At 40.1% G+C, this 122,342-nt stretch overlaps 1 protein-coding gene across 1 annotated transcript; it reads right to left on the bottom strand.

Moving 5' to 3' along the window:
• Window positions 1-1,595: 1,595 nt before the first annotated feature.
• Window positions 1,596-102,842, bottom strand: adgra1b (adhesion G protein-coupled receptor A1b). The gene is made up of 19 exons (XM_066693226.1): window positions 102,138-102,842; window positions 89,109-89,180; window positions 77,822-77,893; window positions 76,138-76,209; window positions 75,315-75,386; window positions 74,621-74,784; window positions 69,580-69,793; window positions 63,580-63,744; window positions 62,397-62,595; window positions 61,516-61,665; window positions 60,285-60,446; window positions 59,354-59,569; window positions 29,824-30,031; window positions 28,877-29,085; window positions 17,617-17,744; window positions 13,916-14,039; window positions 11,276-11,421; window positions 5,157-5,252; window positions 1,596-4,895 (listed from the first exon to the last, which is right to left on the bottom strand). Exons 1-19 carry the CDS (start codon window positions 102,353-102,355, stop codon window positions 3,668-3,670), a joined length of 3,915 nt encoding a protein of 1,304 aa, XP_066549323.1. The 5' UTR covers window positions 102,356-102,842; the 3' UTR covers window positions 1,596-3,667.
• Between the last annotated feature and the right edge of the window lie 19,500 nt (window positions 102,843-122,342).

The following is a 122,342-nucleotide window of genomic DNA, read 5'->3' on the forward strand; positions in this document are numbered from 1 at the left end:
TTCTGAAGTACAATTAATATAATTGTGTGACTTCAGTTTTTCACAAACCCACAGGAAAGTGACTCTTCAATGTGCTCTAGTGCCTTAAATGACCAATCAAGGCACTCCTCCTGTATTTATACTCCGATGTGTAGGTGTCAAGGACAGCATTAGTGTGTGGAGCAGAAATTCGGCTTATTTTTACGTGGAACACGACCAGGAAGCTCATCCATTTTGTTGAGGTGGTTATTCAATGCTTAGCTGAATACAATCACTTTTTCTTCCTTTCTAAAATGTCTTTACAAACATCGAGTAGCTGCAGATTAACCTATAGCTAAAACGCAACTATCTCTAAATAATGGAAATCTGGAGACAAGACAGGTATATAAAATATTAATAGAAACATTTAATTAAACTAATCTTAAAATCCACAATCTGTTAATAAATATGTACAAAGGTATCTACATAATATATATTCTGATCATCCCTACGTTATTACTTGCAATGGTTGGATTTAATCTATTTTAAGTTGGCTGTCATGTCTTATTTATGGTGCACAAGCATATAGTAATGTGTCGCTGCATAACAACAAGTCGGAGAAGCCAATTAATCTTGCCTAATAGCTTCAAGGGAATGTTCCCTGGAATATAATAAAGGAAATCTGACAAAACAAGTTAATCTAAATGAAAATAATAATGAGGGGAAAACACAGAAATCCCACCTACGTTCCTCAAAGGATCCAAAGGGAAATCCAGATTAATTGAAAGCCCGGTTGCGAAATCTAAATTAGATATGCTCTGCTATGATTTTATTCTGTCTAGGTAAATGAAATGCTTAATTCTCTTCTGTATATAATTCAGTTTAGACATATAAGTCATCAACTCTTCCCCTTACACAGTCCATCAATGGTTACCTACTTTGACCTGGAAAAGGGGGTTAATTGGCCCAATCAATTGGACAATTAGTCCAATTACTTAATTAAAAGCTCCCCAGGAAAGAAAACCTGAAGATAATGTGACCCTTGTGGACCAGAGATGGCTTAGGCCTGGTGTACATCTAATCTTTGACCTGTTACCACATGGGAATCATAAACCCAATAATTGATTTTTGATGTTCGTTACTCGGTGGAAGGGAGAGAGAAAGTGGACATGATTTCAGAAGTCAATTGCAACACTGAAGTCATGGAGGTGAAAGGATCATCAAACTGTATCACAAGTTCTTGAACTTTTCGAAGCATTTCTGTTTTGTTTTCAAGTTGTAATTATATCAATACAATCCTAGTTATCTTCTTGGCCTCAATACTCCTGAAAGAACGGGGGCAATTCGCCATTTTTATTCCATCAGGGTGAACAAGAAACATCCACAGGGTCAATCTGTACTGTGAGAGCAGAAGGGTTTCTGATTTACCGATGCGTCTATCAATCTCAACATTGTGAGATAAAACAGAAGAAAAACAATCAAATCCAATAAAAAGTAGATATAAAACCAACCTTGACATCAAGTATGCACTGGCATTTAATAGCCTTCGACCCCCTGATGGCTGGCTGCTCTAGTCGAGTACATTTCCATCTGTTCTCAAATGATCACATACAATATTATATGATGAAACACATACATAGACTAAAACAGTATTTATTTATGGTGAAAAAATACATTTATTGGAATAAGTGGAGATGTAGAAAAGTGGAAAAACTGGCTTTGGGATTCGGTACAGTACCGCTGGCGAATTGTAATGGCGGACGTCCGACCGGCTGGACAGCGGTCGAGGGTCAGCGGCACAACAGCTGATGAGAGAATGATGTTTAATACAAAACACTGAAGTTCACAAACACCCAAATCTTATTTTGCTTCTAAGACAGATATAAAATATACAGTAAGTATAAGAAAGCAAAATACTCTTGCATTGGCATCAGTAAGCAGGCGTTTTTTTCGGTTTTCTTTTTTTTGTCTGGTCTTTTTAATCCGAGGGTACAACAGACTGGTGCATACACAATGTGAGCTGATGAAACATTTCACAACGTATGATGATAACAAACCTACAGCAAGGAAATAAAAAAGCAGTCGACTCAGATACTGAGCATTAACCCTGTGGGTACGGGTCTTTACATCCCATTCCTTTACATTTCTAGAATAGCAACGTTTGAATACAAAAGTAAAATTAGTAGAACCGAATTTCTATATACACGGTACAGGAATGTTTTACGACCATTATCATGCTAAATCAATTTAATGGGACAGCAAACTTTTAACTCCCCTCTAGCATGGTTTTGTTCCTCATTCGATCATAAATAATTATCTCTCGGGGACCATGCTAATATATGACAGCACACTCACTTCTAATCTATAGCTTTCATTCGCAAACACAGGAGACAGGATTACCATCCACTCCAAAGGACAAGCATAAGAGTTTATACCGCCGCAGAGAAATGGCATTCGTTTGCGTTTATATAATGGCTTTCAAGAGACCACCGTCTTTCGTTAATACTGCGAAGGAATGGACGTAAATAAATAAATAAACGCGGAGAGAGAATATGGTTGCACTGAAATCTGCACGTGTCATTTTCACTCGACGAATGTGGAACTTGCGTTTACTGAGGCGATTGCAAAACACACGGCACAGAGTCACATACAACAAGCACTGCATGCACTGTATAAAAAAATAAAATAGAAAACTGTTAGTGTGGGTTTCTAATAGAGCTCTGCTATCGCTTCTATGCACGACGGTGCCACGTTAGATAGTGCAGTTAGTGTTTTGCTTTAGATTCCTTGGTGTGTGTGCGGATTTATAATACATTAAATACGGACGTGATGTGTCTCAGCCTCTCACAGTAGTGCCGCTGCTCACATGAAACACGGTGAAATGGTTTACCCTGACATGTGCCATGCAAGAGACGACCATCGAAGCACCATCGTGTGAATGGTGACAATGTTATTTAATACTTGTTAATTTTTCTCCAAATGGATATTAAAACATTACACAGACTGAATATTTAATGCTACCTTTAACAGGCTAAGCAGTGTATTACTTTTCAAAGAGGCAGCTTCCCGTTTTGCACACTTTATTGGCTTTAATGGAAACCCTATAAAAGCCAATAAATCATTGTAATTACGACACATTTTTTGTTTAGCTTTGTTTTTCCTGTTTCACAGTATATATTATTCATGGTTGAGTAGTGAAAATAGAAGTAATTTTAAACTGCTGGTGTATTTATTGTTTTAACAGCGGATATTGAATTTTCTCCTCGTAGATACAAGTCAGACAATGAGAACTGACACTGGACTGGATTCATCTGCTCTCCGGAGAACACCACCTCTTTAAATAGCTCCTGTAGATCAGAAATAATTCTCCACACACACACACACACACACACACACACACATTTATATATATATGTATATATATATATATATATATATATTTATATTTATATATAGATATAAAAATACTTTGTTATTTTAAATGAAAGGTATTTCTTGCCCTATGTGCCTTTGTCTTTCTTTAGACTACTTAGAAAGGACAATGGAAATATGATTCTACGCCGTGAAACCGAAGTATGACGTGAAATATCTGTACAATAAAAATACATAAATCAGACATGAAAGTAATACAAAAAGCGCATGTACTGAAATGCTGAGGTTTTTTTTCCTAAAGAGAAGAAGGGGAGAAAAATAAATCCACGCCCACAAACTACACAGTAGTTTCGTTTTTCCACGGGCCAGTCCGGATGTTGCCGGTGCTATCCGAGCTGTACATGAGTCCTTCGTGCAAGCTGCCCTTCAGAATCCCATTCTGATTGGGTGGATTCTGGGGGTACGATTGTCTCCGCGGGTGCATCTCTAAAAGGGCAGTATGGTGCTGCACAATATCCTCGTCTGGCATTTTGCTGCAGCTACACATCACAGTGCTGGCGTCGCTGCTCTCAGGCTGACTTATCGTGGGGAAGGGATCCGCTTTGGCGCAGCAGACCCGCCTGTGGCACGTGTGGCCGTCGTGGGTGCTGTGAGGGCTGTCTGTGTGAGAGCTGTGCACGCTCCCGTCGATGCTGGAGGGGATGTGATAGGCGTACTCTCGGTCTCCCGCAGTCCTGTGACGGGTGAAGTGCCGCGGCTTAGTTCTGCTCTTCAGACATCGGTGGATGTGCATGTTGGGTCTGAAGTCCTCCTCCGAGTGCACATGGATGTGTGGCTCGTCGTCGAGGAGCTGCTCGCTGTGCATGTTGGCGCAGCACGGGGTGACGGGGGAAAGGCAGTTGACGTGGTTCTGGACGGCTTGCAAGTTAGTCAGCTTGCAGTGTCCGGACGCCGCGTGGTTAAAGCTCGCCACCGCTTTGCCAGGGCAAGGAGAATCCAGGAGGCAATGCGAGTGCACTTGGGTGTCTCCGTTGACGTTCACCTTGGGCCGCACATTGACCTGCACGGAGTAAGTATTCCGCCTCGAGGGGCAACAGGACCACCAGCAATGCCAGACGTCATCTCTCTTCGCACAGTGATGGATTAGGATGAAAAGTCCCAAGGTTACGGAAAAAGCTCCATATAAACAACTGAAAATCATGTCCAGGAAGTGGCCCTGGGACACGGCGAGGGCCCCGAAAGTCCACGTTGCCAGGAACAGAAACAAAGTGAAAGCCGCCGTTCGAAGCTGCGCCTTGAACGAGTGTTCGTTCTTGAGCATCGATGCGGAAATCACCGAGCAAGTGTTCTGTGACACTGCCCCCGAATCTGCCATGTGGCAATGGCCTACTTCTGTGGTGGCCAGTCTCTGTTGCTCTTCTGTCATCGCTTTCAATTCATATTTCCTCTCTGGGTGGCGCTTCAGTTGTATAAAGCTGCAGAGGAAGTAGATGCAAGTTACCAGCACGATGAACGCCACCGGACCATAAAATGCACCCAGGCTGGGCTCCCAAGCCATCCAGCAGCTGCAGAAATAAGAGAAACAGGATCAGTAAACTGTCAAGTTGACAAACTCTTGTTTACCGGTTTTGATGATTAACTTTTGTCAAACTCCGCAACGGGGTGTCCTGTGCGTTTAAAGTGTACGGATTTGTCACAGATAATTCTAGGTTATTCATGAACACATTTCTAAATTTTCAGGTAGAACTAAGTTAATTATTGGTTACAATCGGCATCAAAACTGGCATAAAAGTACGTTTTTTGAATATTTTGGCGTATAGACTTACTAAGGGGCTTCCTCTCCGCTGCCATAGTTGTTGATATTCGTTGCTGCTGTGATTCCACAAATAATAAATGGTACTCCTCCACTGACTAAATAAAATCTGTGGAAAGACAACACGATATGCAGTAAATATTTCATTCCGTAAATGTTGACGTGAAAAAAACTCATCTTGCTTTACATTCTTTGAGCACTTGATTGATTTTTAATCGGAAATTCAAAACCTCCATAATCAGTAAAGATATTTCAATAACATTATGCTCTGCTTAGAGGACTATACAAATCACAGGACAAATAACTGCGCTCTAAAATTCACAGAACACTAAGCATTTCCCAGTTTTCATTGCCTTATTGATATAAAATGCATGTACCCCGGGGCAATCAGATCTTTACTCATCATTAAGGTACACTCTTATATAATGAGGCTCTCACTGAAGGAAATGATATTTTACTGCATTCCAAAGATGCAACCGTAAAATCATCACTTCAAATAAAGTATTCTGCCAACGTTATAAAACTACCTTTAATCCGATGAATATCTACTATAATTATTCGCCCATTTGAAATCCAGGAAAAGAGGCCATAAATGCCTTTATTATGTTTATAACACAGTCATTGTGTACCTAAATGGAGACGTATTATGCGTTATAGAAGGACGAATAAATATCTGTACCCATTTGTCGTATCATTTCATTACAGGAAAATGAGCTGTGCAGGAAACAGATCAGCACATGGTTGATGAATAACTTGATTGCCTTTCATGCCTTCCTGAACTGCTTTCAGGAAAAAAATGGCTTCATAATAAGGAAACATTTGCACATTGTGTAGCCTTTGAGTTCTTTCTTCCCATAAGTCAGCACTGACTGGGACTGCAATATCCGATCTTTTACAGCAGGGGTCTCAAACTCAATTCCTGGAGGGCCGTGTGTATGCTGGTTGAGTCCTCTGAGTCCTCAATTACTTAATTTGTCTAATTAATTATTCAATTTGATATATTTAAACAATATATTGCAAGGTATTTTACAGTTGATGGTCTAAAAGTGCATTTGATTTAAGGTACAGTATCTTATAAACTATCCTGGGCCTGGATAGGTGTTTAAATGTATGAAGCTAATTAAACAATTAGATCAATTAAGTCATTGAGGACTTAATGGAATGAAAACCAGCATCATACACACAACCCTCCATGGATTGAGTTTGAGACCCCTGTTTTACAGAGATGTGAAAAACGTAACAGACAACAGGTGAACAGTCCATAGTCTTAATTTACATGTTTAATTAAGTGCGTAAAAAGCGTAATCTTCGGTTTAAAGTCAAGCCTAGGCTGCTGATTTAAAGCAAACTGCAACAGGAGGCAATACATCATTAAAGTCAATTAATATGAAGATGTAGATCTGAGCAGAGACGGATGATTCAGATATCTGTTATTAAGAAAATAAATCCACATAACAGCTTTCATTATTAGGATGGCATTATTAAATACATAATTTGATACCATTATTCAAATGGAATGACAATTACACGGATTCTTAATGTAGAATTTTAATAACTTTTCTTTCTTAGTACTACTTTATCACCGACGTAAAAATAGATAAATCAACATCCTTTCCATAACCCTTTGGAGAAACGTCAAAAGAGAAGCAACTGCTTTTAAACAATGCAATAATGCGATATAAATAGACTCGGATCACCCTGAGCAAAAGCTTTTGCTGCACTCTATCCAGAGTAAACACATGAGGCATGGGCTGAGACCGTCACAGATGGTGCTATTGCTCCATCTGACATTATATATACATGACAACAAGAAATGAAAAGCGCTAAGCATGGAGCAAAAAATTAAATGCATAAAACAAATTCAAGAGAATGGAGCTTACAGCAAACAACAAGAAACACACAACTGAAGAACAGAGACAAGACGGGCAGTTTGAAGCAGGCAGGTGGAATAAATCATGTTTTTTGGCTGTTAAACTTCCTGGTTTAATTATATTTCCTGTAATTATGTCTGCAGTATTATCATTATTAATGTACTGATTTATATGGTCCCTTGGGGTACATTGTAAGTGGAGTGCACCTGTAATATATATATACACCGATCAGCCATAACATTATGACCACCTGCCTAATATTGTGTAGGCCCCCATTTTGCCGCCAAAACAGCCCTGACCCGTCGAGGCATGGACTCCACTAGACCTCTGAAGGTGTGCTGTGGTATCTGGCACCAAGACGTTAGCAGCAGATCCTTTAAGTCCTGTAAGTTGCGAGGTGGGGCCTCCATGGATCGGACTTGTTTGTCCAGCACATCCCACAGATGCTCAATTGGATTGAGATCTGCGGAATTTGGAGGCCAAGTCAACACCTTGAACTCGTGATTCATCAGACCAGGCCACCTTCTTCCATTGCTCCGTGGTCCAGTTCTGATGCTCACGTGCCCATTGTAGGTGCTTTCGGCAGTGGACAGGGGTCAGCATTGGCACCCTGACTGGTCTGCGGCTACGCAGCCCCATACGCAACAAACTGCGATGCACTCTGTGTTCTGAAACCTTTCTATCAGAACCAGCATGAACTTTTTCAGCAATTTGAGCTACAGTAGCTCATCTGTTGGATCGGACCACACGGGCCAGCCTTCGCTCCCCACGTGCATCAATGAGCCTTGGCCACATGACCCTGTCGCCGGTTCACCGCTTTTCCTTCCTTGGACCACTTTTGATAGGTACTGACCCCTGCAGACCGGGAACACCCCACAAGAGCTGCAGTTTTGGAGATGCTCTGACCCAGTCGTCTAGCCATCACAATGTGGCCCTTGTCAAAGTCGCTCAGATCCTTACGCTTGCCCATTTTTCCTGCTTCTAACACATCAACTTTGAGGACAAAATGTTCACTTGCTGCCTAATATATCCTACCCACTGACAGGTGCCATGATAACGAGATTATCAGTGTTATTCACTTCACCTGTCAGTGGACATAATGTTATGGCTGATCGGTGTATACACACACACACACACACGCTTTAATACTCTGGCAGTGCTAGGACTGTTCTTTTATATATTTCATGATGACATAATATATAAGCTAGCCAGGAACCTTAATTAAATATGCTTGGATTCTGGAGGTAAAAAAAAACATTTGTCTGCTACTGATATTCCTATGACTTGAAACATCAGTGTGTCTTGGGCAGGTTTGAAGAATACGACTTTGCATTGATACCCCATAACGCAGCCAGGTGTTGACCCCAAAGCTGCTCTCTGTAATTAGTGTAATTGAGATCCTGTATTCTATTGTTCTTAATCAAAATATGGAGGAACTATCTTACAAATAGTTAAGTTCAACACAAAGCTGTACATTCAACTCAACTCAAACAGACAGGTGTAACACTAGAACCAAAACAGAAACCGGTTCAACAATCTGAACACGCCAGCTATAAATATTATAATGGTCTCTCGGAACAAGGGCGGGGAGAAGGCAGGAGGGGTTTGTCTCAAGGCACATTTTTTTGTATTTCCAATCTGATTGCGGAAACCGAAACACCATGAGATGACAAAATGAAGCCACATCAACAAAGGCACTTAATTTCAATTTCAGCAGGTCCTTGGAGAATATATCCTGCGCCATACTGATCACACAGTAAGTCTGCGAAATTGATTTGTCATCACAAGCTTATCCTCTGTGTGAAAGCTTCTGACAAGTAACGACGTGTATTGCAGTCAATCACTTGAGATCACAGCTCAAAGTCACTTCCCGTGGATAGGCTGTCAAAATCGGCAAGATCCTATTTTAACGGCACATGAGAGAAGTGCTAAAAAGGTCCCAGGAAGATTTTAAACCATGGAAACCATCCAAAAACATTGCAGATTATTCTCCTGTGCCAACCCGGATAATGCAAACACCACAGTGGAGCAAAACAAGATTGAGCCATGCAACCAATGGACAAGTAACAATCAAAAAACAAGCTGGGATGACATCACGTGATTAAAGACACAGGAACACAGAACAGCCAGGGGATTATTTGAAATACGCACTACACTGGTTTCTAGAGTCAATATATAGATCTTAAGCTTCGGGAGATCATTGGAACTTAAAATGCTGAGCCATATTCCCCATCAGACTTGCCCTCTCTTATTATAACTTGTTGTCCTCGTCCTATCAGGTTCTCTCACTCACAGGATTAAAAAAAAAAAGAAATCTAGTTATCTGGCTGGGTCATGATCTGAAAAAAGCACACACAGCACCTTGTGTAGTCCAGAGAAATGTGAGGCCATCAACTAATCTTCTTAACCTACAGAAAAACACAAAATGTACACAGAAACCTAGGAAGAATCTGAATAAGCAGAATAACAGAATTAAAAAAACTATTTCAGCTTCCTTCCAGAATTTCAAAACTTGCCCATATTTACTCTAATGCGATAATGCAGCACCACTACAGTTAATTGCAGCAGTTAGCCGCAGAGCACGTCCTGTCCCCGTTGGAACGGCTGTGACATACGCAGTGTTCTCTTGATTTCAGACCTTCAGAGACTGCAGTGCATGCGCCTCCACTAACGCACTTCTTGTGCAGCGTCCACGGACATCTCCAGGAGACTGTCTGCTGATTTCCGAGAAAGAGGAGCACTTGCGTTTGTTTGCATTAACAGCCTGCTGCTGGAAGCTTTAACCTCTGCCGCGCTGTGGGAATTAATTACACTCGAAAGCCGACGTTTCCAGTTATTTTTCAATGCTCTGTGCTGCCTCCAATCAAATGGACTCCGAGGTCCTCATGTGCTCAAACAGAAACGTGGTAAAGAGCAAAGTGATCTGTTCACAAAATCTGAACTACAGTTGTAGCATCCACGGCATTGGAAATCCACTGCTACAACAAAATATAATCTCAAAGTAAACGGAAGATACAGTTAATCCTTCACTATGATTTCATGGCTTTAATATGATATAATTTTTGTCTGTTATTGCAAGATCTAGGAAATGAAATGATCATTATTTTGCAATTTAGATTATAGTTGTTGTAGCTGTTATTGGTTTCGGTGTGCCGGTGCAGACAGTTTTGACTTGGTCCAGCTCTTTAAGGATGTTGATCGTGTTTGTGTTGTTTTGTAAGCTCTCAGTTTTTATATTTTATAGTTTTTTTATTAAGATGTACAGAATCAGGATTTGAGGATACTCACTCTTAGGTCTTGACCCTTCTCCTCTGAGTAAATACAGTCAGGTCCATAAATATTTGGACAGTGACACAATTGTCATCATTTTGGCTCTGTACACCACCACCATGGAGTTGAAAGGAAATAATCAATGACCCAGGAACAATCAGGAACTAAAGACAGCTGCAGTGCAGGCCTGGCAGAGCATCACCAGGGAAGAAACCCAGCATCTGCTGATGTCTATGGGCTCCAGACTTCAGACAGTCATTGACTGCAAAGGATTTGCAACCAAGTATTGAAACTCACAATTGAATTCATGATTATGTTAGTTTGTCCAAATACTTTTGAGGCCCTAAAATTCGGGGGACCACATATAAAAATGGGTGTAATTCCTACACCATTCACCCAATTTGGATGTAACTACCCTCACATTATAAATGAAAGTCTACACTTAAAGAACATCTTGATTATTTCCTTTCAAATCCATGGTGGTGGTGTACAGAGCCAAAATTATGACAATTGTGTCACTGTCCAAATATTTATGGACCTGACTGTATTTCCTCAGAGGAGAAGGGGCAAGACCTAAGAGTGAGTATCCTCAAATCCTGATTCTGTACATCTTAATAAAAAAAACTATAAAATATAAAAACTGAGAGCTTACAAAACAACACAAACACGATCAACATCCTTAAAGAGCTGGACCAAGTCAAAACTGTCTGCACCGGCACACCGAAACCAATAATAGCTACAACAACTATAATCTAAATTGCAAAATAATGATCATTTCATTTCCTAGATCTTGCAATAACAGACAAAAATGATATCATATTAAAGCCACGAAATCATAGTGTATAAGTCACCTACTTCCTCGTTAGCAAACAAGAAATTAAGGATCAATCAATAACCACAATTCTGTCTCAAGATTCCAAATTCCACACAATACGTACATGTGTGTAGAGCAATGAGTTGTGTTTATTGCATGACGTATGCCTCCACTTACCTTAACATGGGCTGTTTGGGGTGCGGCGGCTGGTCTCCATCCTGCACCTGATGGGGTTTCTTTGTCACTTGTTTATAAATATTCCTGGCTGTGACCCCCAGCCACAACATCGTGGAAAGAGTGGAATAATGCAAGACTATGCCGACCTGCGCCAAGAATCAAGACAGATCAAGTTGTGCATTTCCAAACACAGAGTTCAAGATACAAAAGCACAAATTCAAAAGGAAAAGGTAGAGGCATCTTGATATATCCTACGTAAACTCCCTGGTTTGTGTGTGTGTGTTTGATTTGTTTTGTTTTAAATTACAGCAAATTACAGAGACTCGGGAACCAGATCCTGAAATGTCTTAAGTACTGTGCACAGAAAACATTTTGGCAGCTACCAAAGCACAGCTCCCCGGGGGTGATTTGTGGCAGCTATTCTGGTACACTACATCTTAAATTGTTTACTCTTGATTATTATTGGTGTTAGTTTGCAGAGAGCAGACTGGGTTGGAAAAAAAATCCATCTCACAAGTCAATTCGTGTCAAAGTCGTGGCTAAAAATTGATCTTCAGGTCCTACGGGGGAAAGATTTTCTCAGGACACACCAACTTAATTTGTCCCTCACTGGTGCTCAGTTCATTACTGTAGTATTGAAAATGGTAGACACACAACTTACAACTGTGTCACTGCAAAACTATTGTGCCACCCTCTCCGTTCCCAGTTTAGTTTTTACTCCAATACATATTGAATCAGAATCTCTCTGAGCTAGACCTGATTGGTCTTCTTACCATCTATATTATACTACTTCGTTTATGATTCGTGACACGCAGGTTAACACGCATTTCAACCGAACTGGATGTTTCCAGAAAAGACACAATAACTACAAACCACCAAGCGTTCTCTTGCTCATTAAGATAAAGGGTTTTCATTGAAGAAGGTGTGGAAACAAACTGCAGGACGCTCTTAACAAACTCATATTAGTTTTGGCAGTGACAGTCGCCAAAACCCCTCAAAGCTAAACGAGGCTCCTGTGGCAATGTCTTGACACTCTGCTAGAGTTAGAGACACATCACTGTAATTGGAGAGAAAACAAATGCATGTGGATTATTAAAACTCTGGAAAATGGCCTTGTGTGTCTGTATTATACAGATTTGTCCACGTATAGCTCAGTATCCAAATGTGTCAATGCAATGTGGAAGAATAAGATAATGAGGGAATAGAAGTAGAAATGTATTTTTTTATTCTTCAAACAGTTTCAGAATGTGTCTTAAAGTGAAAGGGTTATTTTTTTCTATGTCAATAGTTTAATTAGATATCTTGCATCTTAAATCTTAATGGATGAATGTGCACATACTGCAACTTATTTAAATATAATTAATGAAAGGAACAACAGTAGACATCATTTACCTTATACAACAATGCTTTTCTGAAAGTATGTCGCATATTTTATTTTTAAGTACCTCCCTATAGCTAGAATATGCATTTCAACATAACTCTTCTGCTTATGAAAAACTTATATGCATATTTGTGTATGTATGCATTTATTTTTGGCTACAATAACTGTACAAACAATGCCTTCCCAGAATGTCTAGGAGCAGGAGAAGGAAGTGTCAGATCAAATCTGTGACGAAGGTATTTCAAGCGAGAATGTAATTTTATAGCAAGCTTGTTTACCAAAATGGAGTTGCTTTACATATCCGCCCGTTTCGTCTTTGGTAGCCTGTAATGAAAGCGGCCTAAGGCCCCTATCCTCAGCTCAATTGGGCACGTAGCTCCGCCGTGCAGCAGGGGTGTGTGTGTGCCTGACTCCGGGGGTCCGAGGACGCATTACGATTGACACCCGAGTCCCCGAAGCTCTCTGATTCGAGTGGGCCACCCTGGCACATATGCCAAGCGCTCCCACAGTGTGGCAGCTTGCTAATAAGCTCCACTTTAAACCAGTCTCACAGATACTCAATTAAACTGTACAAATATCGAATGTGTATTGATGATTTCCATGAGTAAGTAAAATGTAACACAACACGGCTTTGATAAATATCATCTGTCCCGAAACTGAAGACAAATCGCTATTATAATGCACTTAAACAGATATTATGAACACACATGTCATATAAATCTCCCTTTCTTTCTTGGAGCAGCACCGGGAGCGACCCGGTGGCGATGGTGGCACCGCATCGCAGTTCAAGGGCAGTGTTAATAGGGTGCAATAAACCAGCACTTAAGAAATGTTTGTCTCTGTGCCAGCCGTGAATCATTGTGAACAGATACATTGTCACAGAGAGCTAATTGTCGAACAGAACTCATTCAAACCAAAGACCCTTAAGATGTTAAACAACTTAATTAAAATAACAAATACTCTTTACGGGGGCCTTTGAGGGAATACACTTCAGGGAACATGGAGAGTGGCTTTATCATCAGGTACACAGTATCACTACAGGCAGAAAAACACTGGGCAGCCTAATATTTATGAATCCGGGAGTCCAAATCCCTTTACTTCACAGACGATTCCCTCCTAACATAAATAATTCAAATACTACAAATCGCGCTGGTCACGTGGCAACAGAGAGTCATTTCATGTAGGCAACAACACAAGACTTTAATATTCAATTACTTGAGGTGCTTGAAATCATAACAAAAAATATCCAGTGTACTTACTGCTTGGCAGATGATGGGATATTTAATTCGATTGATGCCTCCAGCGAATACTGCGAAGGTTAGGGCAGTGTGGAAACAAAAGTTGAGGAGCATGTGCCAGCCCTTTCTACTAATGCGGATTGTGCTACCAAAAGGGACAAAAATAAATACATAAATAAAAAAAATAAAAAAATGACATCCAGCAATCTGCCTTTTGCCCTCACAACTTAACTCATGTGGTCAATGTGTTTTTATGCTGCAAAACACACTTACTTTCTTTTTATTCCTTTACCTTTGCAAGTAAATACCCCCCCACACCACTTACATGAAAGCAAAACAGTCATAAATCAAATGCAATACATTCGGACTTCACACGGTCTTTCCAAGGGATCTGGGATGACTTTACTAGGTCAGGTGCACCAGGCCTGGCATTATTCCACCTGCGGACGCGCCTACAATCACACAGTCTTGTCAATGTTTCCTGGGACATGAACTGAATGGTAGTCAACGCTGAAGGACTGCGGCAGTGACAAGGATGAGGTACTATCAGAAATCCATATGACATGGCTCAGGGCTGGGACAGTAAGCGGGGTGCGGGGCGGAGATGATCTCAGACAGACCGGCGGCAACACAAGCCATTACCTGACTGTTCAATATGGCTGTCTGTTGGCGTCGGATAAGGGAGAGAACGCGATTTACCTGGGCAAGAGAGAAAACTAAACGAGAAAACTATTAAAAGGCCTGTCCCTCCATGTGTAGCTAACCTCCTTGCTATTTGTGAATTTTTAATTTTTCAAATAAAGAATTTGCCTCCGAAATGGAGCATGAGGGAGGCTTTTAGTTTCCTTGTTCACAACGCGGTGCTGGCTCTCGGACTTCACAGCGCAGATATTCCCCCGTCAGTGTTTTAGACTCAACCTTCAGACTGCGTAGCATCAAAATCGAATCCAGTCTGGTTAATTTTTCATGGACGTGTCCTGATCTGCCCCATGTAGACCGTTCCCTGGGAGGCTGATGTCACGCGCCCGACACTCACACGATCTTCAAATTGGACAAAGAAATAAAATATAAAAAATGCTGACGGATTTTTATGCAAGTGCGGTTAAAAAACACTTCATTGTTTCAGGTAAAGCATAAATTAGCTATAGTAGAATAAGGCGTTGGCTGGGGAGCTGACATTAAATCTTAATAATTACTATTATACAAAATGGTGTTGTTTCAAATAAGTTTGAAAGCTTCTAAAGTCTATGATGCACTATTACAGCTCAGAATGACCAATCTAGATAGGTTTAGGGGTTTTAGACTAATTCATATTTATATATTTTATATATTCAAAGGGATTTAACCATGTTTTAGTTAGGAAAACAGGGAGAAACTCTCTTACAGTTACATTAATTCATGTTTTTAGTAATTTAGCGATCAAATTAGTGATACATTTTGGTCCAGGCTAGGGTTAGAGTTAGTGCTTAAATCAGTTAATTCATCATATTTGTGGATGCATAAACATATACAGATTAAAATTACATTTAGATTATTATTTGTTTTACACGAATTAGATCTTCTGTTGTAGGATTGCAATTCTACAAATAAAATATATATACATTTCCATCCCATGCTCTCATAAAACAAAACACAGTAGTAGGTTTGAATAATTTATTGACTTTTTATGAATTAATCTGTTCCACATTGGGAGAAACGTAGGAGTGAGAGACTAAAAGCTGGCGAGAGGAATATTCGATATACTTTGATAAACCAGGCAAAAACCTTGATGTGCGGCTGAGGGGGAAGATGGAGAGTCTTTAGCGCAGTGTGACACTTCCAACAATAAGGAAACAAAACGGGCTTTGTGGTTCTGTCACAAATGTGTACTATTAAACCACTTAACTGGAACATTAAATTTGTGAGAGAGCTTAATGACTCATAACCAACCGAATGACACATTCATTGCACATATACAGTACCCTTCACAACATACTGATACACCGAGGGGCCGAGGGGTGAAGACCGTATCGTTCGATTTTTACGACGTTGTCTCGTGTGGAAGACGGCAAACCTGGTGCGTCCTTTTATTTGGAAGGCTTGGGAGCATGTGTGTGTTTTGCCTGATTAACCAACAGACAGTTTACACATTAAGTACGATAATTAATCTAAAAAAAGCCATGCAATCAAGTTTAAGCTTTCCCCAAAATGTTGATAGCATCTCAAACCCTGACCCTGTTACTCAATCTGCAGTATATTTACTCTCCAATTGCCCCCAGCGCAGTTTCCTGCTATACATACGCAGCCAAACGAGCTGGAAAACTGCCTTTGTTCTCCATGAATCTGCCCAGCAATTATTTTGATAGTAAAATACATTTAATTAAAATCAATGCTATAGTGTATTTCTGTTAGCGTATTACATTTTTTTTTTTTTATCTTCGCTGGATTGAGCGCTCATTAAATGGATTTACATCCTGAAAAAGGCAACTTTGAAATAAATCAGCACATTTAATAAGCAACTCGTCTCAGCTGCTTTATCAGGTAACACACACACACTCACAAAACCTCGGCAGAGATCTTCAACTTTGGTAAAACAGAGTAGGCAGGGCCAGAAACATTTTATTCCGAATTTTTAAACAAAGTGATATGTATTAGGCGATATATTTTAAAGCTAGTATTTTTAAATGAATGTAATTTGAAACCACACTGTTGTAGATGTTGTTGTTTTATGTTTGTGTTAGCCATCGAGCTAGTGTATATAATTATTATTAAGAAACACATCTCTTTGTTTGAATTAATCGTCTCCACTAATGCTGGCTTGGAATTACTGCCTGTCAAAACTTTGTTTCTGTTGTTGCTACCATTACACTGCCGAGGGGACCTCCTCAACAACACTAGTGTGTAGTATATGTGCGTTTCAGTGGTTGTATGTGTCACAAGATGTTACACAACCTGAACAGTGCTCTGTATGCTCAGAGAGGAAGAGAAAGATGGACTAACTCCAGTTAAAGTTAAATGGGCTTCTCAATCACAATAACCTAGCTATGAATATATGCTAGAGAACCTCAGTGTTAAATAGCATCCAAGAGGACTGCACCCAAAAATGTGATCCAAGAGAAATATTTGAAAAAGATTGAAGGGGTTGTTCATTCCCAAGGGCTCGGCCAGGATTTCACCGGCCTCCACAGACGGCTGCCGATTCAATCTCCTCTCACATGGGGGGACTGGTTAATCATCTCTGCTCCTTGTGTCTACTGCTATCTTTCAAATTCGCCTCTCGTTTCATTACCTTTGCCTAGACGGAGGAGGAATCGCTGTAGCGCAATCTAAATTGAGCGATTAAACTGACGATAATCTATAATATTCTGGGCTTTTCTATAACCCCCGTCTTCGGGGCGATTCAAGAGCAAAGACAGACCCGTATTGGGAGGTATCGTCACAGAACAGAAACGGATTTCTAGTTGCATATGCCACGTCTCCCCTTGGGTGAAAAGAGAGATTTCTTTATTTTTATTAGATCTCCCTTGCCACAATTAAAAGCCGCTTACAATTAACTGATGTAGGAGCTACAATGAAGAGATCTGACTAGACATCTTGGGGATGATGTAGAAGTACTTGTTATTGGTTATGGTACAGAATGAATACGGAAACAAATAACATCAACAAGCTCAGATCAAAAGATGGCATGCTTTTAGATCATAATTAAATGAAAACGTTGACTGGAAAAAGACTTGAACATTTACCTGTGGTGCACAATGTAGGTAATAATTGATGCAAAGAGGCACAATAACATCACAGCCGTACAGGCATAGACAACAGGGTGGAGGAACTCCCCTGGATAAGGGGGGAAGGACAGCACTTTCTTCAAATCCTGTTGAACAAGAAGAGAACACAAACTTAGACACAACCTGGTACACAATCCCAGCATCGTATACAAAGCATCTGCTCGTCAGCCAACCACACTGTTTCAGCTTGTTGTGAGAGAAGCTGCTGCACGTTGACAGGAGATCATGTATTGGCATTTCAGAGAAACGTTTAACAACATCATTCAGACCATGATCTCCAAAAACGCTGCCATGCTGCAATTTGATTGGACGCACTGAAATAATCCTGCTTTGGTTTGCGTTTCATTCCTCGCTCAGCAGCCACAGTTTACGGGTTCAAAGCGAACGAGGCAATCAAATGCGTCATTAACAGTTCATGATGTAATCAACAGATTAAAAAGGAAAACTGATTTCAGTAACTATATTTATGCACACACATTGATTCCTAAAACATTGCTGCAAATCACAACCGCCCTGTGCAACTAACCTCATTATTAGAAGTACTCCTAACTATATTGCAATACATCAGTTGTAGACAAGTGTATTATTGGTTAATTTCACTTTGATTGGAAGCTCTAGAAGCATTCTGATATCATGATGTTATATGATATCGATCATCATAAAATACTAAGAGAAGACATCAACAAAGAAGACCAGAAGAATGTGTGTGTGTTAGGGGATCTTACTATATTTAGACCTCTGCTTGACCTAGTTGTTAATTCATGCCCAGTCTGTGAGAATATATCCTTTTGGATCTCAAGGACTTCAGGCACACCGTGTGTCCTGAGGACCGAGACGAAATATCCACAGGAAGAGGGGGTGGCGGTTCAGTGTGACATCTCAATCTGGTCTCCATTGGTGAGAAGATGCCTGCCAGTTATACCCTCCTGCTCGTGAGGTACGATGCCCAGGGTAGAGCAATACATGTCTTGTCCTGAGAAGTGTAAGATTAGTGGAGGAACTCTGGCCACAGCTGCCCGGTGAGACGGGGGTTTGGCCTTTTTTATTTTCCTGGTGGAGCTCTCGTTTCACAGCGAGTTTTCCGAACTTCAGGTCGGGCGTGCGCGTGGAACGATCCGTCTGGAATTTGTCAGCTGCGTCTTAGACTCGATCCGCCAAGGGAGAGCTGAGCGACAGCGGGCTGACAGTCTCGGGCGCGTGAGTGAGAGCAAGGTGTGTGGTAACAAGACGGAGGGAAGCACGCGGCGCGGGGTCTGGACAACTAGGACACTTGTTAGTGCACCGAAGGAACAGAAGCCCAAAGGAGAAATGACAAACCGAAAGCTGTCTCGGCCATCTCCGTAATTAATGAGTGGCTATCCTTGACCCAGGGCCGTGACGGTTTAATCCAGCTTCCATCGCGGCTATTATTTCTCCTGCCCATCTCCAGTCATGATAGAAAAAGCCTAATGTTACAATGCACCTAAGAGACCATTACATTAGAGAATTCCTCATTTCCATACACCACACTGAGAGAGACTCAGCTTACAAGAGAAAGATCCTTCATTTCAAATTTTCAGCCACATTTCCTCAGTGCCGATCAATGCTAATGGGACAGAATTCTAAGAAAATGAATTAAACTGCTCCGCGGATTTTACAGATGTCTGATAATGCAGACATTGCAGTGTTTACTCACACGGATCAAGTTATAAATTTATTAGGCGGGAGATAACATCTGATTCATGCCTCCATGTTCTCTCCAGGATTACAGTGTGATCTAATATTTCATGAACTCGACTGGAGCTTTAATGAACACAGAAATGGTCTATTTAAAATGCTTAGAGGAGTCATCGCACTCAGCTGATCTTATAGTACTTTCTCATTATAATTGATTGGGACAAAAAAAGCAAAAGCAAGACAGAACTCACGCCACACAATTAATATGATATTATTGTTGTCCTTTTCATTCCGAGTGACACCTGTCTTCGAAAATCCTTAAAGGACAATTATCACAGCTGATTAATGTCCCGATGTACTGGTAGGAGAGTATCAGTGAAGGATCGGTGGCTTTTCTGTTCACACGAGGACCATATTTTTAGACACAGTGAGAGCTGTCCCTTAAAGTGAATTATTTGAATATCTGCACTCCTCTACTTTATATCCTGTATTTTCTAAAGGAAACCACATAATTAGGACTGACATTTAGTTTTTGCACATTTAGGTTTCCACCAATAAAATGGTGCCCTCTGAACCCTTATAATAATATGAGTTATGTTGCCAAAAGTATGCCTTCCTTGTTCCCTTACAGGTCTCTGGTGTGACCGATATGTATTTTGCCAAACCGTACTCTCCTGCCATTGCTGGAATTGTCATGGAATACATCTACTAGGGACCTGAAACTTTTCACCCTGGAACAGAGGAGACTACGTGGGGACTTGATCCAAGTCTTCAACATCATGAAGGGCATCGACCACATCAAACCAGAGGAGCTTTTCCAGATCAGCAGGGACACACGCACCCGGGACACAAATGGAAATTGGGCTTCAAGGCATTCAAGACAGAAAACAGGAGACACTTCTTCACACAGAGAGGCGTCACAATCTGAACAAACTCCCCAGTGATGTGGCTGAAGAGACAATTTGGGAACATTCAGAAACAGACTGGATAGGATCCTTGATCACTTAGTTATTAATGGACACCAAACGAGCACCATGGGGCGAATGGGCTCCTCTCCATTGGACACTTTCTCATGTTCTTATGTCTTAACAATATGAGTAACACAATTTCACAATTGATTGATGCAGCCGTTGTGTGCAAATTTGAATACAGGGCAGCTAGAAAGCACTGCAGTCCTATTACCTCTGAACAAATGGTGTGCACAGCACACTCGTGGCTGCATATAGTCATTAATACTTTAAGTAATGTGACATTTTAGATAATACTGCACTTGACAGAATTCTTTGCTGAAGGCCCTTACACCTACTAGCACGATATCACCCCGTGCTATGCTGTCATGTCTGCGAGGCAGCAATTCACAGACCGTAATATGAAAATCTGCATGGGGGAGAAACCTTTTAATTTAAATGCACAATTGAGCCACCTGTCTGAAATGCAAATTGCGCAGAGGACAAAATGACTAATATGGTCTTGGAGTGGCCCGGAAGGAAAGCAATGCAAATCAACAATTCATAATCAAGGTCAAAGCTGCAATTCCGTCACCATCCAGACAATTCCCTTTCTTAAAGTTTGAATATGGACTGTTTTAATACATATTTACAAGCCTTTACTCTTAATAATTTAGCCCTGACCCTCACCTATGGTATGTTTAAGACATTCACACTCTAAGCAGGTTGTGGTCAGCCATTTATTCAGCACTAAAGGAACCCAATTCAGTGACTAGATAATAATATTGCATCAGTCACTCCGGCTCAGTTGGCATCCGTTCGGGGAATGTAATGTCTCAGAAAAAAGAGAAAGAAAAACGAGGCATGACTCACACGCCTATTCTGGAAATCTATGGCGCCCGATACCTGAATGTGAAAGGTTGATATTTCTTTATATTCCTGACGTTTTTTCTTATGTAATACTAATCTTTCTGAGATGGCAGAGAAGAACACTTTTGTCTCTCTGACTGATAAGGCGTGCCCTATAAAGCAGATAAGAAGCACAATCGAAAATTATACTTTTCCTCTTTCTGCGCATAGCCCGTATATAAGATCATTTTCAACCCTTTGCGTGTCACTTTGTAGTTCTGTGCCTAATGACATGTAAAGGCTAAGCTATGAACTTTAGAAATGAAATGGTCATTCACTGTAATTCATTTTTCATTACGAAGGTATTCATCTGGCACTTCATCGCCTATAACACCTATCATTCACGCCTTATCTTCGACTTTTTCTCCGCAAATTTAGACAACCTAAATGTTAGCATTTCATTCAGCGATCAGAATACTTTACTTGCCTACGTGTTACAATCCCAATAAAAAGCAACTGTATCGTCTATGTATAGAGAGATAGTCAGACAAATAGATAGAGAGACAGATAGATAGTACAAAGAAAGTAGAAAAGAAAAACAAAATGGACAGCCCTTGGTTCTAGTCATCGCTCCTGAAAGCACAGCTGTCTTGAAGTGATCAGATGCAGGGGGTCCAAAGAGCAACTTGAATAAGCCTTCAGAAAGGACAGGTCATTAATTCCCATTTTCTTTAAGATGGTGGGTCCCTGTCCTGTGTTGTTCACTTCTTCTTTCTTTCTCCTGCATCAGCAAAAACCCCTTCAGTCGACCAAACTGGTTCAACTGATCAGACACCTTTGTCAATAAGCAGCACACAGGCACTCCCACGATCAAACTACTATTTATCTTTCTTCCACAGTTCTACTTCTGCGCCGAGAAAAGACTCTTATAACCCATGAAGCATATAACCTAAAGATAATACAGCATTTGCTCATAAAACAACGCCACCTCCTGCCATCTAGATACATGTATTGAATTACCTGCATAGAAACAACTTGTTTGCTGTACAATAAACTATTCAGAGGCTGAACAAATAAAATAAACTACCAAACACTTTCCAGAAATAATACGTTCCTTTTCATGACACATTCCGCAGATTCCGGAACACATTCCCCACAGGTTCCGTTTCCATATAGTCATTCGATTTGATCTCTTTCTCTGCTTCTGATACTGACTTCAGACTAAAATAACATAAACCCCTTGAGTGGTGTGAGGGTTGAGAAATAAAGTATCAATATGTCTATCAAAGAGAAAGCCGTGCAGTTCACTGTGGCTTTTTCCCATATATGACAGTGCTGGACATTCTTGCTCTGGAAGGACAGTGTTCTTAGAATCCCCCAAAACAGCATTTCCCAGAAAATCTGAGTCATTTCTATAACTGCAATATCTACCCTGTTGGGCATGTCCTCCAAGACCTCCAAGAAGTTTGTAGGTCAGGACGCACCCTTTCCGTCTCTGTTTTTATATACTGTTGTCTGTGTGCTGCACCAGAACAAATTCCTAACAGTTTTTTTTTCACTGAATGGCAATACATAGATAAACCATTGTATGAGTCTTATAATTTTGTTGCCCAGTGTTTGTCTTCTACTTTTGCCCTAATTATTATTTGCATGATGCACCCTGTGATGAACGATGGGGGGTTTAAATTGCCTGGATCTGCAAACTCTTTTCAGCCACCTTAAGGTCCTCATTTTTAAAGCAGAGTGCAAATGAAAGCAGAGAGACGATATACAAGGTTCTCCTATTTGCATATCTTTACAAAAACAGGCTCTAGGTATGAGTTTGCTGGTTTGAGTTTCTCCCAGTTATCTTTAAGTATGCAGCCTTCACTTTACTCTGTGGTTAGGATCGCTGATTAAACAGCCAAGAAAAGCTTCAGCGCAGCGAGAAATAAACAAGACAAATAAATTGGCAAACTGATATGCAATAATAACTTAGTCGACTCATTAGAATGACTATCTTCGCCGTCCCATTGCACTTTATCCCTTTATCATAACGATCCCTTTTCTCATCCGTTTCAGAGGGAATAAGATGTTTTTATTTTTCTCTGAGAGTCTGCTTGCGCCTGTGCATTTGCAAAATCAAATGAATTGTAATTGAAAACTGCCAGCGAGAAGCACATTTTATTGTGCAATTCTCCAAACCATTCCAAGCACTTGTTGTTTAAAGTTTTCCCCGAAGAACAGAGCTTGGGTAGAACATTCTCTGATTCCGGCAATCGGGTCTAAATATGAACGGTTCTGAGGAGTTACGTAACAGCGTGTTTGTATCTTCCATTCCCTGCTGTTAAAAATACCCACCATGTTTATCCACAAGCCTACAATGACAAGAACTTCTCCCTCAGTCCTACAGGGCTTCTAACACGGTGAGGAACCAAACATCACAGAAATGGCAGCGCTGACCTCTTACCCCCGGCGAAGCACCCATGTCCGTGGCAATACTCTCAGTGTCGGAGATGACAGCTGTTCATGCCAGGCAAACAAAACCCGGTGGGCGATTTTGAATTATAGTCCACCGCTGGAGAGATGGAGATTTATGCAAGACTTTCAGATACCAAAATCCACTAAGCCAACAGAAATAAGGATGATAATAATGCAGAAGGAGAAGGAGAAATACAGAAAAATTTTGCTGCTCTTCTCAGTCGGGCTTAAAACAGTTCCTTAGTATCCATAGAAACAGTGTCACCGAAAGAAAGGAAAGGTCAGGCTGCCTTGATAAGGGAAGATCCTCAGCGCTTTTGAGAGCATTCAGTTCTTTTCCAAGGAGTTAACTAGCATATAAAAGAACGAACCTAAATCTTCTAAAAGGGCTGAACCGATAAAAAGCTCCATGCAGAGAAGAACGTGTCCTGAAGCCCTGAGGTCTTAGGGCTTCTTCCAGGCTGCAACATCTGTCAGCTGTGGCCGGGAGTCTGTTCTAGTGGTACAAGGCTGGCGGTGCAGGGCGAGGGAGTGATGGAGACTTCATTAGGGGAACGTGTGGATGCTGTGAAATAGCCCGAGTGCTGGTGAGACACTTGTCGCCTGCATGTCCGTCCTCAGAGCACGTCTGAGAGCCTCGGTTTTCACACTGGATTCACATAATAAAAATAAATTGGGGGCCCCTGCAGATCTGTATTCTATGGTGCAATCAGTCCTGACTGTCACAGAAAAAGGTTGAAACCTTAATTTAAACATGTTTTCTTCTCAACAATACTGCATGGAATAAAACTTTAAACTGCTAGATGATTAAACATATGCATATAAAGAGAGAGAAATAAACAGAGAGAGAGGTATAGATACAATAGATATATGGACTTTCCACAATCACTACAACAATCCAAAGCAACAAAGTTCCACTGATAGCAAGTTTATGCCAGTGAACCAACCATCCAACCAACCAAACACACAAGGGTCACTTTGCACTCCAGGCATTGCTAAGCATTCCTGTGAAACTCATAAAGCAAAACAATTGCTCTTATTAAAGGCTAATGTCTATTTAAGTTCACAATTCATATACAGGACACATTTAATTAAGATAAAATGTATCAGTTATGATTTGTTTAATAGGACACGGGACTCTTCACTAAATTTAAATTACACACAGGACAATAAACAGCCCTTCCAACAAAGAAAAACATTGAAAGTCTCTTTAAACATGGCTCAGGCCTGACACTGAAGCAAAACACATTTTTAATCTTAGTTATTAATCTATACTAGCATTGATAATAATAATACTCATATCAGACCAAATTACAATTTTACAATAAATCTGATCTCTGATCTCAAGTATTCTTACAGAGACAACAATACATTACCAAAATAGGATCTGCTCTAAAACATAGGCTTATGTACAATAATTCCTATAAAATCTGGACACAACAACCAAAACCCTTATTCAAAAACCTAAATTATATTCATGTGTTAAGGATTCCCATGTTGTTTCTACCAACATTGCACACCAGTTAAGATTATTCAAACACAGCCCACTCATTTTCAAAGTTTAACTTTAATTCACAACAGCCCTTGGAAAAAAAAACATCTAGCAGAACATCTATGTAAATCTTTTTATAAATACACAACCTAATCCTGAGTACTCCAGGTGGCAAGCGATGATTAGCTTGTTCATTGTACGCTGACAAATTAATACTACCCTGAGAAATGTCAACATTATAAACATTATACTGCATCAAACAAATATAGAATTTAAAAGAAGATTTGACAAGAAAAAGGATACAAACCTACCATGAGCAAAAATACTCAAAGCAAACCTATCAGCTCCCTGTTAGACTCCCTGCTAACCACCATTTTGCTTAAATTACATGACTTGCCTTTTAATGTGGGAGAAAACGTGCAGCCTTGCCTTTTCGTAGTCCTCCAAGATGAATCCCATTCACTCACGTTGTTGTGATATGAAAAAGGATGTTCTTGGGGGTCTGTGACCACAAACCTGACCCCCTTTCTACCTCCAGCAGCACCGATGTGGTGACATAATTGATTGCCGCTCTGTGCTATAGACCAATGAATTTGCTAATCACTACGGCTAAAATAAATCAATGAACCACAGGAACTGTCTGTGCAAACGTGCATTTCGGAAGTGGTTAAAGATGACACAATAAATCAGACATTACCATACATCTAACATGTGTCACATCACCACCAAGCCTGGAATAAGAAATCTGGCAAAACAAGGACGTATTGCAGAGAGCACTGCTTCTTGTGAAGAATTTGTCCAAGCAGCAAGGAAACTGACTTTCCACAAACGTACACTTCGTCTTTAGATTTTAATTCAAATTGTAGAATGTCAGCTAGTCAAATTTAAAATACTAGGAGCGACCACTAACTAGAAGAACATCTGTTTCAAATGTCAAGGACTGGGTTCTTGGGCATGACTGTACTGTCAACGTGTAATGATTACAAGCATCTTATTTTCGAGTAACACTTCTAACAATTGAAAGAAATATGCTGATTCCCTTCTTTCAGTGCAAGATTTAAATGACTCACTCTCTGACTCAGAGTTCCTCTAGTGTGCTTGGAAACGTCAGAGCATGGCATAAATATCTGCATACCCGTTGTGGTACAACTGAGTGAGTAAGATGCGCTAATAAACACCCAGAGCACTTCCCTACTGAACTCCCTACTTGATCTGTCCGTGGTGCTGAAATACGGTATTTACCACAAGCCATTTATTTAAGGGATCGGGAAACCATAAAACTGAAGCAATCTATCACAAGAACTCAAGCCGGCAAATGAACAAAAAAAAAAAAATGGCTTGATTTAAACTGTCAACACACTTTCTCTCTGGTATTGATACGTTTGTAAAAGCTGAGTAAGCGTTTAAAAGCTTATGTTGAAAGATGACCAGTGCATAGATGAACAAATGAGCCTAAGAGTCTGGCTTCGTGGTCATCACACCACTTTGGGATTATGCAGCCTTTGAAATGTAAAAATCCTATGTGTCATATAAATCATAGACTGTATGGCAATTTAAAACTGAAACCACTGCACATTGTTGTTTTAATCCCCCACAATGAGTACAAGAATCAGCAATAATCCTCACCATGAAGTGATTTGAAAAAGTAACAACATGACCAATATACTACATAACATATTTCCTAAATGGAGTAAGTGATGTCTCTTTACATCCAAAATCATATCTGCATATGATCAACTAATAATAGCACTGTGCTACACGCAGGCCAAGCATTTATCTCCAATTAATGATTGATCAAGACCTGCATTTGCATACACAGAGATGTTGCTGTTTCAGACAGCAGGTTTTCACTGGGCAATATTATGAAATGACCATACATTCTGCATGAATTATGTACCTTTGCTAATTGACACTTTGTAGGAATAATTCTGCAATACACATTAAAACTGTTTTGGTCTACTAGTCTGTGTAACTACTTTTACAGCTCTTGCATAATCTAAATACAAAAATACTACCAATCCACCCAGAAAAACAGTTAACACGTCAATCAGTTTAATATGAATTGTACACTTCAGGCACCATGGATTTGATTGTAACTGAAATATTTCTTCCCAAAAATCTTATCAATTCAAAAGCAGGAATAGCACACGTTAGAGGTGTATGCATATGTGGAGTAAACATGATTAAAAAAATAATTTCAACAACTAGCTCCAATACCCAATTAAGTATACATTACCTAATGAACAACGTCTTACAATACAATAACAATCAAACACACCATTTCACATATTGTACTGTTATTGTAGTCAATTTTGCGTTGAAAAGGAAGACTATTTATGTCAACTCGCAATAAAGGTCTTTCTTGTTGCATCCCTTAAGTGAGGGGTAGTATCTAAAGCAATGCACATTCATTACAACCTGGATGTAAATGAAACGGACGAAATGACCGAGACGAGGAAACACACACACACACACACACACGATCTGGCTCGGCACCACACGCAACAGGTAATGCGAAATTCATGAATAGCTGATATCCATCATACAGAAATAAATCTCCTGTCCTTTTGGTAAATAACAGCACTGGCACTGGGCACTGCGGTGAATATTGCGGGTGTGGTAACTGCATAAATAAACGTGCCACCTAAGTTCACCTATACGAAAAGCATGATCTATCTCCCAGCACAGCGTGTCTTTTGACGTGGCCCCTCAGTTCAAATCATTAAATCTATTGTCACTTCCATTTACTGAATTACTTCACCACCTCACTTCACTCTTTCGCCGACAGTTACGTTTACTACAAGCAGAGCTGCAAAATACGCAGCAACACGTCTGATGTCTGCTGCTTACCAACAATAATCCCCCACATATCGCAAAGATGCGTATACATACTACAGCGTATGCATTGCCGGAGCCCCCCATGCAGTGCCTAGCTGACATCCGTGCAGATTGGTATTCAGTGCACACGTATGCTCACTTCCACATTCGCCAGTGCTTTTTTTTCTCATGCATACCGGTGCTGTATGAACAACACGACTCATTTGATCACCTATGCAACGTAACGACACATGCACAGAGGTGGACCGGTCACTCCAATCCTCCGAGATGCAACAAAAACAAAACGACAGCAGAAGACCAAAAAATAATTACAAAATCCACTAAAAAACTACAAAAAATACAGATGCTCACAAACTATATGCACAAAGAAATAAAGCATCCCCAGCCCCTTTGACAGACCTCCCAGTTGATCATGTCCAGCTCCTGGTCTCGGTGCACATCCGCCCGAGTGCTGCTCTGTCAGACACGGAGTCGATTGCAATAACGGCATCTATTGACTTTGCATTGCGTTACGTTGAGCGACAAGCCCGGGATAGCAGTCCTTGTCAATGCAAAGCAAATCCGAGCGATAACCTGCCTGCGCGGCTGGACTCACGCACGGAGCCCACATTGCGGTAAACTTGAACCTCATTAGTATGACCCAGGCGCTCTGACGCGGGATTAAAAGAAGACAGTCTTCCTCTTGTCCTCGCTTTTGATGCGACCAGCCTTTCCACAACCACACTTCAAATCATTTAAAGCCCATTAAACCCAAGCGCCTCCTTGCATAAAACTTCACGCCAGTCGCGATGAGAGCATGCATTAACATTGATGAGCAAGCCTTGCTTTACATCAGCTGAAACCAACAAAAGTCACTCCTTTGCACTTCAAATGTCTCACTGCACCTTCATCTGGGATAAGACTTGGAATGCGATGGACGGGAGAGGTGCTGGATGTGGGAGCAATGCATCTGCCCCCTCCCGGCGTGTATACTCACCATTAGCACTGCAAAGTTACTGTAGTGTGTGCAATGAATGGTGCTGATGTTGCCCGCAGAGCCCGTTATGTGGCACCCCTCTGCCCTCCAGCCTCCGTGTCCATCTAGAAGATCAAAATCCCAATAGGCGGCTGTGGGGTCTACACCCTGTGCGAAGTGCCTAAAAGCAACCGTAATGGGCTGGGAGAGGTTCCCGAAGCTGCACCCATCTGCAAAAGCAACACATTGCATCAGAGAAATGGAGTGGAAGATCCTTAAGTGCTGCATCCCGGTTGCACAGAGTCGAAACGCATTGTTACACCGCAAGCACACCATCGCCACCGATACACTACTTGTGGAGTATCAACAGGACATCTTTAATGTGTGGTAACACACGTAAAACGCACCCATTTCATTGGCAATGTTTGCTGGCAAGATGATACATTGAAACATGCTCAAAAAAAAAAAAAAACCTCATAAGCAACGGTGGTTGACGATTAAAAACGTACATCTGGTGTAGGAAATACCTTATAATGCTGATGTCCTTCAGTAGATGCTTGATCACTCATAAACAGTTAGGGAGGACAGAGAGATGGCTAACCAGTAATACCAGTAAAGAAAGCGACCATACCATGCACACAAATCCATACATAGATCAAACTGATTTAAGTGGTTCGATCAATGATTATACTTATATTAATACAACATTAAAGTAGCGCACACTATGGATATTTCATAAAAGCAATACCTATATTCTTCTTATTACCTTCCCCAGCACTGACGCTATAGGTACTATCTCACTGGACGCGCTGGATATTCTAGTTAAGACCCGATTGCGTTTTAAAGCATCTAAAACATAACTGCTGCATTTTGAATAATGTCGGCTATTACAACAGGAAAGCATGCATTACCATCACCGCTGCGATAGGACCGCCGGAGTGACTGCAAACCTCGGCTTCTTCCCTTACCTAATTTGGTGAAAGCAACTGGTGTGGAAACACTCCTACGTTTCCCATCATCGGCGAGATTGGACGAATTCCCTGTGCTGGGAAAGAGTTTCCCATTTCGAAAGACAATGAACTGGAGCTTGCAAGTGGAGTTATCAACAGATTGCAACGCCGAGGAGCTGGGAGGGACTGTCGGGGACAGCTGGATGGAAGCAAGTGCCACCGTATTCTGGAGGAGAGATAAACAGAGGGGGGGAAATGTATCTATATGTGCACAAAAATGCCAGTTGCCCAAGCCATGCTCAGTTCTTTTCTTTTCTTTTTTTGCAACTCCTGTACCACAAGACTGACAAGTTGCCTCCCTTTCCCTACAGACTGGAAGCTACCAAAGACGAGTAGTAACCAAGGGAATGGGTTTAATTCAGTGCATGTGAATTGCTCCTGCGAGTCTATTTGGTCAAGCTCCCTGCTGCAGAGGTGTGAATGGTTCCTACCATCTCTGCTAGAGGGCACATCAACACTGCAGCGATGATTTAAAGAGACAACCGACCAGGTTTTAGCCTTCACGTACAGCCATTCAAACATTTTTTTCTCAGATGATTCCTAAACAGTGTCCCTTAAATGGAGGACAGGATGTAAAGAAGACACTGTGAAAGATCATGTTAGTTTGTTTTGATCCCGATTCATGAAATAGGTCTGTGTGGCGTGGGTGTTACTGTAAAAGGAAATAAAAATAGATCAATGCATCATCCAGTGAGGCATAGCTAAGATTAAAGTTCATTATTGAATTAGGTCATAGTAGATAGTCTGCAACTATCTGTTCAAATGTACAGACCCATTCATGTTGGCACTCCCAACATATTTCCAACCCAGTTCTAGTTTGCCAGGTGAAATTCTGCACGTCCCTGAGGTGTTGTGCAACTGTGAGGAGTTAAAATGGTTAATATGCAACAATTTGTAATCCAGTCCATTTGCCATTGAAACTATCGTGACACATAAATGGTGCAGTGGAAATTAAGCTGACAAAGGCTTCCAGGGAACATCATTATATAAAAAAAAGGATTTTAAGGCACAGCTTTATTTCAAATACAAAGCAGATCAATTGGATCAGTTACCATCGGATGCACGCTTCATATTTCTGATGAATTAATATGCTGCCACATGAGGGGAAATCTAATTGTGAAGTATGCTACTGCTGTCAGATGATACACATATGTATAGGTATACCTTTAAATGAGATGAGCCCTCAGTGTAGTGCGCCATTCATAAAAAAACGAGTCTGCCACTGAACACAGTCCCCTATGGTTTAAGATTACTTCCATTTTACTTCTTCACGGACGTTAAATAAGATGATCTGGTTTGCGCCGTGGTTTATGTTTTAGAACGTGTAGGCAGTCTACAGAGAGATGCCATCGAAGGGTTTGTGTGCTGTGCTTCCATACTTCTCAGGAAATGAGGTGCTCATGATTTATTTATTTATATATTTATTGTGTTAAGAAATCTGATCCTTTATAGAAGCATCGATTCTTCTCACAGATTCGAATAAGAGTTTCCAAGGGGAGCAGAGAAAGACAATGGAAGTTGTGACTCCGTTGGAGGTGTTATTCTTTACACATTTCTGCAGCTTGTGATGCATATTGATCTGACTCTAAATCCTTGATGCAACTGCTATAAAACTTTATAAAACTATAATATTTTGACAGTTCTGCTCCACATTCTTTGGACCATAACCTTTACAAAAATAAGAAGAATTCAACCAAAAAAACACATACAAAAGTAAAACAGTTCTATAGGATTTGGTTAACCTACACAATACCCTGCAGGGGGCTTTTTCCTGTTTTTGTTTAACAACCAGCCTGTATAGAAAACTTTCTGTTTCCTGAGCATTTTTATTGCCAGAATTTGTAGTTTACTATTTGATGCACTTAACGCTCACCTGAAAGGTTATTGATTTTCATCTGGCTCTATCATACAAATGTTGTTTTTTTCCCTCCAAAATAAAATTTATGTTGCATCATTCAACGTTTCACACATTTTTCCAGGGAGACCTGTCCTGTAAAACAATATTTCATGAAACTCGTCCGAGCAGCTAGACTGCGGTCCAGATTAAATCAAAACTTGGATCCGCCCATCGATCGATCGGAAATTGCAAAACCAATGCTCGGGGGTGGCTTTTCATTGAGTAGACGCACTAAGTCTTAGGCCTACAGAAAGCTACCATCAAGTTTTGATTTAATCCAAACCTCCATCTTTACATTGGAGAAAATTTAATTTAATTTACTAAAGAAGATTTCACTTTTATTCCATGATCATGATTAAATCTGTAGCACTGCCCTGATAGGACACTTGAGTTTGAAATGTGTGTCAGGACGTATAAATACTTGTACATACGGCATTGTTATAGTAGCTCCCAGTATTAATCACATTCATTGATCTGTACGTTGCATTGGTTTAAAAATATTAAGTTTGACCATGTTGTTACATTGATACTGTCTTTATCTGCCGCTTCATTTTATTCACTTTGGATTTTCAGATCAGACACAGGAATAGTGAGCAAGTCAACACTTCATTAGAGATAGACTCAAAGACAAACAGGAATTATGTCAACTCATGTCTTGTGCTCTAACGAGAATAGGAAGACCTATATTAATGTACTGCAAAAGAGTCTGCTTTTGAGGCACAATTAAATAAAACTGTAAATTATAGCACTACATACAGTATGTATTAGATAGGTCACACATGACGTTTTCTTTAAAAAAAACTAAAACTAAATTCAACTGTAAAGTCAGATTGTACAGAACTGAGATATAGAATATACTGCATGGAAGACTGTCAATGCAAACTGTGTATTCTGAATATTTTACTGAATAAAATGTAAAGCAAAATTCGATTTTGAAAACTTTTTAGCAGAGATTGCGGAGATTAAACCCATGCAGCTGCTTGAGAGCTTTATTAATGAATACTATTCTATTACTGTCTGATTTACGTGGCTTTTTAAATCATCTGCTATGTAGGTGTTTGGGTAGCTGTGTCCGTTTTCAATTAAAATAAGGATGGTTTGCTTTTCAAAGATTTCAGAAATAATTTATTTACGATTCCCATTTCCATTCTTCTTGTTTTGATTGTCCTCTGCAAAGTCCTCGAGATCGGCACTGAAATATGGATTTGACAGGAAAATGTCATTATTAAATACATTGAAATTAATCTGTCTAATTTATACATTGAAGTTGAGGAGTCTGAGTGGTGCAATCAGGGTTTTGTCTCAGGAGAAGCCGGAGTTAAATTGCTAGGATTTGTCAGGAACCCAAACCTCTAGCCTTGGCTTAATTGAAGACTTATATAATAATGTTTCCCTTTTCATCAACAAATGCACCCTTTTTCCAATAGTAACAATCCTCCTGTATACATCATGTCCAATCTCCTCCAGGACACCACTGTCTTTCTGGTGACTCGACGCCTGCATTGACGTAGGCTGCTCTTCCCCTCGGAGTGCTCCGCTGCCGTGCGTGCGTCTGCCGAAGCTCCCTGGGTCTGGGCGGCTGAAGGCTCTACGTGTCCTCTTGAGCCGGAGGGCTTTCCTTTCAAGATGACCCACAGGAGCACAGAAGGTAGCTCTTCCTTTGGAGCGATGACCCTTAATTAGACTGACCAGCCTCTGTCTGAATACCAAGAGCTGACGAACTTGACAACCGCGTCATGTTTTAATTGCCACACCCACAACTGTGATGCCAATCGATCAGAACCAGCTGTGGTTTCCAAGTCACCTCTGGCTCGTTGCCATTAAGAAGTCCACGCAGATTGTTCCTAGGATTCACGCTGTCCTGTGTGCTGTAATAATGAATTAATCTCAACGCCTCGCTCTTCTTTCTCTGTTAAATGACACCATCATATAATTACAGCATTTCCTGTTTTCTTGCAGTGGGTGCATCACATGCAGAAGGCTGTATTTTGGGTGCAGCAATTACTCTTTTTGTTGCATGAGGAGCAAATAATGACCAATGAGACCGCACTGCCAAATCACAATGTTGTTATTATTGTTTTAAAGTGCAACTGCCGTGGAGAACACAAAAGGTCTGCTCTTTTTTCACCCAGTCTATTAGGCACCATTGTTGTGTTGGCATTACTCACCGAGCGGAGTCAAAAGCGGCTCCGCGGTTGCCATGCCAACCAGCTGCCTCCCACATACGGTATCGGTTTGGATTCGCACAGACCATTTCAGAGCAGATTTGAGGCAGAAAATAAGAAATAATGCAACCCCAGCACATGGGCCTTACTGTAGACATCACAAAGCTTTTATTTTTGAAAATACTATGTTATAGTACACACACACACACACACACACACACAAAAGACTATGCAGTGTACGCTTCTTGTTGTCAAATAATTGCCGAAACAAAAGCACATATCTTCTGCTTCGAAAGCAAATGGTGCAATAGCTCTGAGTTGATTCAACAAATACCTATCGTTAGCGTTAAAGGCATGTTCACTTAAGCGACTGCAAAGAGGAGCCGAGCTGAGCCGATCTGATCTGGAACACATACTTTTCGGTGAGGCACCCACTCAATTTAAGAAGAAATGGTTAACTTAATTTCAGCTGGAACCGTGCGTTGCTGATAAACAGACGATAAGTGCCGCGGAGTCGAGGCGAGCCCCCCCCGTTTAATATGCTGAGGCAGTACAAACTTGAACAGAGCGTTGAAGATTTGTGTACGTTTGCCATGATTCATCTCCACTTATCGCACGGCATCTGTTTTGAGATGCTTGTCACTTATGATGTTTCAATGCTCAGTGTTCAATAAAAATGATGATCGTGTACCTATGGCGTTCCCGCCGTTATCTTCAGCGGACCTCTGTCAGGGCTGGTGGGAACGTGATGTATTTCTCCCTCACAGGTGGAATCCCAATGACCAACACGGACATTAAAGAGCGGTTACATGCAAAAGCATGAGCCATCCTGTGAGAGGGTGTGTTTGCAAGGCAGGCTGACTCCAGTAGGGGAGGGTAACTCACCTGCATGTTTAAAAAGGCATAGAAGAGTCAGCTGGGAGAAAAATTTTAGAAGTTTAGAATTAGACTAATGTGTTAGAAGTCCTGATGTGGTACACACACGGGGTACTCTCCAAAGAGGTGACAACATCAGTGTATAACGTCTTTGAGATCCCCCAAAGGAAGGGATCATCTCAGCCATTGTTCTTGTCTCATTCCCTGATTGGCTGAAGGAGGAGGCTGGGAAATTTGGAAACAGTTAATGGGATTATATTCCACAAGGCCGAGACGACTACTTTAATAAAGTTAGTGCTGTTCAAATGCTTTAAACACCTCTGTGATAAATCCACGAAGATTGGATCACTGGACTGACTGACGCACAAAGAAGCACACCGCTGCTTTTTCAACTTTGACCTCAGAACCGGAACGTAACAAAGTTGTGCAAATCTAATTCTGAGAAACCAAAAATGAAGCGCATCGGCTGCGACTCGAAATATCTATCCACAAGAAAAAAAAAAAAATCTGTGTGTTCAGCCTGCATTGCTTAAGACGTGAAGTACATTTCTGCTGCCAGACATAATTAGGCGTCATTAAATATTTGTCAGTTCAAAATTGCACATCTTTTGAATTTGCTGTCTGAAGCAATGAACGTTCGGCGTTGAAATATCATTGTATCTGTATCTGTATGGCACTGCATGCATTAGATAAGTATTGTGACTGCTCGGGTCTCTTAACGCACAATGCCAGCAGCAGACTAAGGTATGATTGCTTTCCAGTTTAGGATTTATTGACCATGGTTGTGCCAATGCACTAAGCACTGGCTATTAAGTGAAGTCGCAATTAATTGGCAAGCTTGATTGATTGGTTGATTTATACGTTTGCCTGTTGGGTTTACTGCTATAGATATTTAACGAAAACATAGCTGGGAAGTAGAGGCAATACAAATTACAGGAAGAAAGCACCAGTAAGACTATAAGGTATAAGAATAGCTTTACTGACAAATTTGTTTGGACATATGTCAATGTCATGTGATCTAGCTGTCATTTGCAGAATGCTTCAAGAATAAATAAATGTATACTCTCCCCCCTGTTCATTTTAATTCAGATTCATGCTTCCTTTTGGTCAGTATCTACTGGCTGTCCTGCACTTTCCATGCTGAACATTTTTAAAATGTATATTTTTAGGTAAATAACGTTATTCTATTGACCCTAACCATAACAGCTAGGGCGGCCAACCCTCCATGATTATTAGTGAATCTTTGGGAATTAGGAGAAGAAGGGATTAACCGTATTTAGGAATATGAAATTGGATGTATCCTGTTATTGACATCTTAACTTATTTCTCCTCCTTTGCCAACCACTACCCTACCAAATGTTAGGTTTAACAATAACCTTTAATGCATATCCACAAAACTGGGTCTCATCCAAATGATAATCCACTTTTGTGTATATGAATGTAAAAATAAACGGGAGAAAAATGGGGAAAAAGAGTGAAGGCAACAACTATGTAATATGTAAATGTGACTTTGTGTATATATGTGTATTATGTATCACCTGTGATCTATTTATATAACTTTATCAATAACAAATAACACAACTGAAAGGAAACCTTGGTAACTTGAAACAGCTTCATGAGAAGAGAGTTAAACAATATTAATGGTACTAAAAATTATAATAACAATCTAGCAATATAAGTATTTTACAAGACGGGTAATGGCATTTTAATCATGGAAAATCTGGCACAAAAGATCCACATATAAGCATGATGCTAAAACAGACTGAAACCGATTGAGTGTGACTAATGCTTTGTGGCGTGTTTTCTCAATGTCTAGTAGCCTGGAGGTAAAAAACCCTTTTACCCTTTCATACTGTGCGACTCTCAAATGTTACAGTGAGATTTCCACCTGAAAATAAGTACAATAAGAACATTGTTCTAAAAAAGAGGCAAATGCTTTTCATGAAGTCAATCCTCCGTTTTGTTTTTTGTCAACTGTTATCAAAATGTCCAGAATCTGAAATAGCACACATTTGTACAGAAATCATTACCAGAACACACAGACTTGCTAAGTTTGGTAGATTTTAATAGAGTAAGGTGTGGGCGAAGGGGACATCACAATTTTAGTTATTGTTGTTCATTATAGGGTAACATTTTTTAGATAAGTTCCCAGACATAGGTCTAGTAATGAATGCTTTATTATGAATGTATTTCTTTATTTGCCCTTTTCTAAAAGGACTAAAAGTCAACCAGAGAATTGTAGTTTTACTGGGAACTATATATATATGGTTTTATAACATTTAAAAATGTGATACAGAATTATTCCATTGCCTTCTGCAACTCTGTCTCTGTGCAACTCCATTAAAATACCCCTGAGTTGAAGGATATCCATCTTTTTTCTCTCTCTAGTCATGCAGGGACTTGGCTATATCACAACTCAGCTGGATTTAAGTGATAAGAAACTTCAAACCCCAGCTGAGCTTTTCCTTTCCTGCTTCTATTTTCCTTCCTTCTTTTTTTCCTCATTCGGTGATTGTCTTCAAGGAACATACAACACACAGCCACCTTTCTTTAAAGCTACAAGGGTCTGACATTTCTTCCTTGTGAATGAAACGTTAGATGCCTCCCTGGATACATTACTGACCATATACAGGAGGACTCAAGACACATGAAAGGGTTCATAATCAAATTCTGTCGCTGGTTGTGCCGATGTATATGTTGCATTAATAGTAATGAACTGTGAGTGATGTTCGCTGTTGTTTCTTGTGGTTTTTATGCTGCCGATGCAATAGGTATTGTTACTTCAGTGGTCTCCATGGTAACCCGGTTAGGAAGTCCTATTACTTAACAGTTTCGTTACAATTTATATCTGTCTGTGCAGATAAAAACACTAAAGACAATAACATCAACACCAAGAACAAGACCACATCCTGTTCTGGCTCAGGAGCTTGCTACTGCATGTCATAATGTAAACTTATGGATATGTGTACAGTGACACTTATTTTAATTTTTAATATTTTAAGTATCTTACTTATTCTGCTATAAGGCATGGCAGTTTAGGGAACTCATGTATTCTACAGAGGAATACGAGACCATAAACAGCCAACGTGCGCTTGCTGAAGGCTTAAAATTTGATGTAGTGGTTTTGCTTCAAAAGCAAGTAGATGCAGTTATAATTAAGCATGCCCAGAGAAAATTGTGAGCACTTAATGAACGATAAGGGCAAACACCCAGCAGATAAGAGCAAATGACAAAGATACCATTTATTTCTAAAGACTAAATATATAGGTTTGTGTAAGATATCAGTCGAAATAAGATTTGAATTATACACACATGAACGAGTGACAGAGAGAAACAAATATGTACATAAATGCATGCATAAACTGACTCCTGCACATACACACTGCTATAAAATATGCATCACCAAAAGTATTCAGAGCAAGTATTCCGACCGCACAGCAAATGCAAGCTGCACAATAATGCAATCACCCAATGAAAGAGCTGGTGGTACAGACGATCCGCACAGGGACAGATTGGGAGGGTTGTTATTTGACTGTAACCCTCTTGATAGACGCCCAGGTGGAATATTTTGCTGATCTCACCGTGCAGTTTTGGGGTGTTTTCTAGGACTAAGTAGCAAGTTTCACAGATGGGCATGTGTTCAATAAGACGACCACCATTTTATATGTGCAATGCGATCCACATGTCATATTAGCAGGAACACATTGTAAATTAGTAATGAGATCACATATATATAATGTATTTCTGCCATAGACTGTCCACAACATTATTTATCAATATATATATTTAATCATATAATATATATTATTAAATCAATAAACATCCAGGGAGATTACCGAATAGTCTTTACAGCTTTAAAATCATATTTTGTCCATTTATCATATATGTAACATTGAACAGTTTTGAAGATACAGAATGACCAATTGTTTCCAACATCTGCTTTTAATAAGCATGTTTAAAAGTAATCTGTATTGATTGTTGTATGCACTTGAATTACACCCTGCCCTTTTTTTATCTCATTGATTACATCCTGGAAAGCTTGACCTCTGCTGACGTGCTGCTCCTACACAGCACATTTCCTCTGTCAGAGCTTTTAACGCATTTGCTCACAGTGATGCATTATACAGGAGGAGAGACTCACAGTACCGATGTCTGCGTCTCCAACACTGATGTGCAAAATAACGCCAAATACATTCAAGTAAAAGAAAAATCACAATTACAGTTTAAAGCCCATCGTGGTGTCTATTGTATTTCCTTATTATGTACAGTTTGATTATTATAGCATGCTCTGGAGCATTTGATGTAAAATAAATACATTGATTCTCTCCTCACTCTGTTGTCCTAAAATGCCAAGATCTATTATTATTATTATTATTATTATTATTATTATTATTATTATTATTATTATTATTATTATTATATTTATTTTTATCAGTATTAGTAGTAGTATCAGTATAAGTATCCATATCAGTAGTATCAGTTTCAGTAGTATCAGTATCAGTTGTATCAGTATCAGTATCAGTAGTATCAGTAGTATGAGTCTCAGTATCATTAGTATCAGTTGTATCAGTATCAGTAGTATCAGTAGTATGAGTATCAGTATCAGTAGTAGTAGTATCAGTAGTATCAGTAGTATGAGTATCAGTATCAGTAGTATCAGTAGTAGTATCAGTATCAGTTGTATCAGTATCAGTAGTATTAGTCTCAGTTGTATCAGTATCAGTAGTATCAGTAGTATGAGTATCAGTATCAGTAGTAGTAGTATCAGTAGTGTCAGTATCAGTATCAGTAGTATTAGTCTCAGTTGTATCAGTATCTGTATCACTAGTAGTAGTATCAGTATCAGTAGTATCAGTATCAGTATCAGTAGTATCAGTATCAGTATCAGTAGTATGAGTATCAGTATCAGTAGTAGTATCAGTATCAGTAGTAGTATCAGTATCAATATCAGTTGTAGTATCAGTATCAGTATCAGTAGTAGTAGTCTCAGTTGTATCAGTATCAGTAGTATCAGTATCAGTATCAGTAGTATGAGTATCAGTAGTATCAGTATCAGTAGTAGTAGCAGTATCAGTAGTATCAGTATCAGTAGTAGTATCAGTATCAGTAGTATCAGTATCAGTATCAGTAGTATCAGTATCAGTAGTATGAGTATCAGTATCAGTAGTAGTGTCAGTATCAGTAGTAGTATCAGTATCAGTTGTAGTATCAGTATCAGTATCAGTAGTATGAGTATCAGTATCAGTAGTAGTATCAGTATCAATAGTAGTATCAGTATCAGTAGTATCAGTATCAGTAGTAGTAGTATCAGTATCAGTAGTATTAGTATCAGTAGTAGTATTTATTCTAAATATATAGAACTGGAAACCTTGAGATGTAGAGGGATGCACAGCACACACTAAGACTGGGCATCAAACAAGCATTATCAATCCAGTATTTAATCCTTTTATTTAATGATACCACTAACCATCTGAATCCCATTAAACTATTCAAGAAACGAAAATTGATGAATCATCGCAGAATTGCAGACGGGTTTCTCGTGCGCATCCTCGTTCACCACACACGGGATAATTATGCCTAAAACCATTTGCATGTAAATGATTCCCCTCGTCTCACCTTCTCTTCTAAGTGATCATAGAACAAAAAAATATCTCCACGCCCGATGAGACGGCGCAGGCTCTGAAATGAAGCCCACAGTTTCTCAGAGTAATGCATCTGCCATAGCTGAGACTGTGGTCAAAATCCACTTAAAAAGCCATAAAAACATACTTGTCTCCATCATCCAAACAATTGCACATTCCAACACCTATTACAATGGAGTTAAATATAATTTTGGGATCTGAACAGAAGAGATGAATTTACGCTGGCAGTACTACAGTGCTATAGAGGAGAGGATCGGCCCGGGCCACTTGAATTGACAGACAAGACAATTTATACTATGAGCCCAGAGGTATTAACAGACATCTGTTTTATTGATTTGGTGATGTATCACTACGGCTGCCACCAGTTTTTTTTCGTTCGGATTTGTTTTAAGTCAATGAGAGACAAAATGGGGAAAAAAATAAGTAACAAGCAAAACCTTCCTGTCATTTTGTCAGCCAAGGGTCAATCAAAATGAAATGTATTTTTCCAGAACATACAGTACAGATTATTACAGTTTATAGCAGTGTGTTCATAAGTACTGGCATTTACACTTGTGCTATTGGATGATGTCTGCAGTTAAAGTCTCATACAAGGAAAGAAATTGTCATACAAGACATGTTTAGGAACTTGACAGTGGGGACAATCTGTTTCAATACTTTGATGAATGAAAGCGTGTTGTGTTCGACGTTATCTATAACCCACAGTTCACGGCAGGTATTCCTGTTTGAAGTTCTTATTCAATTTTTTTTATTATTGTAACATTCCTCCAATATGGATTTTAATTAAGATTTGATTAATACAAAACAACAAAGCATTGCTCTCATTGCAAATCTTCTTAAATGGGGTGGCACACTTCTGACTAGATAGTGCACCAAGATTGATTGATTGAGGTTTATGTTGGTGCTTGTCCTTATATCGGGGGTCTCTCTCTCTCTCTCTCTCTCTCTCTCTCTCTCTCTCTCTCTCTCTCTCTCTCTCTCTCTCTCTCTCTCTATTATTTCCATTTCATCTCTGACTCATGGTTTCTTACTGAGGCCAGGCCTGGTTCTTGGGAAAACAAAACTGTGAATCCAAGGACAGAGAAGACCAGAGGGACACGCCGCAGGAGTTTTGCCTGGTTAATGTCTGTCACACCTCACTTCAATCGGGCTGCCCTACTGGCTTCGCCGTTCCCAATGGGTCTGTTTACAATGAAATGTATTTTCCCACTGCTGCCAAACTAGTGCGGTATCTTAATTGCCACTTGGCCCAGATCTGGAGTTTAAGGACACGTTTTAAGAGCAAGCTCAGACAATATGCTCTAAAAGGCTCCCCTGTACGCAAATTAATAAGGAGAAATATGCATGTGTAGGGAACTGTCAAGCATGCCCTGGTCTGCTGTATCTGCCCTGGCATATCACACAGAGATTGACATGAGAGGTCCATTTATTAGGCCGTTTGACCACAAATAAACACAGACACAAGTCCCTCTCTACACCAGCAACTCAAATAAACACAAACACACTCAGTAAACAGTTTAAGTCTGTAGTACCACCCAGCACAGCATCACAATATATATACAGTCCTTCAGTTGTATCCATCATTTCCCTGCAAATACTATATATCCAGAGTTTGAATTGTAATCTCGCTTTACTCTTAACTAACATACTAACGCAATCGTAGAACCTTCTACAGCCTTGCAACTTATAGAACAAATCACCACAATTTCCCATGAGGTTAATGATATTTTAAATTACATTTCGTCTTGTGTGGTATCTGCAATATTTCTTACATACCTCTGTATGAAATCAATCAGGACCTAAAGCTAATGATGAGAAGTTATATTTAGGGAAGACAAACACCATCGTGCCAGGTATCAATTGTATAAGTGCTCTGTATCAGACTATGTCCTAGCTTCTCTTCCAACAGCACTAAAAAGCATTTGTGTTCCTCCCATTTCTCCTCATCTGTCCTCTGTCAGTGGACTGAAACACCCACGCTGGTTTCAGAAGCGATCCCTGCATGTACGTCCATCGGCAAGGGTTGGAGTTACTAAGTGAGCAGTAACACAATGGCTTAATTTAGTTCTGAATACTAAACAAAATCAGTACAAAAGTTGTAAACCGATGCACACTTCAGACCGTCTGTGATTTGACCGTACTGAAATAAAAACTTAGAACTATCCCGTATCAAAGAATACAATGACTTTGAAGATTGAAAATATGTATGCATTGAGGCTATTCATATATATAAACAAGAACATGAGTTTTGAAGCATCGTAGGGATTGTTTGAGCAGAGTGCTAATCCCGTAAGCCATTTTATAAAAAGCGATGGTGAGTATTGGTAAACAACAACACAAGGCCACATCTATTAATGTAATTTCGGGAGATTTGGAATAGTTGAAGATTACAGCTTGTCCGTAGACTACAGAAGATAAATATTTGCCTCAGTAAGAGACAGTACAAACACAAAGCGAGTGTCAATCATATGACTCATCGTTTTACCCGAACCATGCTTAGGAGGACGTGTCAGTGAGCGACTGTGAAAGCTTTACTCTTCTACAACTTGCCAAAAGACAGCCTCAGATTGGATTACTATTCAGAAAAGTAATATTGTGGTTTTGCACCTTGTGGTAACAGATTGGAGCTAAGTTCTTGAAGTCATTAAAATGTGGAAATGACGTTTTTCAAAATGGATTTATGAGTACTGGATTGTCAACGGGGGAAGTCTGAGCAAGGGGTGCCATTTTTCCTGGGCCAACATTACTCAATCTGACACATCGGGGAGTTGTGAGTGGCAGGTGGACGGACAGAGGATTGCCCCGGTGAGTCCTAATGAATTCATTAATGCCCCGTCTCTCACCCAAAGCCCGCTGCCGCCTTGATGTCGACTAAAACACGGCACGAGGTACACAGCCCGACTAATGCGGCTGCATCACTTTCAACCTCCCAAGCGAAACGACATTCTTCAGCCGCCGAATGGAAGCTGTGTCAAGACCACAAGGCACAGATGCCGAGCTGTCACAGACACTCAAAGATGTGCCGAGTACAGAGCATAGCCCGCGCATACCAATACCTGACTTCCACAACGGCATTGCAGCTCAGGGCCCAGCTTTCTTTTTGTTGGTGTTTTTGCGTTTCTGTTTGTGTCTCCTTTTTCTTTGCAGCCCAGTTTGTTAGTAGGTGCTTTAACACAGCCATTTCTGATCCGGATTAAATGCATCGGTACATTAGATCTGGAGCAGTGGTGTCGCGTCTACACTTAATTATATGTAGATATTAAATTAGTCATTTAGAACACAGAACTATATTGAAAAGCTTGTTTTATCTTGTTACAAATTATCCTAAGAAGTAAAACCCACGTACTTACATATTTTTAAGCAACCATAGCATTTTAAATAAAACTACAATTACTATAAATTTTTTTGCAACATTTAGTGTTGACAATATTTTATTTAAAATACAGGAAGTAGAGAAGTGTTCTATCGGCTCCACTGACGTGAAGAGTGTTTGTCTGCCACCTTTAAAACAAATGCCACCGCAGTGCATGCTGGGACCTGAGTCGGTCGAGCGTCTACACTTCCAGGATCAAACGCTACCACCACATACCCGCCTGTCGTCCTGCCCCTTGCAAACGAATTCCAGTGAAACTTGTTTTGGAAGCGTGTCGTGGAGTTCAATATGGTTTACATACTTTGAATTGATTTGGGAGCTCAGCAAAGGTTCTCGAAAGAAACAAGAAACAAAGAAACAGATTTCCTTTAAATCGAGGTGAAAAGGTAGAATTCACTCTGCCGATGCCAAACGCCACTGGGCAACCTCTCAGCATGCCCAGGAGGAACTAATTAACAGACATAAAAGCCCCTATTAATCATCCTTTTAGTTTTCGCAGTACAGCCATGGAAATTGATTCTGTACTTAATATCACAATATTGACTTTAAAGGTGCAGACAGAGTTTAATTAATTAATACAAAAACTCTAAACCCACTCATTGCTAAGATCATTATTAACATATGATGCTGGTCTTTGGAAACCCCCCCGCCAGCAGCTCAGAGACGGACCGTTTCCCAGGAGTATTTTTCAGAAAGACAAGTGAATTATTAAAAATGAGCTCACACTGGGCTGCTTTTGAACAACATGTGAAGGTTGGCATAAAAAATGAGGTTACATCAGGAATTCATCTCAGGAAACTGTCTTAAATGAAAAATAGAAGTTGAAAACCTGCTCTGAGTGAAGCACGGGTTTTTATTTCGAATAATAAGGTGCTAAAAACGTCCTTAGAAAATATTCAAATAAACATTTTCATAAAATGGCTTCGAACATATTTATGGGCCTACTTTTATAACACCTCTTACTATGATTGAGTTTTCATGAGCGCACACTGCATATAAAACTCTAATATATCCACACATAAAAAATCAGTACCAAAGCAGACAAATGCATAAAAATTGGCAAAGTTTGCACTTCGAGACTATTCAATTAATTGTAGTGAATCAGCTAAGTTTGGTGCCAATTCTAAGGTGTACGATTGGTAAAGCAGAAATTGGCAGCTATCCACATTGGGGAAAAACATGTAAAAGTATAGTATAGTATAGTAAAGTATAGTACTATATAGTTTAGATTAATATAGTGGCACATACAGTGGCTGAAAGTGATTCTGTGAACATGTCAAAGCCAATAAGGCAACATCTTCCCAGGTGAGGTCTTTCATCACCAGAAAAGCCCAAGAAACATCAGGAAATGCATTCGGCGTCTCAGGAAAATGTGCGAATATGGATGACATGAAATTCAATCCATGCCTCCCGGTGTGGTGTGGCATACATAACAACCCATCGCTGCCATGCATTTAATTGCTTTTCAATACATGCAGCATCCCAACTCCATTCTGCTAAACTGCCTTTCATTTTTATCTAGATGACCTTCCAACCACTGACATCCGCCACGATGCTGCCGCCGCGGCTGCGTGTTCTCGTGCACGTCCGACCTTGGCCAGACAAAGACTTGCCAGGACGATGGATAGGTAGACAATGTTCTATTCCACATCCCTCGCCCGGACCAAACCTCACACCACTTTTCCTCTGGAGACGCCTGAAGTCACGAGCTTATGTATTGCTGCAAACATTGCAACCAATCGGAGCTTAGGCAATCAATTTCCAGCGAGGCTCTTTTGATTGATGCGCCGGCTTTGCAGTGCGGTTATAGCAGCGGACGGAGAAATGCAGGGAACACAACTTTCTTTTTCGCAAAGTCTGTGATTTTAATTTCTACTGCTGTTTGGATTCTGTGGTCTTTCAACTTTTTTAAGTGGAAAGTTGATGTGATTGATGAATCCGCCGGGGACCAACCTGCTACTCAGAAAGCAAACCGATTCTCCTCTCCATTATTAGTGTGGTTCTTCAATGTTGTGCAATTAATCAATTATCCTGTCTATGTGTGTGTGGGGAAACCTGAGATTATTGTGGGAGTGTCAATGTGTGCATCTTTCAGGGAGACTTTATTAGCTTAAGAACGAGTTAAGGCAAAAGCTTTTAATGCTCAATACCAATGTAGCCACTGAAATCGACACCGAAACACCAATAAATGTTTTGAAACCCGTATTAAGAAATAAAATCACAGCCAAGGAGGGACCACAATCATGTCTTTTCTAACTACTCAGCTGTTCACAAATCGAGGTCGTTGTGTGTGAAGGGGACGGGGGGAGGGGAGGACTAACCTCTTGAGATTTAGCATGTTGTTCTCTAATTCGGAAGACTTTATACATAAAGGACACATCTGTGGAAATGCTTTGCAAAGGAATTACATGTGAGAACAAATGCTGTCTTTGTTTATCTCCCCGTTCCAGATTGGCGTTCCTGCAGGACTGGCAGTTAAAAGTTCAGTGCTGGCGCGGCGGTGCGCAGTGGCACGACTCTGAGGGTTAGAGCGACGCAAAGATGAGCTTCAGAGAACGACAAGGTATAGGCAGGGGAGCGGCAGCCATGGCTTTGTCTGCTTGTCATTGTGCGTTATCCTTTGAGCTTTGAATAAACAAACAAATAGACTGAGTCACTGGGACAAGGCGGGTACAATTTAGTCACTGCCTTCATCCTTACTGCAATATATGTTGAAAAGATGATGCAGAGAGACATTTGCTACTTTAATGGTTTAATGTCATGTTTTAGGTGCTCATGAATTCTTCATACGAAGACAGCCATAGACTCACTTCTTGACAAGAGTCAAGTTGAAAGAGAGTACGCTTTGAACTAGCAGCCAAGCCGGGCTTCAACTCTCTCTGGTATAAATATGCTATAAGTGTCCCATTTCTGGTTTGCCGAGATTCAATCAATAAAACAATTACTGAAAATGGGTTGAGTGTTAGTTTAACCTTTTGGAGATACAAAGTCCTAGCATAACTACATATCTCTAGTTGCCCATCAGTGTACATTTGCATAAAACTCAGTGGAGGTTAGTGTTTTTTTAGGTAACATCAAGTGTAAAATGGTATGAAAGCTACATTATCCGAGAACAACGTGCAGGCATAAGGAATCGAGTGACGCCCAGTGTGTAGATGTTTTCTTTCCATTTTGCCGAGATTGGTACCGTGAAACTGAGGGGTGGGGGTGCAGGGGAAAGGAGCAGAAGAATGAAATAAAAAAACGTGCTATCACACAGCGACGCAGCACAAGATATTAATACAGCAATCACAGTGTCACTCAGAGGGACTCGGTGATGCTCGATCAGCCTGTTCAAAAGGGCACGGAGAATTGCAACTACAGTAAGTATGTCATGCATGCTAATACAGGCATATACTGAGATTACTTAAACAAATATGCTTTTAAATAAAATATGCAGACAGGGTGTGTGCAGTCATCTAGTCACATGCTTCTGGCTGAGTGAGATCCATCCCAGAATAAAAGCTTTGAAACGAGAATGAGTGCCGAGATCATCCTACAATAAAAAATAAAATAAGTACCTGGAAAACACATGTGAATTCAAAGCTTTTTCTTTCTTTTCCTCATGCTTCGACACATACTTTAATTCGATTTTATTTTATTGATGCCCATTCTTTATTGACTGGCTGTGTTTTTATGAAATTGTACGGAATAAGCATTGCTGGAGACACGCACGCACACACAAAGACATACACACTTCCCTCGAAAACATATTTACTAGACTATGTGTTCCATGATTTAAATGGACAGGATGTACATCCAATATTTCTGCTACAGGAATAATAGAGGGGGATCTATAATCAACTTGACATGATTGAATGTGACACGCATAGACCTATCCTTTCCTTTCACATCAGATCAAAATTTGCCTCTAAAGAATTTCTGTCATAATAGTAAAGTTCGTTCACCTGCTTTTAGTGTAAAACAAAGTCTGTGAGTGCTCTTAGTACCTTATACATTTGGGTGTCAGTATTGGGGCAGTGTTTGCTTACGAGTCGAAAGTGACTTTTAAACTTTAACCACCGATTGAAAGTGTCACGTTTTTATTTAGTCGCCAAACAGAATGATCCTGCTACAACGAAAAAGGAAAACTCTAATACATTACGATAGAAGAAACGATATAGTATTTAAAGGATTAATGAGAAGCATGACAGATAATAGATAATAGACTCTTGGGACATAAATCCACAAGCACTCTGGGATGGAGGGAAATTGGTGTCATATGTTTAAAGCAGAACAAAATACACACATCGGATGGTAATTGGCATCGTTGTACAGCTCTTTAAAAAGATGGGCTTGGATGAGAACGTGTCTGAACTGCCCCAACACAGACGTGTGATCTGACTGAGAGATTCGGCCCCCGTCTGATGTTGCTCTGTTGAGTTGAACTGGCAGCGAAATAAACCGTTTTGTTTTTTTTTAACGGTTTGTTGTGCCAAACAATATTGCAACGCTCATTTATTTACCGCTATTAGCAGTTCGTACTCCACTACTTTGGCTGCCAAGCTACAAATATGTCACACTGAATTAAGAATGAGACACTTTTTATTCCAATGTGTCGGAAGACAAAAGAATGACGCAGAGTGGATGGTAGCAATGTTTAAAGGACAAGGTAAGGTCACGGCAAAATCCCATACAAAGACACAACACAATTACTGGTAACGCTACAGAGGACAGATATAGAATTAAATAAATAAGCACGTGCATAGATACATACATACAGTGTCCGTAATGCTTACCGAGAAGAGAAATCTGCAACCAAATAAGATATAGGAAGTTCATTAGGGGAGTTATCTGTCACTGGCTTCTACAGAAATGTAATTTTTCCCAACTTATCACTAGAAGGCCACCTAAATCCAAATTTCGCTTAAACTGTCACTCCGGATACTTGCATGAATTTCCAGCTTCTTAATCATGTTTGACAGGACATGCTGAAAAGAATAAAAGAGAAGGTTATAAATGTCAAGAAAGGGATAAGTGAAATGAATCTGCCTGTGACAAATACACTTGTTATTCAATTGTCTTTTATTCTATAGATCACAGCTTCTTAATCAAAAGTGACATTTAACTGCATTATTTATATACAAAAAAGCATGCCACAGCTGATGAAATAACAAAAGGCAACTATGAACTTAATACACGGCAGAGGTGCATTTCAGATTCAGATGAGCAGCTTCATATTTAATAATAATAAAAAAAACATAGACGTCAATAGGAGACATTTAGACTGTGTGTCCCACTACCTTATGTTCTGAAGGGTGAATCAATTTAGGATGAATCTTGATGTAATTCCCATCTCTTTAATTCCTGCTTTGTGTTTAAAATGTTTTATTAATGTATTGGGATATTTGGGTTGGTCTGTGTATATCAAGAAATTTGAACGTGACCGTGGTGGAACAAAATGTTGTATTTAACCCAGACTTCACCTCCATACATGTAGGCATAGATAAGGGGTACAGCTGGCAATCATGTAGTGAAAAGGACAAGAGCACTGAAGGCAGGAGATTCTGGGTAATGAGATATCATAAGTACAAACGTACGGCAACAAACGTACATTCAAACTGTATATGATCTGGACAATTTTAGACCAAATAAACAAATAAACAAATAAACAAATAAAGCAAACATTGGCGTTTGAATAAGACTGGGTTTCTAGTGCCTTCAGATCAAGGAAGTGTAAAGGGTGGCCTGAAATAGATGCCTCAAGGATAAAGCTGATTATTTCTTTTTGCTTAGTCATCTTGTGTAAGAGACCCACGGACTAACAACAAGCGTCAGCAATGTACAAAGGGTCATCTACAAATGTGGAATATTTTCTAAAAATTAACATTGAAGATTCCTTCTCAATCGGGCTATAAATAAATTACTGCCTCAAACAATGTTATAATCTTCATTGCAGTCATTGTCCACTGGGTCTCATCTCTAATCCTGCTGGAATTACGGTGCTTTTACTTTATTAACACTACACCTATTTTCAGACTGGAAGGACACATCTATGGACTTCCCAAACGTCTATGCACGTTTCAGGATTTTAATGTGCACATAAAAGTAAAAACAGTATTTAAGCAGCGTATACATATTTCTATAGTTGTTAAATAAGACATGTAAAAATAATACCATGATGAATAATCCAAGCAGGTTTTTGATCTCTGTGCTATTTTTAAAATGTGTGCCTTTTTTTAAAACCAACAATAGTCAGATCCTATTTATGACTCAAAGCCCGGGATGACAGTCTACCTAATTCCACATCCTTCTTATAAATACTATAAGTAACCGGTTTTAACTGACACTAAGCATCCTTTTATCCCTTTTCATATCTGTAAAGTACAGCGTTTTACAAGCCAGTTTACAGTATAGAGTCAGCGTCAAGCGATGGCAGGAGCTGCATTGCAATGCCAACGAGAAACTCTTATTCGCGGGAACTCAGAGGAACATCAGACTGCAGAGCCTCAAACACAATCACACCTGACTGCAGATCTCCTCTAAAAATAAATATGAGAGATATGGCATGAGATATATGAGTATAGAGGATGTTCAGAGTTTCAATCATCTGCAGCAAAAGTATAACATTCACATTCATACCTCATTAAAACCATAGTGTGTCTATATTTGATTGTCTTATCAATTGTTTTTTGATGGATAAGAATATACACAAACGCCACCTGCTGGCCACTGTTGCATCTGCGGGATGATGTGCTTAACGCATGAAGACAAAATAATCCACACATGGAGAAAGTTGCAAACTAAAAGAAAGGAGGTGTTACTCTGCAGGAGTAATTGAATCAAGGAAATATTACTAAGCCCTTGAAAAGGGAAATATACATTGATTAGAGCGCAAGAACCACTTACTTATTTATTCACCTCTACATTCAAATTGGGAACAAATTATTCAGGTTAATTAACTTTCCCCTCTCCCTCTGTAATCCAGTGCCTCCGAGGTTCAGCTCCAAACTGTGTGGCTGTGCGGCAATATCATAGTGGGATGTTTCTGTGCGGCCTAAGATAACAAATTAACATTCAACCAGTGTATCTGGCAAAGGGATTTTGCAATTATTGCAGTGCACTGGCACCGCAGATAGCACAGGTGGCTGCCATAAGACCATTTGGATAAATAAACAAAATAGGGGGTGAAAATGTTGACGTAAACGTTTTATATGACAATCAAGAAAAAAAAAAGAAATCCTTTACTTTTATTTGTGCTTTGAAATGCATTTTGTTAAGATTGACAGTTAAATTATTCTGGCAGGGAAGAAGGGGAAGTATAAATGGCAGTCACAGAATAGTACATTCTAAAGGAGGTTTTATGTTTAAATCCTGTGGCACCCTTTTATTTAAACTCTCAACAATCGTTGTAGAGTGACATTTTAGAGGGCTAGTGCTAGGGTTAAAGATCGCAGTTAATCTATATTTTGTGCTAAATGGCAGACAGCGGTGAAGTTACAGAAATGCCTTTTGAAAGGACTGGTTGTGTCAGGAGGACGCAGGGACACACAGCTCTTCTTGTTGTTTCAAACAAACACCACGTCCCCAGCTCCTAATAATATTATTATTAATAAACAAATGAGAATCTTTTATCTGTACTGTGCAGGGCCTTCAAGCTACATTACATAAGCCATTCACAGATGTATCTCTCTTATTGAAACCGATTTTAGCTGCAAACAATGTCAAAGCATCAATTAAGGTGGCTTTCAATGCAGTTTGTTCCCCAAATTTATGAGCAATTATTTACCTTCGTTTTAGTCTCCATGGAGAACCGAACGATATATTCAGGCCTAATTAGGATAAGCTGTCTCTTTTTTGGTTTTGTCTCTAATTACATAGAACCTTAAACTGCCGGGATAAAAGTGTATTTATTAGCTTAATGAATAGAGTACAGTAAACACATCATACTTAATAAGCATCACTGTAAGTTCAGATATGTGTCTTCTCTCATAAAGTTTCTTGAAGGTTTTGTTACCAGTGAACATATACAGCACATGGTTTGTCCATCTAAATAAAATACGCAAATTGAGTAGATGTGAAATCGCCAAGAGTACATGCCGGTTAACTTTAGTAAGGATGCTACTCGGATGTATGCTTGAATGTCATCCCACAGTGACTCACTCCAGTTAGTCTGCGTGTGGCGACACACAGAGTACAGGATCTTTATTATTAGTCTTTGTACAGTCAATTAATCAATCAATTCTTATCTTGGTGTTGTGCACTTTGCAAGGGAGCCACAGAGCGCTTCACAGATTAAAAGAACAATATAAACAAAGTAATGAAAACAAAATGTAAAAATAAACCATTAAACACAGAGGAGAGACATACAACAAGTCCTACAGGATGAAAGACTGTTGTAGGAGAAAATAAATCTGAGGGGGTCCAAGGTTTAAGGCCTGGGACTAATGGTTGCCTCCCCTCCAGACAATCACTTACTCCTCCAACAGCTTCTAGGCTATACACACACATTCAAACAATCATACTTTATACACAATGTGTTTCCTGCTGAGATCATCCACAGTTTAAGGATTTATAACTGATTAAAACATTTATTTGAAATGCTATTGTAGGAAAATGATCACAAACTGCCAACATTCCACGCCAACACTCGATAGCCAATCAGCAGTGAACCATGGGCTTCATAGCCAATCAGCAGTGAGGATTCCTAGCCATTAAAATTCTCTGCCTCTACGGAGTAATATACAGATTTTACGGAAATGGTTTAAATTCTAGTTCACGTTTCTTTCGGATGTCAGGCCCATGCCTCACTGCTGCCTCAAAGTTTTTCGGATTACCATACTAGTCACAATGTGGATAGCCATCCTCTTTCCCTCCCAGATCGGACTAAACAAACTCTGACAGGGACAATCTGGTACGAGCCCTTTGCCGGAGCGCAGATTCCACCTCACCACAGCGGGCGTACTCGACTAGCAGACACTGCAGCGTCCAAATGCTCATCCTGGGACGGGTGGCTGTTGGCCTCTGCGTCGGTCGCTGAACTGAAACACATGCTTATCTGTCTTCCAGTGCGACTGAGATTATGTAAAGACACGACCTGCTGCCGATGACGATCGCACATGGCATTCACTGCACAGCGCAAAGAGGTTCTCCCTGCATAGCTGCAGCTCCATATGGTGGTCTTGGCAGCCTCCGCATACGCCATAAAGACTCTCTTCACAGCGTCGAATTTATGACTTCTATCAGAACACATGTTGGGAACTACAATTTCCTTTCATCCCAAACACTTTTTACCTTTCAACTAGCAGCTTGCAGTCAATCCATATTGTACCACATGCCAGGGTTTACGGAGATGCGAGGGACTAAAATATGCGTTCCTCAGAACTCAGCGGAGATGTTTGACAGTTTCAAATGCTGCTTATGCACAACTAAAGCACCCCACACGTTCACTTCTACACAAGAGACAACAGTCATGTAACAATGCACTCCTGCATATAAACGAATGGGGTTATAGTTAATTAATAATATACATAAACACAGAGGCAGTTTACGGGAATATAATCTGTGAACCTTTAAACAACCGGCCCAAAAAAACAAAATATACTAGTTGTCGTACAAGCACAAGTGTTTCAGTGTTAATTTTAGCTTTTTAAACAGCCACACAAAGACTATAGAGAATAATTGTTGATTATTAAGCAGACATTGTTACATTCCTACCTCATTAACCTAGGAATTTTAATTGAAGTTACAGCAAACTTCACAGATGGTGCACATCTAAACAAATTTCGAGGCAATTAAAAAAAACAATCATTCTATTTTTGAGTATTAATGAATGCTGAATTCAAATCCACTGTTTTTGTAGGACAAATGAGGGTATATCCTTAGGATAATCTGGAGGAAGTACAGTAACTCTGCTTTGGTTTGGCAGTGCCTATTTTAGAGGATGCATATCATTATTTCTGAGACACTAGAAGGCAAAGTAAGTTTTGATTGGGCGCATATTTTGCAACGACCTTCAGGAGTCTCTGTTTCGGTGTTTCAGTGTTTTGTCAAAATGAATCCTAGCAGATTAGAAAGTGGAAAAAAAGCTTCAAAATGGGAGCAAAGGACTAAGTTTAGAAATGTTTTTCCGCCCAGCAGGGAGGGCCAGCAGAGCCGCGGTATGTGTGTCAGAGGCAAAGGTGGGAGATAAAATGGACAGCGCAGATAAACTAGCACAAGGAATGGGAGCGGGGCCAGTTGGCTGCAAATGCGGCCTTAAGCAATTGAAGCAAGGGATTTTAGTTTATACAGCTGGCCTGGAACTGAGGAAGGAGAAAGCGTGAAGCCGTGTTTATGCCCCACTTCCGGTCAGCGCTGGACGAGAGCCGTTCATGGGTCCTGGGCAGGGATGCCGGGTTTGCACACGGGTGGGAGTATTTGTTTTGGGGAGGAACCGTGTAACAAGAAAGGCCAGTTAGCACCTGGTTTCCCGACCGATCTAAATCCCTATTCACACAGAAACTGTTGTAGCCTTTTTCACGGCAGTTTGTTGCCGGAAAGGTCTGTGTGAAAGGGTCTAAGCCGGCATATCGACAGCAGGAATTTTCCATCCTAAAAAAATAAATATACATTGTGTAGTATTCTTTTCCATCACTTGAAATAAGAGAGTCATATTGTTTTCAATCAGTCAAAGTCATAATCCTGAAACTCGCTGAGAAAGTCCGTTGCGTTATTATGATTTTATTGCCCTCAGTCACACATTTTAAATCAGCAGGCTGGGGAGTGGGTTCGAAGATGAATGTACGCATTACTGTGTCTTTATGTGGTGTATCTCCCTCCTGCTTTAGAGGCGTGGTGTCACACCATCAGAGCAGCGTACCACAGACAACTCGGAAATATCTGCAGAATTAAAGGAGAAGACGAATGACTGTTTCTACATAAAAAAAAGCCGAACCCCCGCAATCTGTCATTAAAAGACTGAAAGATATCCCAAAGGCCTGTCTCCTTCCCTTGTATTCAGCCTCTAAAACACTTCTCTTTCCTTATCAACCGCAGCGCGAGGAGAAGTAATTTCCACCGCGCTTAGCATTCACTACATAGATAAGAGATTCCATCAAGGTCTTATGCTGCTGGGATTTATCATGTGCTTTGCTTGTGAGAGGTATTCAAGGTAAAAGATTTCACTGTAAAAAGGTAGTGTGCATATATTGGCTGAATTTAAACATCTTAGCTTTCAGTGTATCAAAATGTGTTTCTATTATGAACAATATTAAGCACATACCTACAGTGAGGGAAAAAAGTATTTGATCCCCTGCTGATTTTGTACATTTGCCCACTGACAAAGAAATGATCAGTCTATAATTTTAATGGTAGGTGTATTTTAACAGTGAGAGACAGAATAACAACAAAAAAATCCAGAAAAACGCATTTCAAAAAAGTTATAAATTGATTTGCATGTTAATGAGGGAAATAAGTTTTTGACCCCTTCGACTTGGTGGCAAAACCCTTGTTGGCAATCACAGAGGCCAGACGTTTCTTGTAGTTGGCCACCAGGTTTGCACACATCTCAGGAGGGATTTTGTCCTACTCCTCTTTGCAGATCCTCTCCAAGTCATTAAGGTTTCGAGGCCGACGTTTGGCAACTCGAACCTTCAGCTCCCTCCACAGATTTTCTATGGGATTAAGGTCTGGAGACTGGCTAGGCCACTCCAGGACCTTAATGTGCTTCTTCTGGAGCCACTCCTTTGTTGCCTTGGCTGTGTGTTTTGGGTCATTGTCATGCTGGAATACCCATCCACGACCCATTTTCAATGCCCTGGCTGAGGGAAGGAGGTTCTCACCCAAGATTTGATGGTACATGGCCCCGTCCATCGTCCCTTTGATGCAGTGCAGTTGTCCTGTCCCCTTAGCAGAAAAACACCCCCAAAGCATAATGTTTCCACCTCCATGTTTGACGGTGGGGATGGTGTTCTTGGGGTCATTCCTCCTCCTCCAAACACGGCGAGTTGAGTTGATGCCAAAGAGGTCGATTTTGGTCTCATCTGACCACAATACTTTCACCCAGTTCTCCTCTGAATCATTCAGATGTTCATTGGCAAACTTCAGACGGGCCTGTACATGTGCTTTCTTGAGCAGGGGGACCTTGCGGGCGCTGCAGGATTTCAGTCCTTCACGGCGTAGTGTGTTACCAACTGTTGTCACCTTCTCACCAAGCTGCTTGGTGATGGTCTTGTAGCCCATTCCAGCCTTGTGTAGGTCTACAGTCTTGTCCCTGACATCCTTGGACAGCTCTTTGGTCTTGGCCATGTTTGAGAGTTTGGAATCTGATTGATTGATTGCTTCTGTGGACAGGTGTCTTTTATACAGGTAACGAGCTGAGATTAGGAGCACTCCCTTTAAGAGAGTGCTCCTAATCTCAGCTCGTTACCTGTATAAAAGACACCTGGGAGCCAGAAATCTTGCTGATTGATAGGGGATCAAATACTTATTTCCCTCATTAACATGCAAATCAATTGATAACTTTTTTGAAATGCGTTTTTCTGGATTTGTTTGTTGTTATTCTGTCTCTCACTGTTAAAATACACCTACCATTAAAATTATAGACTGATCATTTCTTTGTCAGTGGGCAAACGTACAAAATCAGCAGGGGATCAAATACTTTTTTCCCTCACTGTAGGAATACTGCCTATTTGTTTATCAGTATAACAAAAACGTATACTAACGTGTTGGTAAACTTCAATTACTCCCATGGTACAGGTTTAGGAGGCCTTGCTCTCGATTGTCAATTCCTACTCGTACTGAAACCTACATTGCCCACTGAAGCGTTCGCCAAGCAGCTGTTACCCTCACACTGTCTGTCCTGCATTTTGAGTGAGGCTTTCTGATAGTTGATTTAAGTTCGTCACGTTTGCAGCCGAAAACTGGCGTTCCCAAGTTAGCCAACCGATATAAACCACCTCTGTTCTCTTTCGGCAAACTGGTGATATCACCGTTCAAACGAGAACATTGAAAAATGGCGATCAGTGCAAAACAAACCTCTCACTTGCAAACAAATCTGAATTATCCTTCGTTTTCGGCTGTGTCATTTACAATGCTCTACTCCTGCAGTCGTAATTAAACCGATGTGGGTAAATGCCATGATGTCTCTTAAGGAATACAACGGGTTAAGCATGTGGTTGGCAATACATGAAGGAAAGAAAAATAAAGCCAGTTGACACTTTGGGACGGCGCTTAGTAAATGTTGAGAGACTGGCTTAAAGAGGAACATCACAGATCTACACTGGGAAATGTTACGACCTTTATATTAATGCATTTCTTATGTGAAAAATATTTAATTGTACCTGGAAGGTTTTATTACTTCCTTGGAACGGCAAATTATACATGTTCTGTACTCAAGCACAGAAAACTTAAACTAAGTGCTGTGCGTTTAGACTGCTAGTCTGCTGAACAACATAGTAAACCATTCATACTGGTCCCTTTCCAGTATGGATCAGACTGGGAGACTTTTCTGAAACTGATATATGCAGGAGAGTGATACATCCGATAAAGAGTGAAGGTGAGGAGTAGAGAGCTTGAATCTGCTAATGAATTTGCAGATTTGCAGAAAAGCACTATTACACAGCTCATTAAACAATGCTTAAACACTCCATAAAGCAGGCAGAGTTTAGTAAAGAAAATAATCTTGGATTATCCTGGTTTTGAGTAACATTTCTCCCGTTTTTCTTTGCACGATACGTCTCAGCCCATCGCCCCACATCTTTTGTAACCGCCAGCGGGTCTGTGCCAAAATTCGATCTATGTTTTCGTTGATGTAACGGCTCCTTTTGTTGGCGATTGCCTCACGGCTCAGTGGGTGACCATCTTTGAATTACAAGGCCAATCCAAAACGCAGCAGGCCTGCACACGAAGCGTAATTCCAGTTTAACCTGGCAGAGGCATAGACAAAAATTAGTGACAGAAGCAGTACGGAAGAAAACACAAATTATAAGACGGCACAGAGGGGTGTCCAAGACCTAGACTGAGCCTCTCTGCTCTCCCCGCTACATTACTGCGTGGGCCGTGCTGCGAGGGGGTCCAGAACCTGCCGGGACCGGGATGCTCAGACGGCTTCATCTGGCACTGTTTCCAAAGAGCAAACATAAGGCTTATTTACATTTTTGGCAACTGCTTTAGCACATACTATTATCTATCCTCATCAGATAAAACAGCATAAACACACTAATGATCTCTGTGCCTCCAGCACCTTGTGTTATACAAGTATGACGGGGACACCAGCATCAAAATCCAGGATGACTCCCATAGCCCAGACTTGCTCTAGTGCTGTAGCCTTTCCCACTGCGACATTGATTAATTATTGTTAATCATCAGCTCCGTCACTTCTATCCACTCCACAGGGAAATAATGACCAATCATATAACCACCCAGCAGCACTTACAACTCAAATAACCATACTGACCCTTGAATTTCTTTACTCCATGCTACCATCACCTGTCCAGGTTGACTTTAGTCACACAACCCTCAGTACAAAAGGCACAAAATACTCATTTACACATCTAAATGCACTAGAATGTGTAAAATTAAGACCCCAAAGTTGGGATTCTTCATGTGTTTGTTTCCTTTTTATTTGTCTCATCTAAACACACGATTTACCACCACGGAGACAAACTTTGCATTCGAAATCCTGCTCGCAAAACCGTGGCACTGCTGGCGTCTTATCTTCCGAAATGCCAGGCCTCGTGGCATCTGTAAGTGCCAATGCTTAAACAGCGAGTTAAGGGGCAAATCCTCACTGTCAGAGCTGCTGCTCCGGCTGGTGCTGTCTGTGAGGCTCTGGTGTGCCAAACTCATAGTCTCAAGAAATGCTAGAGCGTTATTCTTCACAACTCACAGTAGTTTGTCTTCAACAGTATGTTCTAGAAGGGACTTGTTACAATATAATCTTAATGCAGGATGTATTGAGATCTTCGCCATAAATGTGAAAAGTATTGGGGCAGATCACAGACATTTAGACGGGAGAGTTCATTTATACTCAGATTTCCAATAGACAGTCACTAAATGGCTTACATTAAACACCCCGATTATTTACTGCTAAATCTGCAGCAGCATTGCAATCCTCTGCTGAATTTACAACATTTAATCAGAATGCATGCCAAGAAAAGCCTGGTTTAGTTTCATATCAGGCTACTTCTGTTGAAAACTAAGTTGTACTGGTTACTCATACAATATAGTAAAAAATATACAGAAATTAACCATTCCAATGCTGCATATTCATCTTATAGTATGTTCTGTACATTGGCACATAAGTGCATGGAAAAGTTAAGGATTATAAGGGAAACCAATAGACTGACCAGACCTTTTAACAACTGTTTCTTAAACATGCGTGTGTCATGTCAAAGCCAGTCCTGGGGCCTGTCACCTTATGCTTTGGAAATGAGAGAAACATGTCTGGTGTATATACTCAACAGCTAGCTGCAATTAGCCTCCTCTTTCCCCTGTCAGACCCAATTAAATATCTCAAGCCTTGACATCTTTTAATTAATTTATTTTGCCTCTATTGCCAAGGTTAACCCCTTACCTTCATGGGGAAATTCACCAGAGTGCTGCTGAGGTTGGCCGTGTTGCATTTGAAATTCAGCTGAGCGTCCGAGGGATGGTCCGCCTCCCCGTCCTGCCGGCCACGGATCAGCGCCCGGTCCGGAGTGGCCGGCGCTCTGTGGAAGGCGGTGCACGTCATGCCCGTGAAGCTGGCTGGTTTGATCACGAAGGCCTCCAGAGCGATATTGGGAGAGACCTGGTGAAAACATCAAAGGAAAGCAAGGCCATCTGACTATAAAATGCTCAGATATAAAATGCTCCGTATTTTGCTCTTTTAATGGGACAATAACGAATGGAGGAAAGCTGTTCTGAAGGAGAGGATAAAAAATCTAACTGTATTAGACTGCAGAGGTATTGTGTACTTTGTTTTGTCTACAATGCAATGCTGCACTGAATCTATTTAAACGCTGTGTGCACGAATAGTGGAGTGTAAATAAATGCAGTAACTAATTATTTTTACACAGCACTGTAACTACAAACAGACATATATACACATACATGCATACATACAACTCCACTTTAATTATATGACGTGGATATCTGATTTAACAATACATAATTATATAGCCTCTGCATTTTCATAGAGACAAAATTATTTTAATCCTTATAATGAACCGTCCTCTTAACCAACTTTTTCTGCCCAATATTGTCATTTAACCAAGAATACAGATGCTCTAGGTAACATTGGGTGAGTGTAAAATTGCATCATACAGATCTATGCCCAGCAGTCCACTCATTAATATGAGTTTCGTTTCTCACCCCCAAAGGAGCAATGTGCAATTTTGTTTCTCTTACTTAGGGATTTCTGATTTATTTTCTAATCTAAACATCGCTTTCTGGAGATTTCAAACCTCCGCGCTGTGAAACTGGACAACGGACGAAACATGGAGCAGGGTTTGCAGAAGCAGTACCTTAGATATAACTTGTGTGTTGCTGGTGAGGGCCAGGCCGGCAATGCGCTCCACACTCTGTACGATTCGAGTGCAGGCTTTGGCCTCGTTCTGCGCCATCCACAATATGTGCTCATCCACCAGCATCATATTGCTGGCGATATCTGATATGTAGTCTCCTAGCTGCAAAACAAAGGGGCCATAATTAAAATATATTACAGTTTGTAGAGACAGCCCCCCCATCCCCCACATATAATTATGCAAGGACAAGCATCATCTGACTTTTCTGTATAAAGATTTAATTTAGATACAGTCTCTGGTGGCAAATAATTACTTTTTTTTTTTACTGTTACATCCATAACTTCCACCGAACGCAGTGAAAAGCGAGGCAAGCTTGTGTCCCGTGAAATGAGCCCGACTTCTTTGACACTTTTGTTTTATGACATTAAAGACCACCATCAGCAAGTCTCTTTATTTTGAGAGAAAACATCTCTACATCCTCCCGTCCCTCCTGTGAGCGAGACTCGTAATGGCTTTCTCTCTCCAGCGAGGAATCGGTGCCGTATCGAGCAGAAAAGCTGCTTCCTTTCTCTCGCTTCCTGGTCGCTGTGCTCCCTCGCCAGCTCTAAAACATTAAGCTCTGCGGCCGTTTCAAACTTCTCCAAAAGAAACACGAATGTACCAGGTTAAGAAAGCTCACTTCCATACGCCGAATATAAACAGACTCCGCGAGGAAGGGCTCGGACTGTTTTTGCTTTTTTCTCACACAATCCACACCACTCGGGTTAATTAAAACCATTTAGGAACAGGCATTCCAAGAGGGGGAAAGTTATTTTTGACCTTCCCTCCACAAGGACTGCGCCGATTCGGCATTTGAGGGCCTCTAACGTATACGGGGACAAATGATGCCAAACCAAAAATAACTGTTAACAATATGTACCACTTCCCTAAATTGCACGTTACAAGATTGCTGCGCTGCTGTTCGTTCTCAAAATTAGCACAAGAAACCGAGCATTTGGAAGTAAAGTCGGGAGACCGGCCAAATGGTTTCCCAGCGCAAGAAACATTCAATATCCAAACATGTGTGCTTTCGATTTTCACCACATTTAAACGCGCCAAAAGCAACAGAGAATATAAACTATATATATATAAAACTTAATGGAACTGCGTGTGCCATACGTGGCTAACTACAGTGTAAAATAAAACACACACAACACCCTACATTAACTTGAAAGTGATTCAAATCCCATACATCGCTGATCTGGTCCACGAAACTCATCAGCTTCTCCACTGCACGGGCAACAAAGACAACATCCATCATGTCGGTGAAGTGTGCTGCTCCACTCGTGTACGCCGAGAGCTGCTGTGCGGAGGAGCGGGCGCCGGTGGCATTGATTGGCATCTGAAATGAAATCGTGGTCCCTTTCGTGATGCATGTTCACATTACTATAAATCAGTGATGTTCAATTTTAAGAAGCTCGTCAGGTGGAGGGGAGAGCGGATAGTTTGTTATGGTTGGAAATATTACACCCTGCAGAGCATTGACACGATCTTATACAGAAAAAGTTCTAACACCCAGAGCAAGTAAAGGTTTGGTCAGTCTACCAATATATTTATGAAATAAACTAGTTATGATGATAATTTGATATTGTAGAGTCACTGTTTGTATAGGAAAATATATTTACAGATACAACACCACAGACAGCCTTGAGCATCAGTGTCAAATGGGACTAAGTTGAGTTTCTGTACTGGAAAATAAATAATTGAGGTCAATCTGGGAACAGCTACAAAATCAGACGTTTGAACCCGCACCAATCACAACTCAGAAGGCCTGTGCTTGAATAATGTGTTTCTGTTTGTCAGAGACTTCCCAATAGAAGCCGATCATCAAGTATTATATCTTTTGGCCGGTGGGTGGATGTTTTAATTTGCTTAATGATAATGAAGGCCAAAATGAAGCTGATCCTCAGGCAGCTACAGACCTGGAGTTGTCTGACAGATTATTCAGCGTTGCCCTGGAGAGAACAGAAGGACACTTTTTTTTTCCTTTAATCTGTCGTAGGTTTGCAGTTCGACTGCAAGACTGAATCTGAGCGAGTCATGTGAACAGTCGGGAGAGCTGGGGAGCCGCACCTGACTGAATTCGTGCAGAACCCGGGTCACTTCGCTGGAGTAGGGGCACTCAGAGTAGTCCTCCTCGGCCCAGTGTCCGGTCCGGTCACACCTCCGCACAGACTTCTTCTCTGTGGGACCGGTCTGATAGGCCCCGGGGCCAAACAGATACTGGGTGCAGGGCAGGAATGCGATTATTCCCGCCAGCGTCTTTGGCCACCTACCAAAGCAGAGAGATGTCATGTTAGCTAATTAGCAATAACAGTAAAATAAAATAAAATTAAAATAAAAACATATTCATTAAAATAAGTCTGGTAAACCTTAATTTATAATTGCAAGGAGATGTCTTCTGCACTGCTGTATTGTGCAAGGCATATTTATATATAAACTTGCACCGAGTGTTTGGTACGCTTGGCATCTGGTTTTATTTAATCATCCGATTAAAGCCAAGTTCACAAATCTGTTAGTAACTCCAACTGGCCTTGTTTTAACAGCGCATGTGGACGAGGAAATCTCAGATTGTTTACTGAGCTTCCTTTTCTTATTTTGCCTTCTCTGTGTTGCTGATCTGCCAAGCCAGGTGTGCGCTCATCACACGAAACAACAACGCCAACACGAATGACAGAGAAAAACGCCTTTTGAAGTCAAGTGAATACAGTGTGATGTTAACTTTGTTTTCAAAGGCTTGTACATTTAAAATAAAAAAAATCTAATCAAAAAAGAAAGAGAGAGCAGTAGAATAAAAACTTTATATTTCCGAGGTCCACCTTCTTTTTTATCAGATCTTTTTTTTTTTCTTCCTCCAATTTCAGTAAATGCCACTTCGTTATAAATGACACCAATTTTCCTAAACAAGAAGGGCTAATTTTCCACACCATTACTGCTCCCCATTCTGAAAACAAAGCAGTTCTGTTCGGCTCAGAGCAAGTGCGCCGTAAACAGAGAAAACATTACAAATCCTTCCAGGAAAGAAATGTCAGGAAGGCGCAGTTGAGTGTGTTGGCTTAATAAAAGCACCCCTTGAACGGGTTGTTGTCTTTCAATACTTTCTTACCTGTGTGATGGAGCAAAGTTGCACGCCTAACATTGCACGTTTTATTTTTAAATCTAAATGCAATTATCTAAATGTGAAAATGTCATAATATCTATGCAAATAATGAAAATTCCCGTAAAACTATCCAGATATGATGACCTACAGACTGACCTGAATTCCCCCTTGTTGTTTGTGACTCTTTCGGCGGGACAGGACGGAGCCGATGTCTCCAAAACCACGATCTCCATCGTCCTCGAGCTGTTCCCACGGGAGCTGGTGACCAAACACTCCCAGTCCCCCGTGGCCGCAACGTCGATATTGGACAGGATCAACTCACTGGGAAAACAAGGTGGGACAGGCTTTAGACCTTCATGACACGGGTGTCTCTCTCAAGGCTGGAGAGAGCCTTGCAGTTCACGGACTCTTCCCAGCGATGGAAACGGTCCCTTCTGTGCGATCATCGTTTTTCCCGTCTTTTCTTTCCCTGTAAACTTGATATATTCCCCAACTTTCCAGCATTTCTACCCTCAAAACCCTGAAAGCTAAATGTTTCATGGCATAACAGGACATCTACACGATGATAAAAACCCTTGAAGAGACTTCTCTAATGTTAACATCTTTGGCTTCGGAATAACGGGAAGGATTTTTCATCTCAATGTACAAATCTATCTTCTAAACCGATCTATTACCACGGGAAGGTATTTGTGCAAACCCTATGATTTAACTGTCGATAGGGCGATCTGTAATTATGCATAACTATACTGCGCTAAGTCTAAGAGGAAGGAAACCTGCAATATTGTAATGTGTCCGGTCAGTAATCTGAAAGGAATTTTACTAACACTTATGTGAAAATACATCACTGCAGTCGTGCACGCAGTGGGAACATTTTTAATTTACTTTTAAATCATGGCCTTCAGGAAAATTCAAGTTTGTATGGCTTCCTTGACATTTAAATTATACGTGACACAAAATTTATAGCACTTTCATCTTTTTACACTAAAAACGATTAGTTGCTTTGTGCTATTTGATATAACAAAGTGTCTGTTTTTGTGCCCGAGGTAAAGTGCCGTGGTGGGAAGATTAAAGAATGCGAGTAAAGTACATTTAATTTCAAATATATTTAGCTAAATACAACCTGCTGTTTCAGGCTGCCACTGTTATACCTTTAAAATGTGTATTTAATAATAATAATAATAATAATAATAATAATAATAATAATAATAATAATAATAATAATAATAATAATAATGGTATTCAATCCATTTTTATATACAATTCTCATTTCCTACTTATGTTAACAACAGTGTGGTCATAGAGGCCCTAATGTTTGAGTTATTTGGTTGGATTAATTCAGTTTACTATGGTCAATAAGCTTCACCTGTGTACTCCTATGGACATTTTATGAACAACAAGTGCAATATTTATCACAATCTGTACAAGACTGCAATTAAACTGTGAATAAAAGACAATCACTGTGTTATTAATTTCCATGTGATTCTACATTCAAGTACACTTAATTTAATCCAATGTTATTGCCAGCAACCAGGATATAAATCATTCAGGAGAGCAAAGGCAAATAAATAACACGCAGTTTCACAAAACAACGTGTCAGCCCAAAGGTGTCATAAACATACATTTCAATACACCCTTCGATTGCAGAGGCCCATGTGAAATGGCAGTGCGGATGCTCATATATATTCCTTGCATTGAGAAAAACTCCACCACCGAAAGCACAACACATTATTTTAAATAAACTGTATTCGCACATCACAGGGTTGTGAAATGAGGAATTCTGCTCCCAAAATACCACAGGTCCGGCATGTGTGATACAGAAGGAAACACCACAGACACAGCTTTGTCAGTTACTCAAACAACCAAGTCATAATTCTCTAAATATATTTGGTCTTTATTTATGCTTTGTCTTTTGCAGCAGGAGGAAAATGGAGGCGGACAAACAAACCAAAACAAACAAACAAAATAAAATAAAAGTGCTGTCATGCTCACTGAGAAGCACTTCCAACATGCAATCATAATTTCCTCCGTTTCAGTTTTCCTGAGCATAAACAATCCGATGACAACACTGGATTGTTTTAAACCGAACAATCAGAGGAGGCCCCAGAGTTTCCGTCTGCACTCAGGACTCGTCAAATGACACTCATGTGGAATACAAGTCACATGCGACGCTCATTGCTGTAGCGTGTTACTCTAATATTCCTCAATGCAGTAATTGCTGGTACGTCAAGCAAGTCATAACAAACAGAGGCTGCACCAGAGACGCGGGGAAGGAGTTTATCGCAACGCAGTGGATTCACATGACAAGCGAAGGGGAAAAGAGCTTAAAACATTAATTCTAATTCATTTAATTTCCCCTGTAAAAAAAGTCAAACTTCCCATCTGTCGGTTGTAAGGGTTAATAACCTGAAGCAGCCGCCTGGCTTCCTAGAGTAACAGCCGTATTTATGTGCAATTTAATGCCAAACCATGGAATAGAAATAACAGGGTGTCCTTATTTAACAGCATTCCTGCAGACAAATTAAGCCACAAAGTGCTATATCAACTCTCATGTAGTCTGTAAATAGCATCTCTCTAAACTTAAACCAATACTGGGTTCAGAAATGATTTTGGACTATATGACCCCACATAAAATGAATAAATAAATAAATAAATAAATAAATAAATAAATAAATAAAGCAAGTGGGAGGTCTTTGATTTGAAGTGATCGCAAACAGACAGCAACACATCATTAAACACGACTTTTACGCGCCAAGTATTCCTTTAAACGTGATTTAACACATTAAATATGTGTTCATTTGTATTTATTTACAGCATATTGGTTTAATCTGTTACACACCAATATGCTGTTGCTGTAAAACACTTTTTTTAAACTAGTAACTTTTCATTATTTAAAAAGATGCTAAAAAATAAAGTTAATTAGCTGATTAGCTAAGCCAATACTGATCGAGTCCAGTTCCACATCCTCATGGCCTGCACACAATATATATTTTTTATACTTATGATACTAGGAGGTTATTGAATATCATTTTTGTCTTATTTCATAGTTTAATAAAACAGAAGATGGTATAATCTATTTAAATGTTTAATTGCATAAGAGCAGCCCTAAAGGAAACATTTTTCCACACATATTATCTTAAAGAAGACACGAGCTGCATTTCTAGTTTAAAACGATTACAAGTTTAAATAATACACATTTAAATAACCGTTTCCATTATTTTTATAATTGTTATGAATCCAAATCCCCAGCTTGTGTTTATATAGACTTTTCCAGCTGGGACTTCTTTCACACAGTGATTTCCTGCTAAACAGATCTGTGCTTTACTAACGTACACCATATTTAGGAGTAAGTGTTTCTGTTCAATAAATCATCCGCTCCTTCGATTCCCAATCCCGCTCGCTTTGTACACTTAATCACACAGTTGATTCCCTGTGATGGCTGCTCGTTACAACACACACAAAAAAGAAGATAAAGACAATACCTAACCCTAGATTAACACCGCTGCTGTTTTCTTTAAGCTGTCTATACAAAACATTTCCCAGTTGACTCATTAGGAGCGTTTACGGTTCTGGAATGATGTTTAATGATTTGATTACATACAATAGTTTACGAGACTGTAAACTTTAAACTCGGGAGTCGCAGACTTCCTGATATTTGCTTGTTCCCCCCCTTTCCATTTGATAGTTTTTGCTTCTCTCTCTCTCTCTCTCTCTCTCTCTCTCTCTCTCTCTCTCTCTTATTACAGGGTAACATAAACAGCAGTTTGCGGCTCTTGGGCAGCGATGATTACGCTTGATTAAACTGAGCTAAATCTGTTTTTTTGGCAATATCTGCCTCTGAGTTTTTACAGAGTGATGTCAATATAAATAGACCACCCCCTTTCATGGAAAAATATTTGTTCTGGTAACATCCCATGGTGTTTTATTCAACCAGGACTGTATGCCTATACTGTATGACCTAAACGACAACCATATCCCTTAATCCAACATTTACCATACAGCATGTATCCCATGATGCTCCCTGTTGCAGCATCACCCCCCAGACAGGCTACATGCCCAACACAGTCCCCGATTGATCGCTTCTGTGCCGTGCAGTCATTACACCAGCAGGCCCGGTCTCCCAGCAGACACCAGGGAAACAATGTCTCCTACCCCCGACAAATCAGATAACCACTTCAAACTCGGACCAATCGATCCCCGGACATCCAGCGCCGCGTGCGGGGAGGCGCGTGCGGCGAGGCGGGCGCTGTAATCAGATGAACGAGGAGCGGAGGCAATTAAATCTAGTTTCCATGGCTACCAGAGTCTGCAAGAACAACCGAACGAAAAGATGAAGCGAATGTGCGGGCCGGGAGCGGGAGAGCAGGAGAGATGCCTTTTCTCATCCCCCCCTTCCATTCCTTTCCTTTAATTCAAAGATTAGCCTGATTCAAAATCAAGGGGATTAAAAGAGATACCTATAAGAGAATGGAAAGCCCGGAGGCTTCAGATCGGCGTGATAAATAAAGCATGATTCATAGATTCCTCTCCGCATTGTACCTTGGGTTACATCATTTACTGTATCCTTAACAAGCCGTCATTACTCAGCAGGAGTCAGTTCTATAAAGCATTTTCGAGATTAACTCGCTCCTTTTGATTATTTCTGGCTCGGGTTCTGAATCAAGAGAAGGAGAGAAGGGGGGAAGGAAGCGTTATCACACAGACGATCCAGACACGAGCTGTAGGCCGACGCAAACCCACTCTCTCTCCCACACAGCGGGACGCGCTCGGCAAAGCAGACTTAAACGCACACCTACACACAGGGACCCCGGACTAATCACATGATCGTCGGGAAATTAGGTTGCTAATAAAGGGCCGTTTTGCACTGGAGATAATTGTATCGAACCGTTACTAGGTCACAGGCAGAGTTTCGGAGGTGAAGTTGTATTGCTTATGCACACATACACACATTTCTTATATAAACGACACACACAAACATACACACTATATATGGAGAGAGAGAGAGCAACTCAGAAACTGGAACAATATTGGATAGTTTATTTTTCCAGGCACTGGTTGTGTTTTGAAAGTGTGAAAGAGTCAAAAAGGTCTTCCTTATCAGATCAGAGCAGAAAAGTATTTAAAATGAAAATCTTAACATTAGGCTACATTGGTACTGACATTATATCTAAATTGTGTGACTGGCTTTTATTAAGTCTTTCTCACATTGCCTGTTCTGTGGCTGAGCAGTTCTGCTGTCGTGCAGTTTTTAAACACCGAACATTGATATTGTTCATGATATAGAAAGCATAGGCGAGATTGAGCAGGGCCGTGTTATTGTTGGCCAAGTTGTGCAGAACCGAGCTTGCAGTGGAAATTAGAATATTTCCTTGCCTTTCCCTAGGGAAGAAGACATATTGCCAAGAACAATGTTTTATACACATATATGTGTGTGTGTGGGGGGTATGTGTGTACAATTACGTACTTAATTATCATTAATAGAGCAACTTATTGAATCCCCTTAAAAATTGTATTCATTTTGAACGTATCCAACAAGGTTTTAGGCCGAATCTTGCACAATAGTGTATTCAATTTCCTCAGTATTGATGTACTGAGTTAAGTTAAATAATTATGGTAAATAACTCCACAGTATGTTAATGAAGAGACTGGAAATAAAAGCATTTACTTAAGAAAGTCTATAAAAAAAACTGTCCCAATACAGGCAAAACCAATTAACACCCAATTGTCAGCCGCCTAAATTATGTGTATTGAGGATATTTTTGAACTGCAAACTATTATTTGTGTGTGTGTTGGGGGTTTGACAGGTTTGAAATGTGAGGAACCCCATAACTAAATACAAGTATTTTATTTTATTTTATTTTTATTTTCAGTCGCACAAAGAGACAATGAGAGGAAGAGGCAACTTTCCTTTCCTAAAATATGAGCTATCTGACGATGCAAAAGACCGTTACACCGTGAGTAACTTGTAGCATCTGTTTCTTTTAACACTCATAAACTGGCACTAAAATGCAATTTATGTAGCCCTGGTAAAAACCCAGAAGGGGGCACTAACCGCTTAAAAGCCATGGATCTCTGCCAATTGAAAGGCTTTGTTCCATTTGAGATTCAAACAGTAAAACAGTCGAGTAAAACATTCCTCCTCACTGTTGTGCTACTCACCTTGTGATTAAGCAGCAGTCGTGGATGATGCTGTCTTCAACCAGGACGCCATTTTCCTCCTCGGTCCTCACTGGGTTCCCATTATGTCTCCACCGCACCTCGACGGTACTGTCCAGGTAGGTGGCCGTGCACTGAAACGGCAGCCGGTCGCCCCGAAACACAACCTGCCTCTGGGAGGGGATGAGCTGGAACAGGGGCAGCTCCAGGGGGGTTTCTGGAGAACAAGACAGAGAGACGCACGTTAGAGAGCCACCAATTGAATTTATTACACCGGACCTTAATCCTTATTCATGCAACCCAGGGCTGGGCGAAATCAAAACGCCTGAGCCGCTCATGAATGAAAACTTAAGACGTTGGATCCTATCGCGTTTCGATTCATAAAAAGTGGAAAGCGGTTTCTAACGATAAAGTGCAATAGGGTACAAATTAGCACTTTGCGATTCTCGGAGAGGTTTGATTTGGTTTAGCCCCTAGAACCACAGGAATTAAAGAAACTTTACATCACATAAGAACATCATGTGGGATATTGCTATAATTACAAAGGGGGAAACATACTTTAATTAAACATTTCTCATGTCTGTAAACCTGCTTTCTAATTACAGAGCAATGAATCTGTGTTTTACTGTGAAAGAGTTGCATGGACAAAGCATCAATGCAACACAAAGTAAACTGGGTCAGTCAGCCATGAATCCTTTAAATGAACTTTGACCCCTGCGTTTAAGTATTTTAGCAACAGCTGCAGATCATATTAGATGGTCTGATGGTCTACGCAAAATGTGCTATTTGAAAATCTCCCACTTCTCACATTGAAAAACAATCAAGTTTGTGTAAAAGATCGAATGCTAGAGGAAACAGATGTGTTTGACTTCTGTTGCACACTTATTAAGGTATATCTTCAGTTTGTGAACGAGATATACGCCTAGAGCAAAGAATAAGGTGCAAAACGATTTGGTCCCCAGGCCATGAGACAGAAGCATTTGAATCCTAAATAGTTCCAGAACGTTGTAGGTCCTCTCCCATCAGTCGAAATGCAACGGACAAGCACTTTAAATGAATGAAACAAATACTACTAATAATTCAAAAGCAGGGGTTAATGAGAACACACTGCCGCTCCAGTTTTTACAGGGTGTGTTGTCAATGGGTTCACTGTGGTGAAGCCAGATACTTCTGTCATTACTCCACCACAGCTAAATGTTTAAAGAGCCCAAGATGTTTATGTTTCCACCCAAGACCCTGTACAGTGGAGCAATTGTGCGTTTTGAATTACTAGCATATATTCCTGAAGTATTAATGGTACGCACATTTATTTTATCAGCATGTGCTTTATGTACCTTATTTCTGAGACAATGTGGACTGGTGAAAATAATTAAAACAGCAAAACATATGGATCTGAAACTCAATTTTTAGGATTGATGTCATGGTACTTAACTATTTTTTCCCCTTATCTCTTCTATATAAAATTAAGAGAAAAAATGCTTATGCTACATTGTATTTAACACAGTCAAGACATACATTTAAAACTATATTGATATGCTAGGTTACTGACTGCTCACACAATAAAAGATGCTTAAAATGTGTTTAATTAATTCCTATTATTACTAGTATTATGATATAATTACAATATGTATAATGATTATAATAATAAACTAAGAAAGAAAGAAAAGCCAATGAACTTTTACTCGGCACACTAATTATGAAATAATAAGAGAACAATTTCATGCCTGATTGTATAGCTTTCATTCTTCGCCGGGGATATTTTCCTAAGTTGCTGTACAAACTAACAGTCGCAAACAGATCTCAATTATTACTCAACCACGTGGGACTTCGTATACATAAGCTACCAGTCTTCAGTTCCAGTTCTGTGCCAAGTGTCACTCACATAGTTCCTACACATGTTACCAATATAACAACATGTAATTTCCTCGATTTGAGTCTGGTTTGCATTTCATTGGAGCAGATGATGATAAAATACCAATGTCAAACGAACAGCATCCAACGCCAAAGTTGGAAAACTGCAATGTACAGTGCCTATAGAAAGTCTGCACCCCCTTTCAGGATGTTACATTATAGCTTGGAAGTAAAATGCAGTAAAAATGTTGTTTTATATATACTACACATCCTAAACATCTACACATCCTACCCAACAACTCAAAATCACACACCAGGTAAAGTGGACTCCACTTGTGTTAAATTGTAGCGAGTCACATGATTTGAGGATGAATTAAGCAGTTCCTGTAGGTTCCCTCAGCTGGGTGGTGCTTTTCAAAGCCAAGACTCAACCATGAGTGCAAAGGAGCTTTCAGAAGAACTGAAGGACAAAGTCACTGATGGCACAGCTTAAGGGATGGGTGTAAAATAATTCAGAAGCCTTGAATATCCCTTGGAGAACAGTCAAGGCGATTATTAAGAAGTGGAAGGTGTTTGGCACCACCAAGACCCCGTCACCTCTCCAAACTGGATGACCGAGAAAGAAGTAGAATGATCAGAGAGGCTACCAAGCTCTCAAGTTCAAACTGAAGCTATCCTATGTGAATAATATCACAGAAAGGCAACATTTACAATTTTAAGACAAGTTTCATATCATCTGTTTCCTATTATGTGCTTCTTTTTGGGTTAATAACACTTAATAACTGTCTTCCAATGAACAGCATGTTTTAAAGGAGGACAATTTTAATCTATGGGGGACACAAACAAAGCTGAAGAGGAAGCAGGTTCTCGCATTGAATCAATTCACTTTAGAAGACTGTATGTGATATTTCAATTTAAAATACGAGCAGTTGGTTCCAAAACAAAACATCTGCATCGCGAATGATCGAAGCAGGTGTCCGATAAGTAGATTTAATTTAATGCATATTTCAGGAAAACCGGCCCCCTGTAATCTAATAGGGCGCAAGCTTTCGGGAATGCTGCGTCTGGGTTTCTCTCAAAACTATTTCCTGGTCAATCCCACAGGCCTGGTGCAAGGCTAGAGTTACTGCGTCCTCTCCGACGCACCAGGTCCAAATCCTTGCGGAGGCTTGGCCAGTTCAGCATAATTAAAAACACACAAGAATGCTCCACTTGTGCTGACTAACGTATGTTTCTCATCCAAGATCTGGGTATGAAATATTGTCTGTGGATGCAGGAAGCTGGGAGCAGAAGAAAGATCCTCTCAAACCCTAGACCGAATTCCCCACAGCGTTTTGTAACAACATTTTAAATACTAATGGAAAATGTTTGGCTTTGTTTTGTTTTCTTACCGAGGCGGATCCACAATATCAGACATTCCTCACCAGCCATCTATTTTAAATCTGTTCTAGAAACCCAGCTCTCGTAATGGTCGGAAAACTGCATTACAGAATTACAGATCGGGATTCAAAGGGCATGGAAACTTTGTGTATGATTTATTAAAAGACTGCAGGGGTGTGCCAAGCCAACAGCAATCAGGCTCTGTAATGCTAGTGCGTCTCAGGTCCCCCAGGCAGGCTGTCGAACAGGATCGTGGGCTGCAACTTCACTCCACCGTCAGCGCATTAATATTCATGTCCCTAACAGATGATACAGGAATGACCTTGATGATTTGGAGATAACCACTGGCTTTGATACCGAGAAGCACCGCCATCTTTAAGTACAACTGTAAACCGATAAACACATCTTTCTTTTTATCCCTGTTATTACCTGAAGGCGTCGTTTAATTTGCCTTCTAGTTTCACAGCAGCATCAGAAACATGTGCAGGGATGGCAGGCATAATTTGCAGACACTAAAAACATACCATGACTAATAAAAATGCATCCCAAGGCAAAGCACTTTGATATATTGATTTTATTTACATCTGAACAGATATCGCTGGTTAGATATGATCACTGTTATAAACGCATTTTATCCCACTAAGGTTGGCAGACCTCTCTCTAAGCTTGTAATTCTGTCAAAGTTTTGATTTAACCCGGGCCTAAAATTTGTTATTAATCTCTTTTGAATAGACAGCAAGAGTTCAAAAGACCCATGTTATAAATAAGGTGTGGCCCAATGCTTCCACATTCATGATAAGATACAGAATAAATCTTATCAGTACAATGAAATTAGGCAGTTTACAGATATATATATATATATATATATACACACCAATCAGCCATAACATTATGACAACCTGCCTAATATTGTGTAGGTCCCCCTTTTGCCGCCAAAACAGCCCTGACCCATCGAGGCATGGACTCCACTAGACCTCTGAAGGTGTGCTGTGGTATCTGGCACCAAGACGTTAGCAGAAGATCCTTTAAGTCCTGTAAGTTGCGAGGTGGGGCCTCCATGGTTCGGACTTGTTTGTCCAGCACATCCCACAGATGCTCGATTGGATTGAGATCTGGGGAATTTGGAGGCCAAGTCGACACCTTGAACTCGTGATTCATCAGACCAGGCCCCCTTCTTCCATTGCTCCGTGGTCCAGTTCTGATGCTCACGTGCCCATTGTAGGCGCTTTCGGCAGTGGACAGGGGTCAGCATGGGCACCCTGACTGGTCTGCGGCTACGCAGCCCCATACGCAACAAACTGTGACGCACTGTGTGTTCTGACACCTTTCTATCAGAACCAGCGTTCACTTTTTCAGCAGTTTGAGCTACAGTAGCTCGTCTGTTGGATCGGACCACATGGGCCAGCCTTCACTCCCCACGTGCATCAATGAGCCTTGGCTGCCCATGACCCTGTCACCAGTTCACCGCTTTTCCTTCCTTGGACCACTTTTGATAGGTACTGACCACTGCAGACCGGGAACACCCCACAAGAGCTGCAGTTTTGGAGATGCTCTGACCCAGTCGTCCAGCCATCACAATGTGGCCCTTGTGAAAGTTGCTCAGATCCTTACGCTGCCCATTTTTCCTGCTTCTAACACATCAACTTTGAGGACAAAATGTTGACTTGCTGCCTAATATATCCCACCCACTGACAGGTGCCATGATAACGAGATTATCAGTGTTATTCACTTCACCTGTCAGTGGGCATAATGTTATGGCTGATCAGTATATATAGAAAGCATAAAACACTGGTATCAAATGGTCTGGTCTTACCACATATTAATTGGTGTTGCTTCAAACTCCGAAACTCTAGCCCGTCTAAATGTAGTGGGTAAAAACACTGCGTGTCGTTCCCTATTCGGACAGAGTTTCTTCTGGCCCAGACGAACAACCATTTTAGGTTACAGTCGCAGAACAGGGTTTCTGAGCTGAAATGCCTGCGTGACAGAAACAAAGACAGAGAAAGTAATACAATGTTTAGTTGGAATTGTGGTTTAAAAGTATATTCTTTCTCATTATAATTGAATCCTTTAATCGTAGCACCAAATATGGTTATAGCAATGGTTGTAATATCATTGAAAGTTGCATTTGTCCTCCAGATCTTGCTAAAGCTTTGCTGTTTGTACTACAGACTCATGGGGAGAAATGAACGGACTACCTTTTCGAGGAGCTTGGTATTGGCATTGGCATCAAATGGAATTTAAAAAATGGTAATCATATTTTAGTCCACACTTCTTTTCAATGGGGTCTTTGCAGCCCAGTAGCCATCTCTCTAAGCGTGTCATTTCACTGCAAAAAATAAACACTAGCTATGCTGTGGAGAGCTGGTTAGACTGGACTGAACTTAGTGTAACAAACAAATATCTGAATCTGTCAAAATACCCTTCTGAAATACTGAAATAATTTGTTCCGATCTAATTTGTACCTGAGGACATGCAGGCTCAGTGTTAGACATTTCCATACTTACAACACTTTTAGAGACATAAGATGAGAGAACAGTCCCTCTGGGAGAGATGAGAAAATATTTCCTGATAAATTTCTGAAATTAAATGGGGGGGGAAATGTATTTATCAAAAGATCAGTTAAACAAATTAAGAAGAAACATATAAGGGGTTAGACAAACACACAAACGGGACAAAGACAGCCTCCATACTACAAGATATATACAATTAAACACATAGTAATATTGAGGTTCATAGAAAGTATCATGTATGGCTCAATACAATAATTAGACAACAGCAATTAGAGAGGGGAAAAAATGATAAACCATCATTAATATTTTAAGGATAATTTTTCTATCTGTAAACCTACGATATTAATTTGGTATTATTGTGGGATCAGATGTGGATAATGCCCCGGGAATCAATTCACTTCCTTGTAGGTGGTCCTGCAAGGAAAATACTTGCAACTACAAATAAATAGTTGCATTGTGCTTGCGGTGCGATTGTCTATAGAATTTTGGAACTTTTGCTAAAAAACAATAACAAAGTAACGAGGCTTCTGAACAGGCATCCGACCTTTGAATGAGCAGATGCATGCTGGGAAGTGTGTCAGTGTCCAGATATAAACAATGCAGTTGCCTTCATTCATAGTTTAAAATTGCAGGCTTATAGACAGATATCTGTAGTGGAAACTAATATGAAATTCACAGATAGTAAATATCTTCATTAATCAATATACCTCAATAGAGATCTATATATTTATATATATATATATATATATATAAACACTTTTCTTAAACATGCACAGTTGTTTTAAATAACAGACTGAGAAAATAAATATATACTTACAATTTAGATAAATTACTGAGGTCTACAAACATTTCAGGAGATAGGCATCCAATCCTGTTGTTTGAGAGATCCCTGAAATAAAACAAACATTCTTAGTCTTAATCTGGATTTGAATTGGGGTCCTGCACAATATCGTGTCTGATGTTGTGTTGAAGGTCTGATGATTTGTAGATTTTCCTTATACGGTAATGTTGAAGCATTTTCTTTATATGGTAATGCTGTTTTGTTAACATTATTAATTGGAGGTAATTTAAATGTGTCTGTGTCAGAAAACGCCAGCTTTAGCAGTACCTGAGTTTGGAAATTATTATCCTGAAACTGAGGAGGACATAATGATGACACTGAGTTGTTCTTTCAAGTACAGAGAACACAGGGAATTTAATATGAGAGTAAAGCTGAGTTATGAACTGCCGCCCCTTTAAAACTGTCAATGAATACAATGAAGAGGAAAACCCCCCACCTTTGAACCTACACAGGTGCATCATTTATTTATAAGGCTTTACTAGACACAGATTAACAATCACCTCCTGAACATCTGACCCAGGGATCTTCACAAATCACACACGAGGTGTTCCGTGTTTATTTCTGCTCAACGTTTTTGCATATTTGCTTAAAACACTCACTTTCGGCATCACAGTCGAGGCTTTGTTCACCTCTCCGGCTTTAATTAAAAAGCTGTTTTCCTACAGCAGCTGCGGAGAGCGTCAACAAAAGCGCGCGTGTAATCACCAGTCGGGGACTTTCTCAGATTACTCCTCGAGTCCCAGACACAGGCGTTGCAAATCGAAAGCGGATGCAACGGTTAAGAAAACGACAACAATAAAAAAAAAACACTTATAATGAAGTCTCTTCCAGGACCTCTGTGAAGTGTGAAACTGCTTCTCCTTTTATGTTTATCTTTTACAACACCGATAGCTGTTATAATGTGTTGGAACAGTTGCGCGTTTCTGCCGAGGCAGTCTGCACACTTTGATGTCACATCTGGCAGCAGAGCCTGCATTCCTAAATGTTCCCTAAATTCCTTTCGATACCTCGGTCTTAATCTCCTATATTAAAGTAAACACCGTGTAATAGGAAACCAATAGCCGTGGTCCTTGGTGATTTTGATTTCAATTACAAAGGGAAACTAGACTGAAATGTACAAGGCAGGCCTGACAAACTGAAGGCCCACTTTGTAGAACTGCTAAGATTCCTTCCTTGATGTAATATTTAATAAACAGTCATTTCTAGGCGTTTACCTCCCAGATGACAATTTATTTTAAAAGAAGGGAAGCCTTAAAATTCTCCCATTCATCAGTAAGTTGTTATAAGACGAACGATAACGATAACTGTAATGTAATGGACTGTGGTGATTTGGTGCCAGTTCTTCTTGTGAACTTGGGAAAATACAATTAACTATTTATGACAGTTGTTTAACGAGATGAAAAGGTTTAATACATATTTTTGCAGCAATTCCGAGACACATTTCAGTCAAGAGGTGGCCAGGATGAACAGGGAGGGTCTGTCATGGTTAAACAAACATATTAGTTAATGTCAAGCTTTTGTGAGAAGCCTTTATTATTATTTTATTATTCGATGAGTTCAATCAAATGAGTTTCTATCTCCTGAGGCCATCGTTATTTGTCAGCGCCCCCTGATGAAGAACTGTCTTGTCCTGTGTGGTTGCAATTACAGTAATACTTACAGCCTCTGCAGCTCCGAGAGTCCACGGAAAGCCCCCGGCTCGATGGTACTAATTAAATTATTCTTCAAATCTCTGATAAAGGAAAGAGGGAGAGTTACTTAGGGTGCCACGTCACATTATACAGTGTAATACTTAGAGGCAAGGCAATGAAATGCCAACGGCCTCTCGTGTCAGAGAGTGCGGAGGTGACCTCATCCTCAAATATTAAAATCACCTGAAATTTTAGGAATCTGTATGAATTCTTGTTTGCATGTGCAGGACAGGTGTATAGGTTCAGAATAGGTCTGATACATTCATTACTGCACACACACTGAGTGCCTCTTGCACGGATAGGTAGTGGGGTCAGATCGGCGGTGTACATGACAACACAGTGTATTAATCCCAGTGGAACAAAGCAGGCACTCGATTGATTGATTTACAACAAGAAATACTGCCTATCAAACTGCAGCCAAAGTCCACATTAAAATGTCTTCTTCCTTCTCCTCTGATTATGATTTATATCACAGCAAATATGAACTGTTGTTTCTCTTAGACAGTCAACAATCTTCGTGCACAGCTGTTCTCTTCAAACTTCACATGATGCGCCCTAATACGAACCCCGTTTATCCAGCAGGGACACAACCGAGAGGAAGTGCGGGGCACCAATACATGCCCCCATCGATGCCTTCTCAGTGTCCGCATCTTAAACACGCACCGGCCGCTCCAGCACTTGCGAGGAACGAGGCAGCACGCATTCCTAATATTGCTCTCCCTTCATGGTTGGCAAGTTTCTAAAAATGGATTGCGTTTTCTTTTTTATCAGGTCCTTTTTTTGTCCAAAGCAAACTTCCTGAAATTGTATCCCTATTTCCCCTCATTCCTGTTCACTGCAACTGACAAGAATCAGAATGTGTTTTGCTCAACCTCGGGCTGAGAAACGCGGTATGACCAAATGCTATCTGCTATCACAGCCACATGTTTCTACCCAGCCCAAGTCATTTGGAGACGATATGCATTAACTGGGATGCCAATACTAACCCACAGATTGGTGTGACCTTTAGAAAAATCCTGATGAACCGAGGTTACTATTTATTTGATCGATATCCTCCAAAACAGTATTGTGTTTCAAGTCATTCAAACTCCTGTGGAAAAAGTGGTTATTTAGTCTTAAGCTATTGTCAGCATTATCTTAAATGAAGCCGTTAAGGATACTTTAAATAGTCCTCACCCATTAAGACAAAACTAATCCATCTATACATCTAAAACTGATTTATGGCCGTAATCACTTTTTTCAATGATGTGTAAAATATCTTAAATCCTTGAATCCAAACTTAAAATACACTTTGCCTCTATTACTTGGGCCATTAAGAAAAAGTCATTCGAAGTGATTTCGAGCACTACTTCGCCTGGGATTCGCAAGCTTGCTTTTGCGGAGGTTTTAAAAAATGAATGGGCCGCCTCAGACCGAGTCACAATATGGTTTCCAAATCAGGTCCATGGGTGCAACTGAGGTCTCTTTCCCGTGGGCTCAGACAGTTTGAACATTTGTTGTAAACAAGTTTCTCAAAGGCATCCAATGAAAGAGAAAGCTTTGTGCAGGTCTGTAAATTGACTTTATGTTTAATCCTTAAATTCGTACTTTATCCTTAAGCGGAGTGTGTAATTTATGTTTTTGCAAATAACTACATCTATTCAATTCAGGTCTATTCAATGCACTACATTCATAAAGAGCAAATCAAAATAAGTAAATCCTAAGGGCTTGTTTTGCTGCCAAAAAGGGAGTCTCTATCCAGCGGAGTGTTTTAATGTTATTGATGTTATTATGTGCCCAAAATGAATACTGACAAGCAGAAATCTGAACACACTTTAAATAACGCTATCATGACAATAACTGTAAACTAGATCTTTTTTTGTGGGTCATTTATGAAGAATCAAAAAAATATTATTCAATTATCTTGCTGCTCACGTTGATTTTCTGTTTCCTTTTACTTGAAAATAACTGGACCAGAACTGGCTGAACACAGATAATTAAGTTGTAACATTAAGATATTACACTGGTGTTCAGATTTAGATATTCTGTTATGCAGTGTAAGTATTTTCTTTTTATACACAGACTCGAATGTTTTGTAATATAATGAATTATATGAATGTAAATGACTGTACTTATTTACATAGCAATTGAATCGGCAAAAAGGAAACTAAAGGCTGCATTACGCTTGGATGGAAATGAAGTAAAAACAAATAATTGTTTCTATTTCCTGAATATGAGGCCTGTGTTTCTTGGGTCACGCAGACAGTCAGTAAGGAATATCAATCACCGTTCCTGTTGTATAAAAGAGACTTAATTGCCAAGGGCGAAAACCTACAGCTGGATAAACTCAGGGAGATGAATGTTTAAATAAGAAGCAAAAAAAAGAGGACTAACGCTGGTCCGAGACATAACTAGATTTATTCCTTAATATCAATGGCTAAAAATCACCACCATCATCTCAGCCAGTAATTCTAGTAAACTAATATTTCCTTAGATCTATATATACAATAAAAGCTAAAAAAAAAAACATATCCATCGTCCCTTTGATGCGGTGCAGTTGTCCTGTCCCCTTAGCAGAAAAACAGCCCCAAAGCATAATGTTTCCACCTCCATGTTTGACGGTGGGGATGGTGTTCTTGGGGTCATTCCTCCTCCTCCAAACACGGCGAGTTGAGTTGATGCCAAAGAGCTCGATTTTGGTCTCATCTGACCACAACACTTTCACCCAGTTCTCTGAATCATTCAGATGTTCATTGGCAACTTCAGACGGGCCTGTACATGTGCTTTCTTGAGCAGGGGGACCTTGCGGACGCTGCAGGATTTCAGTCCTTCACGGCGTAGTGTGTTACCAATTGTTTTCTTGGTGACTATGGTCCCAGCTGCCTTGAGATCATTAACAAGATCCTCCCGTGTAGTTCTGGGCTGATTCCTCACCGTTCTCATGATCATTGAAACTCCACGAGGTGAGATCTTGCATGGAGCCCCAGACCGAGGGAGACTGACAGTTATTTTGTGTTTCTTCCATTTGCGAATAATCGCACCAACTGTTGTCACCTTCTCACCAAGCTGCTTGGCGATGGTCTTGTAGCCCATTCCAGCCTTGTGTAGGTCTACAATCTTGTCCCTGACATCCTTGGACAGCTCTTTGGTCTTGGCCATGGTGGAGAGTTTGGAATCTGATTGATTGATTGCTTCTGTGGACAGGTGTCTTTTATACAGGTAATGAGCTGAGATTAGGAGCACTCCCTTTAAGAGAGTGCTCCTAATCTCAGCTCGTTACCTGTATAAAAGACACCTGGGTGCCAGAAATCTTGCTGATTGATAGGGGATCAAATACTTATTTCCCTCATTAACATGCAAATCAATTTATAACTTTTTTGAAATGCGTTTTTCTGGATTTTTTTGTTGATATTTTGTCTCTCACTGTTAAAATACACCTACCATTAAAATTATAGACTGATCATTTATTTGTCAGTGGGCAAATGTACAAAATCAGCAGGGGATCAAATACTTTTTAACCCTCACTGTATATTTATATATAGAGAGAGGCTCAACCAGTAAAAACTTGCACTCAGAGCACAGACTGGGCCCTACAGACCAGTAATCATTCATGTCATAGTTGTGACATATGGACTGGTTTCCCCAAAGGGTGAACACACAACTGGACTTCAGCACTTGGGCATTCTCAGAGGGGACGTCACAGAAGTATTCGAGTTCCCGTGAAGATCAGAAAACATCTGCCCACAATCAACAGTGGCACACAGACAAGATGTGTGCTTTTAAGACTAAAACCTTCTTTACACAGAGCAGTGTGGGAGTCTAGAACAACTTTAGAACAACTCTAGAATTACCAAGACACATCAGATGGAAAACTGAACATACTGATAACACAGCAAACCCTCGTCAGATGAAATGCGTACGACATGCCAGCTATCACCATCGGAAAAGGCGAGAATAAAGAGCATCCCTTATGCAATTCCTGTTTAAAGTGCTGGCTTGGAAAAGACCCCAGAATAAAAACTATTATTGGCTCATTTAAGCTAGTTGTAATGAAGGAGCTCGAAGGGGCGGTGAAAGTCATTTCAATGCAGAATAAGTTCTTCACTTGGCTGGTTGTCAAAGTGTAATACATATATAGATACACAAATAAAACGCTACTCATACACTGACTCAGAGGTTCACCGTGGTGTACAATGAACATCATTAGGCTCAGATTCCCAGATGTACACGAATTAAACCACAGACAAAGAAACAAAGAAAAGGGTTGATGTTCTGTGGGTTTCCGTGGGCAGAGAAGCTTTTACAGCGGAGACAACCTTGCTCGAGCCATTTGTGTTGCTTGCCTCAAGGCATCGTTTCCCTATTTATTATTTAAAAGTGGTTAAAGTCATTCCAGCCCTCGCCACAAACCCACAGTTCACCCTATTAGTTAGATATGGCTATCGGCAGCACACACTTCCCAAATAAAGGACAGCACCAGATCGGGCTTTGCGCACAGCTCGAGACGTTGTAATTGCGTGTGCGCTCAATGGACTCCCCAGAATGATTTTCCTGACGCTTCGCCACTAACAGGTGAGACACGCCTCTGTGTAAAGACTAATTTCATACAATCCCTTCGGCCTAGGAGTGCCATCAAACCCAGATTTAATCAGAAATGCACTCCCACATCCGTCGAGAGCATTAATATTTTGTCACCGTTCGGCAAACACAGGTTATGCTATAATTATGGGAGGGGTAATAGGCAAACAAATGCATCTATGAATAGATTGAATGTCTGTGGCCGTTCATTCACCAGAACACAGTTAAATTATTCAGCCGTAGAGGAGATGATGAGTGGGAAAAAGCACAACCCCTATTGTACTCAGAATAAAAAGGAAAGAATTCACATTCATGGACCAAGTACATGTAACAGACTAATGAGGGGAAGGCCATTTTAACAGCGAAGTGTTAAAGCCTCACTGGGGTGCCTCCAATATGTTACTTTCTGCTGTAAAATGCTTAAGCTTTTAATATCAGAGCTCCACAACAGAAACAGTAGTGCGCACACTCTTATCCATTCAAATCTGTGTAAATTAGTAAAAGTGCTGTCTTTTTCTCTGCTGAACATGTTTCCGTTGTTTTTTTTAAGCATCTTTTACAGCACATTCCTGCATATTGCCCTCAAACATCCCGCAGTAAAAACTACTGCAAAAAAATACTTTCACCGCGTTTAAATTAAGTTGGAGGCACTGCCAAGGCATAGCCGTTCGAGGGAAATAACCTTGCACCAGTTGCAGTCAACAACCTCGCTTTGTTGCCTAAGTGGTGGGAAAATGTGGATCGGCAACAATAACTGTCCAAACCGATGAATACACTGGCGTCATTCTCGCAGGTCATCCCATCGGCCCCGGCGGACAGTGAGCGGCGGGGACAGAAAAGACTCTGTGCGCCGTTCATTCCAGCACAGCACTTTCATAACTGTGTCCAAACGATCCCATTTTCATCTCACTGCTACCAAGAAAACAGAAGACGATTCCCTGGTGAACCGAACAGTACGTGGGTGGGGTTTGGAGATGGACCAAAACGCCTGGGTATTTCGGCTGCTGAAATCCGAAGGCGGGGTGGACACTAATCGCTCCCCTAATTGATTACAAAGTGTCATCTGCATATCATTGTAATGTAACTGCATTGAGAATATAGGAGGAAAGGTTTATGAATAGCAGAAAACCCATTTTTCATTCTGTGGCATATGAGGTCATTCAAAGTAACATTAAAACTTTTTCATGTTGTGGTTATTATCATCATCATCGGAGGCACCTAACATGTTGGCACCCTGTGGTTTGCCTTTAATGCCCACAGTCCACGCATCACTGACCTGTCTGCATTATTCAGCTCAGCACAGATGTGCTCTTCTGGAAAAACCTGAATAAAACACAGCATACGTTCCAGTAATAGGTACAGGTCGTCTGCTTTTACACTGGCTCCTCCGGTTGCATCAGGGGGGTAAGCAGACAGATCAAGTGCAAACTGAAGATGCCAAACCTGTCCAACCCTGTGCTGAACGTGGGAAAGTGTAGCATTTGTACACACCTGCTCAATAATTGCTATACAAGATATAGTCTGCCGAAATATATACAAAGTGTAAAGGTCACTGGGCCACCTAGAAATAAAGTTTACAAAATATATCATCATCGTCAATAGCTTGTCAATGCCAGAGATCGCAGGCTGATTAGGCACTAATGCACATTTGATTAGCCCAATTACCGGATGATCATTTAAGCCTATTACCAGGACGAGGTTGAAACAGGACGAACGAAAATCAATAACCAAACAACATGATGCACCAATTACACCAGCGTGCTTACCTCGTCTGTCTATCAATCTCGGCTGCCTAATTTAGATGACAGCATGGTTTAGCTTTGATTACTCTGATACACTACCAATTAATACAGCTCATTAGTTAAGTTAAAAAAATCATTAGCCCCGGCGTCTGGTGGACAGAGACCTGCGATTAAAAGGCCCGCTACCAGACACTGAGCACAACTGGTGCCCCTGAGACGGAGCCAAGGAGCAGCTGAGCCCGAAGACTGTGTCAGGTGTGCGTTGACTGGGAATCAAAGGCGGATCAAAATATTCACTTTATCTACTGTTTTTCAGAGACACCCGGTTCATGTTTTCATGCGGTTCATCTGAGAGTGAAGGACAAGCTTGATGGGCTCAAATATCACCTTTCAAACACTAAAGCTATCCCACAACTGCAGTCCTGAGCTGAGCTGTGCTATCGCCAATAATATTCTAAGTAAAACTATTACATCAACGTTAGAATCAATTACAGAGAATAAAACAATATTGCGCCTCTTTAATTAATTATTAAAAAATGTATATTAATAAAACTCCGAGCTGAAACAGTCCATTAAAGAGTGACTTTCAAATGCTTTTATTGAGCCAGACAAGACATATGACATACTGATTCAGAAACCATTTACCCACTTAATAGTGGTGATAAATATCTGTACACTTATTGATTTTGTCTAAAATAAAATAAATGTACAAGCTATTTGAGGGTTATGTCTAGCCTTTATTTCCACTGTAATCTTTCAGATTGATCAACACATTTTACATCTTTATTTCTCTTTTAATTAGAGAATATTGTTATGTATTCTATTGATCTTAGGCTGAATGGAAATGTCCAATAAAAAAAATAAGGGCAAACTATATTAGAAAATATTAGATCATAAGAAAGTGTCCAAAACTAGAGGAGCCCATTTGCCCCATCGTGCTCGTTTGGTGTCCATTAATAACTAAGTGATCCAAGGATCCTATCCAGTCTGTTTTTGAATGTTCCCAAATTGTCTCTTCAGCCACATCGCTGGGGAGTTTGTTCAGATTGTGACGCCTCTCTGTGTGAAGAAGTGTCTCCTGTTTTCTGTCTTGAATGCCTTGAAGCCCAATTTCCATTTGTGTCCCCGGGTGCGTGTGTCCCTGCTGATCTGGAAAAGCTCCTCTGGTTTGATGTGGTCGATGCCTTTCATGATTTTGAAGACTTGGATCAAGTCCCCACGTAGTCTCCTCTGTTCCAGGGTGAAAAGGTTCAGTTCCTCAGTCTCTCAGTAGGACATTCCCTTCAGACCTGGAATAAGTCTGGTTGCTCTCCTCTGAACTGCCTCTAGAGCAGCGATATCTTTCTTGAAGTGTGGAGCCCAGAACTGTCCACAGTATCCAGATGAGCTCTAACTAGTGCATTGTACAGTCTGAACATCACTGCCCTTGTTCTCAATTCTACACTTTTGACAATATACCCTAGCATTGTGTTTGCTTAGGGTATATTGTCTTTTTTATTCTTAGGCACAAAAACAGAAGGGATGACATTCTCTGCCCTAAAGTTGACACCTCCCTGAATGATGTTCTCTAAAATGCCAAAGGTTTACATCAGAGAACTCTGGGAACGGAGGGTCATATGACCTTGATGGTTTTCTCTGTCTGTGTAAATCTCGTCTTCCATCTCATCATCTGCTCCTCAAACAAATGCAAACTATTCCACCATATATAGATATATATGTATTTTCTTTTCTTAAAACATTGCAGTTTCCCGTGCCGAGCTCTTGGCCCATTGCTCTTCCTGCCTGATATAATCACTCCAGCGCAGAGGAAGAGCAAGTGGTCTCAGAGAGATGAAACCGTAATAAACCCATTTCTCAGAGGAGACGTGCACATTCCAGTCTGGGTCTTGGAGACGATTCAGCGTTCAAAATAAAAAAGATTTTTCCATTAAGTAAAAACTAAGTGTCTCGGGACACGGGTCACTTTCCACCGTAAACACGTACATATTTGTGCCCGTGTATTTATTGATGTTTACAGTGGGGTTTGTATCGAGAGTGCCGAAGGAGACTGAAGATCTTCAAAACATGTCTGGAAGCAGTTATTAAAAAGGAAGCCTGCAAAACATCTTAAGAAACAGATAACATACTTGGGTACTGAGTTTTGTTGGCAAAAAGACATAAATCACATAGTTCGGCTTTGTAATCATCAGCCAATTGGAAATCGAAGGGAAGATAGAACTTTTGTTAAAAATAAGGCTGATTAATAGTCTTTATGGCATTGCGATCGAGACGGGAAGTCATTGCTATTGGAAGTCGGAGAGAAAGGCCTTGCTGTACTGCTCTGGCATAACTAACACTGTCAGACAGCTCTCTTTTAATGATATGTGTGTATATATATATTCCTAAGTTTCCTTGGCACTGAAGGCATCTCCGTGAGGGACTTGGCTTGTTTGTTATGATGACATATTTGAATCTACCATAAAGAAACTACAATTAAATAAATAGCTACTGCATATTTTGGCAAATCAAGTTGTATATTATACACAGTGCCTGGAAAATATATTCAGACCCTTCCTATGATGCAAATACATATTTTAAAATGTAATTTTCTTCTCAAAACTTGAATGCTCAGACTGAAGACTTCTAAGGGTAAGATAAGTTAACGAGAGCAAGAACTAAAGAGAAAAGGTAGCTTTTTGGGTCAGTCTATTCCAACTGTTTGTGTGTGTGCGTGTGCGTGTGCGTGTGTGTTCATTTCAGGATTATAATCAAACACACTCTGCCTGTGATTCTGACTTTGCTGACACTTTCAGTTCTAAAGTGCATTAACATCACATCTCCATTCAGATTGTCTAATAAGCCTGTGAATGCCTCTGAAGCCTGGAAGCATAATTGTATAATTTCTTTTCTAATTCTTTCTTGTTTTTTTGGTGGTTTCCAGCTACTCGAGGGACACCTGCAATCTATGAGCTCGAGAAAGTTCAATAAAACCATTAAAACAGTTCTGACTGATAACACTTACATAAAACCCTGTCATGTAACCTGATATCACAGCAAACTGGGTGTGCAAATAGCAAAGTGACTATTTAAATATTGAATTGCCTCTAATATTTTCCTTTTATTGTCTGGCAAATGTTGATGATTTATAATTGGTCTTAACCTTGTGTTGCTGTGATTCACTGGCTTTGCTCGGAGGTCACATGACGTGGGAGGCCCTCTGAGGCAACAGTCCCTGTTTAACATGGCGCTCCCGTTGTTGGTAACCTCAGTTGCAGTATCATAGCTGCATTTAAATGTCTGTCAACGGATCCAGCTGGCATAATACATGATTATGTGGCCTAGCAATGGTCAAGTGTCAGGCTATTTTAGGTGTAATTTAAACGTCAAAACAAATATTCTAATTTTACTCCTGAGTGGAACGCACCATAAATACTTTAATTGTATCCCATTATCCTTTAATACTGAATCATGATGTAATTTTAGCACTTTCTAAATAAAAAATTCAAACTGGCACGACTGATTGCACTTAACTGCAGTTTGTGTTGTGCATTGCCCCTTTATCCATCACTAATTACGATCACATGCTTATTTCTGAGTCATTTAATTTGCATCCACGTGGATAGTATACATTTACTGCTCTCTCTGATTGAGTCCAAAAAGGTCTTGCGAACAGATCGTCCAATCAAACGTACTAAATTATTTGAATGCTAATATGAAATATGAAACACAGCAAGGCAGTGACACACACATCAGGCAGAATGAAGGCCACCCCAGAATCAGATTCTAGCCTTCGACTAGTTGGTATAAAACGAGCAGGGATTGAATTACAGAACAGCAGAAACTATCGTCCTGATATGATTAAAACGAGATCAAATTGATATTGCCTCGGAGCAGCTTACTGCCTGGCAATTACATATTTCCTCCCGTGAAGCTAATTAATTAAGTGTTTCAGACTCCACTGCCTCCTCCCCTTGTAAATTAAAAGCTGCTGCACCTTTATCTTCCCCTCTGTGAGAAACGCCACCTCACAGAGGGGAGAGAATCGGCCGTGCATGCGAATGACTCGGCCTAGTATCACTACCCAGCAGCCCCCTCAGGATGGCGGAGCAGCTGTGCCTATTTATCCAACTCCACCATCTGAAATAGAGTTTGTTCGGCTGATGGCATCAGCCAATCCGCACGGAAAAGGGGACGGAGACACACTCGGCACCCCAAGGCTAAATTTAAAAACATATCATGTCAAAGGACAGTTAGGACTCCGGTGTATTCGAACGCCATTCTCACAGCATAATAAACGGCCGTTTGGGGCCTGTGCCACAGCAGACAAAATAATATATTAACACGTGTAGCCAAGGACTAGGACTCTTATGCAAGGACGAGAAATAAACACCTATATTCTGTGCAGACCCCCTGGCCGGCCGCTTCAAAACACACAAAACAGACTCATGTGACTGATTACTTATTCACTGTTAACATCTGCCTGTAATTTGTAAAGGAAAAGACCAAAGCTGTAGTAATAAAAGGGTTTCCAGCACATAAAGACTTGTATTATAAACAACATGCCCATACAGTCTTATTTGAAAGAGGTAGACATTTAAAAATGTTAACCAATCAGAGAACATTGTGGATCATCGTGATGTTTAGGTGCCCCCAGTACAGTAAACTGTAGCGACAAACTTGAGAAACTGCTCAATGTTCACTATATATCAAAAAAGGGCAAGCACAGAAAACTGATTTAAAAAATGATGTGTTATTGTCCCTGTGTGGAAACCTGTAACACAGTGTAGGATTTCAGTCCTTGTTTCCTGTGATATGTTGATTTTCTTATTTACTCTTACACAACAGATCCCTTCCCTTTGTTCCCTACTATAAAGAACATATTGTATCATCACGCAATCGTCATTATTACCCCTGTGCTCATGAACACTCAAATGACGGGGAGCAACTCAATAGAAAAAGGAATAGATGTATTACTCACAGCCTCTCCAAGAACAGCAGGCCAGAGAAAGAGCCATTTTTCAGCAGCGAGATTTTGTTATTACTGAGAATACTGCAAGAAGAAGGAGAGGAAAAAGCAATTTAGACATTTATTTTTTAAAAAGGAGAAATTTGCAAACGTCTGATGACCTTTCCTGGAAAAACTCTCTGGAATAAAAGTTACAGAAGAATAATCATGAAAAGGAAAATGTTACATTAAAATTCCACATCATAAAGCAATGGTAATAATCAGGATCGTTTATGGTCAACAATAAAGTTACTCGATACATTAAAATGCACTCTATGACATAATGTTTTGATAAAGGCATTTACTAAATAAGTTAAGATAATAAATAGCATGTTTTCAATGCATTTAGTTATTAACCCACCTTTAAAGTAATTCAAATAGTGTATCCTTAATTCTCAATAAATAAACCCCAGTTTGAACCTGTTTTTCACTAACTCTGCATGTGAAATTTAAATAAAATGTATGTTTTATGAGTATATGTGTGAGTATTAATCCTATTTTGTGTGTCGCCCTGCCATGGCTCAGTCTGCACTAAAGCAGTATTCACAGTTACACGAGGGATAAAGCGTCGTCTGCAGCCCGGAGCTCATTGTGGAGACCAGGGGCCAAGCACTCGATGCATTCACCGGCAGAAAGGGGTTTGTTTCGTGTACAAAGCCACAAGAAAAATCAGCCAAGTGGAAAACCCCTGTTTTGGGATCCTTGGACAGGTTTACACTCGCAGGAATACCAATGGCCTGGGCTGAAAAGTTAGAAGCAGAAGAGATTATAAAAAGGACGATATTTGTTCACATAGAGGGGAATGTAATTGTTGAAATTTGTAATTGTTGTGAATTGTAATTGTTAATTACATTTCCGTTCAAATCTGGTTGATGTGTTTATTCTTTATAGGTTAGAAAGCTTGTAATGAGATTTCTGATCAAATAATGATCTCAAAAACTGTTCTGCTGCATTCAAATCTTGGCTTAGACTTAGTGCATTTGTACATGCAGGCGATCGTGCAAACAACACAAGCAGACTCCTCAATCAACCGAGGTCACAGCTTTCACTTTTCTTCATTTGCTTTCTTTTTCCCCAAGGTCAATGTTCTCGGGGCTGACTTTTAGAAATAACAAAAACACTCGGATAGCATGGAAAGTACTGGGAAATGAAACATGTAGAGGATTTTTTGTTTATTGTTTGTTTTTTTCCACAGCTTCACCCACACGGTGGCAAACCCAGTTTTTCCGATGGCTGTGAACAGTTCGAGGTGCCAGTCCAGCGGGAGACAATGCCGCTGTTGATAAGAGGAAAGAGAAGAATGTATTTTCCCTGTAATCACGGTTTGAGAATTTGATCTGATTTCTATACGGAGAGTGAAAAATTGGAGCAGTTTTTATTCCACTGGAGCGCAGAGCTTTGAAAGTCATCCTGATAAAGAGGCAGCGCTGAGAGGTTACTGTGTAAGCAGAGGTCAACCCCATTGTGCGAAAAGACCAAACAGATGTAGCATAAGACACCTGGGGCCCCTATTTATTTATTTATTTATTACATGGATTAGTTACAAATTAATCATCCTAATCCATATACACAAATGAATCATACACAAATGAAATATTAGATCAGTGTTTTCCTTATTATCTTTATCGATCACTTTGTTTTGTTCGAATTGCCTGATTTGCCAGAGGGTGCGATGCATCTTCAGTGTGATATGTAATGAGTGTCAAACACAACTGTGTCTCATAATTATGCTCTCTGTTTCTCTCTCACTAATCGATGGCAAAGTTCGACACAACTTGCTATAGAAGCGTCTCGCACACCGGCGTTTTCAAATACAGCTTCACACGTTAAGATTATGTCTTCTTAAGCTGAATGGGTTCAAAATCAAAATGAATATGCAACCCGAGACAAGCCACTTTAAATCAATGAAATGTGAAGCCTGAATTCCTTCTCAATTGTGTGTTTGTCTGGCTTTCGCTGCAAACTGTTCAGAGAAGATTTTAGATTCAAGGAAAATAAATCTGTGAAATACTAGCACCTTTAGCTTGATCTACGCTGATGTGCTTTAAATTTCGATGCAAATAAAAAACATTCCAGGCTTTTCGGACGCCTTTAAACTGTGAAAAGAAACATAAATATATGTATAACTATTTGAAAATAATATGTATATTCAAAAAGATCTTTCCAAAGCAACATATTCAGTTCAAGTCACCAAAAAACAACAACAACGGTAACTAACAAAGAATCACCCTCAACTAATAATGAAAAACTCCTCTTTTTGATTAAATACATTTTAAGTTTAGCAATGTCTGCGAAAGGTGAAGCCTGATGGTTTTCTTGGCAGTGCTCTGAAGTGAAACCGAGTGAATTTGCTCCCCAGGCACTGAGATTTTCAGCTGCCAGCTTTCCCATTCAATTCCATAACCACATGAGCACATTCATTAGCTACACGGGACAAAAAGGAGCAGAAATCAAAGCAGGTTTAATTGAATTTTAAGTATGTACAAGAATGAGCGAGATTGCCTATTTTGCCGCATTCTCTGGTGCGTGCGAAGCTCGGGCACAGTGGCCCTGACACCAGCGTGAGCCGAAAGCCGGAGACAGACGGCCGCGCACGCCTGTCTAATTGCGCATTCATTTATTTATTTGTTTGTTCAATTTTTTAAGACTCTTTATATCACCGCAGCATTGCTTATCAGTAGGAAAATGTCTTGCTCACAACTTATGAATATGAAATAGTCTTCATGAATTAATTTTTAAATAGGGCAAACCTGAAAAGGAATCAAATATTGAACAGCTGCTGGGAAAAAAAGTTTGCCCTGATTGATTAGGGCAAACAAATTAGCTGCCTATAAAATCTTCAGCCTATTTTGCTTTTATGGTGCTTAGATCTGGATTTCCTTTACTACAGAAGTGAGGACTTTATTCAAGGGGTGTTCAGTCAGCACATAATAAACAATGCCTGGTTTTGTTTCGTTGTTAAAGTCAACCCAAGTGCTTTAGAGTTATCTTCTTCAAGGAAATTCTGAATTGGACCTTTTTGGGGGATCAAACAATGCATCCTCTACAATTCGCAGGTTAGGACCCCACACTAACAGACTTGGCTTAGTTGCGATACGTGTGTATTTCGGTGCATGTCTTTTTGTGTATTGTTGCACTTTGTTTGCACTTATGTTGTAAGTCGCCCTGGATAAGGGCATCTGTCAAGAAATAAAAATAATAATAATAATAATGTCTCTGTAAATAAATATAATTACCTTATAAAACACAGTCAATGAGCTCCAGAGAGGAGAGCAGAGCGCGAGAAACCAACTACCTCCACAAACCCTCTTAACAGACTGCCTGCAGGCCGAGCAGAGGCAGGACAATACAGGAACACAGTAAATAAGATTACTGCTATTAGTACACGGCACACATGTAAATGAACACTGTGCATTGGCTGTCACTGTGGTGAAGAAACCCCTCGGGGGAAAGACAAAGCCAGATTAATAATGAAGCGATCATCAGAGGTTTGAATGCTGGATCTTATGGCCAAATCAGAAGGCTTGATTAAAAAAATATCTGCAAAAGGTCTGTCCAACTCAATTCATGGCAATCCATCATGCCAACCATCTGAAGATTTCAAAAGCACTTGTCCCATAACCAGTTATTTTAATAAAAGTAGAGGCATATTGACTTAATTACTTCCCATAAGTGAAAAAAGTGGATTAAAGCACGATACAACATTTCCCTATGCCCGCCTGCAGCTGACGTTTTCACAACAGGGGCGGTTTTCACACATGTGTTTCTGTGTGGTTAAGTTCTCAGTTGGCTTGGGAAGGTGAGTGTGAGTTCTTAAGCATCTGGGGAATTTTATGTCAACACAGATGAGGGTCATTTTGAAAAACCACAAGGTAATGTCGAGGAAAGAAGCTTTTAGTTGTGCTCGGTGATGCTAACCTACCTAAAGCAAGTAGTGGATGGAGAGAGGGAGAGGGAGCCAGAGAAATGGAGAGAAAGTTTATTGACTAGGTGATGTGAAGGACAAGGAACCATATATGCGCCACCCTAAACATTCCTGGAGATTAATCAGGAAAACAAACAAACAACCCCATGGTGCCGCTGATTCCTCTGAGAGTTCGCAGCGACGCACACAGGCCCCTTGCCACCAGTCTGCGAGAATAGGATGTGTTCGGGTTTAAGGAACTACAATACTTTACAATACAATACAATACAGGTTACGTCTGTGTGCTGTTATATCTCGCGGCTTCCCCCGTCCTGAGGGACACTTTCTCTTGCTCGTGAATATCTATGAGGAGCTTTGACAAAACAATGTGTGTGTGTTTATGGAGCTCCAACGATCACAGACGCTATGTATACATTGTAAAGAGGTCGGTGCACTGTACACGCACTTTTTCACAGCATCGCAGTGCCCTGTGTAACATCCAGGAAGTGTGATGCACAACGGCACTGCACACAGAACACAGCACCGCTTTTTGACGGCGACTACGTCCAAATTCCAGTTTTGAGTTATCAGGTTGTTTGGGAACTTCTTTGTCCAGAGCAAAGTTCTCTCCTTATGTCTTATTTGATGTCTTAAGACAATCAATTCCTACAACTCGCCGTGTAGAGTAAAGTGTTACAAAAGCTTCAGAATGAACATCTAGGGTACAAAATAAACAAAACACAGGTTTTAGTTTACTTTTGTTCACTGAGATTAGCACTCTGAAAGTTTTACGAGACACTTCCCAAGTCCATTGTTTTTTTATTTCCTCGGTAGGAAGAGCAGGTGTTAACATAGCGTGACAGTAATATTTTTATGAATATGGCCCCCATGTGTTTCCTATGTACCATAAACACGTTGTGAAGAACAAGAAACAGATAACAATGATTTAAGGTTATGATGACACTTTTAAAAAACGATGAACTGAAAGGTAAAAACAAGAAGGGAAGTCCCTGGATGGAACATCTACATTACAATATTATTTTATTTCACTTTCTAGGAACGTCACAATCATTTTTCTCTCTCCTAATATGCTGGGGCACATGTGTGAGGCTAAAACAGGGGGGAAAAAGGTTTCAAATGCGACACAAAGCTGCAGCAAACCAAAATAACTCAAATAGTATTCCAAAGAAACCAATCACAGCAACCAAGTAGGGTAAAGATCACAACATGAAATATTACAAACATCTTCAACTGCCAACTCCACGGTTCCTAGCCACTTTTCTTCAAACACCGAACCTCTGTTATTCTATAATATCGGGTTGCTATGCTCAGCTAACCAAAATAACATATTTCATATCAACTAACATTGACCTTGGACACGAAACAGAGAAGGCTACGGAGTTTAAGTTGGTATTAGGAGAGCGTCAATTAAGCTTCGGCCGAGAGCTTGTGGCTTCATAAACTCCCGCCCTCTGGGCCGGAGGAGCGTGCATGGCTGGATAGGCGAAGACAGTTGACCTTTTTTACACAGTACAGCAGCCTGTAACACTGGATATTCATAAAGGAGCTAATGGGGCAGAAACAGAAAGCAGAGGAACCATTTCTGCAGTGTTATAAAACAGCAATAGACACAGACTTTTGGTTTACAAAGTCTTACGTCTAACCCAATCAGAGAAGTCTTTTTTTTCTTAAAATCATTATCAATTTCCTAAGTACAAGCATATGCATGTCATGTTCCTTGTTGTGTTTTTTTCACCCCAATACAGCTGCATATGAGCGTGGTTTACAAATGGGGAAATACCTGCCTACCTAGCAGAGAGAAAACTGATCCAGGAAGTGTGGTAACATTTCAAACTGCTGACCAAGGCACATCCCTGGGAATGACAGCGATGCCAGGTCTCACGCTGAGCTCGGCAGCCAATTAAATAATTCAGGAGAGGCGGTGCTGGGAGAACGGGTGTGCTATCCTGCATGGAGATGATGTCACCAGCGATAGCCCTGAGCTGGAGTTCAAAGAGGACAGTTTCCTCGAGAAGCTGAGGAAGTGGTGAAAGTGCACATCTAGCGCTACCAACTTGGACCAGGTTCTTCGCAGGAGCAATGATGCAATGATTCCACAATGAATTCCCAAATGTTACCATGTTGAAGTGTTTCTGGGGTGAAACGAGCTCTATTGTCCACAGCACATTTAAACATAATATAATAGTGTTTGGCACGTGGAGGATCAACGTCAGGCCCACACAAGGCACCCCATTCTGGTCCGACACTTATCTGTGCCGATTCAACACGACCAGCAGAACTTTATGGACAGGGCTGGGAGCACATCCAGTCTCTTCAGCATCCTGGACAAGAGGCTAAACAGTTGACAGGAGACTCTGGCCCGGGTTTCTCTGCCAGCAGAAGTCTCTCAGTCACAAGTATCTGGGCCAAGCGCCATCATATGACTCCCAAAGAAAATACACAACGGTGGTGATTTTCCTCCCAGTGCTTTATCTTTTTTTCCTGCCCGTCTGCCCAAAATGCGATTTCCAATTCCAAAAGCGCCCAAAGCCGCCTATAGTGCACGGTTTCATTCCCATCTTATTGTAACAAACACAGCTGAGCAGTCTATTCCCGGAAGAACTCGATTTCGGTTGTCAGACCTCTAATGTTACATTTATCTGAATATAATCATTTTTGTTTGCAGTGTAACAATCCAGTGCGCCGAGCTTTGAAGATCAATCTTAGTTATTTTCTCTGCGTGCCACAGGATCTCGGAGGAGCGCTGTGAGGAGCACGGCTGCCAATAACTGACGGCAATCATTTCTGTTCGCGCTCGGGCTGCAGAGGCACAGGAGAATCTATCAGCCATATCTGAGGCTGTTACAGGAATCCGCATTACAGATGCACATAAAGGCCGTTCTTGTATTCCAGTTAGACTTCATTTAAAAGAGCACTTTATATAATCATATGTGCATTATATGAACAGATGATACCATCTCTGGTCTACACAGCCCTACTGTGTATCTTTAAAGAGCTGCGCATCACATGTGGCACAGCTCATTTTTTATATATACATTTTGTCAACCTTCATTACACACTACATTTTCAAATCTTTCATTTTCTTAATGAAACAACGGCAAAAGTATTTGAAATTCCCTTCATATCTGCTGCTTGCGATACGTTCTTCACCTTGTGGCGCAACGTTTGAGCAGTTAGGCAGACATCTCAGAGAAAATGGGTGCCATGAATCCTCTCGCTCCTTGACCAGCTATTTGAACATACCGTAGTCTCTTCCTCTCATACTCTTCCTCTACAGAGTCCACCCATTACCTCTACCAGGTGAACAAGGCGTGCCGATCCAGACCACGAGACAATGTCTGGTCGAAGGCTAGCGGTGGCAACTTCACCCGGAAAGATTGAATTCATTTAGAAACGTTTACCGTCTCAGTAGTTCTGCCACTGCATTGGCCGTTTCCCAGAACACTGCGGTCTTACCAGAAAACCATGCCAATACATAAACATGCCAACTCCGCTAATTTCCATTGACAAGAAGCAAACCACTCGTGCTATTTTTATATGTGCCGAGCTTGCGAGAGTGGACTAGGCCTCAAGCCCACCAGAGCCAGTGTGCCTGAGAGGTCAGTGACTTCAGTGCATTGTCCAGTCTTTTGTGAAAGGTCTGGACTGTTCTGGGCTTCTTTATGTCCATCCTAAAACCAATCAGGACCATGTCAGGAAACACTGTTAGGGGTGCTGGTGAAAATAGCTACTTCAAATAGGGCACAAATGTAACAGCATCCTGGACAAGTTCTGCCACCAAGCACGTGCGAGAAGTGTTTTTTCTGGTCTTCTTTCAAACTGCATCTCATGGCATAGATTTAAAGGTAACAAATTGTCCCAATGAATGGTTTTTCTACTATAAGAGCAGCAATTATCATCTTATTCTGCTTAAGCACTTCAAAAAGTCTGCCAATGATCAGCTTCTACTAGCTGAGGCTCAGACACCTTCCTGTCCGGGAATTTCAGCAAATATAGGCTCAGTCTTCCCAGCGAAAGGTAATATACAAACTTTTCTCTTTGGATACAGTACAGCACAACTTGAAACCACGTTAATTAATTTAACAGTAAATTAGACAGCAGGCCGTGTTAAGCTTTCAGCAAAGGTCACGGTAAAATAGAAAGACACTGTGTTTTGGGTGTGTGTAAGATTTATATATTGAAATCCCGTTTCATGGAGTAGGTACAGTGAGGGAAAAAAGTATTTGATCCCCTGCTGATTTTGTATGTTTGCCCACTGACAAAGAAATGATCAGTCTATCATTTTAATGGTAGGTGTATTTTAACAGTGAGAGACAGAATAACAACAAAAAAGATATACATTGATTTGCATGTTAATGAGGGAAATAAGTATTTGACCCCTTCGACTTAGTACTTGGTGGCAAAACCCTTGTTGGCAATCACAGAGGTCAGACGTTTCTTGTAGTTGGCCACCAGGTTTGCACACATCTCAGGAGGGATTTTGTCCCACTCCTCTTTGCAGATCCTCTCCAAGTCATTAAGGTTTCGAGGCTGACGTTTGGCAACTCGAACCTTCAGCTCCCTCCACAGATTTTCTATGGGATGAAGGTCTGGAGACTGGCTAGGCCACTCCAGGACCTGAATGTGCTTCTTCTTGAGCCACTCCTTTGTTGCCTTGGCTGTGTGTTTTGGGTCATTGTCATGCTGGAATACCCATCCACGACCCATTTTCAATGCCCTGGCTGAGGGAAGGAGGTTCTCACCCAAGATTTGACGGTACATGATCCCGTCCATCGTCCCTTTGATGCGGTGCAGTTGTCCTGTCCCCTTAGCAGAAAAACACCCCCAAAGCATAATGTTTCCACCTCCATGTTTGGAGATGGTGGGGATGGTGTTCTTGGGGTCATTCCTCCTCCTCCAAACACGGCAAGTTGAGTTGATGCCAAAGAGCTTGATTTTGGTCTCATCTGACCACAACACTTTCACCCAGTTCTCCTCTGAATCATTCAGATGTTCATTGGCAAACTTCAGACGGGCCTGTACATGTGCTTTCTTGAGCAGGGGGACCTTGCGGGCGCTGCAGGATTTCAGTCCTTCACGGTGTAGTGTGTTACCAATTGTTTTCTTGGTGACTATGGTCCCAGCTGCCTTGAGATCATTAACAAGATCCTCCCGTGTAGTTCTGGGCTGATTCCTCACCGTTCTCATGATCATTGAAACTCCACGAGGTGAGATCTTGCATGGAGCCCCAGACCGAGGGAGACTGACAGTTATTTTGTGTTTCTTCCATTTGCGAATAATCGCACCGACTGTTGTCACCTTCTTGTAGCCCATTCCAGCCTTGTGTAGGTCTACAATCTTGTCCCTGTCATCCTTGGACAGCTCTTTGATCTTGGCCATGGTGGAGAGTTTGGAATCTGATTGATTGATAGCTTCTGTGGACAGGTGTCTTTTATACAGGTAACGAGCTGAGATTAGGAGCACGCCCTTTAAGAGAGTGCTCCTAATCTCAGCTCGTTACCTGTATAAAAGACACCTGGGAGCCTGAAATCTTGCCGATTGATAGGGGATAAAATACTTATTTCCCTCATTAACATGCAAATCAATTTATAACTTTTTTGAAATGCGTTTTTCTGGATTTTTTTGTTGTTATTCTGTCTCTCACTGCTAAAATACACCTACCATTAAAATTATAGACTGATCATTTCTTTGTCAGTGGGCAAACGTACAAAATCAGCAGGGGATCAAATACTTTTTTCCCTCACTGTATATTTCTTTGCAGACATTCTGTTATCAAGGACACAACACAGTCACACTATAAACAACAACAACAACAACAATAATAATAATAATAATAATAATAATATCAGCTCAGACACTAGAGTCTGTTTCTCGTTAAGGCCAATATCTCGCCACATGTGAGAGACTTTGTCAAGCATCGTTCCACTCCGCTGTCAGTAATTATGTTACATAAGTGAAGAATGAAACTCGTGTCACATTAAATACCTAGGTGAGGAAACCTGGCTCCTTTTCACTCAAAACTAAAACGCTGACTAGAGCTTTCTTTAGCTGCGGAGCTGCCTCAGGTTAACCCATCCGTTTTATGTTTCCGTTTCATCATCACACGTGCTCAAAGCGACAGGTGTCAAGCATTGATGAGAACATTCAATCCAGATAATAAAAGTCAGGCAAGACAATTGGAGAGTGTAAGGCTAAGAGTCAATCTACGTAATCTCTGTAAAACATCAGATTCTCATAATAAAAGCAGATTTCTCAGGTATGTAAATGTAGCATCTACAACAATTCGAATCACTGCTAGAATAAAATTAAAGTCATACGGGAAATGTTAAATGAATTCACTTGAAACTGACATTGTTTAAATATATATTAATGTACTTTCTTCTAAGTAGTTTATTTTCATTTCACACAAAAAAAACTCAATTGAGAGGAAAAGCACTTGAGGTTGCTAAAGGTCACGTTTCCTAATGCAGGAAGAGCACTCTGCCAACTGGGGGCTGCGCCCAACAAAGCAAAGTTCATAACATTTCACTGGCCCGGCAGTGAGTGGAGAGCCGTCCATCGAAGGGCTTCCAGGGGAATGTTTGCTGAAGTGATTATTAAGAAAAGTCACCCATTTAAATTTAAACTACCACCACAGTTTTTGCCCGACTCACCCTTCGGGTTTTCCAAGCAGACAAGGTACTTCCATGGCCGTATAAAGAGACAGTATGAATTAAACAAGGGACTACTAGATCGTTTAGTTCAGAATTTAGGTTTATATGCAACAGTAGAATATCTTTGGATAGCTTAAGAATAGCGGAAGTTTCACTTTCCCTCATCACGGCTATTTTCTTTATTTTCTATATGCATTTTGTCACAATTTAAAACCTGTTGATTTTAATATGACAGGGCACTGTAACTAACTTTAAAATTGAAAACAAAATGGATAATATGCCAGCTTCCACTATGCTGTAGAGTCTGTCACTGCCATTATAATGAATATATAAAGCGGTTGAGGGCTTTTCTGGTGAAGAGAGAAAGCTACACACTTCAGATATTTCAAGCAGCCTGCCACAAAACCCACAGATTTCATAAAATCTTTTATGACTGGAACAAGTAATGAAAGACCATCAACATGCATGTGTTTATACCCATGATTGCACTCCACATGCGCTAGCGTGCCAATAAATTTCCCTGCTGTGGGCTGAAAGAAAGCAGGAAAGCAGGGAAATAGCAGTTTCCCAACCGTTTCTTAAAGGTTACCCTCAATCATATAAAGGAAGGAATCAAAGCAGGACAGAAGGAGAGCAACTGTTATGACAACCCTTGAAAAACATAACTAGTCCTTTTTGTAAGTCCTGTAGTTTACATTTCGCTTTGCAGCAGAGTTTAAGTTTCATATTATAAAAGTCCGCTTCAGACACCACAGATTTATATTAATTCATATTACAGCTCAGATTGAAAGTGGTCCACAGATCTCAGAGACTAGGCATGTACATGTATTTTCATGAACCACAAAATAAGCGAGGTGGGATCATCTCAGGGTTCGGAGAAAACCCTGAGAATATAGCAAAGGCTGGATAAAACAAATGTTCTCCGTAATATTATGTCACTGGACTGGACACTCTGAAAGGGTAGAGAAACTAACAAGGCAACAAAAAGCTTAAAGTGCATCGTATAGGTATACCATCGACTATAAAACCCTGGAGTGATTTTGTGAGTAAATCAGGAGAATACTGCACTGTCTTTCCTGGTCAAATACTGACCGCTAGGGCACTCCTTTATAGAGTCTGGCAAACCTAGGATTTGACAATACTGCACTGAACAAGCTCATTACATTTTCATGTGTTACCAATCTAGGGTAGCTAACATACAGAAGTCAATTTACAAAATATAAATTACATAATGTCAAATATGGTTTAGCACATGAAAACATAGCACAGTAAAGGATGACTTAGGCTGGACAATGTTCAAATATTCAAACTGGAAAAATCAACCAGGTCAACACATTCTGTTGAGCACGATTCTTGGATAAGTATTAAAACACACTGAAAACATACGCAGGCAAGTCATGTACATGTACATCTCTAGTCTGCTGAAATGTAATTTAGATCAGTAAGTTTACATTCAGAACGTAATTAGGAACTAATTATCACTTTTAGTCATGCAATATTTTGTTGAAAAATCCACTGTAAAGCCAAGTCAGGACGAGGACCTATTCTTCACGCTGTGGAGAGCAGTCCAGAGGGCATCACTGGACCTAACCTGGAGGCAGGTTCAGTACCATAGACAACAGCTCCTTCACACTGAGAATGGCGGATAGACAAATACTGCCATGCCCTACAGAGAGCCTTTTAAAAGGAACAGGAAAAGTCCCTTAATTAAATCAATTGTGAGGATCTAGGATTGATGGAGAACTGTATGAAGAAATTTAGACAAATGAATGTAGGATTGTTGTGGCATTTTATTAACGTTGTCTTATCAATTCTCCACTATGATAGGGCCTTGGATTAGTATCGTATCATATCACCACTACTAATCAAATCTGTGCTTCTACTAAACCTTGTTATACTCTGTATTAAAACCAAAGGTCTTATTTCTTTCTGACAGTTGGCTACTCTGAGTTATCATATAAATGTGAAGAAAAACTGTCTCTAACACAGCTTTATGAGATTCATTGTCTGCTAGTCTGCACATATTCATCACCAAATCATGAATAATTAAATTACTACATTTAATCTAGTTTTTGTATACTCAAATCAATGTAAAGAATGTGTCCCCTTTGCGGCTAAATACAGTAAGTCGGTCTGTTCATGAATTATGTTCATCAGTTGTCTGTTACGTCACAGGCATCCCTCTCAGGACAGTGAAACTTCTCGGTGTCTGTCTGGGGTCCATTGCACTGAGCTGACAGTCCACTGGATACAGCAGCATCTCCGCGCAGAGCCGGGGCTCAGCTCTCTGGATGGCGTGATGAAGTTATAAGACACATTTATTTGTCCAAAAAACGCAATTCAGAAACAAGAATATAGTATATTAGTCCCCTGGTGTGCTTTGTTAGTAGTAGTATGGAAACATATGGTAGGCACCGTACTTACAGAGAGACTGTCTTGTTGGGAAGAAAGCTGGCCGGTAAGGTGTCCAGTAAGTCCCCGTTGGCGCACAGCACTTTGACGCGGATGGTGGGTCTGCCCAGCTCCTTGGACCGCTCGGATGCGCAGCGACAGCTGTCAATCATCAGATCCGGACAGTTCCTGTTGGCCGAGCACATCCTGCACAATCCCGCAACTAGACAAAGCAAGCTCAAGAGTTTCATCGTGGAAAGATCCTCCTTGTGCCGGACCCTGTCCCTTCCCCACACGGGAAACCGGAGCCGCTCATTTCACATGCCCTTTACATGGGTGCGCTTGTCCTGCAGGGTCGCGCAGGGCAGCGGGCAGATCTTGGCCAAGGACCGGTCACTGAGATGTGGGCTCCGTCTCACGCAAGCATCGCTTCCACAGTGTGCAAAACTTGCAGAGACCAACTTTACACGCAATCAGTCTGCTTTCTTTGTCTGCGAGCGCAGCGGCAGTGCAGTCACTGGATGCGTTTTCAGCAGCGCATCCTCCGCTGCAAAGGGCTGCTGCTGTGGAAGTTTCGCTCTGGTTTGGGATCTGCTGGCACAGTCGTTAGAGGTGGTACAGCACCGTGTCAGCTGCCATCCCTGTGGGTGTCAGAGAGGTGCGCTGCGGATCTGCAAGGAGAAAAAGTTGCAGATTTGTGCACTCTTAAACTCAGCTGTCAACAGGTTATCCGAGCTGGGGGTGGACACTGTAGCCGGTGCGTAATGCGCCATCAGGCACCGCCTCCCTATCCGAGCAGCCGGGGGCAGGAGGCGCATTTGCCCTCCCCTTGCTAACCCATGGGAAGTGCCCCTGTGTCCGGATTGGCTGGACAGTGTCCACATGACCAGTCCCCTGTATTACTGCCTGTCTGTCCAGGGTGAGGTTGCATTAGATTTATTGCGACTTTATTTCTGTATTACTCTTGGAGAGGCCATGTGTCCGTGTGAGGGAATACCAGAAGTGTAGAAAGTTTACATCAACCATATAATGATCTGTGTGAGTTTTATATAAATGCAAAACCACATAGCATGGCGTAGCTTTCATGTATACTCATGTGGTTGGTAAATGCAGTGCACATATTATAGTCCAAAATCACGACCGAGGAAAAGTAGTAAGTTGCAATTGTCTGTCTGTCTCTATACAGTCACTCTACTTTTTTAATAGGGCAACATTTTCGAACAACACAAAACTACAGTGTGTGAGTTTGTAATTAATCAGTTTACTGCTGCTGTTACAGCTGCTCAATAGTTATTTAACTTTCAACTAGTGTATAGCAGAGCTTCCCAAATGATCATCTTCCTATAATAGGATCTCAACATGAATAAAGAGAGACACATTCAAACAATACACTTGTTCGGTGCTTGGTCACTCTTAGCTCTAGCTTTGCTCAGTTCTACATCTTCATTAAAGTGTAATGTTTTAGAGTACCAGTGAAGAAGATTGTCTTCAATCCATAAAAGATGGTTGCATGTCCTCTGTCTTTCAGATAAATTTAATCTTCAGGATAATAGTGTATTGAGTTTATGTGTCACCATATTTGTTTAATAATAATTACAAGAAAGATTCTTAAAATTGGATGGTGTATGATATCAAGTTTTTATTTTATTTTTTCTACTTTTGTTTATAAATGGAAATTTAACAAAAACATCCAGAACAAAATTAAATCGGCTGTGTGTTTAAAGCATAATTACATCTGGCTTCTCAGTAGGTAATAGCAAGCTTTGTTAAGGGCTAGAAGGAGCTACTTCTACAACCCAAAGACTGCACAAAAAGATACCATATCAAAAAGAAATGTGAAGTAATTGCTCATTGTGGTTAGAAACCCATTGTACCAATCCATCTTTTAAAATGACTAAAGCCAGGAGATATAATGCATTTCATCTCCTAGCAACATGATTTAACAAACAATGATCAACTAGTGGATGATACAGATGAAAATGTGAGAATGAAATTCAGATGTTAAAAAAATGAATTTAAATGTAATTCATACTGATCAAACCTTTGTCATGTGCTGCAGGGTTTTATCTGAATGTACGTATCTTGATAGTATATTTGATAGTGTCCTAAATAATAATAATAATAATAATAATAATAATAATAAGCCAAAGAAGAAGAACTAATTATGTAATTGTGAAAAATTAACTTTGGTTACATTTGCCAACAGCAATGAAACATTGTCTGGGAAGTCTTGAAATGCAATAAAACACTTTATAGATAACAAACTGAGCCAGGCTGTGTATCCTTTTTCAGTGTTTCATTTATTTCAAATTATAATGGCTCAAAGAAAGAAAAGAGCATATCTAAATTTCAGTAACAAATCCATATCTGATGTGTTAAGTATTAGCCAATTTGTATATACTGACTCATTTGTGTTTATTTCCTGGGGACTGCTCCAAATTGGGGGTTATGTAGACAGTAAGTGAGTATTATCAATCATCTCTTCATATTGTGTGTGACCACAATGGCCCCAGGGCAGGGGTGGCAGCTGGATAAACTCACGATAAGGGAAGTGTCTCCCCAGTACATTTGCAGCTCAGAATGCCATACCAGCAAATTGTCACTGAAGGGAGTTCAAGCTTAAAGACATAGTTTAACAGAGGATTTTGACCTGCCAAATGCATATTGTTTATCATCCATCACATCCTAAAGCAAACACTAACTTATTCTTAAAGAGAAACAGGGGCAAACATGATTCAAGCTGAAAAAAATACGTACTTTCACATATTCCCTGCTTTAAAATGAGCGTTATTTACACAGATGTACTGCACCTTTATTTATAATAACTGAAGGATCATGGGAACTGACCCCTAAGACACTTAGGGATTAACTTAAGTTTGTTGACTTCATTGTTCGAAATGATAAATCTTTAATGGAAGACGGAGACAGAAAATGTTTCTGGACACGTGCCACAAACATTTACTTGGCTACTTGCTATATTTTAATGGAAAACAGAACTCACTGGCTGGATATTTTGTAAATATTTTCCTTAAGTGGTACAGAAACACATTATTTTCAAATTGACAAACACTGAAATAATAATAAAAAAAAGCCTTTCATGTCCTTAACAAGTATAATCACATCTTATTAGTCAGAGTGAAAACTGGCACATGCTAAACCAGAGTTGTCTTCATTTAATATGAATTTAATTCCCTTTCAAATCCTAAATGCACTGAGATACACGGATATGGTTTCCTAATGTTCTAGTTTATTGCAGTATTGAAAAACACAGGAAATGGGAAATAAAAGCATGCATTTATTACAGTTACTTCACGTTATGTTGTCATTTTTCATTAAATTAAATGCAAAATATTTCAATTATGCCCAATGTTAATTGTAGATGGCAAAACATCTACCTCTTGCTACCATTGAAAAAATATCTATTCACATAAATATTTAAATAATCTGAATATCTGAACAAGTATTACTTAGTACTTTCAAGAGCTTTTTGTTATGGATTTAATAAAATCCCTGCTTTGACATCAAAGTACTTTTAAACCATTTTGCTTAGAAAATAATGATTACATCTCTGTAATGTGACAGAGGAAATGTTTTTCTTATTTATTGAAAGCACTCGACTCTGTCAAGTTGTACAGTATGTGTGAAATTGTCTAAAAAATATATTATTATTTCCCCCCCACACAAAATTGTTAGTGTTCTCTTGGTAATTTGTCTGTCATCTTTGTGTTGAAGAAACTTATTATTAGTGATCAAAGCTATTCATTATTCTCTCTTGACATTGATTAATAGACCATAGCTGCAGGGTAACTGAGATCCTTTCAAATAGTTTGAAAATACAACTTTAACTTCTTGTCAGTTATGATAATCTGTCTCCCAACTGCCCTACAAATAAGTGAACACAATATTCAGAATTATTTTTTCAGTGACATTATCTTAAAGTATCTGAATACTTTACTCTATTGCAGAATCTGCAGAGCTTCTGGATTAACCCTGCTACTGTTCGACTGGTTTTGTCCTGTTGTACCCATTTATTTTTACACAAGGAAAGAATACATAAGAGATCATCACCCTTTTTGTGGAATGTCATTGGCATTACTGTACAATTATGAGTGTCAAGATATTAGGCATGCGAGTACTGTGATATACTGAGAGGTATAACTGAGAGGTTTCAAATAAGGACAATCCAGTCAACAGCCAACAAGCACACATAATTTGAAGGGAACTTTGTGTAAGCCCAAGTAGTTTGAAGGAAACGTTGTGTATGCTCACATAATTTGAAGGGAACTTTGTGTAAGCCCAAGTAGTTTGAAGGAAACGTTGTGTATGCTCACATAATTTGAAGGGAACTTTGCGTACGATCATGTAATTTGGATGGAACTTCGCATACGATCACATAATTTGGACAGAAATTTGTGTATGCCCAGGTAAATTTGAAGGGAACTTTGAGTACACCCATGTAATTGGAAGGGAACTTAGCGTTTGATCACGTAATTTGAAAGGAATGTATATGTATACACACGTAATTCAAAGGGAACTTTGCATATGTTCATATAATTTTGGAAGATCTTCCATATACCTTCATATAATTTCCTATAACTAATCTGATTTTGGAATTTAAGTATATTCACTACTTCGGTCACCACTACAGCACTGATTGCAAAAACATTTGTCTCGGCACCTTTCCGCTCTTCCACTTGACGTATGTATCTCTGCATCTCATGGAACCTAATCGTGCTGAGTTCTGCGGTTTTCTGGCTCTTGTCAACAGGCTCCCATTCACAGGTGCAACGCGGATCAATAGTTTGAAGACCTCAATCAAGTCTGCCCTCGGCCTTCATATCCCTTGGCTCAGAAGACTTAGTTTATTCAGTGTGTAATCATAACTCATGGCCTTCATCTCAGAAATAAGGCCAGAGAGACGCTCGAGTGGTGTGACCCCTCTGACCCCCGAGGGTGTAGGATAGGGACTCGCTCGGTCAGTCTCTCCGACTGTCCTTCACTGCAGCTTGAAAATCCCTTGTTAAAACGGCAAACAGACGCACTGTATCCCTGTGTCTGTCACCTTTCATATTTTGGAACATAAACATTTCCAGCCATTTGAGATAGTGGGTTTCATGGATCACAAATCTTAATTTGGCTGAAAACTTTATAAGGCATGGGAAACTGCATCAAATAAATGGTAAGACCTATTGTTAACACAGCTGCCTGGGGCCAGTCAGTGTGGGCTTAACCACTAAACATCATGTGAAATTGTAACATTTAAACACCTTTATCTGTGTATGCATACGCCTCTGTCGTCTCCAACTCGTGAAAATGTGAAATGGCTCTGTTTGTGTAAAGGCAAGTGAGTTGTAATGGTGATACCAAAGAAGTACCAGATAGCAATTATTTATTTAATAATAATTATAATAAATACACTGCAATGCACTACTTGTGAATCCATCGACATGCATGCAATTGTATCGTATGCGTTGCTTCCGTTTATGTCAATTAAAAAAAATCCACACCCTCGGGAACACTTTGTCGGAGTGAAAGAGTTTTGCAGCTGTCTAATATGTTTTCGCCACATAGCTCCCTTTCACCCCCCCGCCCCTCCGTCTCTCTTTGCTCCTGATAAGTGCTGGGAAAGGGCAGCCGACAGACAAAGGCCTGTTCCAGCTAGACACACACAAGATCCATTCTCCCACAATTCATGAGAGCATTTTAGCTCATTAAATGTGACTTAGAGATGAGAACAATGCTATACTACTGTATTTTTACCATCTAACTGTTAAGAGCATTTGCCAGAAATAAGGCACCATAGAAAACAGAAAAAAATCCCATTGGCAACTCTGACAATTTATCTATTCATAACAAGTGATAATGGCAACTATCCTTAACTAGTGTTCCTTGTTTAATAATAAAAAATAAGAACTCCCATAGAGTCACCAGAGCTTATTTATTAAAGTCTTAGAACCTACAAACAAAAGGAACGTTGTTTTGATATTCAACATAAAAATGATCCCTGAGACAATTATGGTATAACTTTGTTCTCGATGGTCACACTGCTGGAACTAAAGGATTTTATCCTCGGTGGCCAAAGGTTGCATTATATTCTTGTCTGCAGCATAATTGGTGGTTGTGCATCGGAGTGAAACAGGTCAGCATAAAGTCTCCAATTGTCTATGAAGTGTTTCACAGCTATAATTTAATGCAATGTGGTCCAGCTGTCAGCGAGAGTTGCTTTTCTATCTATATTAAGGGGGATGCTTTTCTCGCTTTTCAAAAATACGCACTACAAAGCCTGGTAAGACTGGGGCTGGGAAGCATTTGCCTCGGTGTCCAAAACTTGCTGTATGTTGACTGCCACAAATCAGGCTTCTTAAAATCAAATTTCCAATTCAATCACTGTGTCATCAAATGTTTTTTTTCCAATTAACACCTTACCTTGCAATTGTTAACATATACAGCATTTTAGAAAAGAAGACACTATCCCTTTAATATTGCATACATCAAATGGAGATGAAGGAAGACATCTGAAGTTATATATTATATTGTGGGATCATCAATTGCCTTGTTTTAAAGGCTATCCACCAAGAAAAATACTCTGATATGTAATGATATGTAATGATATGGTGCCTCCTGATAATTTAACATGTAATTATATATATATTTCTTCAAAATGAAGGCTTTTCATTGTTATTCCCCATCTCAGTATATTTATCCAACTTGGTAATTGTTTCAGTGTGGATACGTTTCGGGAAATTAAGTGTTATATGTGAAAATGACTGCATTTGATTTATGTGAAGCTACTTTTATTGTGAAAATAAAATAAATATGAACTACAGACACTGTTTCTCTTTTCTTCTTGGGTTCGGGAAAGTGTAATTAACCGTACGATGTCTAACATCTGTATGCCAAAAAAAGGGGATCTTGCACAGACCGTCGCAACGCAAGCGGCTGCAGGTTGGTGAGTTGTATCTGTGAATCACTGGCATTTAAAAAACAATTCAATAAATGACCTTGGCACATGGGAGAGCCCGACGCTTCTCCACAGCTGGGTGACACACCGCGGTCGCTGCCGTTAACCTCAGATATACTCTTGATGGGTGGATGGAGCTGTCTGCAAACAACCCCAGCTGGCATAACACATTACGATGTGGTCTCGTGCTGATTAACAATAGCCAATGGTGCTCGCATGCTGGGTGTTTTATTTACCCTGGTGTATGGCAGTAAGACATATGAGGGAAGTGCTACAATACTTTGCCAGAGGTTACTCCCTGTCATCCCAAAGGATATTGTCTATTTGTCTCATCCACTTTTATGAGGATCATACACGCTTTGCTTGCAATTAGTAATGTCAAATCTACACGGCGCTTCACCATATTGTTTATTGGTGACAGATGAAGACAGGAGACAGAATACAGCTCAGCCTGTGGGATTTATTAGCCCAGGGATGGGTTGATTTATGTTATATATAGATGTGGGTCAGATTGTTTACCTATATTCTGCAAAAATAAAATAAATAAACCCTTGAAAGTGAAGTGGAGCTTATAATAAAGATTACACAATCACAATTTTTAAAAACAACCCTGACCTTTACATCATGTTTGATAAGTTTTGATTATACAGTCTATGCTATTGTTTTTTGTAGCTTTGAGCTGTATATGCTTGCATCAGCTTCTGTGCACTATGGACCTAACATGTTATTTTGTACTTTGTATATGTTAAGGACTAACATATATTTTTAGAGAGACTTCAGGGGAAATATCACAGTCCCTAACATGATTGGTTTACATCTGTTCATCTGTTAGTTTGAGTGCCTGTAGTTCCATTCTATCATTTTGGTTACTTTTAATCACAATCAGGGATACTGTTAATACCCCACAGGAGAGCTTTTATGCGTTTTAGCATGTGATGTTTCAACACTTACTGGATAGCAGAAAATACTACATCCACAAGAGCATTGGGTTTGTCTCAGATTACATACATTGGTACTTTGTATGTCAACTAAAAACAAGTAGAATATTCTGTGCAGTTACCACCCTAGTGCATAATTATGACTGATTAATCATTTCAGCAGCCATGACAGTGATGGAGGTTACAGTTACCAAAATGATAAAATGGAACAGAAAACTCACAGACACTTTACTTCCCCACTCCTATTAACGCACAAGTCCACATAAACCAGTCATAGTAGGCACCCTATAAATTCCTCTGTATAGGGAAGCTATACACAAGTTAGTAGAAAACTTTGGACGAGGAAGACATAACTGAACCCAGACCAGGGTAACGAAGAGACGGCCTCCCAGTAGCACTTTTCATCCTTAACGAGGCCCTTCTGTTCCACAAGAACCTGTAAGTAATTAAGCACGTACAGATTAACAAAGACGGGGCTCTGAGAGGCGAAAGAACTGGCTCTTTTCACACCACACGTCTTTGAGTAACGTAACTCCATCATAAATTACATATTTTCCAATATAATCTTTCCTCATTTATGTTTCCTGCTTGTTCATTTCTGGGCAAGTTAACACATACATATAAAAAGTGTTCACACATTTGGGGGCTTCGTTACGCCTGGGGTACTCTTGTATACACAAACTGCTAGTCATGCATGAAACAGCACTGGCAGAATTGATTGCTTGGAAATATCAGGTTATACATTTTAACCCTGCAGGTACTAACATGGATTGTCAATAGTAGTCAAAAGTACAGAGGCAGCTGCTGATCGATACATATCTCCATCGATCCACTGCCTCCCCAAGATTTATTCACTTGCTTAAATCCATAGCTTTGCTTTTCCCTGTCCCCAATAAGCTTATTATTTCATCTTCTCATCATATATGAATGTAGCACCCGGGACCTCTGTATTTAAACAAAGTAATCACAGTGCAAAACGTGCAGTGGGCTGAGATCGCTACATACATACATACATACATACATACATACACAAATATATGTATTAATCGGCACCATATATTCCATATCAATCTGAATAGGCAAGTTCAATTCATTTTACTTTTGATCAAAATAAGCTCTGGTTTTCCTTGTTTTGCAGAAATAAATATGTAGGAAAGGAGAACAGGATGGCTTCCTGTCAGCTGTGGTGAATTAAAATTACAAGTAAAATAGAATAAATAAAAACAGGTGCAATACTTAATGGAAATTAAACCAATTAAATAATGACTCACAGCCCATAAATAATGAGTCATGCTCCAGTTCTCTGAAGATCAAAACTGACCATTAACATTTCTAAAGCCTTGTATTTAGTTATAAATACCAGCATCTTCTTCTTAGTTCATACCTGCCCTTCCTTTAGGTCACAGGCTAGGAAAACTGCCAAACATAATGAAGGCTTTTTACACCAATATGCAAGATGGACACACCAATATTCAGTCGGCAGACAACTTACCATGTAAGAAGTACACACACACACACACACACACACACACACACACACACACGCACACGCACACGCATACACACATACACACATACATAGGATCTAATACGATTAAACCTGTCATGACAAGGTACCAGAGAAACTACTGTTAAAAGACATTGCTCATTGCTCTTCTTGTTCATTTTGAATGCCAACAGGTCCCTTAATTTAGAAATGGTTTTGACATAATGTTTCTTCATCTACGATGCCATTGAAAGTCATAGAGGTAATGCACCATTTTCCTTTATGAACTATTGTTTGGTTTGCACACTTGCTAGTTAGCAAAACTTCTATGATTCCTTCCATCAATCAGGCTGTGTCAAAGACGTACAATTATTACATATTTGACTGTCAAGGCTCTGGACAAATTAGGAAAATTAGGTGTTTAGTAATTGAGGACGGACACATTGCTAATTTAATATCCATCCAACTGAAAAAATAAATAAATAACTGCAATTATTCAAGTTATGTAGTATTTTAACACTTAATAACATACTGCTGAATTGGAATGCAGCCTGGCTTTAGGAAAGTAACAATATCAATTAAGAAAAGGTTTAAACATCAGGGGAGGTGTCTCAAAGTGTCTAAGGAGTGCCAGGATAGATGTACAAGTACAACACTGTTCAATTAGATATAGACAGAGTATATAACCAGGCAAAAAGACAGAAACCATATTAAAGTACTCCTTCAACAGCTTCTTAAAAACTGACACTGCCTATCAGCAGATCTGTTTTTTTCAGACGACTGCGTTGACGTGGCGTCAGTAATTTGTAACAGCTTATTCCCAAAACAAAATCTATCAATTTAATTTACATCAACAAAATATTTCCCTTCTCCATGTAATGAATAAATAAGTACATTAATACATATTATTTTTTAAATCCATCTGGTGATATACCTTGTGCTATACAAAGCTGTACATTTTCATTAATGTTTATAAGGGGGGGGGGTAAAACCATCTGTGAACATCCTAAAAACATAATTATGGGGTAAATTCTGTCATTAACAGATAGTAGCTTCATATGGCAACTAGGTATCTATGACATATGTGGAACAAGAACATCGCATGAGCAGTTAGCAGGTGAAGTATAAGGCAGGCAGCATTGTGTACATCAATTATTGATTATTCATTGAAGGATATTTTTATTCATGTTTCTTTGGCCTGAACTGTAGAATTGTACTTTCACGTGGGCAACTAAAAAGACTTCTCAACCTTATCTCCATTGCAGCTGAATATAAACATAAATATATAATGTGATCAGGGGAAAAAAGATGCATCTGTGATTTACAAGGTGAATAATGCAGGCTCTTAAAGGAATAGGACTCTTTCCCACTGGGAAGAACCAGCTTTGCTTTGCATCGCCCTCCTCCATTTGAGTTTATGCCCCTTGGGTATCACAGGAAGTGTTTTGTGTGAATCCACCTGGAGCCTGGATTTGAACCACCATTACACACACCTGCGAAAGACTGCACAGACCAAACAGTCATTAAGCCCAGTGGGCCCCCCAAAACAGCTTCTTGAGCGAAGGGAAGTATTACAGGGCTTGTGATGTCACTGGAGCAGGCGTTTGATTTCAGTCTGGCTACATTGAGACAGTTCTCTCCTTTGTGATATGTCAGGGGGTTTCATTTGTACAGATTGTTCAGTTATGTTTTCAACCTGAACCCAATAATCCACTAGTGATGAACAAGTGAAATAATGGCCTGCTGCCACCCAGACACCACCCCAGTTAAAAAATACATTTTATATCTATCTATCTACATATCTATCTATCAATCAATTTCCTCAAATGTAGCTTATGCTCTTTCTTTCCCCTTTAAAGCTTTTAAAACAACCACAACCGTTTTAAATGCGAATATCTCACTCTCTGTAATTTCCTTCTAAAATGTTGTCTGGTTCAATTCATGCCATTCAGCGCCGCACAAAAGCTATGATGTACGAGTTATTTTTATCATCCGTGCACTTATTTAACCCGCTCCCTTTTCAAATAAATGACAACAAAAAGCACACTCTTGCTGCACATAATAGCAGATGCAATCCTCGTTTGAGTGCTTCCATCAGAGAAGGCCCCCCCAACTTCTCCCATCCATTTCAGATTGTCACGGTCTTAGGTAACTGCAATACATAACCCAGGGGAAACGGTATGTTAGCAGGTAAACATTCATACATGTGAAAATATGTGACATATTATTGAAAACAAATCATAAATGTTGAATCAACTATGCATTACTCCTGTTCATCTCCTACTGTTATAATGGCCTGAAACGTGCAGTAAGTACACCTGAGTGTTTTTATTCCTGCTGTATTTAGGACACTGCGTTTATAATGTGGAGCAGACACCTGGTAATAGGACAGTTTACCAGATCTCTCTCTTATTCCCCATTGGTTTGTAACCTTCCAAACCCTTGCAGAGTTGTTTGGGGTCAGAAGACTAATTTTTGAAACTCAATCTGTCAAATATAATCTATGGAACATTTATATTTGCAGCCTTATGTGAACAGTTAGAATTAAAGCAGGAGGACTTTGTAATGCTCTGTGTAGTGACTGGATACATGCCGGGTAAAACTGCTTAAAACATTTTTGCTGCTGTTCCAATCCAAATAATTGAATCGAAACAACTGATCTTTTCCAACTTCTGATGTAAAGAAATCATGCATTGGGATTGGCAGATTGGAACAGAAATTAATCTGCAATACTTTAGATAGCTCCGATATTGATTTAGCCATCAGGTATAGTGGAGTCATCTGATATTTGAATATCTTACTTATTATCCATAAAACAAATGTATAAATTAGTATGAATTAAACAAACAGAGAATAAACAGGAGATCTTTAATAATAATGGCTCTTGAGAAACCACTGCTATAAAGTGCCGAACAAGAAAAGATAAAGCTACTCCAACCTGATCAAATTATAAATACTAAATCACACATTCGTACATTTGTATAGTTTGACAGAAAGACTTGTTTCAAACTGATTTATCCCTGAAATGTGTTAGATTTGGTACAGTGATGTGACTCCATTCCCATTCCCCGCTACAGATGTTAACAGAACTTTATGAATGGCATTGTTTTAAAGCCAAAGAAATCCAACGTACGTTACTTCACCAGTGTAATTACCTTACAATTGAACAAGCACCATTAACAATAATTAAATTAATGCACAGCCCGATTTGTCAAAGAGGGAGCATATATTAAAAACAAAATTAAAATGTGTATTAACTGCATATTTCTCCCACGAGTGTCTTTGTGTGTAAAAACCCAATTACAGTAATTTAAGATCACTGCGGAGGCAAACCAAAGTTCACGGCTGACTCTGACTCCATTAATCCACAGAGCGCCGCGCTTCAGCGAGGGCCGGGAACAGGCCCCTCTGTTTACCTTTCGGATCCTCCATTCCTCTTTTGCTCACACTTGTTTTTCTTGCGTTTGATTAATCGAGAGGTGCGTTGCAGTGTGCTCGTGCTCTGACGAGGCGTCGGGACCTATCAATCAGCCACATGATACTACTGACACCAGCACTATTAAAGCCTTGTACACTGGATGGAACAAAAGCAGTCTCTCGGGCCAGTAGGACAATCCAATATAATTATACAATTGTGGGGGTGCTTTTCATATGACAGGACTCTATGAATGTATTTATATTTACTTGTCAGACCCGTCAAGAATAATTATGCAGCGAAAAAGCTTAACATCATACGTGATCTTGTCCATGTTTATCTTCCACTTGCTGGGCTGAAAACTGTTGTGGAGAGGAATTTGGCCTTTTTATCTGAAGTTTTAAACAAAATAAGGGTATTTCCTTACGGCTTCACCAAATTTAGTCTAGATATGTTGTCGCTATCACAACTGAACCACAGAGAGAATAAACAGATGTCCAGAGGGATTAAAATGTTATAATAAAAAATGCAAATACATATTTTAAAGTTAGGCTACCTAAATCTGAATAATGGAATATTTTAAAATACTTATGATTTCTAGGATAAACGTGTTTATATATATACACTCACCTAAAGGATTATTAGGAACACCATACTAATACTGTGTTTGATCCCCTTTCGCCTTCAGAACTGCCTTAATTCTACGTGGCATCGATTCAACAAGGTGCTGAAAGCATTCTTTAGAAATGTTGACCCATAATGATAGGATAGCATCTTGCTGTTGATGGAGATTTGTGGGATGCACATCCAGGGCACGAAGCTCCCGTTCCACCACATCCCAAAGATGCTCTATTGGGTTGAGATCTGGTGACTGTGGGGGCCAGTTTAGTACAGTGAACTCATTGTCATGTTCAAGAAACCAATTTGAAATGATTGGACCTTTGTGACATGGTGCATTATCCTGCTGGAAGTAGCCATCAGAGGATGGGTACATGGTGGTCATAAAGGGATGGACATGGTCAGAAACAATGCTCAGGTAGGCCGTGGCATTTAAACGATGCCCAATTGGCACTAAGGGGCCTAAAGTGTGCCAAGAAAACATCCCCCACACTATTACACCACCACCACCAGCCTGCACAGTGGTAACAAGGCATGATGGATCCATGTTCTCATTCTGTTTACGCCAAATTCTGACTCTACCATCTGAATGTCTCAACAGAAATCGAGACTCATCAGACCAGGCAACATTTTTCCAGTCTTCAACTGTCCAATTTTGGTGAGCTTGTGCAAATTGTAGCCTCTTTTTCCTATTTGTAGTGGAGCTGAGTGGAGATGAGTGGTACCCGGTGGGGTCTTCTGCTGTTGTAGCCCATCCGCCTCAAGGTTGTACGTGTTGTGGCTTCACAAATGCTTTGCTGCATACCTCGGTTGAAACGAGTGGTTAAATGCATTGAAGCAACTGCCATGTGATTGGTTGGTTAGATAATTGCATTAATGAGAAATTGAACAGGTGTTCCTAATAATCCTTTACGTGAGTGTATACTGCTGATGAAGAGTGTAAAAGTAGGGAAAACTTTAACACTGAATTTTAAAAGCTGTACTGGGGTTTCAAACACGTTCACTAAACTCAATACCAGGACTGTATAGTTTTGAGATCTAAAAATCACGTTTCCCCAGGGAGTATTTAAAACTCACATCACAGGAAGCTGTGGTTCCTGACTCAAGGGAAGGATATGGAAGGAAAGAAAGAAAAATAACAAAAAAAAGGAAAAGAAAAAATGCAATAGAGTTTAATTTAATGGAAGCCTAAACCAAATCCACTTTTCCAGCACCAACTTCTAACTTTAAACTCACTGCGCACATTTCCATATAAATAAACAAATCATATTTGCATTTTACAGTTGAATGAAGCACTTAACGGTACAATATCTGGAATGTGACCAGAAATCAGAAATAAATGTGTTTACTATGCTTCTTAATGGCATAAAAATGACAGAAATACCTTCACATATCCTGTTTGAAAAAGAGAGGCAGAAAATGTGGAATTATTTAACCAGCAGAATCCCAGCAGAGTTTTTTTGATCCCAATGTTTGGGATTGAAAGCTCCTGACTCTCCCACTAAGGAGCACATGAGAAGATGAGCCAAAAATAAACATGTTGGGGCCTTGGTAAACGAGAGCACAGCTTTCCCCGCCTGTGGCAAAAGTGCAATCTGCTATCCATGACACTGGCGCACGATGACTAACCTCTTTATAGCGGCTTCCAGGTGCCAGGACTGCATTTCTCCCACAGCACAGAGATTAATTGTTCAGCTAATCAGTGAATTTGCTGGATGTTTGTTTCTTTGGAATGGGACCAGTTAATCAAGTAACTGAGTAATGGCATTGGTAATTGGTTAATTGCTTGGATAATATGTGACCAAACAATTGTGCTTGATTTACATTTGTATTCATCAGTTGATGTATTTTTCTTACTGTTAAGTGACTGACATGACTCAAAGCTTGAAGCAATTTTAGGCAAGTAGTTCAAAAAACACACACACAAAAAAAACTTTAAAAAGAGTCCAGGCAAATGGGTTTTATATTGGCACTGTCAATTATTACTGCTACTAAAAGGCAGCAAAAACCACTGTAGACTTTGAGATGAGTTGTAAGGGCCTAGGTTGGCTTAATCAGCCGTAGAAATGGCATCATGCGACTGACAGAAAGAGGTTGTTTTCATTTATTACACCCAGAGCCAGATTTAGGCATAACCCTCAATTTAAGCAGCTATGTGACTGAGGTTGGTATTTAAATTGGCCCATGGACTGTGCTGGTTGTCTTAAACGAATAGGAAGCATTTAATTTGACTTTACTCCAGAGATGACTTCAGCAGCAGCCTAAACATGTACCTGAGCTCCTTATATCTATGCCACCCAATCTGGGAACAGTAATACCGAATTCCATATGGAATGATGTCAAATAGTCTTTCAACAGCAATGACCGTTTAGCCTAGTAATAACAAATACATGTGACTGAGCGTGTATAACTACAAAACAAACACACGAAAAGCATGCTAATTGATAGAAATATACTCCACTCGGCGGTATGGATATAACCTTGAAAAATAACAACAAGAGAAATGTATTGCAGTGTCCTCTGAGAGATGACTCACTTTGAGGGATGCGCTGGCCCTCGGCACATTATTGATGCCTGAAACTGTGCTGCAACACTTCCAGCTGAGCTGAAAGAAACATCTCAGCGTTTGCATAGGTTGCAATGTGAAGACAAGCTTGAATTTCGGGGGCAAAACGTACGCAAGTGGAGGGGTGGGCTTTGGAGTGAGGGGTTATCTGAGGTGAGAGATATACAAAGCACATCGTTGTGATCTTCTATGCTGTTTGTTTTTAAAGAGGTAGCTGTGAAGTCACACCTGTTCCTCATCCAATCCACACTCGGGACATATGATGAACTGGTCTACAACATTACTGCCCTTCGAAACGTAACAGATTTTGAGTTGAATGATTCTCTCATATATTGTGACATCATAGGCAAGTGGAATGGTTTAGTTTTGTGTTTTGGATCAGTGATTATCGTCACTCTCTCTTGTTTTATTTACTCATAGATAACCTTAATTAAAACGCGAGGCTGAACTGATGGCATATATAAATAAATTGTAGTTAGACACGTTGTTCTCTTCAAACTTTATTGAAACACTTTTACTGCTGTGCATTCAACTAACCATTATATAAATAGGCCTTACTCTGCAATTCATTTTGGTCCAATTATATGGCTTTTTACAGGGCATGCAACAACACAGATTTCAGGGCAGATTAGGAATGACTCTGGCAACACTCGTTAGAATCCTTTCAATTGGATTTAAATGATAGCTGGCGAAACACAACAGAGCAGGACAATCACTGTGACCTGCAGCCGATTAAAAACAAGTGTCTACAACTGACAGCATGAACATGTGGACATAATTGCTCTGCTGGATATAAACACTAGCTGATTTTATGGCTTATTTTCTCTATTTGTGTTGGTGAACATGTAGAATCGTAGACAATGAAAATAAAAAAATACTCAGAGTTCAGACCTGAGTTCCTCCGGGCTTTGTTTTAATAATGTTGATCAGCTTTCTGCATTGCATAAATGACACACCTTTATTCTCCCTTTCAGAAATGTATTTGGTACACAGCCAGTGTTTCGGTGAGCAGACTTTGGCTTTTTGTTTTCCCATCTCTGTAGAAACACACTTTGCAGGGTGAGGGTGTGCTTTAAAATAAAAACATCTTTCTGTCCAAACTATACAGGCTCCTTCTGACCGAGGAAACATCATGCAGGAAGATATGAGTATGAGCGGCCATATGCAGTGCACAAATATAGATCGCCCTTAAGCTGGAGCAGCTAGCCATCTGCTCAAGGAAATTACCAAGCCCTTGCGCAGATTGTCTTTCAGAAGGCATAACACCGACTACTCCTGTGTATACTAGTAATGTTTTAGAATAAGAATAAGAATAAGAATAAAAATAACATCAGGGATAAGAATAGGAATAGGACTAGGAATAGGAATAAGAATATGCATAATTGTGCCATAATTTGTACAATATGATTGTAGAAGCTGGTATTTTCTTGACGGAACTATAAATTAGTGGATAAACTGGCAATTGGAGTTTGGAAATTGGCGTTTTGACATTACGAAGCTCAAAGTAAAACATAAATAATTGTTAATTATGCTTACCAATGTTTGTACATGACTGAAATGAGAACTGCAGTCGGATAAAACCAAATGCTCTACAATGTGTGTTTCCAATGGCTCGTCTACACTGGGAATAATTGAGTTTGAGCAACTCCTCAGGGAAGAAATAATTGAGAGCATTTGATGAAGAAAAAAAATGTGAGCGCTGCATAAAGTCCTTTGCAGACGTTCTTTCAAATGTTTTATTTCCACACATAATTTCAGAATCCCTTTTATGTTTATTTTTATGTTTGGGATATTTCTGGTATCTTTCAGTGCTGCTAATGGATGCCCTACCTCCACTACATTATGTTTTTGATGCACACTTCTATATTTTTTATTTTTTAACTTGATTAATACTTCGAATACTTTGAAATACATTCAGATGATGTCATCAGTGAGAAACCATCTGTGTGGTGTGGGGCTACGTCTGCAAACAGCAGCCGAACCCCTAGAGCTCACAAAAAATGCCTAAAAAAACAGACACCAGCTCAGCATAATTTTTCATCACATTCTAACATGCGCTGTTTGACCCCTGACCCCGAGGTGAATGTTGTCATACTTCACTGCCAATCCTCTAAGCCTCTTGGCCTCCCAACCCACTTTTACACAATGCACCACATAATATGTTAGATTTTTCCAGGAAACGCCATTGTTTTTCATGGCACACTGCTGCCTTATGAAAGTCACAATCGAGATTATAGAAACATTCAGGGATTACATTAATAAATGGCAGGGAAGAGATTTAATCAGGCCCATTAAAGTCCTGGCAAGCGATAGGTCTGTGGCGATGTCAGGAAAGGGCAACACATTTCATTGCCCTGCGTGTGAGTGACTGCGAGTCAAGCTGTATCAGAGTAAAAACACTTCCTGCACTGATTATAGCAGCGTTGGGAACACGAAATTGATGTATCGATACAGGAAGCAAGTGCAACAAATAGGGGCACTCGTCTATGGGACGGAGGAAAGTCATTAGAGATGGCGCTAAGTGCGCTCGCATCGCTGGCTCGTGTCAAAGTGAGCGGCGCTAACAGACCCATGGGTGCAAGCGTTCGTTTGCAGAAACTGGAAGTCACAGTTTTGAAACAAGGTCATATGCTGACGTAATGTTAATGAGGCACCATTTCTGACAAAACCCTTTAACTAGTAATAACAATGCACTCTCCCCGAGCATCATTCAACAGGATTACCAATGACAATTTGGTAAAAGAGGAAAATCTAAATGTTTCAATGCCTATTTTTAAGGGTGTGGTATAAATATGTCATGAACACACACACATATGGAGTCATATATGACAGATGACTCCTTAACAAAGTAAATAAAATTCCTATAAAATATCTAAGAATGTGATGGGATCCCCTTTTTGCTGGTGTGTCAGAGCATATAATTAGGAAAATCAGAATTACAGGGGATAGTCTAATGAAGTAAAAAAGTTAATAGAAAATAAATAGAAAGGTAAACAATGTAATCATTTAAAACGGTCGACTGATCATTTATTTGATCTATTTAATTTTCAAGACTAGACTAGTCATGCTGAAATTGTATTTTCAAATAATTACATTCATTACTCTTTTGTTAATATGAAAAATAGGCAATACAGTTTCCCTGCAAATCTCCCTTCCCGAGACAGAACCAAACAAAGTGATTAAATCTGATTCTATAGTGCCATCTAATGGCACAACAGAGCCTTATTGCACAGTAGCTCACAGTTAAAATCACAGTGAATACCTGAACAGAATATGTGTTGAAATTTAAACAGTATGTATATATCAATAAGAATCAGATGTAATCACTGTTATGAGGTTCTGTTTAGGGGAGGGAGTTTTATACAGAAAGTGTGTTTTGCTTATGCAAAGTATTTACATATTAATACATCACCTTCAAAACACCCTGGACTTCACCCAAGCAGGAACACTATGGATCACATACAAGTTGTTGGAAAAGTATTGGAAAGATGCAGAGAATATGAGCTCCCTCTGTGCCTGGGCTGTATTGACGATGAGAAAGCATATGATTCAATACGAGCTCAGTCATCAGGGCTCTAAGAAATCACAACATGGAGGAAACCTATATAACTCTTATTAAATATATATATATAACAATTCCACATCAACAATCCGACTGCAAAGGAGGACGGCAGGGAGACACAATCTTTCCAAAACTCATCAGGACGACTCCTGAAGAAGCACTGAAAGGAAAAGGGAATCGATACATATACATTTATTTGAACTAAATGTTGATCAAATTGTACATTTAACAGATGGTAGGGATACCTATCAATAGAAAAAGTGTGTATTCTGTTTAATCCATGCAGGGATCTAGTATATTGAATATTGAATATTGAATATTTGCTTTACAGTGAAACACTAAATCAATTTAACAGGTCCTTTTTTACTTTTAAGTGAGTAGGTCTTAATACAAAATAGAAACGTTAAGATAGAAAGGTAATTTCCATCCATAAGACCTTCATTATTCACAGTCTGTGCTGCAGAGATATTACCTCATTGATTAGGTTTCCAGTGGTACTCCGTGGGCCGTGACGGTATAATTAGACATACGCTTTGCTTCTCTCGAGAGCAGTGCATGCTGGGACTTCTACACGGATGTTATATCGGGTTCTCTCCCACACCTACCTGCTATAATCAAATGAAAAGTGCTAAAAGGTACTTCCTAGTCCTTGTAGAGTATTTGACACCAACCTGCAAAAGTGTTAATGTGCT

The sequence above is a fragment of the Amia ocellicauda genome, chromosome 20 (genome assembly GCF_036373705.1).
Source record: "Amia ocellicauda isolate fAmiCal2 chromosome 20, fAmiCal2.hap1, whole genome shotgun sequence".
NCBI lineage: Eukaryota > Metazoa > Chordata > Actinopteri > Amiiformes > Amiidae > Amia > Amia ocellicauda.

What these genes read in the sequence shown, in the direction of transcription:
- adgra1b (XM_066693226.1), bottom strand. Translation starts at nt 102,355, where the DNA reads ATGAAACTCTTGAGCTTGCTTTGTCTAGTTGCGGGATTGTGCAGGATG. An exon ending in CTCAGTAATTTATCTAAATT is followed by an intron (nt 75,387 to 76,137) that starts GTAAGTATATAT and finishes ATTTAATTTCAG; the next exon opens with AAATTTATCAGGAAATATTT. An exon ending in GCAACACCAATTAATATGTG is followed by an intron (nt 69,794 to 74,620) that starts GTAAGACCAGAC and finishes CTTGTTCTCCAG; the next exon opens with AAACCCCCCTGGAGCTGCCC.